The sequence below is a fragment of the Dendrobium catenatum genome, unplaced genomic scaffold (assembly GCF_001605985.2).
Source record: "Dendrobium catenatum unplaced genomic scaffold, ASM160598v2 fragScaff_scaffold_129, whole genome shotgun sequence".
In the NCBI taxonomy this organism is placed as follows: Eukaryota; Viridiplantae; Streptophyta; class Magnoliopsida; order Asparagales; family Orchidaceae; genus Dendrobium; species Dendrobium catenatum.
Window position 1 is genome coordinate 14,784 of NW_021318591.1, and position 144,179 is coordinate 158,962.

A 144,179-nucleotide genomic window follows, 5' to 3' on the forward strand; every position below is an offset into this window, starting at 1 on the left:
TCTTAGTAGTCTTCTTAAGTTTATTTAAATATATCTCAAAAGGATACATCCATCTATACTGAATAGGTCCACTGACTATAGCCTAATATGGTAAATGCACTGGTAAATACTCCATAAAGTCAAAAAAATACTTGATGAATATTTTTTTAAGTTGACACAGAATGAAAGAAATTTACTCCTCCATAAGAATCATGTTCTCTATGTTTAGTTTAGAAGAACATAAATCTTTGAATAAGACACTTAACTCGATCAAGGACTTTAAAATTAGATCGTATAGACAACTAAAAGCAGTTAGTAGTTGACATTGCATGAAGATATGACAATCATGACTTTTCAATACAAATAATCTCCCTGATCTTATGTCAATAAACCTACTTAGATTGGAAAAATATCTATTAGGTACCCGTATAATCTTTACCTATTCACAAATTACTCGTATTTGTTCTAAAGTTAATGTGAATAGAGCTTTTGGTTGGAGAAGTTTTTCACCTCCACCATCCTTTAATTCTAATGATTTCCTCCTACAAATCTTCTTTAAGTCTATCCTTACTTTTATATTATCTTTAGAATTATTTTTGATGTCCATGACTGTATTGAAAATGTTATCAAAAATATTTTTTTTATATACATGACATCCAAATTATGTCTAATCAGGTTTATTCCTTCAATATGGCAATGACCAAAAAATACTTTTTTGGTCCAATTATGGTTGACACCATATCCTAGCAATTTGTACTTAGCTAATATTGGAGAATCCATTATTGTGGGCATGAACCTTACTCTTTTAAATATTTCTTCAATACTTAATCTTGGAGGAGGTTGTAACACACCATTTATTTTTAGTAAAGACATCTTTATTTCACCTAAAAGGATGACTTGGATGTAAAAATATGCGATGACAATCGAACCAAGTGTTCTTCCTTCCATACTTTAAAGTGAATAATTTTGTATGTTCCATACAATATGAACAAGCAAACTTATCAGAAGTATTCCAACCTGAGAGCATGCCTTATACAGGAAAGTCATCAATTTTCCAAAGTAATACTGCTCTCATTATGAAGTTCTATTTGGTGGATATATCATATGTATTTATTCTCTCTTTCTATAATAAACTTAAATCATCAATTAATGGTTGTAAAAATACATTAATTTTTACTTTTGGATTATGTGACCCTGGAATGATAAGTGTCAAAAATATATAAGGAGTAGTCATACACAACTCTAGAGAAAGATTATGAGGGGTGAGTATCACGGGCCAACATGAATAAGGTGAAGCAGACTTACTGAATAGAGTAAAACCATATGTACATAAACCAAATCTTATATTTTATTTATTCTACCGTGAAGGTGGATGTGTACGATCAAAGTGTCTCCAAACCTCTGCTTTTGATGGATGTATAATAATACCTTCTTGCGGAATGTGATCATTATGTCATCTCATATGTGCAGCAAATCTCATAGATGCATATAACCATTATAGTATAAGAATTATTAGTAAGTAAAACCTTCTACTGATAGGTACTTCCTTCAACTTTCTTTTTATTTCATACTTTGGTTTAAATCTTAGTGCATTGCAATGACGGCATGCAATCTCTAATAAATTATTTTTAAAGTATAGCATACATTTATTGACACAACAATCTATCTTTGTATATGTTAAACTAAGTTTAGAAACTAATTTCTTTATCTGATATAGATATGTATGAATTATATTATATGTCGGTTTGGTTTCCTTAAGCAGCCAAATGAATTGATTAAAATATTCACGAGAAACATTATATTCTTCCTTGATGCTTAACATCTTCATAGTAATAGATAACTTTGGGTGAGTGGTGCACCCCTTCCATATTGATTGTTGGGCAGCATGCATGCAACAAATCATAAAAATTATGTGCCTTCTTATTTGATAACTCTTTTATATATTTGTTCAGATTGTATTTCAATTGCATCATAAACTAATTCCTCAAGATTTGGTTGGATATTTTCATCCTCATATATATTACTACGTGTAGATGGACAGCAATGAGAATCAAAATGTGGTGCATACTCACCATGAGAAGTTCAATACCAATATTATGGCAAGAACCCTCAGCAATACAGATCAACAATTACATCATCTGGTCTTAGGTGCACTTGATTTTTATGTTTAGAACATGAACATCGAAACATTCCATTTTATATGAAGCTGGGTAGTTGTTTCATTGTCTGAATGAAAATGTTCACCCCATTAATGAATTCATTTATTAATGTCTTTCGTCCTTGGGACAATCGATTATATCCAACTTTTTTTTTATTTCTAATATCCATAGCATAACTTACATATAATATGGAGCAATTAGATATTGTTTGAAAATCTTTTAAAGAGAAATAGATAATTTTCAATATGTCTTTTATCTATTTTCTAATTATATTTTAAATAATAACAACAATAACAACATCAAGCCTTTTCCCACTACGTGGGGTTGGCTATATGAATACTTTTTCTCCATTGTGACCTATTAAAAGTCAAATTCTCATTTAAATGTAAGTAAGGATATGACAATAGTTGGCAACTTAAGAACTTGACTATGATCCTTCCGACTTCCATTGCCCATCTACTCTCCTTCTAACCACAATCGCTTGATTATGTTCTTCCTATAATTATCATTATTTTATGTGCCCAAACCATTTAAGGTGACTCTCTCTAATCTTATCTTCTAATGGAGCTACTCCAACCTTATCATGTATATGCTCATTTCGAAACCTATCTCTAAGGGTAAAGCCACTCATCCACCTGAGCATCCTCTTCTCTGCAACACTATAAACAATAGATCAGATATATCTAAAACATGTACTCTTATTAACGACTTGCTCGCCCAAAGTCACAATCCCCTCATTAGGTCTAGTACTTCAACTCTCTCTCTAGTCGTATCAACATGAATAATATCATCAGCAAAAAACATACACCAAGGTACATCCTCTTGCAAATGCCTAATGAAAAAATACATTAAAAAAATAAAATCTTACAATGGAAAAAGTCGACGACTGAGGCGGCGAACATCGGTAAACTAGGTCGAAGTCCATTAGGTGAAGGGTCGGTCTCGGTAGCGACAACGTTCAGCTGAGGCGATGGAGGAGAGCTGAAAGAAGGGAAATGAAATCAGAAAAAAGAAACATACACTAAGGCTTTCCGCTAGTGTTTAGTGAGAAAATCATTCTATGCAAATGTCTAGTGAGAAACGACATTAAAAAAAAAAAAAAGAATATACTAAGCATACACTAAGGCACAATCTCCTCAAAATTCTATGCAAATTTCTACTAAAAAAATAAATGAAAAAATAAAAAACTTACGGTGGATTTTCCTCAAAACTGTGGCATTTTGCCGGCGATGAGCGTCGGCAAAGTTCGTGGAAGTCCGGATGGTCTCGGCAGCTGCGAGGTTCGGTGGGGCGACGGAAGCGAGTGGAGACCTAAACAAAATGGCGGACTTTCCTCAAAACTGTAGCGTTTCACCGGTGACGGAGGCGGTGAGCGTCGGCAAAGTCAATGGAAGTTCGGACGGTCTCGGCAGTGGCGAGGTTCAATGGGGCGACGCTGGGGCGATGGAGGCTAGCGGAGACCTAGACAAAATCGCATAATGAAATAATAAGGCAGACGGGCTCGGGAGAGAAATAGGGTTTCGACATACGGTTTCTCCAGCAGATAATATTCCTGAAGTATTTCCGTCGGGTTTTTTTTACGATAATATTTCGTTGTGTTTAAAATGGCTGGCGTCATATCCGTCAGTACATACGCCGAAAATTTCCGTCATAAAATGCGCCACATTATACAATATGCTTATAGATTACAACATAGATGCTGGTGAAAAATGCGTCAGAACAATACCAGCATCATTTTTGTCGGTAACTCCGCTGTAATATTACCATCGCATAGAACACCGGTAAAAATGTCGTAGTTGCTAACGTATATATATCCGCCGGAAGATCTGACGGTAATCACGCGTTTTCCTGTAGTGATTCTTTTACTATAATTTCAATATTTTGGTAGCACATTGATGCTTTACATTATCTAATATGGAAGCTGGTATAATATTATCCAAAAGCGTATGGCTTGAGTATCATTATTTTAGACGAGCTATTCAACAATCATTTAGTATAGCTCTAACTTTATAGGTACCCCTTAAACACTTAGTAAAACTCTTCGACAATCACTGTAGTGGGGGTAGGTCATATGATTGAACAATTTTAAGACTTATGTGTTCTCTATGGGACTTCTTTCACTCTCTTCATAGTGCTTCATTATGGAATAACCTCCATAAATGGTAGTCTTTCAATCATCACACTCTCAATGAAACTCTAATGCATGCTCTCTACCTCTTGCCATAAAGAAGGATAGAGTTGAGATAGGGACTACATGCTGAGATCTCTCTAAAGTTTCTTATGCGATTCTTTTAAGTGTGTAGTAAGCCCCTTTGAGATTGTAGTCTAGGTTTGATCTCAAGTCAATGCTATGAGGCATAATTGCTAATGTAACGAGCATCTACTTTTGTATTTTTAATATTAATTTGGGAGAGCAACACCCTGGAATATATAATTTATTTCTTGAAATATTCTAAGGGTGGAAAAAATTAGAGAACCATGCATGAAATAAGAAGGTAATTTCTATCCTAAGAAATAAATAGAAGAGAGATACGTAATTCGTAATTGATTGGTTTTATTTTGTTTTATTTTATTTTATTTTATTTTATAATGCTATAAAAATTAAAGTAAAAAAATGCCAGTGAAATATTTTAACTTAATTTTTGGCAGTTAAGCGTGAAGGTTTTAAAGGAAATATTGAAATTAAAATCTTTAGCTTTCAAAGTAGAAGCAATTGGGAACATTAGCCACTAAGAAAAAAAAAAAAAAAAACTTTGGTTCCATTTCTAAAACAGCTTTTGAGTTCAATAATTTTTGAACTAGAAATTCTTATACTTAAAAATTATTTTAGAAAATAATAAGAAAATTGTCTCAAACGAAGCCTTAAGCGGCAGTGCAAATTAAAGCTCATATTAATGCTGAGGAGAGAGGAGGATGTTTATTTTCATGGAATCTCAAAAATTGTGTTCTCTCAAAAATGTTCTTAAAAAAATGTAAAACCAATACAAGTATAACATATTTTTGACATTTTTAGCTTTCAAAAAGATGCATTTAAATATAATAATATAATATACAATTCTTTTGAACAGCTTCTTTGTGTGAGTAAATAAACAAAATACATGAATATATCAGATAAATAATATTTGCATATTTTATATGCTCAAAGAACTTGATTTGGTAGTCAATTTTGATTGAAGTTAATATAGAGAGGTGGCCTAACTAGAGCTAGTGACTTAGATCGTGTAGACACCTTTGTTTGGACTTCAACTCGAGCTGCATCCCTCTGATCTTGTGCATGATTGGCGTCCATTTGTATTTCTTCATAGCTAGAATGCTTCAACATTTCAAACACCTCTTCCTTATGAGCCTTTCGGAGCAAACCAAACATGTTGATCCTTATAGCAACAATCTGCTGATAAAACATTTCAGTCTTTTCTTCAAGAAGTGGCAATATCTTCTCTAACCCTTGTTTCTTCCTTCTAAGCTCGCCTGCTACAGCTTTTACGGCCATTCGTCGCAAACTACTACTTCCATCTTTCTGCCATGATGATATGAGCTTCAATAAGGTCTGAGCAGCTAAATCTGTGCCTACTAACTCTTCCATTGATGCAGTTTTTTCTGATTTTTTCTTAATTTTTTTCTCTGGCTCATTGAGCAACATTGTTTGTGGTTCAACCTTAAGATGATGGACACTTGTATTGGTAAGAGACCTAATAGTTGTAGCAGAACAAAGCACTTCAATTGCGAGAATAGACATAGCCCATGAGCTGCTCAAGGCCTTGTAGACCTTTGAGGTAACATTATCCCTGTTGTCTTGATATGCTAGTGTGCGAACGTTGAGCCTCTTGCCAAATGTTCTCATCCAAGACAAGCTTTTATCCATCTTGGTGCAAAACCGCTTGTCCTTGAAACGGCTAGACTCCAGTGTTGTCGCGGCCTGTTGTAATGTGGCCTTGCTTGGCTCATGCTCGCCTTCAAGACAATGGAGTCCAATGGGAATCGAGTCAAGGCAATTCCTAATGCTTTTCAATCTTACTTGAATGTTGTTGCATGCATCAAGCAATAACATAGTGCTGTCGAGGAAGTAATTGATAAACCTCCAATCTGACTCACTGCATGTAGTGGGATTGATGGCATCCATTGCAATATTCATGCCCATCTTCTGGGAAACCATGGAGGCGTCCAGGATCTTGAAGAGGTCATCAGCGGAAATGCGTGATCCTTGAAGCTTGTGAAGGTTCTCGAGATTAGATACAAAGGATTGATCGAATTCGTTCGAGAGTGGCGATGAGATGTCGGACTTGGGACTGGGGAACAATTGTAATTTGCTATAAGTTCTCTTCATGTTTATGGCTTGTTTGTTTACCGAAGTTGCGACTTTATCTGTGTTTTAGAGACTGAGGTTTGGCATGTATTTATGTTGGAAATTATTAAAAAGACAAAAGAAAGAATCTGAAATGTTTGAATTACAAAACTCTATATTTCCTTATTGGTGGCGGAGACGTTGGCGTTGGGTTTACTGAAATCTTATTTATAATATCATCAGTTAACGATGAGAAAATGCATAAATTTTGACAATCAACATTCCAGGCTGTTTAGCGTGTGTTCCTTTTTTAATGGAGATGGAGAGCGTCATCATTGCTTAAAATTTTGATTTTTGAACACAGGACAAAACAGCAACGGACAAAGATGGACGACCGAGACACAATGCAAACAAAAAAAAAAAACTTTAGAATGTTCAAAAGATAAAGCGATTTTTTTCGGCAAGTCAAATAATCTCAGTTGTTTTTACTCTATATAAAATGGTTGTCATTTTTCACTTGAATATGCTCATTTTTTATCATTTTACTTTTTATATTTAAATAATAACTTTGGATATAATGGGTCAGATTGTGTTCGTGTCAACCCAGAAATGATTTGCCTTTACCGAGTCATCTAAACCTGATCATTTTAATAAAGATGAGTTTGATCATGCACATTTTAATAAGCCCTTCTATCGTGTTGGATTAGTGTCCTGATGTATACACAAACTAAAGAATATAATGAGAAAATAAAAATATTTAAAATTAAATATAAATTTTTAATACTAAATATTTAAAAAGAAGAATATAATTCTTAAAAGTGCTAAGTATTGAATCCAAATTTATACGTAAGTGCAGCCTTGACCTTGCTAGCAAGTAAGAGGCAAATGGGGCAAAAGAAGAGGAGAACGAGTGGGTGAGTACGAAAAAAGCTTGGCAATCAACTACTCTTTGTAAATAGTAAAAAAAAGTATAATCTATATCTAAAAGGTACCTCTCAACCCTTTATTTATAGGATTAAGAGGGATACTTAAGATGTTATATCTAAACAAATACTAAATAATACATGGCTAGAAGTTTATAGGTTGTTGCAGACACCCAAATTTGATGCAGCACTAGCTACCTCCAGTGAGTACCTATGATGAGTGCTCTTGAAGAATCTCTTGAGTGAGTGTCCTATGCCCCCTTATGTAAGTGCCTTATGTGGGTATATTTGATGAGTTCCTTTGAGACAAGGACTCTAGCATGACTTATGAGGCTATTAATATGGGGTTGGTAGGTTACATCTCCTATAGTTTGGATGAGGGACCTAAAAATATATATGTAAAATCATAAATTAAGCTAAAAACATTGTAGGTTAGTAGAACCTATAACTTAAATTAATGCATGGTAGTAGATAAAAATATGCATGTAATCATTTAATTCATACCAATAAAATATATGAAACTGTATGAGGACGTAGTAGTCAATATGAATAATGAACATTATCATTTTATACAAGCAACATAATTCATGATCAATTATCAATGGCCATAAAGAGGAAGAGTAGTGTGATGACATATGATCAAAAGGAAGGATTAAAACCTAATGGGAGCGTTGATTTGCACTATTTACTATGCAAGTGCTTGTTTCAATCAAGTGATCAAGTTTAGAGTAGAGAATTGATCACAGGAGAAAAGTTATATCCCATGAATGTCCCTAATATTGTCTACTTTAAATAACAAAGTGTTTCCTATTGAATCACATATCCCTAAAACCCTAGGTCTCATACTTTTTCCTAAATATCCTAGGGTTTTCACAAATAAAATACACAGATTCTGATAACCCCTCACTAACTTCTCATCACTCCAATATTCATCCAAAGTTCAATCACATAAATGATCTTCCTTAATATCCTCAATATTAGCCATTTTAAATCAACTCAAAAGAAATAATCACTTTTATCATTAGGGAACTTCATAGTCTTAAGCACATCGATTATCACCTCTTGATCTTGGCTCTCACGGTAAGCTCACCATTATGGACATCAATCATAGCCTTACATGTTACTAGAAAAGGTCTCCCTAAGATAATGGATGTCTCTCTATCCTCCTCCATATATAGGATAATGAAATCAATAAGGAAAAAAAACATATCTACTTTAGCAAACACAACCTCTACCATCCCCTTAGGATAAGTAAAAGATTTATCAGCAAGCTGAAGAATGACAAAAGTAAGTTGGACCTCTCTTAAGTCTAATATATTAAAAATGGATAAAGCCATAAGATTAATGCTAGCATCTAAATCACACAATTCTCTTCCATAAAATTTATACCCTATAATAATTAGATGGTAAAGCTACCACCATCCTTTAGCTTTTTAGAAATTTTTCTTTGTAAGATAGCACTGCATTCCTCTGTCAATGTTATAATCTTAAATTTCCAAAGTTTTCTCTTTTTATTAAGGATGTATTTCATAAATTCTGCATAGGCGAGCATATAATCTAAGGCTTTTATATATATATATATATATATATATATATATATTAAATACTTTTAAAAAGCTTGAAAATTTATTATCTAAATTTTGCTTGATTAACCTTTGGGGAAAAGGTATTAGTGGCCTCTCTACAATATTCCTAATTGATTTTTCAACTTCCTTAGCTAGCTCAGGTTGTTCCTTAGGCTAGTCTGACACTAAAGATTCTTCTACCCTAATTTCCTCCTAGTTTTGATCTTTAACTTTATGGGGGTTTCTTAATTCCTTTCCACTCCTCAACTAGATGATTTTATACTACTCCTCAAGATTTACTTCAATGGCACTAGGAAAAACATCATAGGGTCCACTATTAATTTAACTAACTAGCTGGCCTAATTGAGTTTATAGAATTTGAATTGCAAGAGACTGACTTTGCAATTGATTCCCTATTTGAAGCACTAAACCTTCCAAATATGGCTTCATGTTTTTAAATTGATTATTCCTTTCCAAATTCTTGTTGAGAAGGTTCCAAGATCCTATAGGGATGGTTTGATTATTATTATTATTTCACTAATTTTCATCATTATTACTATTATTTCAACTAAAAATTGAGTGGTTCCTCCAACTTGGATAATAAGTTTTGGAATATGGTTTTTTTTTTCTACCAATGACATTTATAATTTCTACCTCTTGAGCATTAGGATCATTAGAGGGACTAAAGCATATTCTCATTTAAAGGCATATGTGGTCCTAATGTTGGACTAACTCCAAAATTATCCAAGGTTGGACAAACCCTCTATCCATTAGTTTATGTAGTTAAACTTTTAACTCTTATTGTTCATTTTGTGTCATCCTATAAGGGGGCTTAGTGATAAGAGCCATACTCGATAGAACCTCAATACAGAATTCTCCCTATCAAGTGGTAGACTCACCAACTCTTCTGGAAATACATCAAAAAAAATCTCTCATCATATGGGCATTCTCAATTGATTTGGAAATCATTTCTTCATCCATCACATGTGCTAGAAATATCAGAGTCCCCTTCCTTCTTGTAGAGAAAATATTAGATAGGAAAACATACCTCTAACCTTTTGAAAAGAATAACTCTCATTGCCCATAAACAATGTAACTCTCCTTTTTAGATAATGAATTTGAGCCTCATACCTAATCCATACCCATAATAACATCAAACTCATTTAAAGGTAATATTATTGGATCAAACTTCCATTTGTTATCTAAAATATCTATCTCATACAAATAGATACAACTAGACACTATAGCATCACTAGTGGGTAGAATAAAAAATAAAGTAAAATGCTATAATACAAAAGGTAAATGGAGCATAACAAAATAATTCTCAGAAATAAAGGAGTTGCTAGCATCGAAATCAAATAGCATTCAACATGGAAAAGCATAAATAAAAGTCATACATGTAACTAAATCAGGTGCATCCTTAGGGTTATTTTGAGTTAAACTATATATGTTGATTTAAACTAGACCTAGAGCAACATAACCACTACTCTCTCTTGCCTCCAAAAATCTACTTTCATATAGAAGGACCACCACCTCTACTAGACGATCCCTTAAAAAACACATGGGTTTGAATTGTTATAGTTCTCTATTTTGAGCTCTCAGCTCTTACCTAAGAATGTATATTAGGTCCATCCATTGGACAATTAACAATCCTATGTTTGGAATGACCATGTCAAAAATATAACCCATACATCCTATAACACTATCTTAGATGCCTCCTATCATAACTCAGATAAATAGTTACAACATTAACAAAATATTCTTCTTCCCAATATAACCACTACCAGAGGTATGTCCTCCAAACATCTTCCTACAAGCAAACCACCAATGTTGAGTAGCTATCTAATCATTCTTTAACAATTAGGACCACTCCACCAACTCAAAAAAAGTCAGTAATATATAATGGAATAAAAGGCTACCTCAAATTATCTTTGAGTTTTGCCAAAATGATAGTATTTTTTCGAAAAATATTAAAGGTTGTAGAGCATACCTAACCAATGCATTGAACTTAGCCTCATACTACATCACAGTTTTGCCTCCTTGTACCATACTCAAATTTTTCTCAAGTATTTGTTTTTTAATAGAAGGAGGTGCAAATCAGTCTTCAAAGATCTTAAATTGTTTAACCTTTCCTTAAACTTTTCTTTCTGTTGGCTCAACCACGAACATTCAGCCCACCCAGCTAATAGAAAAATAACAAAGGGGACTCCCCAGTTAGCTAAAAAATGCTTCCCATCAAATTATTTCTCCAACCTCATAAGATAATCCTCTGCTTCATAGGGTTCCACAAAACCCTCAAATCTCAGAGGTTTCAACCTCAAAAATATCTGTAGATATTTATCAGAATCATCATATCTAATACTAGACATCCAACTCTATGCCTCACCCATCAACTATGCTACCAATTTAGTAAACTTTAAAATGAAATCAAAAGTAATAGTCCTTGTTGTATTCTATATTGGTTAATTCTAACAAGAACTTTGCCCATCTATCATCTTTTGATCTAGTATATTCAACAAATACAAACATAGAATGCACACTATTAGATGATATATGCACATGAAAATAACATAAAATAAACATTATACTACTCAGAACACTCCCATTTAACTATAGATCAATCATATTGCTCTGTTATAATTAACTCCTATTAACCACTATTTTGATACCAAGAAAGTTCTATCATAACTTGAATCGATACAACCTACCGACAGACTTAGATCTCAGAACCTTCTTGGTAGGTTGTATCGAAGTAAATAAATGGAATTTATGTCAAATCGTATTAAATGAAAGTAGGAGAGAAATCTTAAGATCTAATTGGAGAGAATTCTAGAAATTCCATTTATTTACACATTATAAAGCCATTAAAACTTTAACTAAATTATATAAATTTTGATCATCAAAATATATTCATTCATCTCAGAAGTATTTACAATCAAAATAATTATCTATAAATAGTGTATGGTACAAGCTTTACAAAATAAAACAAAAAAGGCCATGACTGCATAATCTAAGAAGACAGCCCTAGACAGACTTAGATCTTAGAACTTGCAACCTCTCTTGACTCAACCTTCAACTTCCCCTTATCCTGACCTAAAACTCATACATAAAGTAGGCATAAGCAACCATAGCTTAGCAAGCCACGTTTAACCAACCCAAGCCTTTAATAAGAAAAGATTTAGATTAATGAAATTGAAATGGAAAAGTGGATCCATCTATATAGAAGTTTGATTCAGAATAAACATATGTCAACAAGATAGCAAGCAATAACTTTGATGAACCAATCATAAGTTGTAGAGTATTAAAGTTGTAGAATAGTAAACACATGACATTCATTTCTCATAACAAAGCATTTTCCTCGGGCCATTATACCTCCCAATAGATAACAAAATTTAGATTTTAAGCCCTTATAATTCCCCATGCTAACATATCAGATAATATGTCCTTATAACTCTCAATGTATAACACCACAAACATTAAAAATTCTCTAGCCCTTATAATTCTCAATAGATAAGACATCAAAATCTCCTCAAATAATCAAAATTTCTCCACATTCACATATTTTAAATAAATAAATACAGATCTAAAAGCATTTTTAGATATAAAACACAACATCAAAATAATCACAAAGTTTCACAATGTGTCCTACTAATACTCAAACTTATAAATTTTAGGGGAAAGTCGCATGCAAAATTTAACTTTTTAAAAAAAATTTACCAAATTACCACACATTGTTCAAAATTATATTTCTAAACTAGTATTATACTATAAAATTATTTATAGGTGTAAGATTGTTTTTATCGTATATCAAAACTACCCATTAAAATTTCACAAATTAAAAATTAGAATATGTAGAATATTGATAATTACAACATATAAAAAATTATGCAATAAAAATTTATTGAGTGATAGAGTATACCCATTTTTGCATCAAAATTTTAATTGAAAATTTTAAAAAAAAAATCAAAATAATTGAATTATTAAAAATTGAGTAGGCAAAACATAACCTGTCTTAGCCCATAAAATTTTCCAAATCATCTTAATGGATAAAAACGACCCAAAGCTACCAAAATAGACTTTAGTTCAGTAATTCCTCTTCTTTATCAAGCTGGCAAATCTTAAGGAGAAATGAAATGGATGCAAAAAATTTAAATGAATTTAGATATTTATGAAAACATTTGACTAAATGTATCAAGACTAAGAGACTCAGTGCCAAAACCCCTTAAAATATCTAACCAAATAGAGAGCACAGAGCTGCAGTGTTGAAACCTCACGCAGCGGAACCTTAGACTAGAATCAGCATTGCAATGCTACACCCCTCAACACCATAACATTCTAATAAAAAACCAAAAAGATAAAGAGCTCAGTACAACATAGCCAACCTCAACATCATGGCACTCCTAAGAAAAGTTTTTATAATTTAATTTTTTTTACACACAAACCTTTGGAACCGGCTCCAAAATAGAACTCATGCATTCAAATACATATAAAACATTAATATACACTTGAATAATAGAAATGCCAAAAAATTCAAACACACTGGACTAACCAAAATCATGTTTATACCAGCTCAAAACATTGTAGCACTAGGTATTACACCAGACATGATTATCTATGATTATGTTGAGAAAAGAACTAGTGGGGAGAGGAGGGGAGGAAGGAAATTATAGTATGTCCCACTTATCCCTCCAATGTTTCCCATGGCTCAAAGGATCCCAAAAAAAAGATTAAAGAAGTTTCCTTTGGATATATCATAAGTAAGCTTATATTTAATAGAATTTGCCACAACTTTTTAAACTTTCCAAAAAAAGGATATACATTATTAACGACAAGCTTCCAAGGGAAACAATGCTTGATTTACCAATAATTACATAAAGATTACAAGAAGTTAGAAATCTCAATGGCAGTGAGCATTTGTAAGCATTGTAAGAACAATAATAAAAGGAAGGCCCATACAACCCAACTCTCTTGGCTTGCAAGTGTTATCCCAAGGTACAAGATAAAGATTTCACACATAAATATTACCATCATAAAGCTTGCTTGAATAGAGAGGAGTTTACAGTATATTTTTGGAATATCAAGAGCTCTAATCCAAAATGCAAAAAAATTTCAAATTGTGAAGTTAATGAATTATTATTATTCAACAAATGAAAGCGGCAAGCCTTCCAACCTTCAAGTAATTGTATGGCTTTGTGGACAAGAGGTTTGAAATATGTGGGATATATGCGGGTTTTTTAGGAAAGGAATACCCAGGTAGGTAAGAGGGAGTATTAAGATTTAAAATTTTAGGTGAAAAAGAGATGGCGCTTTTAGAATAGTTTATAAGAAAAATCAAGGGCTTGCCAAAGGTTATTAGAATGTATTTAAGTGTGGAAATCCTATTTAAATTATATTTATCAAACACTAACAAGTTGAACTACTAGCTTTTTAGAGTAACCCTGACATGTCTTTTTTATAATGGATTGTTTAAATAAGTTGGAGAGAGTATCCATAGTAATGCATAACATATAAGAGGATAGAAAGAATCCCTAAGCACTAGAAATTTGAACTTAATCCACATCCCCCCCCCCCGCCCCCGCCCCCCCAACCCCCCCCCCCCCCCCCTCTCCACCTCCCCCCCCCCCCAAAAAAAAAAAAAAAGGGACATAGATGGATCGAGTGATGGAAATATACAATTCAAGCTTGAATTCAAAAGATAGAAGTGAAAAAATTCTAACAAATAAGGGGAAAAGTGCTTTTTTATCTCATCCTAGAGATGAAAAAATTCTTATTTATTATGTCAATATCTTTATTGATGTCAATTTTCAATATTTTGGTTCGTTAACCTAAGATCTCATTGGCAAGAATAATATAATTGATCAAAATCTCTTTTTAAAGAAAACCAATCTTTCTAGGATGAATAATGATATACATGATCAACTTCAACCTATTTGTTATCATTTTTGTAATTATTTAATAAAAAATGTTGCAACGAGATATAGGATTTTAGTTAGAAAAGCTAATAGCATGAGTATACTTTATATAAGAGCAATCCATATAGCCTTGAGAGGTTCAAGAAGAATTTTACAGCTAAAGAAATAAAAAGTGGTATAACATATATGTTTTTTCATTAACATCCAAAAAGTTAATATAAAACTCAAAGGTATAACCATTAGGTGTTGGGGTAGCACATTTTGCATCAAAGAAGATCAGTGATTTTATTCCATCATAAAAAATGGGAGTGATATGGTTAGTAATTAGATGAATTTATGTTATGTTACTTGGTCGAAGAGAGGGAATTACATTGTATGGGTTAATTGTGGAGGTGAACAAATATTTCTTATGAGTTATGAATACATAGGCAGCGCCGAGAGGAGTGGTCAGTGAGAGTTTCTAAGGGGGTGGAAATCTCTTTTATGCAGTTAAAGTTCTTTCCCTTATCAAGCATCCCATATATGAAGTGGAGATCATCTTTGTAATAGCGTGTATTTTAACTGATTCAATTAAATTTTTTTAAGAGTCATTTTAAGTCCAAATCACTACCCATCTTTGCCATAACATAGATATTACTGTGAATTAATTACACTAACTTTTTCATAATTTTTTAGGAATGGTACAAATCCTTAAAAATTTGACACATATCAGCACAAGCGGAGAATTTTGGACTATTAGGTGTCCATTTTACAAACCAAATTCATCAAAATTTTCTAAATAAAATGAGAAAATTTATGGATGTTTTTCTATTATTTTGAAGCCCCAAATAGATTTATATGAATTTTATACTAAAAATTAATTGAATTATATTATTATTTTATTATTTAAATATAACAACTATTTCATTAAACTAAAATCCATTAAAGACATTTGTTTCTTCAATTTGGCTTAACAGAGAAAGAAACCATAAATTAAGAGAGAAAGAGAAGAGAGAGAGAGAAAGGAGAAGCTTGGATTTGGATGTCATAAAGTTTTTTTTTAAGACTCTGCTGGAAAATTTGATCGTCTTACTATAAGGAACCATTATCCTATTTTTTATTTTGATAATTTATTTTTTTTTAGATTATTGCTATCAAAATTTTATTTTCTTTACTAAAAAATAAAGATAATTTTGTATTGGTAAAATTTTAATCGCTTAACTTTTTATATGTTGTAGAAATTAAGATTACGAATGTTTTTAATATTTATAAGAGATTTTTTTTTATTGGGTTATTTTGAAAAAATAGTAATTGTTATCAATTCAAAATTTTATTTTGACATCTAAAAATAGTATTTTATTTAATTAATGCTTTAAAATGTTATTATATATGACTCTAATAATTTAGTTAATTTCTAAAATATGTGAATTTTTGCTCTGTAGGGTTTTTTATTTTCTACTATTGGGACACTTTAGGGCTTTTTGAATTAAACCCAATTTTGTTTTATTTATAATAATTCATTAAAAATGAATGTGTCTATGGTTATCTTGCCACTATTAATATTATAGTATTATGGTAATAATGTGTGGGGGAGAAAATAAGTAAAGACTAACTATTCACTGACATTGGCTAGAGACTGATTGACCTATATAAGATAGTGGGCTGATGGGATTTCCTTTACTGATTCATGTGACTCACTCATTTAAGAGTTATAAGGAGATAATTAATATGTCAATGAGCAAAGAGTGATGACTTTATTTACTAATTTAGAGTAATAATATAATGACTTCTTTATTGATTTGATACTCATATTAGTTTATTATTTTTTCACTATATTATTTTGCTGGCTTCCATACCTTCTTATTTTACTTTTTATAAACTTTATTACTACCCATATGCATTTTTATATTTCTGTATTGATTCATGATCATATAAATATTATTGTTATGATTTGATTGCTGACATGAATATTTCTCATTTACCATGCTTTGAGTTCAGTTCTAAGTTTTGGTTACTTCTTGGGCTCTTGAGCTCATTATATGTGATTGAATAGTTTAATGCTAAGGTAAGCGAGCAGGTGTCTGAGATTGATTAGGATCCTTCAGGTTCATGTTCTTATTATTTTAGTTATTCTTTTATACTCATGGTAGGATAGATATATTATGATTGTATAGATCCTAAGTAATGTATATCATTTTTAAGAGCAATGATTATATACATATATTGAATTCTAGAATTTATTTTTGTTATTTTTTACTAATATATGAAATTAGGCAGTTATAGTTATTATTTTTAAAAGATAAAAAAATAATTCTTCAAAATTATATTATGGGTCGTCTTATACGTATCTAAGCATAGTTGTTCAAATTAAGAATTAATTTATTACTAAAGCTCTATAAATTAATTGAGATTTGAATAGATTGGATAGATTAAGGTGCATTATTTTACATATATAATTAATTGCATGTGTGAATTATTTAAATCAGACAGAATCGTATTAAAGAGAACAAGTATAGTGGATCTATAAGAGAAAGATTTAACAAATGAGCAAAATAGTGCAGCGCTAGTGCCATCAGACAGTGTTATGCACTTAGCCATTATTATAGAATAGGTGATGGGGAATACATAAAGTAAATCAATTGGAAGTAAAGAAGAAGAGAGAGATGCACTTATAAACATTCAATAAAACAAAAGATAAAATTTAAAAAAATGAAAAATTCAAAAAAAAATAATTATTCATGTATTTTTTGCAACTTTTATCATCACCGCCTCGCCATCATTGGCATCGCCATTCACGAAGGTATAATTTTTAAGATTAAACCCTTCACTCAATACTTATGGAAAGCTGGCAGACCTCCCTATATGCTCACGTAGCACGGTGGGAGAGAAACCGGTGTGACATTTGCGGCAAGGCGGGTAAGCTTCGAAGTGCTTATGCAGCGTGATGAAGTCAAAAATTAAGTACCCTTAAATGCTCATTTAGCATACCAGGGGAAAGAAAATTGGTACACCAAAGACCCTTAAGCACTCACATAGCATAGCAGGGATTGAAGAAATGAGACTGTGGTGTCATATGAAATCTGTCTGAAGCGCTCACGTAGCGTGGAGGGTAAGGCTATGTCGCTTGGCTTATCCCCTAAACGGAGAAATGTCAGGAGGCTGCCAAAATTTTCAATGACGCAGTGGACTTGGACTTAAACTTCAACTTGCTTTGAACCATAGAAAACTATAACTAAAAAAAATTACAGGGGACTTGGACTTGAATGTTAAATAGTGCATGCACACTGAACTTGAACTCGAACAAAATGCACGGTAAATCGGACATTAAATCAATGAATGCATGATTTTAATTGAAATTTAAATGCTTACTCATAATCCTGATCAACCAAATAAAGATATGTCAATCAATGAATAAATAAGAGATTTGCAAATTGACAAATTCGCATGCATGATCAATTTGCAAGCAATATCAAGTAAATGCGAATGAATTAATATGAAACTTGTGGTAAATAAGAATCCAATCATCATTTGGTTGCAAGCAATCGTTGGCAGGAATCAAAAAGGATATATGACCAGTTCAAACATCTCCATTAATAATACACTTAAAAGAATATGCATGAATGTGAACAAACAAATAGAAGACTCATGACATGTGAGGGACATATAACGAATGTGAAGATTATGATCAATGAGATCTGAAATGCAACTTGCTAGCAAAAGAAGAAATAGCAGCAAGGCCTCAATTTGCAAGCAATGACAAAAATCTCCCAATAGGTATCAAGATTTTCGTGATGATTAGAGAACAAACATAATCATGCAGCATCACCAAGTCCAATATACAAGCTTATTGTAAGGAATAGTGAAGGGGTTGTGGATTTTTTGCATGACTCGCTCACAATTAGTGAAGTTAAAGGGATGATGACACATACCAAATGCAAGCATACTAGTTACAGCAAGAGACTCGCTATCTACAAGTGCAATTCAAAAAGGAGCACAACAAATGTAGCTCACTTGCAAGTAGCAGTAATAGAAATACTGTAAGGATGACATATACTTTGTGTATGTGTAGAATGCCATTCATAAGCAAGTACTAGAGATCACTACAAATGCAGGATGATATACAACGACTGCAAGCATGTACGAGCTACTATAGAAAGTCCATCATATATCCAAAAATGCCCCCACACATACACCCCAACGTATATACATATAAACACAAGTGAATGCAAATGAAAAATACACCCGCATGGGTCCTGGTGAGCATGTTATGGGTACACACATGACATCTAAGGATGCTGTGAGGGCCAAATAAAAATTTTAAGTTTAAATCTGATCCTTCTATATGAATAGATATGAGTCAACATGGCTCGAACCATTAAATAAATATACGGTAGTGGCACTGACTGAAATTTTTTATTTTATAGTTCATGTTAAGTCTTCAACGTCTATTAAAGGAATAATTCATTAGCAAATGCATAAATCATGCAAAAGTCTCGATCCTCTATTATCGAATTAATAGAGTCAACAGGGTTCAATCAATAAAATATAGTTTCTCATGACTACTCCGATGATGGCCGCATTGAATGCAAATATCGACTAGAGGATTAACTCCAAAAATTCAAGCAAATACCTTCCAAATACTGACAAGACTCAAAATCTCCAAAAACAATCAAAATCCAAATATTTAAAATTGAAATAAATCACCAAAATACTTAAAGCAAAATCCATCTGCCCTCCTCAATATTTTGCCAAGGTGGATAGCTTAAAAATTACTTTAGTTCATTAAAAACTAATGTATAATCGAGAATATAACTAGGATTCATTCTCAAATAATCTCTTGCCAGTAAAGACATGGCGCATGCCCTCTAATTAATGATTTTGCTACCAAATGACACCGCAGGTAAACGATTATGATCAGGACCCTCTGAACCTTGTTGTTTGCAGACAAATGGCACCATTAAATTATGATCATGGCCAGAGCCTCTATTGTCCATAATGGAATCAAATACTTAAGATATGAATCAATAGGGTATAATCAATAGGGCACAACGCCCTCTATTAACTAAGGTGGATTCAAATTTGTCCCCTTAGACAGACATCCAACCCCGATTTATAAGGTTCCCTTGGACGGCGCAACCCATGGCTGGCGACAAGGATCCTTCTGTCATATTAGGTCGACTACCTCCTCTAACTAAGTAGACCAGGGACTACGATGGCCAGAGATGACGGAACCATGGGATCCTGATCGGGTCCATCATCCATTCGCCAACCACCGGCTTTAAGTGTAAGGTGGTAAACATCTAATTTTAATTATCAAAATTTCCAAATACCAAGTTCATGATGCAATTATATGCCATATAACAAGTATTTCTACGCATCTGATTGACTACTAGCCTTAATCGAAAGTTCTATCTCATTACCAGGAGGGGAAATTAACTATAGGAGCTTGCGCCTATAGGAAACCAAAACTCAAATCATAAAGTCCGTGTAAAATGAGGGCGAAATCTTTGGGTAGTGTCTAATCTACAAACCCAATCTACCTTCCTAAAATTTATCTCATAACTTAATTCGTTAAAACTCCCATGAAATCCAAGGAGGTCGGGGTGCAAATTTTTGGAGCCCACAACAAAGAACCCATATCTAAAATAGGTAGAGAAATTCTAGCCATTGTATAACATAAGAGATTTCTATTTACTAAAGGTATTAATAGTGATCTCATCACGTAAAGCAGTGTTGTTCCTAGCTTGGAGACTAGCCTAGTCAAAAGTGAGATGAGTTTGTCAGTTGTGAGGGTGTCAACAATTAGAGGGATGCCAATGGATCTAGTAAGTTTAGAAATTCCTTCAAGATTCCAACAGCTAAGGGGCAAGTCATGTATTTTGATCCATAATGGTAAAGAAGAAAACTCTTCCTTTTTGTGTCTTAAAACAAGTGACCGTTTATGAATAATATAAGGCTTGCCAAAGAAGAACTATGATCCACCCGAACAATCTATTTCATAATGCTCAGGACATGAAAAATTTAATAGCAAAATGTTATCATTGAGGGATAGAAGGATCATAGTACCTTTCAGAGCCAAATCTTTCTTCACAAAACTTAACAGAACTTTGTAATAAGGTCTCTTACTGATGGAGTCACTAGAGAGAACTGTTAGTTTTTAAGCCTTGGACTATCCACTCATCAAAGAAGTGGGCAATATATATATAATTATTGCAAGTATTCCATAAATAGAGTTCATAGATTTCAAAAAGATGTATTTTTCTTTGTTTAAATACAATATAAAAATTCTTTTGAACAATTTCGTAAACATAAACAAATCAAATATGTGAATATGTGAAATAAAATAATGTCTTTGACATTTCAAATGTTCAAAGAACTTAATTTGAGAATCTTTCCCTTAATAAGACCAATGCAATGTGGTCGAATTCGACCTAGTGAGCAAGCTCGTCCAATCTTCTTTCTTTTGACTACACCCCAAGCTCCACCACTCTGAAATTGTTTAGGATTAGTATCCATTTGATTTTCTTCAGAGCTAAAAGGCTCGACCATTAATGCAAACACATCTTCCCTCTGAGCCTTTGAGAGCAATCCCAACATATTGATTCTAAGAGCAACGATCTGCTTATAAAACTCTCCAATATTCTCTTCAAGAACTGGTAATGCATTCTCCAACTCATCTTTCCTCCTCCTAAGCTCCCCCGCTACTGCCTTGACTGCCATTCGGCGCAGACTGCTATCGCCTCCCTTCTTCCATGATGACACGAGTTTCAACAAAGCCTGAGCAGCTATCTCTGTTCTTGCCAACTCTTCCATTGATGCAATGTCATTAGCTTTTTTGGGAGAAACCTTTATTTTATTGCTCAACTCATTGAGCAGCACTGCCCACCGTTCATCCTTAGGAGGCTGTGCGGATTGATTCGTCAGAAGCCTAAAAGATGTTGCGTAACTAAGCACTCTGATTGCAAGAACCGCCATCGCCCAGGAGCTGGTCAAGGCCCTGTAGAGCTCCGGCGAGACGATATCGCCGGTGTCTTTGTATGCAAGTTTCTTCCCAAATGTTCTCATTCTAGATATGCTTTTCTCAATTTTAGCGTTGTGGTTCTTCTCCCTGAAACGGCTAAAGTCCAATGACGCAACCACCCGTTGCAGAACGACGCCACTGGGCTCATGGTCGCCCTCAAGGTAATGCAATCCGATGGGAATGGAGCCAAGGCAGCTCCTGATGCTATCGAGCCTCAGCTGAATGTTATTGCAAGCGTCAAGCAATAGTACACTGCTATCAAGGTAGCAATTAATAAACTTCCAATCTGAGTTACTTCCTGTAGTGGGGCTGATGGCTTCCATTGCCAGCTTCATTCCCAACTTCTGCGCAACAATGGCGGCATCCAAGATTTTGGAGAGGCACTCGGCGGATACGAGAGATCCCTGAAGCTGGTGGAGATTCTCCAGCTTCGACTGATCGAATTGATTTGAGAGCGGCGACAATGTGTCCGACTCAGGACTGGGGAAAGATTGAACTCTGCTGTAGGTTCTCCTCATGCTCATGGTTTCTGTGTTTACTGAAGGTGGGATTTTGTGTGTGTTGGGGACGGAGGGATGGGATATTTATGTTGGGAATTTGTAGAGAGGGAAGAGGCAGAGTTTTTGTTGTTCGAATCACTGAACTTTATATTCGTTATTGGTGGCCGTGACGTTGGCGTTGGGTTTAGTTTGTTGATGGCCAATTAATACTATTGAGTGCATAATGGACTTCGTTCTGCGCTGATGTTTTCCGAATGTTTAAATTAAGCCGTTGGATGTGATGCAGTATAGTGTTCCTGCGGCATTCCACAACCGGGACTAACTAACAGATACGCCATCCACTACCGCATATTCCATTTCTTATTTCTGCTCCAATAGTTTGCTTTTATGTTGCCTTTTACTTTTATAGTATTTTCTGCTACAACAATAGAAAATATACTTATAGGAGAGCTTAGCTGAGGGCTCATTACACAACTTTTACCAATTATCAAATATACGAAATACAGGAGCATACAGCTCCGTTTCCCTGTTCCATTGCTTGGCTTGCGATTCTTTCTTACAGGTTCATCGGAGATCCAGCGACGGCATCAGGATGGATCTGTGTTGATTTCTCCGTTAACATGGGCTTTGGATTCCGTCAGTACTTCTTAGGTTCATCTGATCTGATTTTTTTTTTTAGACAACTTCGGCTGTTTCTTGTTCGTTTCTTCACAGTCAAAATAGACCTTTTTTATTTAATAAAGAGTAATAAATAATTGTATATATGACTCAAAGTTAAATAAATAATTATTTTGTGCACTCAGTAAGTATCATGAGTTAAGCGACAGGCTTTTTTATTGCATCTTAAAATAATTTTTTAAATTAGTACAAAAAATTTGACTTTTTTACTAAAAAACTATTTTAAGCAGTAGTAAGAAAATCGTCTCAAACGAAGCATGTATCATTATTATTATTATTAATCGAGTTCAACAAATCATCAAATATATGAACCAACTCGTCTCAACGACGAAGTCATCATAAATAATGATTTGCTTGTCGATGAATTACACAAATGAAATTATCAAGTGATCTAAAGGCTTACTCGCTCGCTTAGAATGGACTCACCTATATAAACTTGCCAATGGATCTTGCTATGTAACTCCCGAGGTAGTTTGTCAAAGGAAGTTCTAGCTCAAATGATATCGACCTCAACATTGGGATTCATTAGGAGTTACCCAAGTAATTTGAAACTTTCATTAATATTTGATAACATTCTATGAATTTTGTTTGATTTAGATAACATCAGTTGTACTTTCTAACAGAGAATTAATGAAATTTTAGGGCTTCTCTCCAATTCTCTCTTTCTCCCATCTTTCTAATAGGCTTATTTTGAGCTTGTTAGTAAGATTATATTATTGTCATGGATAATTTTGAATCCAATATCTTTTTAGGTGTGGTCAGAATGATTGATGGCCAAAAAAAACCCAACAATGGCACATCCTAGTGAAAGATAAGATATCCATTAGATGAGCAAAACGATTTCATCCCTTTTGAATAGTTAAATTGGATGGAAAGTCAAATGAAAGAGGATTGTATTACTATAAAGTCTTTTTGCGTCTTAGAATATTCGAGATGGTAGAGATATAAAGATTTTAGCCTCCTAGCTTTGTACAAAAATTCAACACACACACAAATAAGAGAGAGGTGTGCAAGAGTCATAAGAGGCAACAATATTTTTATGTGAAAAATCTTAAAAAGGTGAAAAATCATAGGGCATAGCCCAGCTTAAATGATTCCACTAGTGTTTGCAGATGATTTGAAAATATTTATATCACTCTGATTGCAAGAACCGCCATCGCCCAAGAGCTGGTCAAGGCCCTGTAGAGCTCCGGCGAGACAATATCACTGGTGTCTTTGTATGCAAGTTTCTTCCCAATTGTTCTCATTCTCGATATGCTTTTCTCAATTTTAGCGCAATGGTTCTTCTCCCTGAACCAGCTAAAATCCAACGACGCAACCACCCATTGCAGAACAACCTCACTTGGCTCATGGTCGCCCTCAAGGTAATGTAATCCGATGGGAATGGAGCCAAGGCAGTGTTGATGCTATCAAGCCTCGGCTGAATGTTATTGCAGGTGTCAAGCAATAGTACACTGATATCATGGATCTCTCGTATCCGCCGACGCATTCAGATATGTAGAAAGTACATGCTTCTAGCATATAATAACAGCATGGGCTTAGATATTTGAAAATTTTGATATTTAAAATTTGAAATTTTCACCATCTTATACTTAAAGTGGATGGTGGGGGAGTGATGATGAGCCCGATCAACATCCCATGGTTATATCATCCTAGGTTATCATGGTCCCTTGTCTACTTAGTCAGAGGAGGTAGTCGACCAAACCTGATAGAAGGATCCTTGTCGGCAGCCATGGGTTGTTTCGTCCAAGGGGACCTTGTAGACCTGGGGTAAGTATTTGTCTAAGGGGATAAATTTGAATCCACCTTAGCTAAGAGAGGGCTTTGTGCCCTACCGATTATATCCTATTGATTCATATCTCAAGGATTTGATGCCACTGAGGAACGTATTGGCTCTAGCCATAACCGTAATTTAGTGGTGTCATTTAGCGGCAAAATCACTCAGTTCAGAGGGCCATGGGTCACAATTGTTTAATTATCCTACGATGTCATATAGCAGCAAAATTATCGGTTAGAGGACACATACCACGTCCTTACTGGTATGAAACTATTTGAGAATGAATCCTAGTGATATTCTCGACTAAGCATTAGCTCCATATGAGTTGAAGTAAATTTCAATTTATCCAACTCGGCAAACTATTACAAAGGGTGGACGGATTTTGCTTTAAGTGATGTGATGGATTATTTTAATTTTTAAATATTTAGATTTGGATGATTTTTGAAACTTTGGATTTTCACGGGTATTTTGGTGTAATTTTAAAAAGTTTGAAATTAACCCCTTCGATTGAGATTTTCATTCAACATAGCCATCATCAGGGTGACGTTAAAGTCACTTATATTTCATAACAATTTGAATTTTATGGAAGTTTGGAGGCATTTGAAATGATTAGAGTTAATCCCATTGGTTGAGATCTTTATTTATTACTACCATCATCAATGTGACATTAAAGTCACTTATATTTCATAGAAATTTGAATTTTGTGTAAGTTTAGAGGCATTTGAAATGGTTGCAGTTAACCTCTTGTTGAGATCTTTGTTCAAAACGAACATCATCGGTGTGTCATTAAAGTCACTTATATTTTTATAAGGATTTAAATTTTGTAGAAATTTGGAGGTATTTGAAATATTTTGAATTAACCTCTTCGGTTGAGATCTACGTTCAACATGACCATCATCGGGGTGACTTTGAGGTCACTTTAAAATATTTAAATTTTTTAAAAATTTGAGGGAATTCAAAATTATTTGAAATTGACCCATCTGGTTGAGATCTTTTGTTCAATATGGCCATCATCGAGATGTTAAATGCATTTTCATTGACTAAACCTTGTCGACCCTATCAACTTGCAGATAAGGGATCAGATTTGTCAGTTCTATGATTTTATTTAATGATTTTCTTTTTTTATAGACATTGAAGGTCTTACATGAACGTATAAAATATATATTATGGTTAACATATTAATCATATATATGTTTGATAATTTGAGTCATGTCGACTCCTATCTATTGATATAAAAGGATCGAGCTCAAACCTAAGTTCATTCATTGACCCGCGCAGCATCCCTAGACATCACGTGTATACCCAAAATATGCTCATTCGGGACCATGCTTGTTTCATGATTATATATGCCCCTTTTGTATACCTATGTGTTTATATATTACAGTGCATGTACAGGGGATTTTTTAAATATTTGTATTTAATGATTTTCTTTTTTTATAGACATTGAAGGTCTTACATGAACGTATAAAATATATATTATGGTTAACATATTAATCATATATATGTTTGATAATTTGAGTCATGTCGACTCCTATCTATTGATATAAAAGGATCGAGCTCAAACCTAAGTTCATTCATTGACCCGCGCAGCATCCCTAGACATCACGTGTATACCCAAAATATGCTCATTCGGGCCCATGCTTGTTTCATGATTATATATGCCCCTTTTGTATACCTATGTGTTTATATATTACAGTGCATGTATAGGGGCTTTTTAAAATATTTGCATGCAATGTAAAGGGGTGTCTGGCTACATTGGTGGCTAATACTGATAGATATTTAAAGTTTTATTTTGAGCTTTATTGATGTCTTATGGCTGCTTGTATGAGCATTGTAGATCCGGTAGCATTGCATCAACGGCCTGTGGTCTTTTCTACTGGTCCCCTACTTTTTCTTGCAGGTGAATCATAGAGTTGTTATTCGGCTTGTTATGAGGTGCCTCACTATCCTGATGTTGACTCCCTTTTCTCATTCATCAGGAGGTCGGATCCTTAAATCAACCGATCTTTGTTTAGGTTGGGTAAACACATCTAAACAATGCAAGGTTGTTTTGTGATAGATGATGTATCACAAGCTGGTGAGACTAATGGCTTGGTTCATGCATAGTTATGTCACTTTCCACTTCGACCCTTCATAAAGGTGAGACATTGAGTGTAGGGACTTGATCTCCAAGCCCCCTCTTGAATGACACGGCATAATTTTCAAAAGCTTTTGCATTTTAAATAAATAGTAGGATGAGATATCACTCTCCCTTTTCTTCAACACATTATTCATAAAACTATTTGACATCACGTCATAATTTCGTAGCTAAGGCCTTCTGTTGGCATCAAGTTGACAAGTTCTTGTAGAAGTTTCTAGATGCTTGTAATTGTTGTAAGTCAATGATATTTTCAAGGAGATGATAAGATGAAATATTTTTCTCAACTGGTCATTTTTTGTCTCTACAAAATCGTTCATGATATCATTCATCTTCGGGATGTTATTGGAATCCCACTTTGATGATGTATCAACAGACCTCCGTTGTGCGTCGAGTTATTTTTTATACCCAATATACTCGTAGCATCTTAATCACTGCGACTATTGGTGTCATACACACTTGTGTCCACAGGGGACTCTCTATACTTGCAACATCTCAATCGTCATTGTTGTAGGTATTGTATGTGTTCGTCATTGATTATTATATGTTTATTAAGGGTAGGTTTATGTATTCATCTGCATGCTGACACTGATTGTTGCATGTCGTTGATTGCAGGCACATATCTCTAATAATTATTTATAGGTATCATATGTACTTGTGTCCATAGGAGATTTACTGTATTCATGATATACCCCGTGTTGTTTTCAATAAGTATCGTATCAACTGTTACTATTTGCAGAGAGATCAATACACTTATTTGATTGCTTATCATCATTGACTGCAAAGGTGACCTAAAACCTATTACATGTTGCTCGTTATTGTTCGTAGATAGGCTATTCTAGCTTAATGGACTTTCTACAGTTGCTTGTAGGTGTTTATCTTTACGACATATTATTGATACCAGCTTATATATCAATCATCATTTCACAGATTTCTTAATAATTGTATTCAGTGCATTCTACAACAAGCTTGTTGATGCCATCTGCAAGGCATCATTATATTCAATGCTTATTGTCTTTATATGAGTCATTATATGTCTGAGTGGTCTTCTACTATCATTTGTAAAAGTCACCATTTCAACTTACAAGTTAATTTTCACTTGCACTAAAGCTTTCATTGATGCAAGTAGGAGACACCCGTGTATTTTACAGTCAGTTGTTATCACTTATAAGTACATTGTACTTAACAGTATGGAAACTATTGTAGGATTTTATTGCATTTACTTCATGTCCACCTTCACCGTTCACTTGTGGTTTTTATATACTTGTTGGCAGTGATGGGTCTTCCATTATCAATTGCCAGTGTTTCCATCTCAATTTACAAGCTCTGTTTCATTAATGCATGTGAGAGACATCCATACATTCAGTAGTTTGTTGTTTCTTTCATCAAGGCCTTAATTAATGCATAAGGGGGATACTCATGCATTTTGAAGTTGATTGCTATTGCTTGCAAGTATAGTGCATTTTCCCTCATAGGGATTGTTGTAGGAGTCTGTTGCATTCATCAGCATCATTCATTGTGCATCTTGTCTTATGTATTCATAGGTTCTGATGATTGCTATTCATTTGTGATTATTGTAAATTGATCATTATTCATTGTCTATATGCATCAAGGTCTGATTCGTTACAAGTCACCTGCTTGTTTGCTTATATTCATTTGAATGCATTTATTATTTTCATTTTAATCTTCATTATGCATTTTAAGATTAAAGGTTATGTTCCCTGTTGTTCAATTCAGGTCCCCTGTTATACAAGTCTCATGTGCATCTGTTCAAGTTCTGTGCATTCATGTTCAGGTACAAGTACTCTGTATTACTGCTTAAGTTAAGTCTTTCTTTATTATTCAGGTCTTGTGTACTTCAGCGTAAATTTTGGTAGCATCCCGGTATATCCCCTGTTTGTGGGAGATATGATGAACTGGGCCATCCCACCATGTTACTAGAGCGTGTATGGTAGGCATCGGGGGACACCGGGCCGTACATCTTTTCATCCAATCACACTACAAGAGCGTGTATGGGGGCTTCAAAGTATATATATGAAAACATGAGTGGCTTTCCACACCATGCTATAAGAGCATGTATAGGGCTTGCGCACCTCGCTGTATGCTTCGTACTGAGCTCCCTCCTACCATGTTACGAGAGTGTATATAGGTGGTTCTCCGATCCACCACAAACGTCAAAAATGGGATTCGGAATATTATACCTTGCATAGCAGTATCGGCGGTGCTGATGTCGAGGTCGAGAACTGTGTCGGCGATGTCAAAACATGGTACTTAAGGCTGTCCCCACTACGCTACAAGAGCGTGTATCGGGCATACCCATCTCATCGCACCCGTCGCACCAGATTCCTTCCCACCATGCTACAAGAGCGCGTATAAGGGGTCCATTATAAATAGCTATTAATTAAGATTAAATAAATAATTAAATACAATTAATTAAAATTAATCATAATTAATTATTATTATTAATTATTTAAAATTAACAAAAATTAATCATGAATAATCATAATTAATTAGATTTTTGAGTCAAATTAAATAGGATTAATGTAGGATTTAATAGGATTTAGGCAACAGTCAAAACTCTCCATGAGTTAAATCCTTCATTCTCCTCTTGTTACTTAGGGATTTAGCAGAAGAAGTGTGTAAATGGAAGATTGTTACCTTCACAACAAGTGAACTCCAGTTGTTACTTCTAGTCCAATAGAAGGTCGATAAAGGAGGTGAAGATCGGGGTCGGCAATGTTATCTAGGGTAGTCGCTTGACGTTGGCAAGGTCTAGAGGCTAAAGAGGGCTCTTCGACTAAGGGAGGAAGGAGATCTCTTGACTGGGGCTTACGCGTGAGGGAGGAAGAAGAAACGCAGGAGGAGATGGGAAAGAGCGAGCTACCGAATACTTCAATTCTTCGCCCTTTTAACGACGCATAGGAGATATCGTGGGAGCTTCGTCGACAATGTGCGGAGCTTGATGTAGGACGTCTGGGCGAGCGAGATTTGAGATTTTTTTTTTTTATGTTATAGGTCAACAATTTTAAATATGAAAATAGGTAAAAAGAAATTTTATAATAATTGTCATTTATTTTTGTTATTCATTATATGAGAAATAATTGGAAGAACCACATGAAAAAACTAAGCTCTTCCAAAGAATGCATAACAAGAAAATCATGAATGATTACATCAACACCCATTCACATGCAACAACAATAATAACAACAAGTCTTTATCCCACTACATAGGGTCGACTACATGAATCCTTTTCTCCATTCTTTCCTGTTAAGAGTCAAATTCTTAGTTAATTCTAATAAAGAAATGTCATTTCTAATATTTTTTAACCAAGTCTTTTTAGGTCTACCTCTATATTTCTTAACATAGGCTAAATCTAATACATCTACTCTCCTTACAGGGTCATCGGAAGGCAGACATTCTACATGATCAAACCATCTTGGGCGACTCTCTCTAATCTTATCTATCATTACAACTACTCGAACCTTTACTCAGATATGTTTGTTTCGTATCCTATCTCTAAGAGTAAGTCCACTCATCCACCTGAGCATCCTCATCTTAGAAATAATTAACTTAATATTATGCTTCTCTTTTTATTATCAACATTTTGTGCCATAAAGCATTGCAAGTCTCACCACCATCTTATAATTTTTTTCCTTAAGTTTGAGTTGTACTTTTCTATCAAACAACAAACCTGAAGCATTCCTCCACTTCTACCATCCAACTTGAATTCTACTAATATTATCCCCATCTATTTTACCATTACTTTGAACATTAGACCGAAGATATCTAAAATGAGTAAACTTATTAATGACTTGATCACTCAAAGTCACAAACCACCCACTAGATCAATTACTACTAAAATTACATTCCATGTATTCAATTTTAGATCTACTCAAATGAAAAGCTTTAGACTCTAAGTTTGACCTTCATAATTCGAGTTTACCTTCAACTCCCTCTCTAGCCTTATCAACAAGAAGAATATCATCAATAAAAAAGCATACACTGTCACGACCCAACCCGACCGGAATGAATCCCTTCGCGTCGGGCTTCGACGGAATTGAAAATATCGAGGATCTAGCTTTGGAATTTGCTTCAGACTTTCTTCCAAATATCAAAATTACATAAAACATAGAGCTACTATAAACATCAAATATACATAACAGTTCATCTATATTTTCTTTATTCATCAAAATAATCATGTACAATACAGTACATGGCTACAGACAGAAAGAACATAATAGAAAAGACATGACTGTATAAAAATTAAAAGTACAAAATACATAATCACTGATCAGATACTGAATGGCTAGTCCAAGACTTCATTCCCTTTCCCAGAATCTGGAAACCACGCAGATAACAAGGATGAGCTAACAGCTTAGCAAGACTACACTAGCCAATCAAAATCTCCAGAAACACACATCAAAAAATACATCAGAAAAGTAGCCGTAAATAATTCAAATAATTGTGCAGAAATCGTATAAGCAGACAAAATACAGATACTTGAGCAAACAGAAATCAAATCACAAACGGAATTCATTTCATATAACAGAATATTCAAGTCAGATTTCACAGAACAGACAGAATCGTACAGAACAAACAGAATCGTACAAATCAGATAAAATCACATTTCACATATCAGATTCCTGAACCTTGACAGAATCTCAACGGATTCTGGCCTCTTATGCCTCCCTTCCCTAACACAGACAGAATCTCAACAGATTCTGGCCCCTTATGCCTCCATTGTGCTTACAACACCATAATTTATCAGATATATAGAATTTTTAGAACAGAACTTATTTTCAGATTACCGAACCCAAACAACGGAATCACAAAGGATTCCGGTCCCTTATAACTCCATTTTGATATCAGAGCACATAAAACCATTCAAATTCAGAAATCAAATTTCGTTAGAAAAATCGTCAGCGGCATAACGGTAGTATACGAAAATTCCACAGAATTCACAATTTCAAAAATTTACCAAATTATCACAGATAGAAGAAAACATCATTTCAAGACTTTCATAGTACTCACGAAATATTTTTCAACATCTAGATAATTTGCTATTCAATAAAAACACTACAAAATTCAAAATACCTGGTGAAAATCTTCTAGAAAATACTCAAAACGTGCAAAAACATCGTCTCAAAAATATACCAAAAGTTACACGGTAAAATATTCACCAGTACAAAATAATACCAGATTTTGGCTAACAGAAATCGAATTCGAAACAGAAAAGTCGTCAAAATCTATATTTCTAAAAATTAAGAAAGGCGGAATATGCATTACCTCGAGTCGGTCAACTTTTCGAACTACGGTGACGAACGAAAATGGACCGAAATCACCCAAAATCTACTTTTTCTCCTTTTTCCTTCATTTTTCTCTCTCCTGGGCTTTTCTCTCTCTTCAAAAATATCTCAATCCAATATATACACTTGCATATCATACGGGACGAATCCTATTCGTCCCGAGATGATTTGCCCTCTGGACAAGCTTTGTTCAAACGAAGTGTATTCGTTTCTGGACGACTTGCTCTCTAGACAACCTTCGTACGGACGAACCAAATTTTGTCCTGGGACGAACCTCCCAGTTCACAGATCCTGTACTGATCGTCCCAGGACGATCCCACTTCGTCCTGGATGATCCTAGAGGGAAAAACAAGAAAACTGGCTTCCACAATCTCCCCACCTTCAGATTAATGTCGTCCTCGACATTTCTAAAATAAAACTGAGTCAGAACAGATGCGGATATAACTGTCTCATATCCGACTCCTTCTCCCAAGTAGCCTCTCTTGTTATTCTATGTTTCCACTGAATCTTAACCATATGAATTTGTTTACTTTTCAACTTGCGCACATCATAAGCTAAAATTTTTTTAGGCTCCTCTTTGTACTGCAGATTCTCCTGAATCTCCACATCATCAGCAGAAAGTTTCTTTTCAAAATCAAATATCCACTTTTTCAAAGAGGATACGTGAAACACGTTATGTATATCAGACATCTGATCAGATAATAATAATTTATAAGCAGAATTCCCAATCCTTTTGATGATTTCAAAAGGTCCGACATACCTTGGACTGAGCTTGCTCACTCTTCCAAATCTACTGATGCCTTTCATCGGACTGACTTTGACATACACAAAGTCGCCACATGAAATTCAACCAGTTTGTGCTTCTGATTGTAATACTTCTATAGTCTATCTTGGGCAGCTTTCATTTTTTTTTAATCAGATTGATTTTCATAACAGTTTCATTCATAAAAGTTGAACCCATCTCTTGTCTATCTCCCATCTCAGTCAGAGTCAAAGGAGTTCTACACTTTCTGCCATACATGACATCGTAAGGTGCCATACCAATATTGGACTGATAACTATTATTATAAGTAAATTCTATCAAAGGGATATGATCTTCCCAACTGTCTCCAAAATTCAGAACACATAGCCTCAGAAGATCTTCCAGTACCTGAATAGTCCTTTCAGACTATCCATCAGTCTGTGGATGAAAAGTTATACTGAAATGCAACTTCGTACCCAATCCTTGCTGAATACCCTTCCAAAGACTGGAAGTAAACCATCCATATAGCTAAGCTAACTTATCCACCGGATCCGTCTGTCTAATCGGGAGAAAATGTGCAGACTTCATCAATTGATCGATAATCACCCAAATAGCATTATGCCCTTGCCTTAATAGAGGAAAACCCATAGCAAAATCCATCGTTACCTCCTCCCACTTCCACTCAGGGATAGGCAACGACTCTAAAAGATCTCCTGGTCGCTGATGCTCTGCCTTCACTAACTGATAGGCTTCGTATTTCGAAACAAACTCTGCTATGTCCTTTTTCATTCCAGGCCACCAAAAAAAACTTTTCATATCTCCGTACATCTTACCACTTCTTGGATGAATAGTATAGCCTGAATGATGAGATTCGTGTAGAATCTCTTTCCTCAAATCTCCAAACATAAGAATCCATAATCTATTCTTGTAGAAAATAATACCATAATCAGAAAGTAGTAGTTCATGTTTCTTACCATATTCAATATGAGCAATCAACTTCAAATATTCGGAGTCTGACTTTTGAGCTTCATGAATCCTCTCTTCCAAAGAAGACTGAATGTTCATCTGAGTCAAAATGCCAGCATCCAAACCAGAAGAGGAAATCACCTCCAGTTGTAATCTTTTCATGTCTCGTATCAGATATTTATCAGAAGTGAGCTGAACATATGATAGTACAGATGATTTCCTACTCAAAGCATCTTCTATCACATTAGTCTTACCAGGCTGATACTGAATCGTCAGATCATAGTCCTTGATCAACTCAAGCCATCTTCTTTTCCTCAAATTCGGATCCTTCTGAGTGAATATATACTTCAAACTCTTATGATCCGTGAATATCTCACACCTGACGCCATACAAGTAATGATGCCAAATCTTCAAAGAAAATACAACCGCAGCCAATTCAAAATCATGCGTCAGGTAATTCTTTTCATGTGATTTTAACTTTCTTGAGGCATAAGCTATTACCTGACCATGCTGCATCAGAACATAACTCAAAACTTTTAGTGAAGCATCACCGAATGTCTGAAATCCTTCCGTACCAGATGGAAGTGCTAACACTGGAGCAGAAGTCAAATAATCCTTCAATCTCTGAAAACTAGTTTCACACTCTGTTGTCCAACCAAAAGCTACTGACTTCTGAGTCAGTCTTGTCAGAGGTGCAGAAATCTGAGACACAAACTTTCTATAATATCCGATCATACCCAAGAAACTACGTATGTAAAATATTGTAGTAGGCCTTGGCCAATTGGCAACAGCATGAATTTTTTGGGGATCAACAGAAATACCTTCATCGCTTACCACATGCCCCATAAAAGAAATGCTCTTCAGCCAGAATTCGCACTTAAAAAATTTAGCTACAATTGGTGCTGCCTCAACATCTCCAACACACTCCTCAAATGTCTGGCATGATCTTCCTCAGAAGCAAAATATACCAAAATATCATCTATAAAGATGATCACAAACTGATCCAGGTAATCCTTGAACACTCTATTCATCAGATCCATAAAAGTAGCCGGTGCGTTGGTTACCCCAAATGGCATAACCAAAAACTTATAGTTTCCATACCGAGTACTGAAAGCTATTTTCATCACATCAGCTTCCTTCACCTTCACCTAATAGTATCCAGATCTTAAATCAATCTTTGAGAATACAGAAGATCCAGCAAGCTGATCAAACAAATCATCAATCCGTGGCAATGGATACTTATTCTTGATTATGACTTTATTTAGATCTCTGTAATCAACACACATACGCATTGTCCCATCCTTCTTCTTCACAAACAGAAGAGAAGCTCCCCAAGGAGAAACACTAGGACGAATAAATCCTCTATCCACTAACTCCTAAAGTTGAACTTTCAACTCTGCAAGTTCCTTCGGTGCTATCCTGTACGAAGCTTTAGATATTGGAGCTGTACCCAGAAAAACATCAATACAGAACTCAATATATCTATCCGGAGATAATCCAACCAATTCCTCGGGAAATACATCTAAAAAGACTCGCACAACTGAGATATCAGAAATAGAACCTGTATCTATATTCATATCTCGTACTGAAGCCAAAAACACCGTACAACCCTTCTTCCACATTCTTCTGACTTCCAACACAGAAATCAAACATGACAAAACACATCTTAACCCTTGGAATACACACCTTTCACCATCCATAAATAAGCTAACTCATTTCTTCAAATAGTCAATCTGAGCCTCATACAAACTCAGCCAATTCATACCCAAAATCGCATCATACGAAGAAATTGGCAATAAAATCAAACACGATTTCTATTTCTTGCCAGAAATATCAATCTCACAAAAACAAAACTTCCGGACAATCAAATTATTCCTAGCCGACAAAAGAACGGAAAGTGAAACAGGTAGCATAACAGAATCCAAATGCAAAGCATCAAAACAACGCTCGGAAATAAACGAGTGACTGGCTCTAGAATCAAACAAAACATGATAGGGATGTTCGAAAATGAAAATCATACATGTCACTACATCCGGAACATCTCGAGCCTCTTGATGATTCAAGCTGTACACACGTAGCTGAACTGGAGCTGAAGCTACAGAACTACTAGGCTCCCTCTGATTTCCACTAGGTGGTCTCCTCGCTACAGAACCTGAACCACCAGTTCTACCATATGATCCTCCTTTAGAAATAGTACATGGAGGAACTGTCATCGGCCTTCCTGCTAGACCGGCAGGTCTAACAAAACTCTCAGATCTAGATTCAGATCGTCGATCAAATCTAGCATGTGAACACTTTGCTATCTGATGTCCTGGCTGACCACATCTGAAATAATGACCATTCATCCTGTAACACTGGACAAAATGTCTTCGTCCACAACTCTGGCACACAGGTGCCCCACTGACTGACCCAGAACTGGTCACACTACCACTACCAGAAATAGTAGTGGACCCTAACTTTCCACTCCTCCTGGAGTCTCCAAAAACAAATCTCTTCTTTCTAGAAAAATCACTGCCAGAAGCATCACCACTGAACCTCTTCTTACTAGCAGTCCACCGCTGCTGAGTAGCCATCAGATCGTTCTCTATCAAATGAGCTCTCTCCACAAGCTCAGAGAAATTAGAAATATGAAATGGTTTCAGGGGTTGCCTCAGACTATCTCGTAGTCCCCTCGAAAATCTATAGCATTTCTCAGCAGAAGTACTCACCAACTGCAGAGCATATCAGGCCAAAGCAGTAAACTCTGCCTCGTACTGTATAACTGTCCCGCTCCCCTGAACCAACCTCAGAAAAATCTCCTGCATTTGCTGTCTTGCAGAACGGGGTACAAATCAAGATCGAAATACTTTAGAAAATTCTTCTCAAGTAATCAAAGAGTTCAGTTTACCTTGAAATTTCTCCTCCTGCTGGCCCATCCACCAGCGCTCTACCTCGCCATCCAACAGAAAAACTGCTAATGGTACCTTCCTATCCGGAGGATATTGCATACCGTCAAATGTCTTTTCCAACCTCCTCAACCAATCCTCTACTGCTCTAGGCTCAACAGTGCCCTCAAACCTCGAAGGCTTCAATCTCAGAAACATTTGTAGATGTATATCTGCATCTTCAAATCGAACAGTAGATACTCTATTCTGAGTCTCGCTCATCATCTGAGCAACCAACATAGAAAACTACGAAACTGTATCAGAACCAACCACTGGGGCAGTACTGCTCATAGGAGCTGCCTGACTAGCACTCTGCCCATCAATCATATCTGGATCTAGCAGATCCATAATCACACAGAATGGAACTATGCACATGCATATAAAACAACAATAATTAAAATCCAAGCAAACCAGAACTACCAGGACAGACTTACAAATCAATTCTTATATATCTGTCTTTTAATCCAAATTTCAAAACTATTTCTCTAATAACACTAAGAATTATCACGACCCAACCCGACCGGAACGAATCCCTTCGCGTCGGGCCGCGACGGAATTGAAAATATCCATGATCTAGCTTTGGAATTTGCTTCAGACTTTCTTCCAAATATCAAACTTATAGAAAATACATAGCTACTATAAACATCAAATATATATAATAGTTCACCTATATTTTCTTTATTCATCAAAATAATCATGTACAATATAGTTCATGGCTATAGACAGAAAGAACAGAATAGAAAAGTAATGACTGTACAAAAATCAAAAGTATAAAATACCTAATCACTGATCCAACACTGAACGGCTAGTCCAAGACTTCCATCTCTTTCCCAGAACCTGAAAACCACGCATATAATAATGATGAGCTAACAGCTCAGCAAGACTACACTAGTCAATCAAAATCTCTAGAAACACGCATCAGAAAATACATCAGAAGAGTAGCCTTACAGAATTCAGATAATCGTGCAGAAATTGTATAAGCAGACATAATACAGATACTTGAGCAAACAAAAATCAAATCACAAACGAAATTCATTTCATATAACAGAATATTCAAGTCAGATTTCACAGAATAGACAGAATCGTATAGAACAAACAGAATCATACAAATCAGATAAAATCACATTTCACATATCATATAACACATATCAGATATCACATATCAGATTCCCGGACCTTGACAAAATCTCAATTGATTCTGGCCCCTTATGCCTCCCTTCCCTGACATAGACAGAATCTCAATGGATTCTGGCCCCTTAAGCCTCTCTTCCCTGACACAGATAGAATCTCAACGGATTCTGACCCCTTATGCCTCCCTTGTGCTTACAGCATCAGAACTTGACAGATATACAGAATTTTCAGAACATAACTTATTTTCAGATTCACGAACCCAGACAACGAAATCACAAAGGATTCCGACCCCTTATAACTCTCTTCTGATATCACAGCACATCAAACCATTCAAATTCAGAAATCAAATTTCATCAAAAAAATTGTCAGCGGCATAACGGCAGTATACAAAAATTCTACATAATTCACAATTTCAGAAATTTACCAAATTACCACAGAGCAGAAAACATCATTTCAAGACTTTCATAGTACTCACAAAAAATTTTTCAATATCTAGATAATTCGTTATTCGATAAAAACACAGTAGAATTCAAAATACCTGGTGAAAATCTTCTAGAAAATACTCAAAATGTGCAAAAACATCGTCTCAGAAATATACCAAAAGTTACACGGTAAAGTATTCACTGGTACGAAATAATATCATATTTTGGCTAACGAAAATTGAATTCGAAACAGAAAAGTCTTCAAAATCCATATTTCTGAAAATTTAGAAAGACAGAATGTGTCTTACCTCGAGTCAGTCAACTTTTCCAACTACGACGATGGCGAAGGCAGAATGTTCCTTTTTCCTTCATTTTTCTCTCTCTTCAAAAATATCTCAATCCAATATATACACATGCAGATCATACGGGACGAATCCTATTCATTTCGGGACAATTTTCCCTCTGGACAAGCTTCGTTTAAACGAAGTGTATTCGTTCCTAGACGACTTGCTCTCTGGATAACCTTCGTACGGACGAACCAAATTTCGTCATGGGATGAACCTCCCAGTTCACAGATCCTGTACTGATCATCCCAGGATGATCCCACTTCGTCCTAGATGATCCTGGAGGTAAAAACAAGAAAACTGGCTTCCACATACACCAAGGTACATCATCTTGTAAATGTATAGTGAGAACATCCATGACTAAGAAAAACAAGATAAGGGATTAAGGCTGATCCTTGATGTAATTCAACTGAAGTATGAAATACTTGGTCAAACCACCTAGTGTTTGAATAAAAGTAACAACTCCTGCATACATATCTCTAATGACTTGAATATAAGCATTATTAACCCCTTTATTTCCTAGAACTCTCCATAGCACTTCTCATGGAACTTTACCATATGCTTTCTCTAAATCAATAAATAACATATGTAGATCCTCCTTAATTTCTCTACACTTCTCCATCAACCCTCTCAATAAATGAATAGCTTCCATAATAGACCTACCTGGCATGAATCCGAAATGATTTTGAGAAACATTAATACCACATCGTTACCTCTCTCCCAAAGTTTTAAAGTATGACACACCAACTTAATTCCTCTATAATTCTCACAATCTTGTGCATCACATTTATTCTCCACTCATCAAGGTTCTTTTTAGTCTTCAAAACAATATTAAAAAGTTTAGTAAGACAAGATATTCCTTCTTTTCCTAAGCATGTCTACACCTCTATTGGAAAATCGTCAGGTCTACTAGTTTTTCTACGCTTCATTTTCTTTAAAGCCTCTCTAACTTCAGTTTTACTAATACTTCGATAAAAATAAAAATCTCTATTTTCATTTAAAGTGTTAGGGTCACTAAAGTCAAACGTATTCTCACAATCTTCATTGAAAAGTTTAGCAAAATATCTCATCCACCTTATTGAATATCCTCTTCTAAAAAAGCACTTTTCATATAAATATACATATACATAAATGTACTTATGCAAAAAAAATTAGGCGCAATGAATATAAAATTTGGTGTGGATGCTACTACTTAGCATGAGTTCGACTCTACTGCATGGATGGAAGCAACATGTGGACTGGCCAAAAGCCTCATATATGATTTTGGAGGTCATTCCAATGAGAGATGCTGGTAGTCAACCACCAAACGAAGCTAATATCATAGGCAACTGATTATGCAACAAGAGAGTGAGGAGATGATGATGAAGAAGACAAAGAAAGATGATGAAGATGATATTATGCTGATGCTGGTACTGATGACTACTAGCTTTTTTTATTATTAAATTGAATTTGTTTTTATATCATGTTTTGATGAAATTGATGCTACAATTTTTGCATATGTTTGGGTTGTATTATGGTATGTATTTGTTAATTTGATTAGAAATATATAATTATTTGTGGGTTATCATAATAGTTCACCATTTTTTTACTTATTCGTGTTATTGGGCTCTGCATTCATGTGAATTTGTACCAAAATTCAATGTAGATGATTGGACTTTCTTTTTAATTTTTGCAATTGTAGAGTTTTTGCAATTCTGATTAGAACTAGTCACAAAAAATGGGTAAACCCCGCTTTATTGGGTGTATAGTAATACCATATTTATAATAAAATCTTGTCACAACAAATATTTATGACCGACTTCTCTTGTCACAAAATATTTTGCAATCAACATTTTAGTGACCATTATTACAATAACATTTTGAGATCATTTTGTGATAATTTGGGGGTTGCAAATTGTTTTTTTGTCTATAGTACACCTAATGAATTGAATATGATGAACTAATTTATAGTAATTCAAAAAATAACAAAAAATGACTAAAAATTACTATCACAATATATATATATATATATATATAATACAGATTAAAAGGAAAAAAAAATGTAGACAACGCGTGAGATTGTAGCTGCTCTTGTAAAAACTAAAAACTTAATTATCGCCATCATAGTAGATTAACTAGACCTAGATTTTTATATATTGCTTGATTAGAAAGTATCAAAAATAAATTTTTTAATCAAATTCAAATGAGAATTTGACTCTTAGTGGGATGACTTTTTTATTCTTAAAGCAGATTTCTAGTACAAAACTTTAAAGCTTCTTTAAAAAGTAGTAAGAAAGCCGTCTTAAAGGAAGTCTTAATAAGACACAATGAGGAATAAAGGCTTTTGTATACTTTTATTTATTTCTTTCATCTCAAAGTTAATTTTTAAATTACTAAATTTCTTGTTAAATATTGCATAAGCGTTCAATTGTGGGAAGAAAAAATAAATTTAAATTATTTCGATAGACAATTCACAATTTTAGTAGGTGCTCCTTTGGATTCCTTCAAAAGTTTCGACTCAGTTTTAAATATTAAAAATTCGAAGAGATTTTTCACGTGAGCCAAACAATTTATCAGTTGACTCCTTTTCACCCTCCTGGTGAGGCAAAGAATCATGAATCACTTTCACCTTCCTTTGTGCGGTGGAGTAGCCAGGTCCTTTAACACCAAAGAAATATTCTTCTTCCCAAAATTTTTATCACGTAAACCATGAATCTGATGGTACTAAGATGCAAGCTTGTCGGAGCAACCATGTGAAACCCCCTCCACGCTCCCTTGAAACCCATAAGGATCTTCTCCCTCTCAAACTCTATCCTTTCTTGTCTCCCTTTTAAAGTTCTCTCTTCAAGTTTTCTCCAGAAAAAAAAATACTCAATGCATGTCAAATATAGTAACAAGCTCTTTAAGGAAATCTTAAATAGAGAGCTTCAAAAAAGCCTAAAAAATTATTTCATATGTCAAAGATCATACAGTACGATCTTAAGATTGTCTAGTACAATCTCAAGATTGTCCAGTACGATCTCAGGATTGTCCAGTACAATGTGCAGAATTTGACATGTTAGTACTACATTATCATCAATATGAACAGTTCCATTTAATTGCCTGTTAGTAATGTATAATCATCAGTATGAATTATCGATCATGTAGTACGATTAGTTTAACCAAAATGTAGTTTGTCCATGATGAATCATGGAATGACCAAAATCGTCTCTGTTGATTATACAATATGAACTAGTTCGTACAGCACAATAAAAATATCAAAATTAAACAGATTTGATTGAATAATCATAAGATTAAATTAGACAATATTTTAAACATTGTACAGTACTATTAGATTTATACAATACAAAAATAATAACTTTTCAAATTCATTTTTTTGTCTAATTTAATAAACTGCTGGATTTTTAATTATAGCAGATCATCCAATATGATATGGTGTTCATACTGTATGATTAATTATATTTCAAAAATATTTTTTTAGATAAATAAAATATTTTAATTAATTTCTATAATAACAGATTGTTTAGTACTATCTTGATCGTATAATATGATGTACAAAAAAATTAAAATATTTAAAATCATTTATACTCCCCTTTTGTGTGTGTGCACGGTCACCAGGCTAACATACACCCTTATAAGAGTTGACTTAAAAAATTAAAAATAAATAAATAAAAATTACATACTTTTTTATTATAACAGATTCTACCCAATCTTAAGCCCTGAATTTTTAAAGAATGGTGCATGGTGTACCTGAAACGTTAGTCAACACATAAATAAATATGCTCTACAAATACTGAGAAAAATAAAATTAAAATCAATAATATTTTTTATCATCAAAATTATAAACTCAGAATCCCGAGTTGCAACATTTATATCTAAACCAATTATTATAATAAATTTTCTTATTTTTTTTATCTTTTCTTGCACATTTTAATTCCACCACTAACTATTTTTATTATTACTAACTTTTTTCTTTTAAAACTTCATGCACATCCATTACAATATTCTTAATATTACTATCTATTTTATCCCACATAATATTTTCTTCCTCATACACAGACAAAATTTAAATATCTTAAATCTTGCTCTCAAAAAATTTTATTAGTATTTTTTAAAAGCCATAATCTAATCTTATAACAAAGTTTTACAAAAAATTTTATATTTTTCCTCTTCATCTTAAAATCCAAAACTAATAAGCGATGTTGGGTATGTAAACTTTCACTCGGAATAACTTTAGAATCTTTGCAATCTAAACGATTTATTTTTCTTATAAAAAAATAATAAATCTAAGTTTTATTATCTTCATTCTTATAAGTGATGAGATGCTCATCTCTTTTCTTACCACCTTCATTAGTCACTCCAAACTCATAACCAACATGAATATTTTTAAAATCCTCTACAACTCTACCAACATGTCCATTTAAATCTCCTAAATAAAAACTCTTTCTTCATGAGGAATCTTGTGTATTAATTATTTTCAGTCATTTCAAAATTTTAATTTTGAGCACATATCGAACCTACTTGATGAGCATAAACACTTATAATATTAATAATATTAGCATCAACAATAATCTTCAAAGTAATAATTATGTTTTCAATTTTATCAATTTTTATAAAATTGTCCTTTAAACTCTATAACCACACATACACCATTTCTATTATGACTTCTTCCATAATATCAAAGTTTAAATCATAAACTATCAATTTGCTTAGTATTCTCTCCAGCCTATTTAATTTCTTGAATGCATAAAATATTTATATTTATATGAATCATAATATCAATTAATTTCATTAATTTTCTATCAATTAATTTTATTACTTGTCCTGTAATAGAACCTATATTCTAAGATCCAATCTGAATTCTAGTTTCATGGACTAGCTTATTTGCCCACATTCATCCATAATGTGGGAACCCTTGCCTATTTAATACTACACATGGGCACCGATGCAGCAACCCTTGCACACTTTTCGTTGCATTCATGTTATACAGCATGTCGCTTCCAGAGAACACCCTAGCATTAACACAATGTACTAAAAAAATCATGTCATGATTATTCGATAAGTTTTATGCTGGCTATCGACTACCTAACGTAACCCTCCACTTTCCTCATTCATGATAGGACTTGGGACATAAAAATGGTAGAGTTAACAACCATTCACATGCATAGTTGAAAATTAAATTTTTAAAATAAAGTTAAAATACTATATTTTCATATACATATACATATACATATACAATATGTACTTATGCAAAAGAAAAATTAGGTGGTAATGACTATAAAATTTTGTGTGGATACTGCTACTTAGCATGAGTTCAACTCTACTGCATGGATGCAAGCAACATGTGGACTGGCCAAAGCCTCATATATGATTTTGGAGGTCATACCAATGAGAGAAGTGAGTACTCATCCACCAAACCGAAATCTAAAAGAAGCTAATATCATAGACGATTGATTATGCAACACGAGAATGAGGAGATGAAGATGAAGAAGACAAGGAAAACTGACAAAGATGTTATTATGATGATGGTGATGCTGATGACTACTAGCTTTTTTTCAGTAAATTGAATTTGTTTTTATATCATGTTTTATTGAAATTGCTGCTACAATTATTGCATATGTTGGGTTGCATCGTGGTATATGTTTTGATTAGAATTGTATAATTATTTATGGTTTATCATAATAGTTCACCAATTTTTTTACTTATCATGTTATTGGGTTCTGCATACAATGTAGATGATTGGATTTTCTTTTTTATTTTTTCAATTGTAGAGTTTTTGCAACTATAACTAGAACTAGTGACAAAAATTGCCCGGAAAGCCCGCTTTATTGAGTGTATAGTTACACCATATTTATGATAAAATCTTGTCACAACAAACATTTATGACTTAAATCTCTTGTCACAAAATATTTTACAATCAACATTTTAGTGGCCACTATTGCAATAACCTTTTGAGATCATTTTGCGATAATTTGGGGGGTTGCAAATTATTTTTTAGTCTATAGTGAACCTAACATGAATTGAATATGAAGACCTAATTTATAGACTCTAATTCAAAAAATAACAAAAAAATACTAAAAATTACTATCACATTAAAAAAATGTATATATACTCATGAAGATGATGAAGTTCATATTTTTTTTTCCATCATCAAACTCAACTAAAAAATGATCACTTTTCCTACTTTAACTTGAAGCTAACCTTAACTCAATCAAAGTTTACTTTAACTCAATCAAATTCCTACGTGATTCTTCTATTTTATTTTTTTGGCTTTTGTGTCCAATATAGAGGTGTAAATGAGCCACATTTGAGCAAGCTTCTTATATGTTTTTGCGATGTGTCATTCAAATTTTTATTTATTCGAACTCAACTCCTGTTCAAATTTATCCGTATTTTGATCCATTCAAATCCAAGCCAAACTTAAACCATCTTAAAAAAAAAATTTGAAAATAAGCAAATAAGCAAATAACAAGACAAATACAATATAATCACTCTATTTATCAACTTATCAATTAATAAATTATATATATATATATATATATATATTTTTTGTTGAATAAAATGTAAATTTTAATTAACTAGACCTAGATTTTTTTTATATTGCTTGATTATAAAGTATTAAAAATGATTTTTTTATCAAATTTAAATAGAGATTATTATGTACGGACGCCGAATGTAGTTCACCATCTAGAGATCAATCAGACTGCTCCATGTACATCAGCCGTATCGAGCTCAGTACCGAGCAAAGGGTGACGTCGCGCATTCTTGTTGGTCTTCAGAAGGCGTTGGGCATCCGCAGAGAATAATTTCAACTCAAAGGAAGTCTTAATAAGATACAATGAAGAATAAAGGCTTTTGTAAACTTTTATATATTTCTTTCATCTCAAAGTTAATTTTGAAATTACTAAATTTCTTGTTAAAATATTGCGTAAGCGTTCAGCTGTGGGAAGAAAAAACAAATATTGAATAAATTTAAATTATTTCGATAGACTTTCAATTCACAGTTTTAGTCGGTGCTACTAAGGATTCCTTCAAAAGTTTCGACTCGGTTTTAAACATTAAAAATTTAAAGAGATTTTTTACGTGAGCCAAACGATTTATCAGTTGATTTCACTCAAAGATAAAAAATAAAAAATAAATGATTTTTTCATTCTAAAATGAACATTTCTATCACTAAATTTTGTTTACCTAAATAAAATTTTGGCTTAGGGTATAACAGACCATTTTCTTCTATGAAATTGTATCAGAATATCATGATATAAAACAAATTAAGGTTACGTTTGGGACATTTTTTGCTGCTTTTTAAAATAGTTTTTTAGTACAAAAATTTCTTGAATAAGAAATTTCGTAGAAGAAAGCTGTTATAGAAAGCAATACAAAAGATGTCCCAAATGAAACCTAAGATTAGCTACAAAGCTTTTGACTTTGCACTGAGATTAGTGTTACATATGAAATCCATAATTGCTTTAATTACTATGGAAATCTAAAAATTGTAAAACTCATCCTCATATGTTTTCATCCTACTACAATTTTATTTGAGATAACTTTTGGTCATTATTTTTTTAAAAATTTTGTACTGAAAAAACTATTGTAAAAAGTATTAAGAAAATTATTCCAAATGAAGCCTTTACTAACATGGTTTTTTTTTTCAATATTCGTACTTGACCTAAAATTAAAGCGATTTATATAAAATCAATTTAAAATATGAGTTTATTTGTGACAGCTTTTTTATTGATTTTAAAACTAATTTTAGAATTTTTTTTTTATTAGAAATTTTTGTACTGTTTCTAATGGAGCCTATATCTTTTTATTAAATGGGTTAAAAATTTGAAGCCGAATTCAACAATATCAGTAGGTTAAAATTATCTGATTTATATCTTATAATATTAAAAATAATAATAAATTACAATAAGACATAAATTTTTAATAAAAAATACTTAAAAATAAGAGTTTGCTCATTAAAAGTTCTTTGCATGTACATTTCACACTATTTATCCAAATATTTATCCTATTTTTCAATAGCAATTTAGCTCGTGGCCATCACGTACCACTCTTCTTCATGTAATAAAAAAAATAGAGGGATCCAAGCTGTATTTTTGTTTTTATATCATTGAAAATAGAAACCTGTGAAGAAAATTTAAAATAATTTTACGAATTTCAGCTTAAAGCTTCAATTTTTGAAATTAATTGAATGATTATGAAATTATATTTTAAAATTTAAGGTTGAAATTGTAATGCATATTTTACAGATATATTTTTTAATCATATTTAAGATAACATATAAAATTTCATCTAAATATTCGCCGTTAATTTACTAATTAAGAAGGTGAGCTTCGCGTGTCAGTCACTTGTTCTTAATTCTTTTTGGAATTAATTTTATGTTGATTGAGGGGATAATTTTTAATTAATTAAATTTGTATATATTTCATTCGAATTTAACATTAAAAAAATAGAATTAGGACCTAAGAAGAGCTTAAATATTATTAAATTTATTTTAAAATGAATACAATATGATTTTTATTATATATATAGAACAATTATCTTAAAGCAAATCTAATAATTTCAAAGCCTATTATAATCAAAAATTATATCATAATACATTGAATAAATTTCTTTTCAATGAAATATTTCATTCAATAAGATTTTCATTTGGTATTTGGTTTTGGGCCACAAAATTCATAGATTTGATTAGTTCGATAAATTAGTGTACACCCCAATATGCGGATACAGCCACTCGTTGGGACCATTCGAACTCAACTCAAAGGAGCTCGGCCAACAGGAACAATTGTCCAATACATGCCCTCCTCAGATAGGGAAATTATTGGTTTCGGCGTCGTCCGGTGTCCAATAAAAATATGTCACATCACCCCCTACTAGGTACTGAGCTTGGGATGAGCTCGGTACTGTGAAGTACTGAGCAATTTTGAGCTTGGTATTGCTCAGTAACGAGCTCAGTACTGCTCGGTACTGTGAAGAACTGAACTCGGTACTGTTCAGTACCGAGCAATACTTTGCTCGGTACTTTGAAGTACCAAACGTAAGATGTGTCCAGTGTCCGAATCCAATAATCTCTCGCTCAGATAAGGGTATTCCCAATCAAAATTTGACAAGGTAAAGCTCAACTAAGAAAGCACACACCGCAAATAAATTTGACTAAAGCTTCATTTGGGAAGGCTTTCTTTCTGCTTCTTAAAGCAGCTTTCTAGTACAAAAGTTTTAATTTTTGTACTTAAAAGCTGCTTTAAGAAGCAGAAATAAAATCGTCCCAAACGAAACCTAAGTGAGAAAATCCCTTTAGCAAGCCTCAACCAAAAGAGTTACTCACCTCATGAAAACTCATCCGAAAGAAAAACTCGTCAAGAGCATCCACCATACATACTAATGGAGGCAGCCAAAGCCAAGTCAATTATGTTTGTCCACTTGCAGCCACGATTCACAAGCACTTGTCCACTTGCTTATTTGGTCCATGACTATGTAAGTCTAAATTTAGGGATCATATTAGATTTAATATTATGCTAAAATGAAGGCTGCGTCTTATCTCTCGCTCACTCTGGGGGATGCTAGGGCATCGCCCTAGCCGACCCTCCCGGCATTTCGAGTGTTGGATGCTTCTCCTCACCTGTTGCAGGGAAGTTTGTCCTTCTTCGATCTGAGTTTTTTATGCCACCTTCTCGTTTTCGTGATCCTGATTTTTTGGAGGCTTGGTCTTCTCTTTCGTTTAAAGATGCACTTTCTGGTTCTTCCCCTCTTTCTGGTGGTTTTCCCGAGCTCAAGGTTTCCTCTCATAGGGGATTGCCAGCGCTGTGGATTTCCGAAGCAGAAATCGCGTCGTTGGCTACCCCGTTTGAACTTGCTTTGGTTGGTAAATTTCTTGGTCGGAGACCTTCGCTTGAAGCTATTAGGAGTTTTTTCTTCAAGCTTAAGCTTAATGGTGAGGTTTCAGTGACAGTTTTAAATCAGTGTAATGTATTGATCAAACTTTTTAACGATCTGGATTACTGTCGGGTCTTTGCTCATAGATCTTATTTTGTAAGTAATTGTTTCATGAAATTGATTAAATGGTCTCCTGCGTTGGATGAGGAGGTTGAATCACCTATTATCCCAATCTGGATTTCATTCCCTAACTTACGGCCTCATTTATTCGCTCCGCGTATTCTTCATGGTTTAGGTCAGATCTTTGGTAAACCCTTGAAGATGGACAATGCGACCTCCTCTGGTTCGCGTCCTTCTTTTGCTCGTGTTTTAGTTGAACTGGATGTGTCCAAGCAGTATCCGAACAAGATTTGGATTGGACCGGATAGTGTTGGGTATGTTCAATATGTCATTTTCGAAGACTTTCCTGAGTATTGTGCGCATTGTTTAGCCTTGGGCTATTCTAAAACGAGTTGTAAAATTCCTAATCCTAACCTTGTTTCCTCTGCTTTGCCTCCTCCTCATTCGTTGGGGGTTGATTTAGCTGATGTGCACTCATCTGATCCTGGTTTTCTCTCTACTGCTAAGGAGGGAGGTTTAGGTGTTGACTCTGTTGTCTCGGGTAGAGTCTCTCCTAACCCTGTGTCGGCCCCGGATTTGAATGAAGTTGGGCCTGCTGATGTTGTTGTTGTTTAGCCTTTGGGTACAGTTTTAAATCATGTGGCAGTTCCTTTTAATAATGCTGTAGTTAATCCTGCTGTGGTTGACCCTACTGTTGATGATGCACATGTGGTGTCTGTGGGTGCCATGGCTGTTGTTGAGCAGGATGTTCGGGGATGTTCTAGTAATGGCGCTTTGCTGGGTGGTGAACTTAATTCTTTGCCAGTTTTAAGTGAATCGTGTGTTTTAACTAAAATTGTTGCTCCTTCAATGGCTGTTGAGCGAACTGACTTCTTTGGATCCATGAAGGTTTTGTCCCCTGTTTCTCAGATTGGTGCCTCTTCGGTTAATTTGGGAGTGGATGATATTCATAATGCTTGTGTCGATGTGCTGGTGAAATTAATTGAACCTCAAGCCTTGGTTTTTCATGTGGGGAACAATTCCGGTAGGGATGTGAGGAAGCACTTGGATTGGCTTCATGTTTCGTCTGATTCGGAGTTCGTTTCCTCTTTTGAGTCTAGTGGCACGGACGATCCTGGTAATCCTTTCGCTTTGTTGTGTGATAAACCTTTTGTTTATGGTGCTTCTCGTGGTAAAGCTCGTGGTAGGGGAAGACGTCGCCGGTAATGGCCGTGGCTTTTGTGGTGGTTGCCTTATGGTTGCATTTTTCTGGGGTGCAATTTTCTAGGATTGTGCATTGGATGGTCTGGTTGTTTCGGTGGTGAGGGTGGTTACTTTGACTTATTGTTGCTTGATGCCTTTGCATATATTCGAGCTCTCCATTTGTTTTTCGTTTGGCCGGGCAATGATGTGGTTGGGGCTCGCTTGTCCTATGGCTATCCCGTGGCAACCTTTGGTGTTGACTTGGGTGCTATCTCTTCATCAAATTGGATGGTCCGGGCTTAGCTTAAGGGTAGCTGGTAGTCTCGGCCTTAAACTTAGCCCTCTTGTTCTGTATTTTTATGCACTCTCTCGTCGTGCTATATCTTTGAATGTTGTATTTTGTACTGGTTTTTCTTTTGGTTTGGAAAAAAATTTTTGGTTTTCAAAAAAAAAACGATTCATAATCACATATTTGTAACATTCAAATAATGTATTACTTATTACCAAAAAAAATTATTATTAATATTACAATAATTCTAAAAACTATTAAATAAAATAGAAAAAATTCAAATAATTTGAAATATATTCAAAAATGCTTGATAATATGTTTTAATTCAAAAGGGTACATAGGTCGAGTAAAATTAATTTAAGTTAGCATTATTAATATAATTTAAATTATAATAATAAATTAGATTTATTATGTACTTAGTAGTTTTATTAGTAGTATTATTAAGTAATATAATTTAGTTCAATTAAATAATTGATTTAATCATTCATATGAGCATTAGTTTATATATATATGAGCATTAGTTAAATGATTTATAATTTCAAAAAATAAGTAACTAATCAATTAGGATTTAAGAATATAAGTAGATAATTAGTACTATAAGAAGTAATTTAAAACTAATACTTCAATAATTAATTTGATAATTAATAATAATTAAGCTATTTCTAATTGTATTTTTATCATTATATTATATAAAATTCAAAGCACATTAAATTTAATTTCCAAATAATCAATCACCTTAAATCCTAGATTACGTTGTTAAATAGTTTCTCATGATTTATCAAGATTTACATATGACAAACCAAACAATTTTCAAAATTTAACACCCACAGGATTTACTAAATTCGAATTTACAAGATTTACTAAATCCCACTAAAGCTAATCTTTCTTGTTGCAAACAGCCCCTAAGGGTTTTATTTGACTAACAGCTGCTTCATCAATTTATTAAAAAAAAAGAAAGAAAATTTCATCTATGTGAGCATCGAAGGCTCAAAGATTTAGGCTTTACTTGAGATAATTTTTTACAAATATTTTTTTATTAATTTTCAGATATTTTTATACTAAAAAAAATAGTTTTATAAAGCATTCTCAATAGACTTCATGTCTAATGGATAAAGCTAATTTGATGTTTATATTCAATTTGGTTCTTTAACCTACTTGGGTTCAAATAAGTCAAATTGGGTCAATTGAGTTTAATTGGTCCAATTGATGAGTCAGTTGGCTATGTCAGGATATATTTCATCAAGGGACGTCACTTTATGAACATAAGATCCATTCAAATTGATTAATTTGAAGTTTGAAGATAGTTAGGTCAATTTAAAGTCTCAAGGGTTAATTGGGTCAAGCTTGACTTTAAGGAATGAATTTGCCAACCTATCTGGTCAATTGGGAGGTAGGAATTTTGACTAATCTATAAGTATCATATTCAAGGTTCAATATCCATTCATTATGTCTAGCAACCTAAATTAGAAATATGTTGTGATAGAGAACTATTTCTTCAATCGATTCGGCAACATCAAAGAATCCTGCCTAACTAGAATGCCGCTAAAGTGACGTCTTTGATAAAATAGTACAAAAAACTCCTTGTCACGCTAATCCTTGAAAGAAGCTTTGCTTATAGTAGAATGAAGTTTAGGAAGGAGATCCATGCAAAAACTCTATGAAGCCCGAGGTACATATAAGGTCTTATAAAATAAGAAAGCATAGGTAAAAATAAGGTCTTATAAAATTAAGAGATGTCTCCACAACTTTAGCATCCACTATTTTGGCCATGTCCACTTTTTTTCCTCTTTTAAATCTTTTCCATAACATTTTCTTTTGCTTCTCCAATAGCATGCTCCTCATAATTATCCCCCATAAAGAAAGGCTCATTATTATGCCTATGTAGTTTATTAACCTCTTCTCCCTTGGCATCATCTTAGCCTATGACATCAACATTAATGGTTATTGCTATTGAAGTTTTTGAAAAAATCAAACAAACATAGTGATTTTCTGTGCAATAAACCTCAATGGTCCCCTCCACTATCTTCTTCCATATCACTACCCCCATTATCTTCCACCTTCATCGCAACATGTGCTTTCTTCACCTCATTTGTATCAACGTAGAGATCTACAATCTCGAGATCTAGAGATGAGCTAGGAGCAAGGTCATTAGTGACCTCTACAACTGCCAAAGCTGCCAAAGCTATCATGATTATGACATCTTACTTTTAAACCATCCACTAATTTAACAAGGCCTGCTTTGAGTGCTTCATAGTAACCTAAAAGTGATGGATTCTTCTACATATTTTGAAGTCGTATGAGCAACACTTGCAACACATCAAAATGAAAGGAATGTATAAATATCAAAGATTTCCAAGAGAATTGATGAAATCTTAGTCATCTATGTGTCTTATGACTAATGTGACCTAAATTTTCATTGATGATCCTCCTTCACCCTATGTACCTCCCAAGTCTTGAATCATCCTCAATATGCCTTTGTTATATATTCCACTAGTAGTTATGGAGGACAATGTATCACATCATTTTTAAAGCACATACATTAAATGGAGTGCACCATCCCCATTATTTCAAACAAAATAAAAAATGATTTAAAACATACACTGAGTTAAAGTTGCAAGTGAGTTAAATCAACTCGTGAGCCAGCTCAAATTCAACTTAATAAATGACTCATAAGTCAAACTCAATGAGACAATGAGCCAACTTGGAGCTTAAGAGCCAACATTGACTCAACTCATTAACTCATAAGCTGGCACATTTAAATATATTAGTATAAAATACAGTAAAATATATATTAACCCTTAGAATTTTAAGTAAAAAAAACATTCAAAAAGTTTAAAAAATATTATTTTTTTTCTAAATTTTTATTCTTTTCACAATTTTATAATAATAATTACTTAAATTATAATCATTTTCTCTCTTTCAAAATAAATAAGCCAATTCGAACTCGTAAAATAAAGCTCGAACTCGGACTCAATTAATTAATCAAGCTCAAATTTAAGCCAAGGATTACCTGAACTCGACTTGTTTACACTTCTACCATAAGTAAATTAGTTTTAACAAATCAAATTCCTGCTAACCCATGCCCACACTTGTTTCCAAATTTTCAAGCTAATGCTACTTTTAACCAAATAAATGTCTTTAAATGGCCTATGGAATAGAATGCTTTTATGATCTGTAACTTTTAAAACCAAGGTTTACCCCAAGCTCAATCAATTGCCAGGCCAAGTAAAACCTGATTCATTGGATTGCCAATCATAATACATTACCATCTCAGAAGAACGAAAAAAAAAAAAGTGAATAAACCTTTTCAAATTCATAGCAAACACATGCTTATCAAAAGGTCAAGCAAAATTACTATTAATCTAAAAAGACTCTGTTTTAAGATTAAATGACGTGCTACATAAAACCAATTAGAACGATTTCGACATTGACTTTTAATTCATTAGAGCAACGCAGATCATTTTGATCTGTTGATTGGGAGTTTTAAATATTAATCAAGAGATCACTAATGACCTTGCTTTTATAATCTTACAAACCAATTACTCCTGTAAAAAAAAAAAAAGCTGAGAAAACCCTATCACTATTTTTTTCCGCAAGAAAATGATGGCATGATTCTCCCATGCATTTTCAGGGTAGAAGCCCTCAAATTGTAAGATTGTTAACGGCAAAAAAATCAAGAAAACAAGCTTACTTTAAAACTTAAGGGAGCACCTTTTGAGCACTAATGAATATAAATCAATGTGAAAATATCTACCAAGTGTCAAAGGAACATGAAAGTTCATTCACTAACGAATCTGCTTGTTTAGCATTAGGACATCTCCAATGGAACGGCAAACAATTGTTTGCCATTCTTTCGTCGCTCCAACCGAGCGGCAATTTTGCTGCTATTTCATATCGGGTGAACAGTGCCACACCAATATTGGCGTCGCACTATTTACCCGCTAATTTTTTATGTGTCAACGGAATTTGCCCTCGAAATGAAGAAAGACAGTTAGAGACGACGAAACCCACAAAATGGAGTTAGATTGGAGCAGAATTATCGCATTTTGGAGTTTTGTTATATTTTGCAGTGGAAAATGGGGTTTTTTGTTGGAGATGCCCTTAGTTCAACACTACCTACCGCCAAAAACATTATTAAATGACATATCCAACACAAATTATTTCTAGGACAAAATGCTGCTGAGATTCGGTTCAAAGAAAGAAATGAATGATCTCTTGACTAACCTAGTTATCAAAAGCAAATGATTATCATAACCTAAGGATGAAAATACAAAAGCAAAACTCTCTATTCTAGAAAAAAATGAACCAGAGGACTGAAGTTAGCATGTGAAGATTCTACCATTGGCGATGGGGTGTTATATCACCCATTAGTGCTTACATAAAACTAGATGGCAGCTTCCCTACAAAAACTAACAGTAAAAAAAAAAAAAAAAATTAGACAGATTGTTGGAGAATGTTTACCCAAAGGCGTATAATACATTTCAGTCTATGCAGCTAACATTTGCATTGCTCTTGTGAATTCTCGAGGGCTTTTAGGAGCCTGAACAAACCAGCAGCTTCCCTAATTCGCGAAAATTCAATACAAAAAGCTTGGACTTCTATAAACAGATCTTGAACTGCAAAATAACATATATTAGTAGTAGCATTCAAATCCCAAAGAACATGCTCTGTATTAATATAAAAAAAGCATCAAGCAAGAAAATATAAAAAAGTAATCTAGGAACACACGCATTTGTACGCGCACCATTGATGATTTTATTCCGGATGAGGCTCTGTAGAAAGACACACACCAATCTTACTAATCTGTTCTGCATATACTTGTCCTGGAGAGGGAATTAACTTTAATTAATTAGTTAAATTGTATGAGAAAAGTGAACAATTATATACTGATGAACTGGTACACCATACAGCTAAATGGACAAAAATTCTACAAGAATAATTTATGAAAGTTCATGTAAGGAATTGAGGTCTATGTTTATAAGTTTTATCATTAAGGCTTCGTTTGAGATGGCTTTTTTTTTGTTGCTTTTTAAAGCAGATTTTTAGTAAAAAATTAAATTTTTTATATTAGAAATAGGCTTTAAGAAGCAACAAGAAAGCCGTCCCAAACGAAACCTAAGAGAGACCTACCAAAAGAACGAAGATCTCAATGAAAAATGGGTGGGGGCAAAAACTTCCTTAAAAAAATTTTATAAGGAATTCCTTGTATGATTTCTGTTCCAAATAGGTACCCAATCGAACGAATAAAAAAAGATAAAAATATAGGCTGCTGCTCCAATAGCAGATGCGCGACACAAAATACCTGTACTCTTCACAAATTGGTAGCATAATAATACTTGGATATAAATTCTTTTATAGCGCTGAGAGGCAGAATAAAAATGACGAAAAAGCATGGTCATCTTTAGGTTATGGAATGCTTCCAAAGCCAGTTTCTAGTCACTACATGGGTTAATGAATGCTGTCAATTAAGTAAAAATAAACTCATTCAAAAGAGCAAAACCTTGATGCTTTCGCAGGATGATATACAGTTTGTAATGTACATGTGCACAAACTCTGTTGGCAACTCAACCGCGGTTGTAAGCCTATTCACAACTTCCATAGAACGAAGACTCATTTCCATATTCACAAGGACGGTGAAATACCTGCATCACCAAGACAGCGTGAACATTTGGAATAGTAAAATATAAGAATCACTGGAAATCAAACAAAGATGAATTCTCACTCGGGGATTTCAGGAGAATTCATCAATTTTATAAGACACTCTACTGCAATGAGAGGGTTATGCTCCACGAGTTCCTAAGGATAAGACAGCAGCTCTTCAGTTGAAGCGATAATGTTTATTATTTCCTTTTATGTTAATAGGGGAGAGGTTTTATGGGATGGATGACTACAAAATGAATACCGGTAACTTCCGCGGCGTGAGCCCACAATGATAAACTAGTTTAGGTTCATTGTTAAGTTCAATAAGTACTTGCTGCACAGCAAGGTGGAAATGTTAGAAACTGTTAGCAACATCCTGAATAAAGCAACACATGAACTGGAATAAGCTTAAATTGCATCAGTTGAAACTGGAAATGAACCGTCACCTAGCATAAAGGCCTAGACAAGTTACTAAAATAGCATTGGAAACTAAATTTACTTTTCTATCATATACTCATACAACAACAATAACAACAAGCCTTTATCCCACATGAGGTCAACTATATGAATCTTTTTTCTCCATTGTGCCCTATTAAGAGTCAATTTCTCATTTAAATCTAATAAAAATGTTATTTATAATACTTTCTAACCATATATAAAATATGGCAGCAAATTTAAGGCATGACATATACTAAAAAATGCACTCATTAAAGATGATGCAAATCATCAGAGAAAGCAACCTCTTGTTGACTAGGCGCAAGTGGACCTTTCAAGGCTTTTGCTATTAAATCTCTAACAGCAGCTCCCCGGCTAGTGTCAGCACACATGCCATAATCCCATAACAACTCATGACTACTGTCAGGATTGAGCCACACAAGCTGTATAAACAATTGGAGAAGAGTCAATTGTAACTCAGAACAATCAGAAATAGTTCTACAGGAAATGGCTTGCCTCTCCATCCAGCACTGGGAGTCTTGGTGGTTCTGGCCTAATCCACTGGGGATCCAACCCTTCAAGAGATAAGTTCTGTAGCAAACCAGTAATGCCTGCATCTTTGTCTCCACAGCCTATTCTGGGTTTAGTTCCAGCAGCTGGAGTGTTAAACCTAAAATACAATGTTACTCGGAAAATGACTCTAAATAAACAAAAACAAAGCCATAATAATAAGCCTAGCATTTCATGAATCAGCCATACTCTGACAAACTTGAATCACAACCATTAGGTATATCTGGATCTGGGATAACGTTTTTTACAGCTGCAGCCTTAAAAATACTGTTGTAAAGCTCTGGTTGAACTCCAATGTTATGCTGCTGCTGCAGTTCTTCTCTCTGCAATAGAGTCTGAAGCACACCAAAGAAAAGGAATAGGTTAAGATAATAAAAGCTAGACTTAGAGAGGCCGAGAGATGAATACAAATTTCATGATGAAGGGAAGCCAACACAAGCAACTCACACAAGATGACGAATCAAATCCTTCGATGTAATCTAAAACTGATTGTTTCAAAACCTGCTTGAGGAGAAAAAAAGGAGTTTGCATTTGTTAAATAAAGCAAAAGAGTAGACTATCATATCTCTACGGAACGTGGACACTAGATATAATCGTTTCCAACTTCTCAAAAGAAAATTTTTATTAAAAAAATTTGTCACAACTACAATAGCATCTATAAAAAATGCTGAAAAACAAACCATAAAATAGTTATAAAAATTCTATCACAAAGTAGTTTCATTCACAACCAACGCCAGTATTAATCAGTCTCTTAACCACAGTGCAAATATCTGCACCCCAAAGAGTTTATCCAAGAAGAATGAAAACCGCTACTAAGGTAAAAACTAAAAAATCATTTGTGATTCAGCAAGGACATTTATGCAGTCAAGCTCGTTCATTTTTAAAGGGGCTTGTCCTTTGAAATGTTTAGAAGCCAACCACATCAATGACTATCAAACACAATTTCACACCATTCATTTTTCATCTACTACATGACATACGGATCAAGTTTTATCAATTTTTACAGTGATTTGAAAATCCAAAAAATGTGTACTAAAAATGAGGAAGAAATAAAAACCCACAAAAAATATAGCCCATTTATTTCAAATGTGGCCAACACGTTAATCTTTAAGACATTTGAATGAAAGAGGTCTACAAACCAAGGTTTAAAAAGACGAATCGGGAGGCAAGTCGTAAGCCTTGAAATAGAAAAAAAAAACCTATAAAATTACAAATAATTCATAAAATGAAAAAAATAAAATAAACCATCAACCTATTTACTTGAGTAATTATCATAAATATATGAACTGTAAATCTTATAACACAAAATTTTAAAATGACATCCACATTAACCACTCACTTAAAACTTAAACACCCCAAGAGGCTCAAGATCTATAACAGCCTCAGCCTCAATTTCATATTCTACAGAAGAGTCCTCAAATATAATATTTTTATCATCCTCGAAGTCTGTCTAGTTATCATCTTCAAAATCATCTTCAATTATAATATTTTTTTTCCTACTCCCTATTTCAGTTAATGTTAAACTAAATATAAACTAAAATAAACAACAAATTAATAACATCATAATTATACTTAAATTACCTTTTGATTTTTTGGAAGGTCCAACCCAATTTGCTTATTTCTTTTAAATGATTGTAAAGTACAAGCTGCTCCAAATTCAATAGCTCTTTCAATGGCGATATTGATATCATCATTCTCCTCATCATCAAACATCATTCATTCATCTTCAACTTCAAATCTTTCACTATTTTGGTGTTATCCATTCATCATCATGAGTATATCATCAATGACCAAATGATTCATTTCATTATCACCAACTCTTTACCTCAGTAATTTGAAGTGTTTATCTTTCAATTTTTTTTATTAACATGACATAAACCAACTTATTCATTGTCTTGCAACAAATTGATTCCTTCTCTTTGTATGAATTTGGATAAAGGTGCTCCATTGGGCCCCTCGAGTTCCTCTATTAGAAAAAGAAAATGACTTCCAGTACTTGAACTATCATATTGGGAACCAAAATAAGAGTCATTTCCTTCATAATTCTTTGAGATAATTTCTTTGGAGATGAGATATTTCTTTAAATATTCAACATAATCCTTTTCAATTCATCTGTTTTTTCACATGCTTCAACATTTACATGTATGCAAGCCAAGTGATCTTCAATTCTTTTGACACCTCCAATAATCCACCTCACAAAAATTACATTTCAAATAAATATACTCCTTGTTTGCATATTAAATTAGCACTTCAACTTGAGTGTCATATTTATAAGTTTGATCTTTTCTTCTTGTGCCACCACATATTCTAATAAATCAATGAAATCAACAATTATACCATTCAATAAAAAATAATTAGCATATTAGTCAATAACTTGAATAATTATCCTACCAAATTGAACTTTAAATATCCATAAAAATAAATTAAACTTGTGTAGAAGCTTTAAAAAGCCGAAATCTAAAACTTCATGAACAAATATCAAAGAAAGTTCTCAACGAAAAAAAGAAATTCATAACAAAATAACTATATAATCAATAGCTTCATTACAAGCTAAAATCATATCATTTGCTAATAACAAATTAACTATCTAATCAACAGCTTCATTATGAGTGAAAGAGCAGAATGAAGAGAAAAAATTAGTTAATCAATTTTGTCAATGAACTTATTATTCATAGGAAATCAAACAAACAAGTTTATCCCTTGCTAAAAAAGACAATGGGTATGACACATTTGAGTAAAATAAACAGGATTATTCAATGGAAATCAACCTAATTAGCAATATCATATTCATTAAAGTAAAACTTGTTGACTCGCATAAGCCAGAAAATGAGCAAAGCAACCTAATTTGTCGAGGAAAAAAAATTTAGTTCACTAACCTAGGCTAGGCACATGTCCAACCTTCTCGATCTCGATTCCAAATCCACTCAAAATCTGGTGCGCCGTGATGGCTAGCGTGCACACAACGATGAAGAAGATGACACTTGCTTGAAAAAGTCGAAGGAGGAAGATTAAGTTCATTCTCGATCTCCTTATCCCTCCCACTCTAGCCTGCTCTAGAATGAAAGTGAAGGCATGGGAACGAAGTTGGAATGAATGTGATGGCACAACGAAGACAATGAAGTTCGCTCTCAGCCTCCCCATCCCGATCCTGCTTGAGCCCTAGTGCAATCGTTGTTCACTGGAATGAATGCGCAGGTAGAGCGGTAATATAATAGGTTATATGTATTATGTATTAATAATAATATAATACACATAATTTTTTACAAACTCTATTTTGAATGAGGTGCTACCTCAAAATGCCTCCAAGCTCTAAGCCTAGAGGGATGTGCCTCGTTTAAAAAAAAGAATGTGCCTCTCTTAAAAAAAAGAACATGCCTCACTAGAATATTTGAGGCTTAAACCTCGAAGCGCTCCTTTTGCACCTCAATTTGAGGCACACCTCAAAGGCGGGTGCCTTGAACGTTGTTTTAATTAAAGCTACAAACCTCACAAATTTGTTAAAAAGTAATGAAACATCCATTAAGAAAATTTCTTATCAATAAGGTGGATAATCAAATTATATAAGAAATGTATAAAAAGAGCAGCTACTATTTTTTAATGATTTAGGAAGGATGCAAATTCTTGACCTTACTCCCACACTATAGTGAGGAAGTTTGCATGATTCTAACTAGTGACATCCAAATCAAAATGGAAGCAACCTACAAAAATTTTTGCATTCTCCAAAGGATACTATGGCGTGCAAGGATATTGTTTTCTGCCCAAATAGCACCTTAAAGGCCAGTAGAATTTGGTTAGACAAGTCATCTCAAGACTAATACCTTGTGTTGCACATAAACAACAAAATAAGAGGTTAACAGACCAACTCAAGGATTGTTCTCAAGAAGGCCCTCTAATACTCAAGTGAATGACTGAGATTTTCTTCCCCACCCCAAGATGAGATTTGTTATGACATAGGCAACGTTAGAACCCGTGACCTTATAAGTAATTTACAAGGACCCTTATCAAATGAAATACTAGGATCATAGGTATGAAAATCAAACTAAACTAGGTGATTTGATAGGTTCAACCGTGGACTAGTCATATGGCCAATTCAATTCATCTTAAAAATTAGCCCTGTCTGAACCAATCAAAACCACCTGTTAAACCGGTGAATCGTTGAATTGATTCCAGTTTCTTAGAATCGGCTGATTAAATTGCTATCCCATTTATACAATTAAATAAATTAATATAATAAATTTAATATAAAGTATTAAATTTAACAAATTAGTTTAACTTTAATATATTTAAATTTTAATATGATCATTAAATTTTTATAAATATTGTTTACCAAACAAGAATCGACTAAGCATTTTCACATAGCCCCATCACCACATGTATGTTCCTAACACGTGCAAGACAAAGTTCTCAAGTAATGTGGAAGTAAATAACTAAATATAAACTAATTTTTTTATCTATTGATTTATTACAAATTATCTAACCTGGATGATTTATAGATGCAAATTTCTAATGTGAATTTAGCATATAATCTATAAGTGTAATATATACCGAAACATATAACATAAATTTAAAAATAATTTATATTAATTTTATAAACTTGTATGTAGTAACAAATTTAGATAATAACACAATAATTATATAATTAGTATGCCATTTATATCTAATTTAAATCATTTTAATATTTATTACGTCATTTGATTCAACCCCAATCAGACCATTGAACATTAATCTCTCCTTACAGTTTGATGTTTGATCTAGTTTTCACAAACTTGACTAGCACTCAAAAGTCAATGACTAAACTCGAGGTGAATAAGAGTTCAAATTTATTCAGTAGAGCCTTACCTATGTAATGAAGAGCGATGGTTCATCTCCCACTAGGCGGAAAGAATGAGTTAGCACTTTACTCCCACCTCAAGAAGTGAGTTAAGGCCTTTTACGTCTCCTAGAAGAGGAGTGTCACACTGATTTGTTCTTGTTTTGTATAACTAATTCTAATGTTGTATTAATGAAAGTCTTCCAATTTTGCATAATTCCTATTAAGTGGGTAGGGTTTTAAGCTTGCCTCATTGGATTTGTATGCGCGAAGTCCCTTTTTGGGCTTTCTTTTGAATGAATTGAACAGATTTCTAATTTGTTATTCTTCAAAAAAAAAATTAGAGGATGCTCGTGGTGGGACCACACTTGTGCAAGCACCTGCATAAACATCCACCAAAGAAGAACTACTCGGCAGCTAGCTGCAACAGCCAATTGAATGTTGAGTCATTGCTACCAAGAGATTATAGGATCAACTTGTAACACAAAAGCGTACATGCTGAATGAACTTTTGATGCTCTTTGGATTAATATAACCCTTTTAGGGTCAATACACAGCCTTAATCAAGGGCAGCAATTCAACCAGTGACTACAAAGATAAATGGTAGAAATAGGTTTTAATGGATCACAATAAGGTCTTAAAAACTCATTGTCATTCACCCTTTCATTGCAAGTCTTATAAAATAGATAATTCATTCAAAATCCTCATTAACTATCATCACTCATTGAAAATAAACATGAAAATTCCCTCAGGGCTACAATTTAAAGGAGATCTTGAGCCAATGATATGGACTTATGGAATGAAGTTGTTGAACTAAAATACGAAGCATCTGCCTTAGCGGTCTTGATATTCCTTTCTAATAAAGTTTCCTTGAATGCCCTAGTTATTTATGGGTTAGAAGTTTTTTGAAAGTTAGGAAGCCGTGATGACTACGAAGATAGCATATGCCAAGGCAACAAGGCTAGTTAGTGGTGTGACCGATTAAGAAGTGATTGTTGAGATGTAGGAACTTGACTGACAAACCTATAAAAGAGTTGTGAGTAGTGCAACTAGTTTAGTAGCAAATGTGTATAAGGAGGCATAGGCATTGCTTTTAGATGAGGACTGGCACAACTAGTTTAGTTAACAATTTTGTAGAAGGAGCCATAAGCATCACTGCTAATTGAGTATACAGCCATGCATAAAGGTGTGTAAAACATGACTAGCTTAAGGGATAACATCGTATGATGAGTCAACTTGTTATTTACCATTGTGAATAATGTATCTTTTAGAATTTGATAGTTGTTCTTACCTTTTCCCTTAATGGTTAGAGTTATGCCTCAAGTAAGGGTGTCAATTTCGGGTCACGGGTCGGGTTCAGGTCGAACCCGAAACTGACCCGATACTGTTTTGGTCAACCCAAACCCGACCCGTTTTTACAAACGGGTTGGTTTTCCGGACCCGAACCCGACTCGCTTCGGGTTCGGGTCAATCCGACACGACCCGAAAGTGGGTGCCACAGTGCCAACATGCGCGGCCGTCGGACGCCTAGAGGTCCTGGACGTGGGCGCTGGCCTGGACGCAGCAGCCGGCAAGCCGCAAGCCCTCTCAGTGACTTAAATAATGACCATGGGGGGCTAGTCGTTATCAGTGACTTAAATAATGACCATGGGGGGCTAGTCGTTATCAGTGACTTAAATAATGACCGGGGGGGGCTAGTCGTTATCAGTGACTTAAATAATGACCATGGGGGGCTAGTCGTTATCAGTGACTTAAATAATGACCATGTCCAATACTAATTCTCTTTGGATTACTATTTAGAAATATTCTGGGGACTTTTGAAGATGTTAAGTCATTTATTTAGCTAACCTCCTAGGGGTCACTAATGGGATCTATTGAGTAGCGAGCATCAAACATTGATAAAGGTGCAATTGAAGATATTAAATAAAAGTGGGATATAAGCTTTGTAAATGAGTACAAGAGACGATGATGACTTGGGAGCAAACATTGAAGCTATGTAAAGAAAAGTGGGTAATGAACCCATATCTTTGACGTCCTTTGGAGCACATACCACCATCTAATGGAAACCAATGCAGTACAAAGAATAACAAGAGGAAGAAGTCCAACGAATGCACAAGATTTGGTAGCTTGGGTCCTGGGAGGCTCCAAACTTTATATAATTGGAAGACCTTTGCAATGTGGACCAACAATAAATCAGGTAATGATTGTGACAACAGTAGCACAAATTCAATCTCTGATTCATATAACTGAAGCAATTTGTAATCATCTAAACTAGCATGTCTCATAAAATAATTACAAGGGATCCGATCTCAACAGAATCTGCATGAAACACACTCTCTCATGCTAAATCACATTTTTAGCAGGCTTGGGCACTTCGATAGACATAAGCTCTGGCTTAATCTATAATAACATCTCAACCTCAAGCATAGTAGAAAACTCGAATTTACAACTTATTATTGTCCTCAAGATTTAGTTCATCATCATAAAGATGTGTGTCATCATAAACTTTCATAAACACAATCATCATAAAGTCCATCAATAACCGATCTATCATAATAAACAACTTCATAAAAACCATAATCATAAAGAGATAAATTATAAATTTTCAGCACATCCTGTTGAACTAGAAAAGGTTCTATGATTTGTGGTGTCAAATAAATTTATAGAGCTTGCGTAATGAATTACATGCAATTTAGTGCAAGTGCATAATTGAATTGGTTTGTCACATGACATAACCTATGACCTATCAAATGGCTTCATTAATATAAATCCATGCCTCTTCATAAGATGCATCATCATAGGTATGTGAATAATAAGAATCATGAGCATAATTATAAGAACATGATTTATCCAATCTAAAATGACATTGATGAACATAATCACAGTCATCTTCATAATAGTATGATTTATGAATCCTAAAATATGGGAATACAAGTCATCATCTTATGTGTATGAGTTAGGAGATTTGAAATGATAAGATTGACATTCTCAAGTATAACTTTGTGGAAATTACAAATAAGAACAAAAAAAATAACAATTACAATGCATTGATGTTCCTCTTTACGATGAAATGATTTAAAAATATGGTGATAAAGGGGCCTTTAGATTTTAATTTTTTTTTATGGCTACCACCATGTTTGAGAGAAAAGAGTATGGCTAATAGGAAGAGTTAAAGAAGAACTTTCGTTTTTTTTTGTGATTTTTTGTTGAATAAAGATAAGAAAATATTGGGTTGTCTCTGTCTTGCCGAACAAGTAGCTTGGTTCGTTCTGTTAATAGTAGTCATGGAGGAAGACACTGATTAGTGGTGACAGAACATCATTGTTAGGGGATGATGGTTTTGGCATAATTTTGGATATTGCCGACAACCAAACATGGTGGAGGTCAATTAAGAAGCAGGTGACATTAAGGCCAAAGAAGTCAATGGCTTTGTGGTGGAGAAAGATTCATGATTAGTGTTGAAAACAAGGATAGGTATTCAATAAGGAGCACGAATCAGAGGGAGTTGGTGGACTCCAACGTCCATAGCGCAAGGAAAATCACAAAATGCAGGCTGAGATGCATAAATCATATGATTAGGTATAGTTAATTATATAATGCTGAAAAATGTAATGATCTGAATGATAATATTTCGATTGGCATCTTATTAGCCTGCTTGAATTCAATAAAGGTCAAAAAATAATAGGTGGCCCAAAATCAACCCAAGACCATTTTTCTTCAACATCCACTGATAGCTGCCAACCTCCACTACTAAAAACAAATCGTAAAAGGTCTCCAAGATGGTTGGATGTAATAACTCAGGACACCATTTGACTATTTCTATACAAATGACAATTATAGCTTAACTAATGACCATAGAGCTGAACTTCAGCTAATGAAAGAATAAAATGAGATATGAAAAAATGAAATGGATGGTTCGTTATGGATTTATATGAAATGGTTATCACAAGTCTATTTTATACAGGTCCTATTTTCTGTATTTTATTCCGTTTAATGTTTTTCTTGTTTCCTCCTTTTTATGATGTCAAAAGGGGGAGTAGTGTATTGTTTGCTTTTGCTTTTGCTTTTAGTGGAATTTACTTTGTTCTATTGTTTTTTATGTCTCAATTTTTTTCTTTAATTAAAAAAAATATCTCTTGCTTGATCTGAAATTTTTAACGACAATGTTTGTCAACATCAAAAAGGGGGAGATTGTTGCAAATCTGTATCCAAATACTGTAATTTTGATTATAACAAACATTATTGTTTCTTTATCACTACTATTATTGCATATCTATTTTGTTTATCCTGCTTACTAACCTTTCAGGCCAAAAAGATCACTTGCAATGCAACTCAGCTTAAGATCGGGTAGATTAAGGTTGAGTCCACTTGTAATTTCATTTCAATGTATTTTTTATCTTTCTTCAGTCAAATATTAAATATGGTGGACCCCAAGCTAAGTAACATTGCACATACACACTCAGGGGGAGAAATTTGGTGAATTAGAGAATTTTTCTATTTTTGACCTAATAGTACAGGACGATTTTAAATCGTATTGGACGATCGTATAAAAACATAACTCTGATTAGACCATCCATGCTAATTATAAGTGATTAAACTAATTGTACTGGATGAACCATGTCGTCCAAGACGATCAACTTAGATGTTGAAAAACAGCCGCCAATCACAATTTATATAATGTTTTAATTTCATACATCGTCATGGACGATTTATGACAATCATGCCTAAATTGATCCGGTTATTAGATGAATAATTATGGTTAAATTGTTCAGTCATATCATACAGGACAATCCACTAAGATCATACTGGATGATCCAGTATATTTCGTAGGACGATCCCCTATAGTCCAAGACAAAAAATCATAATTTTCTTCTAATCTGCATTTGAAAAAAGCCAATCAATGATAACAATTTCCAAAAGGGAAAAGTGTAAATCCATTAATACAGCTATAGTAGATCACTTGCCGGCATCAATAGCAACAAACATAAAAATTATAAATCTCCGCAAATAAAATATTCCATAAAAATAAAACAAGGTGGCTTGCCAGTAAGCAAAAATAAAAAAAGTGAAACATAAGAGTGTGTCTACCTCTTTGTTATTGCTTGTTGTGACAAACCCCAGAATCTGCTGAATAAATGCCAATTCAACCTTCTCAGATGAATCATCACAAGCAGCCTGTAAAGAATGTTTAAGAAAAAAAAATTCTAAATTTTGAAATTGAGAGCATAAATACTTATCATAGCTATTACATAAAATAAAAAGGGTAAATTGAATTTAGCGGAAGACATTGAGCAGTGACCTTCAGCCACTCCCAGCCTTGGACGTGTCCAGACATGTGGCAGTAATAAGACTTGATGGTTTTCAATAAGATTTGCATCATCTCTGTTGGGCGCGGCGCACACAGCCTCTCGCCAAAACATTACTAAGTACTTGGGCAGACTACTGTACTGGATGCAGTGGAAGCACATGTGACCAAGTGCATTGGGATCCAATTGCAGGGCACATGCACTAATGAAAGGGCGTGTAGAAAGTGTAAGGGAATTAATGCAAGGGAATGTACGCTGTGTGCACAACCAAGCAAGGTGCAAAAAAATGTAAGGGGCCAAACATGCCCGTTGGCTTCAAGGGAAAAAGTAAGAAAGTGCCTGGTGCAGGATATTTTTGATCACGATCAAGTGAACATGTGGTAGCCAACAACGACAAGTATTCTTGCATGCAGCAAGAATTGATCCTGATAGACAACGCTGAAATCAGGGAACTGACAACAGTTGAGAACGTGAAAAATATGCACTTCCCAGAATGTGAGCTTGGCAGCTCCTGTGTGCTCAGTACGCAATCAACAAGCTTTCTATAATTGGATAGCCAGGTGGCAAATAAAGGAAGAGAGAGGGGAAGGATTTCCACAACATGGGGATTAATGCCCTTCCATATATATAAGAGGGTAACCTTGTTCCCTTCATAAAAAAGGCAAGCAAAAGAACGGCCTCGGTGCTTGCACTAGGCCTCAGTAAAGGTGAATAGGAAAAAGAGCCTTGTTGCCCCACCTAAGGAGCATGGCACTCATATCTTGATTTCCCATAAAGTTTGATAGCAAAGGAAGCAAGTCCCTCCGTGACACAAACAGTTAGTGCCTAGAGACTGGTTGCGATCAGTGTCCAAATTGGACAGCTGGAACAGATGCACTGGAAGGCAATACAATGTCAATAGTACTATAAAGAGAGTGGATGCGTGTCTTGGGAATCTGGTGACGTAATCCTTTTTGGCAATGGTGAAGACAATCATTATTATATGATAGGTTTAACTTACTGGAATAACTGGCCATAGTCACTAGAAAAAAATTATACAACTAGTCTGATCTCTCTTTGTTGGCTTGGTGAAAATTTTTCCCACCATAGGTCAGCCATGTTCTTGCTCTCCTCTTGATGCTTTGTTCTCAAAAGAGAAGCATGTATATTTTATCTAGTTTATTCATCAGGAACTTCCATTGGGAAAGTGTATAGGTTCAGAAATGCGAAACTCTGACTGTTATGTAGATGCAACTCAATGATGTTACAGTGAAAATTCATTCCCACCTATAAAGGTTAGGAAGGAGGTGGTGAACACAGAGACATCAAGACGATGTAAACAGGCTGGTTGTTGCATCCAACACCCCCTTAGGATTGACCAAAAGAGAAGGTAGAATAGAGAAGACTCATATCATAATCTAGCGATTCTACCTATCACCAATAACATTGCCTATGCTAGGTTGGTGAAATTAAAGAGAGAGACTCAATTTGGTAAAATATTTTTTAAGATATTAGTATAACTGGTGTTAAGAAAACAGTATAGATCAATAAGGAAATCTTTCTGTAACCAAGAGGAACAAAAGTGAGAGGCCTAAAAAAATTGTTTATCAGCCAAAAAAACAACCCTTGTAACCCAAATAATTGATTACAATTTACCAAAATTAAATTGTGCATGTATCAATGCCAGACAAGCTATTCAAGAATTACCTTTTATTTATTAAAAATTATACTTCCATACATTATTTGTAAGCTACAAGATGAATAATTTGAAATATATCCTAATCTATTGTTTAGGGGGCTAGTATAAGAAAGGTACATTAAATAGAATATTTTGTAAATTAGTTCACGAGAAAATGATCAAATGAACCCCTAACTATTTATGAGGAGCTATTTTAGCCCCAAACTATATAAAAAGCCCAATTTCGTACCCAGGCTCTTTAAACAATGGCAAAAATACTCCAACCACATAAAACAATGGAAATTGAAGTGAATGGCGTTCAAAATAAGGATATTCTGGTCATATAAATTTTCTTCTTGAATGTTCAAGTAAATGCAATTTCCTACTCAACTTATTTTCTCAAGTACGGCGGGTAACTCCGCAAATTAAATTTTCAAATCATTCCAAGGTGGTTGTATATTGCGTTAAAAATTATTCTTATATGATGAGACTTACACTAATTATTTTTAGTTAAAATAATAAAACTTAGCTGCTTAATTGATATATTTATTTACGTTTATTTAATTCAAAAAAGTTAAATAATAATAAATCAAATGTAAATAAAAAATGACAAATATTAACAAACATGGACCAAACATGAACAATAGAAAATATCAAATTTGATTTGCTTAAATTTAGATTGGTTAGCTCAAAATTAATTTAATTTAATTTGAAATCAGTCTGATTCATGTAAATTACACTTATATGTATCTTCACACATATACATGTGTTCAAATATATATAATAAACATACAATACATAAATATACTCATTATATATATACACACACACACACACACATACACACACATGGATGTATGATTTTTTTTTTTTTAATTTAAAAGCATTGCTAGAATCAACTAAAAAATAAAATTGAAATCAATCATTTTTAGCTCAAATCAAATTTATGTTGACTTAAAATCAAAATTCTTTTAATCTGCGTTGATGTCAATTCACATGAATGTGGTTCATTACCACCATGGTTATAATCTTCACAATTAAAAGTTGCATCTATTCATGAATATTAGAGAGTGAGTTTATTCATGAGTTTGGACATTCTCCAGTCATCACATGAATAAGAATGAAGTTGACAGCTTACGCTCCTCTTCGCCAAATGGTCAAGAGCTACACTTGTAAGCCACTCAGTCATCTGTTAATGTTCAGGTGTGTACGGGTAAACTACAAGCAAGCCGCGACTTCCCTCCAAACCGTCGTTCATGACTTCACATGTGGACCTCCTCACATCCTCAAATCTCTTACGGTTGTTCGCGTCTCATCTGGCATCTCGCCTCTCAAATCGACCTTGATTATATTAGATCATGTGTGAGGGCCTCGTTAGCTAGGGTAAGTTCTCCAAAAATGATAATAATAAAGAAAATTTTATCAACAAAACTAAAATGCTCTAAATACCATTAATTCATGCCTCCATCCTGACTTTTGGGCACACATAGCCATGACATTTAGCATGCAATTTAGATGCAAGACAATTTTGGTACGTGTTTAAAGAGTATGGGGACTAAATAAAACCTTTTACATGGCATGGGCCTAAAATGGCCCCTCACGAATAGTTGAGAGAGCATCTTGGCTTCTTTCTTAAAATATGATAATCCAAAAAGAATATAATATTTTGGGTGAGCTAAGCATGTTCACAATCAAATAAATACTTATGAAAGGCATAATTAGACGATCTTGAAACAATATATTATAGTCAACTTGGAGATCAATACTAAATGTAACCACCACTTTTATTTAATTGTTTGGGGCTTATCAGAAAAGGGTACTTTCATACTCATGCTTAAGGATGTACCTAATACATGAGTCTCCCACTAATTGAGGCCACCAGATTGTTGAAGTATGCAGCCACACAACTTCATACTCATGCCAGAAGGCTGTTTTCGTGATTCAAATTGGTGATCTTCAAATCAAAATGGACACAACCTAATCATTTCATTGTCATGTTAACAAACAAAAATTAATATGCAACACCATATGGGCCACAATTTCACTCATCAAAATACTGGATATGATGCAGCCAATGAAGATTGACAGAGGTACTGCTTCCTTAACAAAATAAGATGAGGAAGCTCATTTTTGCAGCCTCAAAAACAATTATTTCTACGAACCCCAAAAGCGACCACAGAATCCCAAGTTGATGCTCTTTCAAAGACTTCAATCAATTTTAAAATGAAGCTCCCAAGAATGTTTTGGAAGCTTATTGAACTCAAAGCTTCAATTCCTCACCAAAGAGCTTACGTTGCCAACATCTATTCATAAGCATTAAATATCCTCGACTTAATATTCATTAAAATCAAATCACAATCAATCTAAGTCTAAGGTTCGTCACATTTATTTTCCACCTATATAAACAAACTATCTTATAGTTCCTTTTTTTTTTTCCTCATTGTATTTGTCAAAAAACACGATTTTATTTTCTATGTGAATAAGTTCTAAACTTTATCAAATTGTATGAAAATTATGATTGGAAGGCTTCAATCAATTTCAAACCAAAGCTCCCATGAATGTTTTGGAAGCTTATTGAACTCAGAGCTCTAATTCCTCACGATAGAGTTTATGCTCCTACATCTCTTCACAAGCATAAAATAGCCTCAACTTTATAATCATTAGAATCAAATCATAAACAATCTAAGTCTAAGGATCTTCATATTTTTTTCCACCTACATAAACAAACTATCTTTTAGTTCCTTTTTTCCTCATTAAATTTGCCCAAAATCACGATTTTGTTTTCTGTATGAATAGGTTCTAAACTCTATCAAATTGTAAGAACATTATGCATAACTTCAAATCAAACATAGTGATGTAAAGACATGTCTTTGACGTAAAAGCATGATTTATTTATTCTTGAAAATAATATTGTTGCATTATGTTGTGCAATTGTCAATGTCATGATCCACTCAATGCAAAAAAAAGAAAACGTTGCAGCATCTCTTTTCTCAGCCAGTCTAAATCATAAAGTTAATTCTTGCATTGATATAAAACTGGAAATGACAACTCTCGTTTCAAAAGACAACTTGCCCCTAGGCTAATAGAAGCTTGGTGTTCAAAATGTGCTTTCATCTGCAGCTTACTACAATTTCAGAATTCAAGCAACTGAACCAAGACAATGCAAAGAATGCTCATTCAAATTTGAAACAGCAAAACTTTTAATGATTTCATGTCCTAAAAATATAACTTGAGGGTAAGAAAAGGTAAGATTTATCATGTTAATCAAATCTAAGATGAAAAGAGTTTATAAGTATTTATAGCACTCACATCTATAAGTAAAGAGATAAAAGGGTTAGAAGAAGGCGGTTGAGAAGAATATGTCTGATGTAGAATACCAAAGGAAACCAAACGCTGGCTAGTTTTGAGCATCCTCTTGTCCTGAAACATCGAAATAAGAGGGAAGTTGAAGAACCCATAAAAAGATGGATCTGCACCAACCGTGTAATATTTTATATGCAAAAATAAAAAAAATGCTAAAAGTCCACGAAAATATACAACTAGGAAAACACTTAACCAGAACCCCTAGTGCAACAAAGAATAAAGCATAAAAATTAGCAAGCTTGCTGAGAAAGTGATTCCATTAACAGATGACTAATACATTAGAATCAAGCTTGAGAAAATGAATCAAAGAAAAAATAATCCATACCTTTTCTATCTTAAAAGAACCTATGATGCATTAATGTATGATGTTCCTAATTTTAAAAATAGACTCAATGTTCAACTTAACATGAGTTTGTTTCTTGTTTACAGTATCAATGATCTGCAATGTTTCTATGGAGCGAAATTAAGTATGCTCTGGCTGAAAAGGTGGCCAGTTAAGTTAGGTAGGAAAAAGGTTAAAAACCTGCTGCAACTTATAAAGAGCCTATCAGGGTTCATGAATATTTCAAATACTGCACCAATTAAAAATATCGATGGGAATATATATGAACCAGTTGATAATAACAAAAGAAACACTGGGGATGGCTTTCATATATGATATTGGCATAATATTTATATATTTATGGATATAAGTTATTCAAAAATCATTTTGAATTCCTCATACTTCCTAATCCTCTAGCACTGATTTTATCTACTCATTCAATCGTGCATTTTCTACCCTTTTTTGTGCTTTCCAAACTAACTAAGATGAAGCCATTCTCTTTAACATCATCAAAACAAGGGAATGCACAATTTCAAAAAAAAATTTAGATCATTTGATTGTCTAACAGATGCAACAATTTTATCTATATGGATTGCCTTGATTGCATGATATAATTGTGCTGGATCAATGATGATATTTAGAGTGTAATATTTTTGATGGTTTTGATTGTTATAATAAATGGGTAAAGATAGACCCTAAAGCCCTGACTTTTATATGTTTTTTGACTTCCTTAGATCTTATACGAGCTTTATGAATGGTATTTTTTTTTAAGAAATTAAACTTGATCAATAAAAAATTGCATATATTAAAATCAACAGTGTAATTTTGAGCATGAAGATCATATAAAATGATAAAAACAAAAATAACATAAGGAAGAATGTTGTCATTCTCCTCCTTCATTCACTTTGGAATACTACTGTAAGAGTTTCCAACAAAATTGAAGGCAGAAAGAATATGGAAAGCAACGACAACAACAACCCTTTATCCAACTACGTGAGGTGGGCTACATGAATCCTTCTTCTCCATTTTGTCCTATTAAGTGTCAAATTATGATGACTCCAACCTTTTCACATATAAACTCTCATTCTTATCTCTTAGAGTGAAGCCACTCATCCGCCTAAGCATTCTCATCTCTGTGATACCTAACTTAATTTTATGCTTCTCTTTTAATGGCCAAAATTTTGCATCATAAAGCATTGCAGGTCTCACCACCATCTGATGGAATTTTTCCTTAAGTTTAAGAGGTACTTTTCTATCACACAACAGACCCAATGCAATCTTCCACTTCAACCATCAAATTTGAATTCTACTAATAATATCTCGATCTATTTCGCCATCATTTTGAACAATAAACCCAAGATATCTAAAATGTTTACTTTTATGAATGACTGCATCGCCCGATGGAAGCAATAAACATGAAATGCTTCATTTGTTTTGCCTGTGAAGCAAATCCAATCTTTAATTAAGCAATTGATGAAGAAGGATAAACACCGTTAAAATTATAAAATAAACATGTGAATGATTGGTGGCTAACTTATAACTTTCATATTATTTCAGCTTGAATTTAAACCATTTCAATATAAACCTTGGTCTACCCAGGGTAATCTGCTACTACTTAAAGAAGTCCAACCACTAGTATAAGTTTCTCGTCTGTAATTTTATCCTTTCCCACCAAACTGAACAAAGGAAACTAATTGACTTCTCTTTTTTGCTTAAACACAACCTGATTGCACTTTTGAAATATCCTAGTAGACTAATTATTCAATTTGGCATATTCTCAAATGCAAGATCGTCTTCAAATCTTGATTCTCTGCCATAATCAATGCCTATGCGGGATGAGGGATGTAAACTCTAAACTAAACATGCTAGCATTTATAAAAATTCTAAGAAAAAGAGAATTATCATCAGATGAAAACATCCAGCAGAATTAAAACAGGCTCGCTTTCAAATCATCGTGACATAGATATATAACGAAGACCAACAACTCAATAAAAATACATTCCCATCATAAGAAACATCAAAGGTCAAATAAAAATCTCAAGGAATCATAAACCCTAAAGACCGAGAATACTTGAAACAATCAACACCCTGGTGTTCCACAGACATTAACGAGTTGGGAAATTGAATATTTGTCGTTAACCTCGAGAAGCATGGCGATTGAGCAACAGACTCTGAAATGGACGTCGCGGGAAAACCGTGAGCTGAACTCCGAGAATATATCTTCGAGTGATCTCGTCTCCGCGCTGAGAAGGGCGAAGAGAGCCTTGGACTCCTCCACCCCGATCATGGTGTAGAACGTAAAGGACAAAGACACGACGGGAAAAACTCAAAAGGGTTTTTCTTCTCGGTTAGATTTGTCCTTCGACTGAGTGGAGAGACAAAGGGAATGGGGATTAGGACTGCCAATTCGGGTCCAGCCAAGCGAAATAGAAAGAAAATTTTGGCAAAATTAATAAGAAAATGCGATGCTCGGAATCTTATGAGCTGAAAGTGGGGATTATTTGATTGAAAAATTGGCTTTATATCTTTATACGTTATTGAAAAAATTCTTAAAATGTGTGTATCCCTACGAATTTCTTTGCTGTAAACTTCTATATCTGCATTTATTATAAAGCAAATATTCTTTCCTAAAAAAGATGATCCTATGTAAGCTTTCAGTATAAAAATGTATTAACTAAATTTTTTCGTGCTAAAAAATTGTTTTAGAAAATAGTTTCAAATGATGGCTTTCTTATTGCTTTAAGGAAAACAGTTATACAGCTATTTCAAATGACGGCTTTTTTACTGCTTCATAAAGCAGCTTTTTAGTACAAAAATTAGACAGCTATTTCAAATGATGACTTTCTTACTGCTTCATAAAGCAGCTTTCTAGTACATAAATTAAATTTTTGTACTAAAATTTTGATTTATGAAGCAGTAAGAAAGCTGTCCCAAACGAAACATTAATCTCTTTCTAACTATGCGGAAAACTTTGATATGAAAAATTATGAAATACTTCATAAATTGAGTTTGTAACATATTTTTTCTAAACTAAGGCTTCGTTTGGAAGGGCTTTTTATTGCTTATTAAAGCAGCTTTTAATATAAAAATATTAATTTTTATACTAAAAAAATGCTTTAAAAAGTAATAAGAAAACATCTCAAACGAAGTCTAAGTGGTTTGGTGAATATATAAATTGATTTATTTTCTTGGTCTCCAAATTTTATAATGAAATTGTCATTTAAAATATGATATATGATGGAAGTGTTATTGTGCTTTGTTTAATAGCGTTGAATTAGATTTTTATCTGATCACATTGAAGTGATATTATCAAACAAAATGGGTATACTTTCTAACTTTATTTCTTATAGTTGTTGAACCTGGAACACAATGTCCAACTTAAATATATTTCACCTCAGCAATTAATAGTGCAACTAAATTATATTTCTAATAGATTGAGAAATAAATGTCAGATGAATTAATAAGTTGTAAAAGTGCTTTTCATATTTAACTTGCAGTTACATTTTAAAAAAACAATATAATAAAATAAAATACTATGATTATGATACCATATACCAATTGTAGGTACACCTATAAGATATTTAAATATATATTGAACTATGAACCAATGTGACTCCTTATGATATTCTTGTAAATGAGCACACAAGAAAACATTTGAATATTATATTGGGTGTGCTCACAATAAGGTATAATAAAGTAAGGGTGTCAATTTCAGGTCACGGGTCGAACCCGGAACTGACCCAGCACTACTCGGGTCAACCCGAACCCGACCCGTTTTTGTATACGGGCCAGTTTTGCGGACCCGAACCCAACCTGCTTCAGGTTCGGGTAACCCCGACCCGACCCGCTTTGGAATGGACAACGGCACGCCGGGTCACGCTTCGACGTTTGGCAGTAGCAGCGGACTCGACCGCGGGACGCGCGGACTGGACCGCGGGATGCGCGGTAGACTCGACCGTGGGATGTTGGATCGTGCCATCGCGGGCAGTGGCTGGATCGCGACATCGCGGGCACTGGAGCTACCGAACTGGCAGCTGGTTAGCAGGCAGTGGCTGGATCGCACCATCGCGGGCAGCCGGGGCACTGCCGCACTGGGCAGATGCATCATGTACTCATGCGTGGCACTCGGCAACGAGTCAATGCATGCGGGGAGAATGACGTGGGCAGAGCGGGCAGACCGGCAGCCGGGTCATTTTCGGGTTCCCGAGTCAACCCGAACCCGACCCGCTTTAGGTTCGGGTCAACCCGAACCCGAAATTTTCGGGTCGAGTTCTGGTCGGGTTTTTGTGTCGGGTCGAATATTGACACCCCTATAATAAAGAGCATATCATGCTTCTATGCAAATTCATATCCAAAAATATATTGTTATAGTCATTATCAAGTTTGGATGCATCGACCCATGGGGGTGTTTACGACTTTGAATTATTCAATGTCAAATTCCATTATCTTTGTCATCCTCAGACATTCATTATCAACCGTTCGATAATTCACAACCACTAAATTTCAACACCATGTTTATAGTCGCTCGATATTCCCTCCTAGCTACCAATAGAACTACTATGCTAACTACTGACCATTCCTTTACTTTTAGTGTTCCCCATTAAATGTATTTAATGCTCCCCTCGCTTGTCATCAAATGGTTGTTAATGAGCAATGTTTAACATCCATTAGTCGCTAATATCCAGTGCTTATCATTCACTAATGTATAATGCATGTATTTCCAATCGGTGTTCTCTCCTCTTATCATAGATATTTTGAATTTCCTTGTCAATTGTTACTTGGCTTCAGCCAATAATAAAAATTTATCTCAATTACTCATACACCCCTCTTGTTAAAAGAATGGAAAACATAATCATCACCCAACCTTTGATGTTCTTGATCAATCATCTTCTAACACTTATTGGCATTGATATCCCTCATACACTAATATATAACACTTATGTTTTCACTCATCATATTGCTTCTCTTATCAAGAAAATGATAGAGTTGTTGTTCGCCCATTAACTGGTGTGTGTGACATATGCTTGCTAGAGATATTTCACACAAGTCTACTCTATTACTCAGTCTCCAATTCTATTAGAACAATAACTAAGCTAACTACTAATCATTGACCCTAGTTTTGAATTTCATGTTAACCATCACCTAACACATGCCAAAGATCAATATTAAACCCTCTTTAATTAGAAATGTTTGACACCCATTTTATAAATCATTTGATCTTCTCTCTTATCAAAAGAAATATTAAGTTTATATATGATTATAACCTAACTTCTAACATGTTAGATGTATAATAAGGATTGATATACAACTTTCATCAATTAAAATCTAAGGTTGGCTTTGTTGATCACTTGATTTCCTTTCCTATCAAAAGAACAATTAAGTAAATTAACAACCATCTCCTAATAATAACTCTTACATTTCAATACTCCACTTTTTGCTACCTTTTGAGATATTTTTAACAATTCACACCTATTATATTGTATTTACGACATCTCTAGTTATAAAGATTGGTGCCATTTTCAATCCTAAACTCACATCGTGATATTTAATTATTCATTTTTAGCCCAATATGTTAATTATTTTATGTCTCTTATCAAGAGAACAATTAAGTAAATTGACAACCATCTCCTAATAATAACTATGGCATTTCAATACTCCACTTGTTGCGACCTTTTGAGATATTTTTAACAATTCACATCTATTATATTGTATTTACGACATCTCTAGTTATAAAGATTGGTGTCATTTTAAGTCCTAAACTCACATCGTGATATGTATTCTTTTTTAGTCCAATATGTTAATTATTTTGTCTATTGTGTAACATCTACTGAATCGTGCACAGTTGCACCGCTTCTAACTGTTGTCTGGTAAAGGTAAACAACTAAATTTTTATGTTTAACACATCTTGCATGTATTTGTGAGTAAGGGTGTCAATATATGACACGAGTTGAAAACCTGACTCTCACCCTACCTGTTTAACAAATGGGTGGGGTTTGAGTTTAATTTTTTGACCTGATTGATATATCTGGTTAGGTTTGGGTTAACACGTGAACCCAAAAACAACCCATTTGACCCTCCCTCGCTCGGTAGGATCTCACCTCGCTTGTCACACCAGGCCTAGCAACCTTGCTTGCTTGCCCTTACCCTTGCTCTCGCTCACATGCTTGCACTCACAGGTTAGTGGTTTGGGTCATTTCAATCAAGTTCGTGTCGGGTCAGGTTCAAATCTAGATTTTTAACCCATTTGGAAAGCAAGATCGAGCTTAGGTCGAACGTATTAAGAGTATGGGTGTTAAAATTAGTATTCGGGTCAGGTTTGGGTCAAACCTGGAATTAACCCTAGTTCAATTTAGCTGACCTAAGCCCAACTCAATTTTAATAATGAGTCAGAAATTCAGACCGAGACTCGACCCAACAAGTTACCAGCTCGATCGAACCTGTCTCGACCTGACCCGACCCGCTAACTCCAAAATAAAGCCATGCTCGAGCAAGTTCGGGAGTGAGCACATGTGGGCGAAGGGGGCTTGAAATGTGTGATTATGTGGAGTTTTTATGTGTGGTGGAAGTTTCGGTGTTGAATGCACATGAAGTCATAAGGTCTTGAAATTAGAATATCAAATGTGTGTTAAGCATTGGGAGTCATAATGGCATAGTTTATGATATGCTAGCACAATGAGTCATAAGAGTTTGAATTATGATATTTGTTTCTAATGCGAGGTATAAGGGTATGAGGGAATTATGTTACTTTTTTCTATGATATATGAAGTACTTATTTATTTACTCTCAGTGTAAAGTCTGACTAAATATTGTTAACTACTAGTATTATTTTGCTTTAGTGCAATAATATGTTAGTGATTACTTTTATTTCAATAAATGAATCAATTATTAGGAAATAAGGTTGGTATGTGTGATCTACTGAGCTGTGCTGGCTCACACATATTCTGCATTTTGTTTTAGGCGAGAAGAAAGGGAAAGAGCATGTTGAGTAGCTAAGGTTATAGGTTTTGATTTGTTCGAGTATATATAGGTATTTTTTGAGATTTTTTTTACAGTCATGACTATTTATTAATTTTCTTTGTTCTAGTTTAATGTCATGTATTATAATGTGTAAGTTGTTGTAAATATTTTTTAAAAATGAATGAAGGGAAAGAAATTATGGATGAGTTTATTTTCTGCTTACTAAAAGTTAATTAGAATCTTTGTTTTCTATTTTAATTAAATTAATATGAAAAGTCCTCAAAACTTCGATCTTTGGCTTGGTTTGTCTCAATATAACATGATATGACATGTCCTGCCTTTGGATCATATTAGGCTAGGTTGCAACATCTTGTATGATGCTCTTAATTTATATATCTATAAAAGATTTTCATAAAATGTAAAAAGAAGTTAAATTCTCCATCGACCACCATGGATATTTCGACCTACAACAAGGGTAATGAGTAAATATAATTTAAACTATAAACCTAAAAACTTTTCATCTTATTTAATGAGCTCTTTTTTTAATTTATTATTAAGCTCATGTTTAAAAAAAATTGACTTTTTATGATTCATGATGCATGTAATTGATCAAATATCTCATATATTTATTTTATTAAATATACCTAAAAGTTACTTACATATGATATTGCCCTTTAAATGGTAATATGAGGGATACTCTTTTCTAATATTGCAAAAGCTCAAAAGAGATTGTTGCTAAAATTTATCTTTTTGAAGCTCCAACTCCTAAGTAACATCTTTCTCTTGTCTTTGAGTGATCTTCTGCTATAAAGCTTCATTGCGAGCTCCTTCAAATGAATAGATATTAGTGTTCATATTTTTTTAGTTATAGAAGTCTAAATTATAACACCAGTCTACTTAGAATTCAGGTAAATAACTTAATGTTCATTTAGTTATATTTTATAATTCATATGGTGTTAAAATAACTTTAGAAAATTTTAGAATTTCCTTTGGAAAAGAGAGAACTTAAGTTACCAAATGCTATAGGAAGTGCTGCAACACTAGGGACACCGACACTAATCACTGAGCACTCTATTTGTTACCTGAATTTAGGGTTGCACTGCGGCGCTAGGCAACAGCATCGCAATATTAGGTTCACTGTTCATTAGATTATGGGAGAATATGAATGATTTTTATGTAACATTGTGGTGCTGGGGATTTGAGTACCGCATCATTGGGTCGAAATATAGTGTTTATATATATATATATATATATATATATATATATATATATATATATATATGCTAAGCACCATTCCCTCCCCATCCATTCTTGTCGTAGAAGAGAAGGAAAAGAGGAAAGAGAAAGAGATAGATTTTGGAGGTGAGAACTCAGGAATCATTTGATCAACCACTTAAGGAAATTGTATTGGCTTGAGGTAGGCAGTTTATGCTCAATTTTTTAGTTTCATTGCATAACTTTTATTATATTATTATACACTCTATTCCAGACAATTTGACTATCAAAATATAAATTTCCACAGCTTGGTTTGCTCTTTATGAATTTCTAAAAACTCTTGATAAATGTGCTGTTTATGAACTTCAATGCAGTTGGCAAAATGTGGTTAATTGATATTTTATACAATCTATGTAAATTTTATAATATTCTATGAAGTTTGAGTAGGTATCTAAAAGTTGGGGGAAAGTTTGGTAAACCTAAATGATTCAGATGTACTATTTTAATTTCTTGTTGTATATTGCATATACATTATTATGCATTTCATAGAATTCTACCGTTATACTATGGAAAGGAAAGTGTACTTTAGAATCTATACTTGAGCCCAAATGCGATTATACATTTATTTTACACTCCTTTTGTTCTACTTTGACCTTTGAATTGGATATGTGCTTGAAGTATTATACTATGTCCTGGCTCTGCTATACACCTATCAAAGCAGGAGGAGGTGGTAAAACAAAATGGGAGCTATAAATGGGACTTGATACATGTGCATTTATGCATTCATGTCAGGATATACTCTCGTATGTTATAACTATAGAATAAAAATGCAAAAATTCCGTTAGCCTGCTTATTTCAATTATAAACTATGACATGAACTTTGATATGGAAAAATGTTAACCTACTGAGTCATATACTTATTATATTGCTAAAAATGTTTCAGGTAAAGGCCTCGTTGAGTAGGCTACTTTTGAGAGATAGCAGGGTTTTTGAGTTTATAAGGTACTTATTGTTTTGCTAGTTCATAATTTATTTAGATATTTTGTTGAAATCATTGCATTTTAAGTTATTTTTTTGGATCTTTGGATAAATGAAAGTATGAAAAGAATTTTGTTTATATTTTATTTTGAAATTTTCGAATGAATAGATGGCTATGTAGCAGATAATATATTTAGGGGCATTGCATAAATGTAGCCCTCAATCTATATATATTATTAGAATATCAATGGGGAAGCTAAAAACCCTATATTTAAAAATAAACAAGCATTGAACACCATATTATGTGTTCAATCCTTGTTCAAACAAAGATTGAACATTCATTTCAAACATAAGTTTTGACCATTTATGTGAAATAATGCTCAAAAGATTTTTCAAGCATGGTTCAAACATCATGATTGAGCTTTAAAATTGGTTAAAACATAGTTAAAAAATCATTCAAATTATGTTTAAATGAGGTTCATATTTTGTCAAATATGATTCAAATCAGTTCTTTAACGACATTCAAATTCCTATCTTCATAAATATACTCATTTATACGATGATGTTAAAGTAGCCTAATATAAAAGCAATAATGCAAATGCTTAATTAGGGGGGATTAATAGATAATATCATTTTTTACATTAATTAATGGATGCATATTTTCCATTAATCTTATTATCCCCACAAGTATCAACATTGTTGTCTTTATATCAACATCCTATAATATTAATCCGCCTATACGAGTATATTTATGCATACATAAATTTTAAACCATAGAGTAGTTCATTTGAACTATGTTCAAGCATGATTTGTTTGCTGCTTTTATACTATACATATGCCTTTTAGTATTACAAAGTGTTATGACTGCATGCATTCAAATGTATAATAAAATAAATTTTAGCACAAACTTTCTATTTATTTTATGGTGTGTGTGATCATTTGATTTAGACTTTAGCCAATATTTTGTCATAACTATAATTATTTGATGTATTGCCTTTAACATAGAAGGCAATCTTTCAATTTGTAATGATCTATCAAGCAACTAATGCTATTATATATTTAATTATTGTTAATTCAAATAGTATGTAGTATATTATAAATTAATTTATTTTGTGCAATAATAGTTTTCTTATGATAATCAATTATTTATATAAAAAGAGATTCATGCATTTGGTTCTTAACTAAATCATGTTTGAATAAAGTTCGATCAATATAATTTTTTTTTTAAATACACATGAATAAGATTTGAACCATATTCGAGCAATGTTTGAACATTATTAAAAAAATGGCTCAAATAAGCTTCAAATAAGTAATAATGCAAAACTATAACTTGCTAAAGTACATTCATAATAGTTATATAACTCATTAGATTATAACTTTATTATAATAAAGTGAAATCCCAACAATTATGACAAAAAGTATAATCATAATAGTTGATATATCATCAAAAAAGTATCTTGATCGGGCACGAATCTCGAAGCAAAATTGAGTTGAAAGCTTCCAAAATTAAATATGAGACAATCTAAATTCTGATTTCAGTAAATTTACAATCGAACTGAATGTCTCAAAAATATGAACCCAACAACACCAAATTCGACTCAATCCGAGCCCAAGTACGTCCAAATCAAAGCCCAAAGCGCATTTAGATGGTTCAAACCATAATTTGAATTACCAACGGTTTCCAAACGTGACATGCTTAAAGTCAAATTAAGCGGCTCGACGAGATGAATCCAACAAGCTTAAGATCATTGAATTCAAATATCATTAAGACATTCAAATGACCATTAAACGGTCCACAATCAAGGGGATCACTATCGTCCGTCCATTCAAAACACTCCCATCTTGACCTTGATCTTCCTCATATTTACAAGACATGCCACTCTAAGAAAAACCTATAAATAGGCCGTCATTCTTCACATTAAAGGGGAGAAGAGGAGGAGGAGAAAGGAGGAAGATAAGAGAAGAATTTTGGAGCTCGCTTGATGCCGACCACCGCCGGAGTTCTTCCCGACTACCGACGAACTTTCGCCAATTTGCCGAACACTATTGGATTTCTACCGGTTCATCGAACACCTTCAGAGTTATTCTCAGCCACCAATGAATTTCTACCAGTCCGCCGACCACCGTTGGATTTTCTCTCGTTCATTGACCATCGCCAGAATTCTTTCCGATCATCGTCAGACTACCCGCTCGTTCGTCGATTGCCAACATACTTCCGCCTGCTCATCGGCCATAACTAGAGTTCTTCCCAACCACCGTCGAACTTCTACCTTTTTGTTGAACACCGTTGGAGTTCTTTACGACCACCATCACCTGCTAACTAAGTCCTTCGACCTCCGTCGCCCGCCGACTACTATCTTTTGGACCATGGTCGCCAGCCAACTACGGTCATTCTGACCAACGTCGCCTGTAAACTACAGTTCTTATGACCCTCGTCTTCCGCCTACTACGGTCCACCTGGCCTCCGTTGCCCGCCGATTGGTCCTTTCGACCACCGTCACCCACCTAATACAATCCTTCTAACCAACATCACCAACTATGGTCCTTCCGACCACCGTTGCTCGACTACATTTCTCGCGACCATCTTCGCCCAATTACGACCATTCTTACCATCGTTGCCCACCGATTATGGTCCTCCCGGTCTCCGTCGTCCGCTGACTACGATCCTCCCGACCTCCATTACCCGTGGACAATGGTCCTCCCGACCACCGTCACCCACCTATTACGGTCCCTCCCGACCTCCGTCGCTCACCGACAATGATTTTTCCAACCATTAAGACATCCATCACCCGCCAACTACAGTCCTCCTGACCTCCGCTGCCTGCCCACTACGGTCTTCCTGACCTTCGTTGCCTGCCGACTACGGTTCCTCCAACCACTAAGACCTTCGTCTCCCACTGACTACGGTCCTCTCGACCTCCGTCGTTCGTTGACTATAGTCCTACCGACCACCGTCGCCCGCCAACTACTGTCCTCACAACCTCCGTCGCTTGACGATTACGATTCTTCCAACCACTTAGACCTTCTTCATGTATTGACTAGGATCCTCCTGGTCTCCTACGCGCGCTGACTACAGTCCTCTCGACCTTCGTCTCCTGTTGGCTACGATCCTCCCGACCTCCGTCGCCTGCTGACTACGGTCATTCCGACCACTATTTCCCGCCGACTATGATCCTTCTGACCACCATCACCCGAATACGATCTTTCCGACCTTCGTTGGCAACCGACTATAGTCCTGTCACCCAAACGAACATATCAACACTGATTCTTCCAACTTCTATCATATAATGCATTCTATATGATGTATATTTGCTACTTCGACCCAATATATCTTCCTCCTAAGGAAGAGCCTCATTTGTAATCAATTGTAAACATTAGTGGATTCATTCAAACTGGGCTGGGCTCCGTGATTTTTCTCCTTTCCAGAGTTTTCAACGTAAAAGTTCTGGTATATCTCATGAATGCTACACCCCCTCTTTCATATGTTTATGTGTTGAATCTTCGTACGACGCTAAGACGTTAAACTTTATATTTCTCTACCACCGCAAATATTCCAGAACACAACAAATAGTTATAATATAACAAATTATAAATTTGATGCAACATAATACAATCACAATGACAATAACAAAGCACAATTAAAATTTATACCATGTGTCTTGGTCAAGTGTACGAACCACTTAATGCGGACGAAGCTAATATCTTCCCATTCAGCATAGTGCTTAAGATACTTAGTAATATCCTTATAAAGTACCCAAATCTAGCCTCACATTTTGAAAGTTATAGAATCATAATTTGTATACTCAAATTCATCAAATTTGAAAGTTATGTGCATTTAACAATTTAATTCACTTATGGTGCTCAAAGTGAAGAAGCATACTTGATGAATACCTAAATATAATGATCATTTATGTTTGTTTGTTTACATAGTTAAATAAGCTTAAATAAAATTTCAAAACTTTATCATATAATTAAATACATTTGATTATTAAGTCTCCCTATCATTTATATTTATGAACATGCACATTTGTTATCTAACAATCAGCTACTTAAATTTTGCTAAACTACCCATTTAATGATAAATTAATTGCATATTTGATGTTTATTTTATTTCATTATTTGAAGCTTCTATATCTTATATATTTTGAAAAGTATGTATATTATTATAGATAATGTATGAGAGAAAATATTAAATTAATATTTAGATATATTAATTAAAATACATTCTTATTAATGTTAAATTTAACTACATAGCTCAAATAATGTCCAATCAATTAGATAAACTTTAATCAACATTTTCATATCTTATTATATTTGATAATTAAACTATATATTAAATTATTTACATTAAATATATAATTAATCAATCTAAAATTAAAGTTTGGTTACAACTTTGTTAAAATATTTAATAAAACTATAAGGGGTTATTTGGTTGGTTAGAAAAGGAATGCATTGTAAAAGAAATATTTTGAAGTTGTTTGGATTAATGTAAAGTAAATGCAAATAAATGATTTTTTTTTGTTTTATTTGAAGCAATTAATGTAAAGTTCAAAAATGATAGAGCCGGTGGGGGAGGTGGTGGGGCAAAGTGGGGCAATGACAATGGCGGATGGCGGCGGTGGTAGTTGGAGATGGTGTTAGTGTTAGGTGGGGGTGTTGGCTAGCGACAACGGCGACGACGATAGATGGCGGTCGACCATGGTGGTAATTAGCGGTGGGGGTGGGGGCTGACCGACGGTGGAGTTGTCTGGTGGCAACGATTACTGGTGGTGGGGGTGGTGATAATGATTGCCGGCAGTGGATGGTGGCGGCGGCAAGCAGCTGGTGGCATTTATAATGGGCGATGATCAAGCTAATTTGTTTGTGATATAAATAATTCTCATTTAAAATTGAGCTAATTTGACTTACTCTAAAAATGAACTAAACGTTGGATCACAATCAAATTCAGCTTACATAGTTAACTGACGCAGCCCTAACTGTGAATCTGTGGCTTATCGTGACCAGTTTGCCCAATACCGATTTCCCCTCAGTTTATCCAAGCCTAGGCCTTTTACAACCTTTGCAACGGGAGAAGGGGTCCAGCCTCCAGATCAGTCTCTCTCTTTCTCTCGCGCGCGCTCTCTGTCGCGTGGCATCGCAGCTGAAAGCTCGACTTCTATCTCAGTTGGCGCAAGAATCCGGTCCCAGGTGGGATCCTTCTGTGCGTCCTGCTGCGTTTTTCGATTTTGTATTTGTTCATTTTGATTTCTTGATGGCCTTAAGTTTATTACCTACTCTGTATAATTTATGAACATTTGATCATTTCTTTCTAGATAATTATATTCCTTGTATTGATTCAATTAAGTAATAGAACGGCTGGCCTGGTGGCGGTTGCCGATGCTTCTAACGTTCCCAGGATGCTAGCTTTTGCTGGCATTCCAAGATTTTCTAGTTTCTGGTTAACAACTTAGTCCACTATGTGCACGGATAACGTTTAACTGTACCTATTTTAATCTTCTTTTCAAGTTTTGATTTATATATGCTCAATGACTGCAGCTGCTCATTCTCCGCCACTCGCCATGTTCAAGAAGCCAATTGAGGCAAAAGCGCTGCAGCGTTTGTCCGGTGCTGATAGGAAGAAGCTAAGAAGAAATACCAAGGAACGATTTCCTCTGGCTTCCGATGCTGACATTGATGCTCTTCTTCCTCTTAAGGTTGGGACTAAAGAATTCTTTACTCTTGTAACATGTCATGCATAATCTAGTGCATTTTTATTACAAATTGTGGATATTGGAAGCTGTAAATGCATATTTAATTGTGTTATGTGAATTTTCTCATAGTTTTCTACACCTAATAAGCATGGAATGATATGGACATTGACATGTAATAGGCGAGCTTATGATGTTGTACCAAAAAAACCCTAGACATTATTGGATTTCATCCATAATAGCACAATGTGTACTCATACATATCAATGTAGGCATTTCACAGGTGCCTGACAGGTTCAAATAAGAACTTGTCTGAAGCAGTAACATTACCCACCTAAGGAACTTGCTAGCATGGAGGATGACTCATCTCATCTAAACAGATCGATAAATAGACCTAGACAATGTACCTGAGGACTCGTACAACTACAAGAAGTCATGTCACGGGGGTCTTTAGCCTCGACCCACTAGACTTGGTCTATGCTCAGTTCGCAAATATCATCACCCAAAGTAAATCGCCATTTTGTGCCCTGAGGTCACAAAAAGTTTCTCGAGATGCACCTTTGATTCTAGAGGACCCGCTCATACATAATTGACTCATGTGAATCATCTTGAAGACTCACATGGTGTACTCGCCTATGAAGACTCGCCCTTGAATTGATACATGGATCCCCATCACCCCATGAAACGTGTTCTATATGGTATGTAATGGGCCATATCAAACATATTATTTTTTATTTCATGTAGACTTTCTTGTACCGCTTTAGGCTCTATAAATAAGAGGTGAATATGCACATTTTGGATTTTTTTGAACATTTTTTGTTCTTTGGTACCTCCGGATACTTCGAGATATTTTAAGCTTTCTTATTTCTCCACTCATTCTCCATACTCAAGTGAGCTTTTAATTCTCAAGTTCTTGTCTAGAAGATTGTTTGCTAATAAATTGGGTATCATCCATATATAATTTTGGATCCAACATCCTCAAATATGTGATGATCATGGATTGATGCCTAATGCGAAGATGCCTTCCTTGAAGAATAACAACATCCAGAGCTAAGTACATCACTCGTTGTGATCTTATTGAGATAGAATAAAGACTCATGAAATTGTTTCAAGATGTACTTGGAAGGTTGCCAAGAAACGATCTTAGGGAAAGCACACCAGAAGGATCCTTCAACTTGGTTGTCCATCCAAGAAGACCATAAACTAGGGCGCCACCTCCATACCTATCCAAAACCAACTTGCACCCGCATCAGTGATGAATATAACTCTCGTTTGACGAGTAAGAAGAGAGGAGATGGAAACGACTAATGCATTTTCAAGGGAGATCGTAAAGGTGAGGTCGCTTCTCAAACTCAAACTACCTAGCTTGGAGCTCTATATAGGGAGGACTGATCCATTTGATCACAACACGCACATCAATGATGCCTTGAAGTGTTGGTTTTTTTTACCACCCTCAATGAATCCGCTCTTCGGTGGTTCACGATGCCTTGAAGTCGTCTATTCTGATTCATAGTTAATCGTAACTCAATGACGAGTATGAGTTACATGATGAGGTGTTGTTGAAATATCTCTTCAGGGTGAAGACAACGAGTCGAATTTGAAGATTGACCGCTTGGCGAGTTGGATAAATCCATAATTGGAATACCTTAAGACAAACAAGATAAGCTTTGAAATCATTGACCTAAGGTGATTCAAAATAAAAGTCGAGCAATATTAAATAAATGCAGGTGATTTTTTCAGGAGGTTGGCGACCTCCCTCAACTTGTGATGCGTGAGAGAAGACGGGAAGGAAATAATACCCAGAGAAGTGTACTCAGGCAAGTGTAGAAATGACTTAGGAGGAAGGACACTCACCCATAGAATTCTGTGAGAATGGTACTTCTGGCTAACTCTTTGAAAGAAACGTGTGAAAGTTCTGAAAGAGATGCTTGCATTGGTAGAAATCACATACAATTATAGCCATGTCATAATCTTTAGCTTATCAACAATCCTTGGTCGTTTGTGGTATGGGGGATGGATCTCATTAGCTCATTCCCACCATCGAGTGGACAGAGAAAATTTATCTTGGTGATGGTGGATAACTTCAGCAAGTGGATAGAAACAAAGGCACTCGCCAAGGCTACTGTTGAAGCTTCTAAAAAATTTCTATGATCAGACATCAATTGCAGCTATGTTTTTCCACTCACTATAATAACTGACAGCACACCACAATTCACTGGCAAGAAGATCAGGGACTTTTGCAAATCAAAAGGCATTCGCTTTAAGTTTGCCTTAGTTTACTACCAACAAACAAATGGATAAGAATAAGTAGCAAACAAGATAATACTAAATATTTTGAGTAAGGTGGAAGGAACCAAAGGCAAATGGGTCAAAGCACTCCAACTCCCTTCAATCTTATGGGCATTAAGAACGACTCTTCCCTTAGCCACAAGTCAGACACCATTCTCGTTCTCTCACAGTGTTGACGCCCTACTCCGAGTTGAACTCGAACTCACAACCAACGAGTGGTTGTTGTCACCAGCTTTTACAAAGATGAGCTCAATGAATGGGAAGAAAGGAACTAAGAAGATTTATAGACCGCATTTGACCTCGTAGAAGAACTAAGAGCATAAGTAACCCTTTTTAGACAAGAAGAGGTAAAAGGAGGATGCCGATGTGTTACTATGTCAACATTAAGGAAAAATCATTCCACTCCAACTTAGCTCTCATAAAAGCAGATGCCGCAACTCGTCAGTCAATACTTGATACATTTCTTCTTTTGTTCAATCACAGTTAGAGTAAACCTTATGCAGTTCATATGAGGAGGATGTGAAAAGGATCATGTTTACCGGAAGTTGATTTCTTGTGGAGGCTCATCTTACAGGATCTGCTGGAAGTGTGGGTAAAAGGAGCTTTTTAATACTTGTAAATTTGCTCAATAGAGAAGAATTTAAGCGGGATAGTCTAACCTAATCTTCATCTGTCAGTTGGGAGCTATTTAGTTATGCCATGCTTCTATTTATAGAAAATGAAGTAGAAACCATTATAAACAACCTTTATTATGACTTTGACGCACTCATCTATTTGATTTTTGTAATACTTCAATTATTGTGGCTCATAATGTCTCTTTGTATCCTTTTATATAGTATGGTTCACAATAATCAAATATAGTGCTTAAGTGTAGTACGTCTTTTTTTTTACTGTTGTTCGCTCAAGAAAAATGGTTCTTCGGCATGAATCCCGCTTTTCACTTAGGAATCCATTCTCCTTTAATTGACATTTGCATTGCATGTGAGAGAAAACCTTTAGTTATGATTTATTTTAACATCAAGATGTAGAATGGGTAGATTCACATCAACCTGCAGAATTTCACCTAAATGCAAATGTTGGGAACATTTCATTGTCAAGGTCCCATTTATGATGAGTACATGAATCTATTTCATAAAAACCCTGCAAAATAATTAGCATAGAATGGATTTGATTTGCAAGAATTGGGTTAAGGATAAGAGTTAGGCGTTTTGAGTTTCTTAGTTGTTATAACGTTTTGAACATAAGATTGTGTGGATGGAATGTACCCTTTGTCAGTAATGTCATATTGACAACCCTTTAGGTTGGCTGGCTCAAGTTACTGGTATAATTCATCGAAAAATAGTGCATAATAGCAGTTTCCATGTTAATTTGGAATGCTTGGATATGGTTTAAAAGATCACATTGTATTCATGTTGTAAGCAACAAAGAACAAACAAACAACCCCTTGCAGACATGATTGACAAAAAATAGTTTCATCCATTTTCTTGCTGACATTCAAAGGTAGAGTGGTTCTTATAGTTTCATGTGGATTGAGAAAGATGAAAACTTCAGGATTCATTCAAACATAATTGTCAGCAGAATTTTCAACTTCTTTTAACATCTCTCATTTGACACCTATATATTATTTGTGAGAAATACCTAGTTATCAAACGCTACATCTCATGAAAATTAGTTTCATGAACTCACTCTAACCTCTCACTCATCCACTCAGCTTAGAAAAACTTGGTCATGTTCTCATTCCCTCATCAAAGCCATCTAACCCACTAGCTTTCAGCCGCAAAGGCGATTAGAACACGAATTCGTAGTATTGTCAATTGCATGTGAATTTTTTTGAACCCTCATCAAAGCCATCTATCCCACTAGCTTTCAGCCGCAAAGGCGGTTAGAACACGTTCTTGAAGCTTGTGAAGATCTCTAGCACCACAGTATAAACAGCAATTTTCATGTACTTACATCGTTGAAGGTGAGATACAAATGCTACATGAAGAGGGACCTTCATAAACTGCACAAACGCCCCTCAAGTTGTTTGATAGGGCCATTGATGTTGGAGACTTTCTGAGGTTTTCAATTTATGGTATCATGAATAACAAGTTAATAATCATATGTGCCCCCAACAAAGAGAAATAAAAAAAAAAGTATTTTATATGAGCTGGGACATTACATTAAAATAGTCAAAAAAGCATGCTGCTAAATGTTTTCTCACAAATATAGCAAATCATACTTTATTGAAGCACTTTCTCATTAAATTTATAAAAGTCAGATAAAAGCAATATTAATTTAGGAATCCCTTCACAAAAATACGGATATGGATATATTAACCTTTTGTGTTTCTCCAGTAGCAACAACAACAACAACAACATCAACCTTTATCCCACAACGTATGGTCGGCTACATGAATCCTTTGTCTCCATTGTATCCTGTTAAGAATCAAATTCTCATTTAAATCTAATAAAGAAATGTCATTTCTAATATTTTTTAATCAAGTCTTTTTAGGTCTACCTCTACTTTTCTTAACATAAGCCAAATCTAATAAATCTACTCTCCTAACTGGGTCATCGGAAGGCTGCCATTTTATGTGACCAAACCATCTAAGCCGACTCTCTCTAATCTTATCTTCCATTTGAGCTACTCCAACCTTTTGTGTTTCTCTGAAGGAGTTATTTCATTTGACCGAATCTAGTGGACTTCTTTGAACATAAGAAGTTGCTCATATCTATTGATTATTGGATGAACAAGTGCGATTGGTTGCGAACAGTGAATCTGAGTGAGAATGGCACAATTGCATGGACCAAGAGCTTTCCTGAAGACCCTTCTAGAGTATGCCTTGATGACCTTCTTTAGTGCCTTATTGAAGGGACCTATTGAATATTGGAGGCTTGAATGCGTGCCACATGTCGGTCTACCATTGGCTTTAGGAAGACATGATTTATAAATGTTACACCACTAAACTTGGGTTGAGTTCTTTTAAAATGGGAGATAATTGATACATCCCATAGAAGCAGCCCACTTAATCCCATCTTTTTGCCATATTTGTGTTTGAACCTTTATTTCTTACCGTTATAATTCAACATGAAATATCTATTACAACATTAAATATCTATTACTTAAGTTGTTAATTAACGTATAGGCTTATGTGTCACTCAGTACCTGGTTATCGAATGTAAGTATAGTCTAGCTTTTATTTTCTTTGCGTTACCTTTTGTCAGCTATTATTCTACTTATAGTAAAAGAGAAGACGACTGTGTTATCATCTTTTTATCATGTGCTCAACTTTACTCCACTTTGTTGGGGAGAAGCCAACAAAAACCTAGAGGGAAGAATTGGTCAAGGGATGATGGGTGGTAAGCAGGCGATATGTGGAAGAAGTGCATATTCTGTATAGCAACTTATAGCTATTAGTGATAAATTCTCTAGTGAAATCAACGTAGAATCATCTAGCCGAGGTTTTCAATCACGGTGCTTCCTTTTTTTTTAAATTATTGTGGTGGAAAAAAATATTGAAAATGTTGTGACTGCAAATGGTGTAGAACACATATAGCAATAAAATGTAATTATAGGTTGGTGTTGCCATCCTTAGAAGAGGATGAAGGTTTACAGATTAGCGGTGTTGCGGAAGCTGTAAGTTTAAATAAGAAATAAATCAAATAGGTGTTCAAGGAAAGAGTTAGAATCATTTCCCTTATCTTCCATTTTTTTTTTATGGAGTTGAAATTTTTTTAGATACATTTTAACCTGCTTTTAGAAGTTACTGTTATTAGTAATGTTGTTATTATCATTAAACAATGATTCAAAGGAATGTATCAATGAAGTAATTTTGCTGGTGTGATTTATTGGTTTATGGAAAAATTAAGCTTCTTTAATATAATACATGCTATTAATATTATTGTTATTATTTAGTAGATACAGGCCTCTTAACAAAGTATTTGTACTGGCGCAACTTGTTGGTGAACGGAAAATTAATTCCCTTTATTCTAAAAGAGATTAAATGATGTCATAGGATATAACGTATATATTGTAATGAATTACAGCTTTTAAGTTTGCAGGCAGCTGGCAGTCTCATATGTTGTCTATGATTTGTTACTCGATATATTTAATGCTATGATCAATTATGTCCTGATAATCCTATGAAAATCTACAGTTATTTTCTTCCTATTTATCATATTGAATTGCTGGTGCAGTTGTTATAATTGATCTATTTTTCTTCTAACGGTTTTGCTTGGATGGACATTGTTGATGCTTACTGTGCCTAGGTTGTTTTCAACATGTGTTATGTCTTTATCTAGGCAGAGATAACAGTGGCGAAGCTTCCAAACCGTGTACATATATATGGAGTTGAGGGAGGACTTCCAGTGCTTTTTGATGTGGATGGCAGAGACAATGACATATTTCCAACAGGTCTTGAACATCTGGCCCGTACTTACATGTTCATATCTTTGCTTAATAGTTGCTTTTGTTCTACCTTTAAAGTATATGGTTATTCTATTTCGATGAATTTCTGTCTTCTAATTGAGTTTTTATGAGTTCATCTATCTTTCATGAAGAGGGAGTAAGGGACACATGAGATCTGAAACAAAAGTGGGAGCACGGAGCATGAACACATTGGATACGGGGCACAATTTTTAAGAACATAGGAGAGGATTGTGGTTTGGACACAAGTTTCAATGTAGATGCATTAATAGTATTAAATATGACAAATCCCCTCTTTCACAATGATAAGAGCATTATAATTTGAATCTTGGTAATAGGAATAAAATTATACTTGTCAGGATATTATAGGAGGCTAAATCAATTATGAGAAATCATCATTCTTATAATTAGGCTGACATTGTTTGTGTAATGTGTCATATTCATGCTTATGATGTGTGAAGAGCTGTTTAAAAAGTGTCCAATAGGTTTCTATGAACTAACTGAATTTTAGAAAAATTAAAAATTATGACATCAATTGAGGCTCCGACATGATATCCTAGAGTGGCCTTCCAACATTAAAAAGAAACCCTCTCGAAGTGCTTGTAGTTCATAGGAGTAAAGGGCATCCTATTTGATTCTGAAGAGGTTGCCTTTCCATTAGGTGTTTTAAATATGATTTTTTAAAGTGATTTGAAAAGTTTCGTTAGTGTGATAGAAAATATTTCTACCAATTTCCAAATATTTTTTCAATCATGACAACTGTGGAAACCTAAAAAAGTTAGTGTGATAGAAAATATTTCCACCAATTTCCAAATATTTTTTCAATCATGACAACTGTGGAAACCTAGAAAAGTTAGTGTGATAGAAAATATTTCCACCAATTTCCAAATAGTATTTTTTTTTCTGTTTTATCTTAATGCTGCTATTTTTCTAGTTTATCCTTGATAATCGGTTTTATCTTTTACATATGATTCAAGAATTGCCAAATCGAATATTATTGCTCAGTCGTTTCTTCTGAGATCTGTCAATATCATATATCAGTTTTGGATAACTTAGGTTAACATACTTATTTTGAATTTTCAATTCTAAATTTATTTCAATATTTTTGTGCTTTAATGTACTGTTTATTTGTCTGCCTTGCTATTAATTTTGTTGTTTACTTGTTTACCAATTTGTTCTCATCTTTTTGGGAAAGTTTGCAATCAGAAGAATACTCGTCATCATTAACATTTTCTATTTGCAATCAGCTTGTATGGATCCCTCTACATCTTTTTCTTGCTAAGATCAGCATTAAGTTTCTCTTAGCGAATAAATCCTTTCAAACAATTCCTTATTCCTAAACATTAAAATTTGTTCTTAGCCGTCTTGCATTGTATTTCACATTATTTTTACCATCTTAGTGCCGTCTCATACGCACAGTCCTATACTAATTAATACCATCCCAATCAATTTTCTCGATTCTTGTCCACAATATGATTTCAACAGACATTTCCTTCAAAAATCTACTGATTTTTCCCTAATATCCCAGTATATGCACTCTGGATTGTCCCCGAACTACTACCTGCTTTTGTGCTCAAAGGTGGTGAAGTTTCTCGTTTTGTTATTGGAGGCGCTGATTTGATGTTTCCTGGTATTAGCATACCTTCAGAGGGCTTTCCATCTTTCCTAGCAGGTCAACCTTGGGCGGTGAAAGTCCCTGGCAATGCAGCGCCTATTGCCGTAAGTGTTTCTAGCCATTCAACATTCAAGTTAGAATATGGCCTTGTTCAAAATTGATATTTTTCTTGCTCTATACATTACGCTCTAACAGTTCATTTTATTGCGGAGCTCGTGATTTGAGCAGGTCGGGACTACCATGATGAGCAGTGCGGACGCCCTAAAAGCTGGTTTGCGTGGCAAAGCTTTGCGTGTCTTGCATTATTATCGTGACTTTCTGTGGCAAGTGCTTTCAGCATAAGTAATAGATATTTAGTTAATTTCTTAGCAATTGTAGATGGTCTTAGCAGTCATATCTTCCATTTTTAGGGAATTGGCTGAAGGTCGCTATATTCCAAATGGGGGATTCCTGGAGGATATTGTCATAGAAGATCCTGCTTTATGTACAACTTCTCACACATCTGATGCTTCTGGAGATACTTTAAATGATGCACTTGATACTGTCATTGACAAAAATGAGCAGCTGCTTGATATTCCAGTTGTCCATGCTGAAGAAGACGCTGATTCTCTGCATGGTGATTCTAAGAATGATGACTTGGGGGAAATGGCTGCTGATATGGCGAGGTTAAATGTGTCAGTGAGTGTCTCAGCTGAAGAACAAAATGAAGTAAGGGGTCATGTGGGACAATCAAATGAAATAGATGCTCTATTGGATAAATGCCTCTTGCAAGCATTGCATACGACTGTCAAAGATAAAGACCTTCCATTGTCTGGAAGTATACTTTGGTATTTAACTTTTTCTTTCCTTTTTATTCCCATTATGTAGCCTACCAAACTGCTGTATCTGGAACATATGAACTAAATTCACAGAAAAACTTCCTAGCACCCAGCAAACTTCCATTTGTTCTTTTAAAAGCTGAAGCGGTGAAAGGGGGAATAGAGAAAATTGTGAGCGGGCTACCCCCCTGGCCTCCACTCCACTTAATCAAATTGGTAGTTCTTGGATAGCTTACCCATTAGATTATTTCATACTTGAATTTTTGCTCTTTAACTAATGATGTCTCGGTTTCCTTGTTATAAATAGCCTGGTACAGTAATTATTAATTAACCTGTGGTCATAAAATGGGTTAAAATGTCTGAATTTTTTTCATTGTTCAAAATTTTGTGGTTCTATTCCTAATGTGGATTTATACCTAAATTAGGTGAGATGATGCCCGCATGCATGCCAGGGATGTTGTACATGCATGCATGTTAATTTTTGTGCTCAAGCCATGCATTTAGAAATGTCTATTTGCTTGTATATGGTTTTAAATTTTAACGGTCTTTGAATTTGCACTCAAATTCTTACCCAGCCAACCTGCAATTCTGTTCTTCGAAATAAATGTTTCTTTTCATTGTCTGTTTCTATACGGGGGTGTATGCTATCTGGTACTTGTATATCTATTAAACTCTTTTTATTGATCATTTTATTTATGTTGCATACAGAGTGTGATGCCTTTTAAAAATTCAACCTAATATGACCTTTGCTTTTGTGATTTTTTAGCCATTAGATAGCTTGATATATAGATTTCACAAAAAACATGACTTGAGCATCATTTATGAAATTGTTATTTAAAAACGTTAGTAAACCATACAGCCGACATTTGTTAATAGCATAATATAGCAAATCTCAACGTACCAAACAGTATGCAACATCTAAGGCTTTTCCTAGTAAATTTTTATTTGATAGCAAAAAAATGTTGTTCTATTTTGCTGCTTCGTGGTTAAGATTTCTAATATAGTTGAACTGTATGCCTAGAAAATCCTGCTCTTTCTGTCATAGTTCTGCGCTAGACGTTTTTATTTATTTTGGTATTTAGCTAGATTCTCTCTTTCAACAAATGCTGTTTTGTTCATAAAATTTTATTTGGGGAAAATATTATTATTTTTGTTTCTTAAAAGTACTATAATTTTGTCAGCTTTCTCATCATTAATTGGATAAAAGCAAGCATCCCTTCTCTTGCTCCCTGTAACCAGCATCACTGTTTTGAGCATTAATTTAAGGTAGTTTTGATGTGAAATTGATTAGAATTGCACGTAGAAATTTATAGAGATTGAATTAGGTGTTGTAACTTCAACTAATGTTTCACTTTGAAAAGATTTTACGAATTTAAAATTGTTTAATTTGATATGACAAGTAAGTACACTATAGAATAACAAGATCTCAAAATAATATCAATTATATAATGAAAACGTTAGTGCAATAAACTAACAATCCACCACGTAACAAAGAGAAAAGTCACCTCGAGTTTCCCTCACTCACACTCCTTAAGGGTTTTAGCGGAAGAAGAGTCGCCACAATCCGGAAGATGCCACTACAAAGGAGAGGAAGCCGAGGGTAGAGATCCAATGAAAGCTAGTCGGAGGAGGGGTTGTGTGTAGACGACCGGTGATCTGCCAACGTCCGGAGGGAAGATGCTCTTCGATGGAAGGGGCTAATGAAAATGTAATGCAATCGACGTATCCTGTGATGGTTTCGTCAACCTTCAAGTTCAAATCGAAGAATGTCCGCTCTTCCTTGATTATCATATTCGAAGCCATGGTCAACGTCGGGATCGGCCATGCTCTAGCAAAAGACTTGGGGGAGGTTGTCTTCTTTCTCCTTGTAGAGATTAAACTCATGAGAAGAGAAATTCCAAGAGAGAGGGGAGAAGGGGTAAGTCGGCCAAGAAAGGGGAGGGGATTACTTGGCCAAGTTAGGAATTAGGGTTTGATTAGGAGGAAAGAGCAATAAATCTGAATTTGATTTCAGATTTGGAATTAATTGAGAGAAGGAAACTTGGGATTTTGAATTTGAATTTCAAATTCAAAGCTTGGTGGGGTTTCACGTGGGAAGAGAGAGAGAGGAGCTAGGGTGTGGCTGGCGGCATGCTTAGGGAAATAGGGGATTGGGAGGGAAAAGTTAATGCTCCTAATTTCAATATCTCACTTTGAAAAGAAATAAAGAAATTCAATCCCAATTAGAATTAATTTGGGCTTAGATTTAGGAATTTTTCTAATTTAGATATATCAAATATAGTAAATCTGAACTAATACATAAAATATATCAAATATATAAACTCCTCATCATAGCTGTCGATCTACGATGCTTCCGGCGGTAGACATTCCGGAATCTCCTACTGATGTCCTCATCAAGTTTTTCTCTTGCTTTTAGTTTTTCTACTTTTGCTTCCGGGAGAGGCAGAAATAACCGTTCCGCTTTTGGCTTCTTTATACTTATTTTTGTACAACTTTATTGCTGCTTGTGCCTGTTAGGACATGGAAGTTCCGTTAAGTCTTTGGAAGTATTTTAAGCGTTCACTAATTCGGCAATATGTGTTGATAAAGTAGCATTGTAAACACAACTAACTGGAATTTAATCAATTTATAACTCAATTTACGCGATTCCCTTAATTATAATCAGAAGAATAACAAACACAATCAGTTGGACATGTTACGGGCTTAGTTGAACTCTTCTTGTAGTTGAACTATTGTGTTTTATTTAATGTCATTAATCTATTAGTTGTTGAAGTGCTTCTCGATGCTTTTTGTTCTAGGTCAAACCACGTATTGGCTTGCAGACCAGCTGGCATCACATTGGACATTAAAAGATCTTCTCATAAGAAACTTTCAAAATGGTTGCAATCAAAGTGTTCGGCTGGGTTGGTAAATAATTAACACTCGATCATCTTCATGTCAGGTTCTTGAAGCTTTAATTATTGGAGTTCTCATCCTTATGGCCATAGAAAAAGTTAAAGGAGATAAAAATTTAGAATAAATTAATAGGAGACCTGATTTTGTAAGTAGTACGAAACTTGCGGGCTGATATAGCCGAACACATCACCTAGGCTAGTTAATTGTTTCAATACTAGTAAAGCATGCGAGCAAGTATTTTATATGGCCATGATTTGATGATATCGCAATCATTATTGTGTTGCAAGACAACTCAGGGAATAACTGCTACAAGTGATGCAGCTAACTAATATTTTTTAAACAATAATATATTTCCTATGTTTCTGTTTAAACTGAAGTATCTGTTGTGGAATCATGAAAGAAAAAAAAAAGAAAGTGCAGTTTTCTTTCCTGTCAAGAAATGTGTTCATGTGTTAATTTTTAGCCTGATCTTGATATGGTAGATGAGCATATCTGTTGCATACAGAATTTTTTACTGTTAGTGCAGGAAGTACATTAGATTTGCAAAAATTATGTCAATGTTGTTCAAGTTAGCTTTTTATTCTTTCTGACTCTTGCATTTCATTTGTTGCTTACTGTGGTAGTACTTTTTCCTCCATAGATAATTCTATTTTGAGGGTTTGCAAATTATTCGTCATTTCTTCTTATTTTGATTCTTTAGGGTTTATAAAGATTGTAAAGTCATTTCGAGTAAAAGGTACCCAACATCACTTATTAGTTTTGGATTTTAAGATGAAGGATATAAAATGAAAAATAAAGTAAAATATTATTCTAAAATTAGATAAGATTATTTAAAAAAAATGCTAAGAAAAATATTTTTGAGAATAAGATTCGAGAGTTTATTATTTGTATTTTTCATGAGAAAGCTACTATTATGTAGAAAAAAAGAGTTAGTGAGATTTAGAATGTTACAAAATACGTGTTTGTAGAATTAAACTAAAAAACTTATAATAAAAATAATTGGTGGAATCAATATGTGTAAGAGAAGATAAAACATACGAAACTTGTTATAAAAAATTGTTTAAATATAAAAGTTTGGAAAATTCGGATAGATATAGAGGGCTTGTAGGGAGTTTAAGAAAGTAATATGTGATGTAAATAATTTAACTTTTAATGATCTATATAATAGATTAAATACTAAGTAAGACGAAAGATATTTATAAGTTAGCCAAGTAAAGAGATATGAGGATATTCAATATAAGTGGATGAGATATTTCGATAAACTTTTCAATGAAGGTTATGTGAATACAATTGACTTTAGTGACCTTAGCACCTTAAATGAAAATCAAGATTTTTTTTAATTTTTATTATCTTATTAGTAAAATTGAAGTTGAAGAGGCTTTAAAAAAGTGAAGTGTGAAAAAGTAGTAGGACCTGATGTTCCAATCAAAATGTGGAAATGCTTGGGAGATCAAGGAATTTTTTGTCTTACTAAACTTTTTAATATTATTTTAAAGACTTTAAAAATGCCTCATATGTGGAGAAAGCGTGTTGATTCTTATTTTTAAGAATAAATGTGATGCATAATAGTGTGCAAATTATAGAGGAGTTAAGTTCGCGTGTCATTAAAATTATTTGAGATAATAATTGAACATAGGTTACAACGTCATAATAATATTTCTCAAAATCAGTTTGAGTTCATGCTATGTAGATTTAGCATGAAAGCTATACATTTGCTCAGAGATTTGATGGAAAAGTATAGAGAGAGTAAGGAGGATCTACACATGATATTTATTGATTTAGAAAATTTTAAGAGAAGTACTCTAGAGAGTTCTAGAAAAGAAATGAGTTAATAGTTCTTATATTGAAGTCATCAAGGATATGTATATTGGAGCTGTTAATAGTGTTAAAACACAACTTGGTTTGACCAAGAATTTTTCCATTTCATTGGATTACATCAAGGATCAAGTTTAAGCCCATATATTTTTTTGCTTTAGTCACGGATGTTCTTACTAGCATTTTGCAAGAGGATGTACCTTGGCATATGCTTTTTGTTGATGATATTCTTATTGTTGATAAGAATAGAGAGGGAGTTGATGAAAAACTTAAATTATGGAGGTCAACCGTAGAGTCTAAATATTTCCATTTGAGTAGGTCTAAAACCGAATATATGAATTATGATTTTAATATTAATAGATCTAATGGTGGGATTGTGACATTGGGTGATAAAGTTATTGCACATTTTAGATATCTAAGGTATATTGTTCAAAGTGATGGTGAAATAGATATTTATAGAATTCGATGATAGCAAAAATTACCGATTTCGAGGATCTATGAAGTTGGATGGTTGAAATGGAGGATTTGATCAGGCCTATTGTGTGATAGAAAAGTACCCTTCAAACTTAAGGAAAAATTTTATAAGTCGGCGGTGATACCTGTAATGATTTATGAACAAAATTTTGGCTATTAAAATAGAATAATAAAATTTTGGCGATGAGACCGAATCATCTCGCCCACTCTCTCATTTCCTTTATACCACTTGCAGGAATTGTCCTGGATCCATTTGACACTCTCGTGCTCGCCTCTCTCTCTCTCTCTCTCTCTCTCTCTCTCTCTCTCTCTCTCTCTCTCTCTCTCGTTTTAATTCAATAATGCACACAGGAACCCCGAGGCTCTTGAACTTCCTCCCTCTCGTTATCTATCTGCCGCATGCAGGATCCCAAATGAAGAAGCCCTGCTCGACTCCTCCATCCCACATGCAACCTTCGCCTCGTCCCGCCTGTGCCTCCATCTCGATCCGCCACAGGCAACCCACACCTCTGTCCCTCACGCTACTTGCACCTTTGACTCGACACCCGCTCCAACGCTCTCTTCTGCGTCTCTAACTCTAGGCCTGTCTGTTGTATTGTGATCTAGACCCGTCCCGACCTCCAACCATCTGACTCATCTTGCTCGATTCGTGCTCAATGCTACCCAAGTCAACACTCGTCGGCCTCACCCGCACCCGACCTTCGACCCGCCCGATTCGACTCCTTCCTGCACACGAGCGACCCAACCAGACCCGATAGCGATTTCGACCCAGCCTCCCACGACTCGATCCCAGCCACAGCTCGACTGATCGCATGACCAAAGCAGATCGACCTCGCCACCAACCCTACTATACTTCTTGTACCTATCCGACCCAACCGATCTTTCTCTCCTATCCGACTTGACAGCACTCAAGAAACCATCAGTCGCTCAACCTATTGCTGTCATCATCTCTCTTCATACACTCAAATGTATAAATTCCTTTCTTGCTTACTTAAACAACAGGTAAAGAAAAACCTATGTCCGTCGTATCTTTAAGACTTCAGGACAAAAATAAGAACTAAAGAAGACACGCGTTGTCATATTTTTTTGATATAGCTAGGAGAAATAACTTATACAAAGACCTTGCGCCGTTATATTTTTGATCCGGTCGGGAAGAGGAAAAGGCAAATGACCCCTACATAAGTGGGACGTCGGGAGCATGTCGAAATTTTGAACAGACAAAGGACCCCTACATAATTAATTTAAAACAATAAAAACGAAGAATGACAAAATCATATTTTTCTAATTTAGTATTTAACCAATTGAAATGTTTATTATTCAAAATGATTGCTCGCTATTGATGAATTAGAACATTTAAATTAAGTGAAAAAGAACAATAATCATTATAAGTTGGAGAAAATCAGTTGAAGGATTTATTACATCTAAAGATATTTGAGTGTTGTAGTCAACATAATCTACAAGAAACAACATCTGTTGTTTAACAACATTCTAAAGTTTAGACACTTCATTAGACAAAAGCATTGGCGTAATCTTTAATGATATCTTAAACTCAACTCAGATGAAATAATGAAGTTAACTAGTGGTGTCAAGGCTGGGTTCCTCATCGGTAATATGCTGAGCTAAAAAGGATTCAAAAATCGGTGAACTAAAATAAACATGTTGAACTTGTACAATTGGTTGCATGGAATTGAAGTCAAAAATATCTTTGAGATGCATATTTAAGAATATCATTGAAAAAGTCGATTTCATGTTTAGAATTCTTAGACCGAACAGCTCTTTAAGTTAACAAACATTTTACTAAGCTATAAGATTGAAAACTCTTCCTATATAATATAGTTTGCTTTTGGGAGTGAAACTTCCTTCTGAACTTAAAAGGGCCTTAAAAATTGATTAGTAGGTAACCATTTGGACAAGACGGGAGCAAACAGTAACTGCCTTTTCAAAAATTCACTGGTTTCCTTTTTTTTCCAGCTGTCCATTTTGATATACTAATCTCATCTTTTAGATTTGATATGGCTTCGAGGAAAAACAAGCATGTAATTTAAAAGTAATATCTTTTAAAACCTATAATTATAATATTCTTTGGTTAGTAAAATGAGGAATTCAGTTTGTCACTTAAGAACAGATGGAGAAAGGTGCAATATTCTCACCCTCAAGGACATAAACGACATAATGGTAATCGATGATCAAGCAAGGTCCTCCAAATTAAATAGAGTATGATTTGAAAAGCATTGAAAGATCTACAAATGCCTAAATTTGGATTAGACTTGATCTATAAAGCAAGGAGATTTCTGTATATGTCTTTTAAAAAGAAGATTAAGGCTTCGTAAATAAAGTTCTTTGAAGAACTATTACAAAACATCACAAATAAATCTTTTAATGCTTTCAAGAATGGTAGGGCCCAAGCACAAAAAGATTGAATCTTCAAGCTATTGGCGTTGAGTTGGATAAAATTAGAGCTATCAAGTGGATGGTTGACCGTACCATATAGAACCATCGTTGATTCTTTATAATTGCTAGAAATTTCTTACAAAAGCAAATGTCGAAACTACTGGATTATTTCATCACATGTTTGACAAAATACAAACATTTTAACACTCAAACGGGTTCCAATTCATTCAACTATTTATTCTACACAAACAACCTTCAATGTTTTGATCATCCCACGCTCTAGCTATACAAATTTCTTAATCACTTGGCCTAATCAAGTCAACTCTCAAGCATTGAAACTTTTGGGTTAAAGAGTTTTACCTTGTCCATCATTGATGGCTTCTCATATGTGTCTAATAGGACTTTCACCACTCTTTTTGTTTCACATGTGCTCCGTCTTTATATCAAGCTCTTGAATGTGAGATCGCAGAATGCTTTGCAGATTTGCTAAAGGTGCTCAAACACTATGATGATAGTCATGTTGACATGAAATCTTAATCGGAGAAAGCTATTTTACTTTCAAAATGCCCTCAAAATTCTAAAGTCATTCATTCAAAACCAAAATTCAAATCCTATTAAAAGTTTAAATCCCTAAAGCGAAATTCGCCACTAAAAATTTAAAACCAAAACCCACACATATTTCGCAATAGTTTGGTGAGGATGATGAATTAAAACTAACTTCAGCTCACAAAGAGTATAGATCTTATTGAATGTATTGGTACACTTTATTCTCAAGTGGCACGTGCTCCTTGACAGGATGTTTTTGCTGCAAAATAGCATCTTTATATTACGATTACAACCAAGGTCGGTATGTTTTCTAATAGTTAAAAGCTAATTGACTAATGAATTATAGAGTGTGCTCGATAAGATATAAATCCCTTTGTCAACTAAGATTGACTTAAATTCACCCCCTTAGAGAAAAATTCACCTCATATCTACAAGGTCCCCTTGGACGACGTAACTCATATTTGCTGAAAAGAATCTTTCAATCAGGTTAGGTTGACTACGTCCTTTGACTAATTAGATGAGGGACCATGACTAGGGGTATAAACGAGTCAAGTCGAGTCAAGTAGTTGGCTTATCAAGCTGAGCTCGTTTAATTTCCACTGAGCTTAAGCTCATTTTAATGAGCTAGAACTTGACTCATTGAAAAAGGATTCAAGCTCAAAAGTGACTCGATTGCTCGAGCTCGTTTAGAATGCTCAAGTTGGACTCAGTTATTGAGCTCGAGCTCGACTTATTTAATGAGCTCGATTTCTTAATTTTAAATTATAAATATAATTTTTTTTAAAAATTTTACTTACAATTTACAGATAAACTATATTTTCAACTGATACATTAAATTGTCACTTTACATGAAGTAATTAGATATGAAATTAAAACTTAAATAAATATAAAATCGCTATACTTTTCTTAATTTTAAATTAGAAATGTTATTTTTTTAAAAAAATTTATTTACAATTTATAGATAAAGTATATTTTCAACTAATACATTAAATTTTGACTTTAAATGAAGTAATTAAATATGAAATTAAAACTTAAATAAATATCAAATTGCTATATATCACTCTTGCTTATCAAATTACACTTAAAATAAAACTTATATAATGTAAATGAACATCAAATTAAAAAACCAAAGCAGAGCAAAGCAAAACAAAACATAAATTTCACTATTTAAGTATATCATCGCACCATTTCTGAAATTTAACTGAAAATATTACAATGTTTAAGAAAGTTTCATAATAAAGCAAAAAAAATTCAATAAATCTTAAAAGATTTCAAGCTATCATCTCTATGATATTTAATATTTCATATTCTTTATAATATCTCCTCTTTAGCATCATCAAACATCAAAGTGAACCTGAAAATCACAATCAACAAATTATATAAGAATATAATTGAAAAAAAAACAAGCACTTGGTTTAGGCCAATGGGCTTGCGCTGATTGAAAAAAAAAATTCAATAACAAATTTTAAGCTTGAAAATTACGATCAACATACTTCTGCAGCTGTTGAGCTCAGCAATAGGCGCAGGCCAAAGTCGGAGAGGTGAGGCTGAAGATTGGAGCTGAGCTGCTGAGTACCTTTTTTAACTTTAGATTGCCATGAATGATTGGTTTCTGCAATGTATTGTGGAGGTGGTCCAGTCCTCTGGCAATTCCTAAGCATATTTCATCGATGACTTTCCATCTTTTGGTTTCAGCACTTCCTGTTTTATTTAGAAGAGATGGAAATATAACAGGGAAATACAAAAACTAATCCTAAAATTAAAATAAGACTTGCATTTTGGATCTTGGAGAAGCATGGGAAGTGACAAGTCCAAGACTCCTATGTGGCAGAGTAATTTACAGTAAAATTCATAAAGGGAATCTATTGAAAGCTTCAGAAAAACCAAGATTGCTCATTTCAACTTTCCATTAGTGAACTAAAACACATGAGGACTGGCATTTCTATATCATTCACATTGCGAGGGAACTATATTGGAGAAATCAGAAAAGTAATTTCAGAAGAGTGATATCCACCGAATCCTAATTACTAAAAAAATGATATCAAAATACAAAAATGATAGTTTCGGTAGAGCTAGATACTATCTAACTCAACGTAACCATAATATCTAGTTGAATCGAAATCAAGGTTCTTACTTAATGAGAGAAGGGTAACACAAAAACAGGTCATTATAGGAACCAATCATCCCAAAAAAGGCATATTTTTAGCCATTTTCTACAGGAAATCACAGTTAACTTCATCAGCAAATTGCCATCAGTTTATGATTCAATCAATGAATATATTTATACTAAAGCATCAAAGATAATAATCATTGCTTAATCCTTCAGAAGTCAGCCAGTCCATGCAAAGTACAATATTTATCATCTGAGTACGTGATGTTCACTAGAAGAAAGTACAAAACTTTTTGTTCCAAATGCCTTTTGAATTGAGTGGTTGAACCTGTATTATCCAAAACTAGCTTCTTCTTATAATGAAAACGTTCTACCTTCCTCAGCCTATAAGAAAAAATCACTTTGAATTCATCCCAAACTTTTAATATTTTTTATTTCTCTTCGTTCTCTCAATTGCATTTTTCATTTTCCTTTTTTGTTTCTTTATTTTCGTTTTCATTAATTCTATCATTCCCATCTCCCTCAACATTCTCAACTTTGTTACTATCATTACAAATCTCATTATTAATTATAACCTTATGCACATGCTCACCAGCAATATAAGATTGAGATTGTCCTTGAGGGCATTTTGGATATTATGATGTATGTGAAATTATATTATTATTTTTATATTATTTTTTATTTGTCATATTAAATTAAATACAAATATCATAATAGAAGTTAACCAATTAAATAACAATAGTGAATAATTAATAAACGTGGTTAACTTTCATTATAATTTTTGTATTTATTTTAATATGATAAATAATAAAATATATAAAAATAATAATATAATCTCACATACACTCCATTACCCAAAATGCACTCTCATTTAACTATTCGGTTAACTTTAACTGTTACTTTGGTCTTGAGATCAAATTAAGATATTTTCTAATAGTTGGGGGAGTAAAGTGGGACATTATGAAAGTTTGAGACTAAATTGAACATTTATTAATAGTCGGGGGACTATTTTGGGCTTTTACTTGTTTATTGTTTCATGACTTTCAATTGCACTATGATTTGAGTTGCATGGTTTTTGGTCCAACGTGAAGAGTAAATTAGTGCCTTTAGTTTTGATATGTGATTGTGGTGTTTAGTGAGATATGCAACCGTTTGCTACTTTGATTAGCTTTAATTCATGAATTGATCACTGCAGCCCTTAATGGATTTCACTATTGTCTAACTATCGATTATGTAAATTGAGTTTATTATATGTGGGCTTCGAAAATTTAGCCATGGCATCTGCTCTCTTTTCTTTTATTCGGCGAGGGAGTTTTAACTGAATAAGTTCCGAGGTAAATTTTGGAAGGCAGATGAGTTTGTAGATAAGACACTATCCAGAGATTTCTTCCTCATTTTGCGAGGTCTTTATGATAGGAGTTCTGGTTTCCTATAGGCGCAAGCCCCTATAGTTAATTACCCCTCCCGATCACGAGAGAGAACTTTCGATTAAGGCTAGTCATCAATCAGATACGTAGAGAATACGTGTTATATGGCGTATAGTAGCAGCATGGGTATGAAATTTTTGAAATTTGAAATGTTTTGGAATTTGAAAGTTTTGTATTTAAAATAGAAAATTTTATCATCTTGAACTTAAAGCGGATGGTGGGGGAATGGATGATAGACCCGATCAAAATCCCATGGTTCCGTCGTCCCGGGCCATCGTGGTCCCTAGTCTACTTAGTCAGAGGAGGTAGTCGACCCAACCTGACAGAAGGATCCTTGTCGGCAGCCATGGGTTGCTTCGTCCAAGGGGACCTTGTAGACCTGGGATGGATATTTGCCTAAGGGGACAAATTTGAATCCACCTTAGCTAACAAAGGGCTTTGTGCCCTATCGATTATATCCTATTGATTCATATCTCAAGGATTTGATGCCAATAAGGAGCGTAATGACGCTGGCCATAACCGGTATTTCGTGGTGCCATTTGGCATCAAAACCACTCGGTTCTAAGGTCCCCGGGTCATAATCGTTTATCCTGCGGTGCCATTTGGTTGCAAAATCGCCGGTTAGAGGATACATAACACATCCTTACTAGCAGGAGATTGTTTGAGAATGGATCCTAGTGATATTTTCGACTAGTCATTTGACTATTTGTGAGCTGAAATAGTTTTAAATTTGTCCACCTCGACAAACTGTTGCGGAGGGTGGATGGATTTATTTCATTTTAAATATTTTTGGGATTTTTGTGGAGTTTTGGATTTCTATAGTATTTGGGTGGAACTTTGGATTAAATGAATTTTGGATATTTGGGAGATATTTGAAAGTGTTTGGGAACCCCTCCGATTGAGATCTGCATTCAACACGGCCATCATCGGGGTGCTCGGGGTCATTTCTCTTTTATTGATTGAATCTTATTGACTCTATCGAATTATCGATAGAGGATCGGATTTCGTATGTTTTATGCCCTTATTAGTGAATTCGAATTGCTATAGACATTTGAAGGCCTAATATGAATGTATTAAAACAAATATACCAATCACCATCACCATATACTTGTTTGATTGTTCGAATCCTGTCAACTTTTATTGACCCGTATAAAAGGATCGAGTTCGAACTTGAATTCACTTATTGACCCGCGCAGCATCCCTAGACGTCACGTGCGTACCAATAACACGCTCGCCGAGGCCCATACGGGTGTTTGGGGGCATTTTATAATTAAACACTGTCGACTCCTTTTTACGTGTTAAGGAGGATCGGGTTTAAATTTAATAACCCGCGCAACGTCCCTAGACGTCACGTGTGTATCAATAACACGCTCGCTAGGGCCCATGCGGGTTCTTGATTTCTTTTACCCCTTTTTAGTGTACCTATGTGTATACAAATTACAGTGCACGTACAGGGGTATTTTGAAATAGTTTAGTTGTGCATGTAATTGCTATTTAAATGCACACAATATTTCATTTGAAAGCTTATATACGCCTTCTATCCGCTAGTACGAGTGTTACGGATCCGGTGGCGTGGCGTAGCAGCTTCTGAGTTTAGTTGTTCGCTGTTTCGTACAGGTAGACTGTCATGCACTACTCGTCGCTTTCTGCAGGTGGATCATAGTACACTAACTAATCTCCTGCTTTGCCCGTAGGTACTTGCATTTGTTGTAGCTTTTTAGCATCTCACTTGTGAATACCGTATTGGGTACACAATAGGTCTTCTATGGTAGCTTGTAGAAATCTTGCAAGATTCCATATTTGTTATAATTCTGCAGTATCTGCTCATAGATTATATGTCAAGCCCACACCAAGTCTTCTACGATGGCTTATAGGTGCTTTTCTCTGATACACATCATATGGTATTCGCTTGTAGATAACAAGTCCAATGTATAATGGGTATTCGTTGAAGGTCGCTCGATGATATCACTTTGTGGACATGATAGGTTCCCTACAACAGCTTGTAGGTATTCATATTTATTACATATCACACATCTTCACTTGCAAGAGGATGATACATTTGGATGCCATTGGATGGTTGTTGATTGCTGGATTGAATACAATTGCCTTTGTTTTGATATTACCCGCAAAACATTATCACAATTATCATGCTCCTTTTTGTGCTCGTTATATGCCACTTGATATCATACATTGATGGATTGTAAATTGACAAATATTGGTCACAAGCAGGTTGTGGTGTACATAATGGTCTGTTCTCTTATTTGTGAATGCATCGTTTATATTCAATTGTCATCAAGTTGCGTATCACATCTTTCTTATTATAGTTGACTGAATGATTGATACAAATGTCATTCTCAAGTAGACCAGGCTGGATACTCCGAACACATTTTGTTTTCATCATTCGTTACTTGAATGTATTGAGATGTGTTTGCTTGTAGATTATTATTCGGGTATGAGTCATATCTAACATTACAAATCAATCATCACGACCTCAAAAGATCTCCATACCATGACTTGCTTTGTAGTCAAGTCAAATATCCCACAATCCTTTTACTCTTTACTTACAAGCTCTGGTGCACTTAATTGTATACCAAGATAGTGGTACGTTTATCGTACATCTTTTGTGTATGTGGTATGCATTCTTTGAGTTGTATTCTCCTGCATGAGGTTCATTTGAATGCAATCCTTTCAAGCAAATCGTGTTGAAGTCTAAGTCCTCCATGGTCGAGTTGCAAGCATTCTATGTCGTATGAAAATGACCTAGATTTGTGCATGATAGGTTTGCTTAATGACTTTTGCCTTTTAATTGAAATGAAGATCCCTTGATATTCTTATTGAAATCTTATGCTTTGATTGCAATCACATTGTTTCATTTTCCAACTAGTCTTTGCTTATGAATAAAATGCATATGTTGGATGTCTATTTAACCATCAATCATGCTTGGCTATTGCTCCAATCAAGCCCAAGTTCAACTCAAATCTCCTTGCATTTAGTTCTATTGAGTTTAAGCTTTGTTTTGAGCCTAATGAGCTAGTTCAATTCAAGTCCAAAACAGGTCCAAATCATTTGAGTTCCATTCCATCAAGTTCGAGTTATTAGTATTCAGTTTGTTTGGATCCAACTTGAATTCTCAATTCGATTCAAGTAGTTCAAATTCAATTTCTTTGTAGCCCAACTCAAGTATTTTCTTGAGTTCAAATTCAAATCTTTTGTGGTTCAGTTCGAGTTAAAAGAGAGTCCTCCATAAGTTCAAATAAAGTTCAGGCTCCATATGAGCCTCTTCAATTCGAGTCCCCTGCTGTTTTGTAGAGTTCAAGTCCGAGTTCAATATGAGTTCAATCAAGTTCTCTTATTCAAGTGCAGCTCGTCTTGAGTACAACTCAAGTCTTAAATAAGTCCTTTATAGTCATTCAAGTCCCTTGTATCATTTTCAAGTCCAAACTTCTTGTTATTCAATTTGAGTTGGTCCTTGTAGTTGTCCCAAACTACAATCTCAAGTCAATGTCTTTTGTATTCTCTTGAGTTCAAGATCATATTCTAACTCAAGTCTTCGTTGTAGTTCATTTGTAAGTTCAAGTTTAGTGACCATTCAAGATTGACTTAAGCATTTTGTTCATTAAGACTTAGTTCATTTATGGTCCAAACAATGTCCAAATAAAGCTCCATATTGTCCCAAGTACAATCTCATGTTTACCCGAAATTTCGGCAACCTTCCGGTGTCTCCCCCGTTTAGGAGAAAACTATGGAAACTGGGCCTCCCGTCACGCTAGAGAAAAGCGTGCATGGTAGGTGCCCTCGGACGAGGACACCGTGGCCGTAATAATAATTTATTCCCCAACACGCCAGAGAAAAGCGTGCATGGGTTTTTCAGGCACCAGGTTAAAATAAGCAATTTATATTTGACCCCTTCTCGCCGTAGGCGTCGCACCGGGTTCTCTTCTCACCACGCTAGAAAAAAACGTGCATGAGTTGATTTTTCGGTCCGACACTAACGCCGAAAATGGGGTTTTGATTACCCATCCCGTCGCAAGCATCGCAGCGAATTCCCTCCTACCATGCTAGAGAAAAGCGTGCATAAGTGGTCGTTCTCCGCGTTGCAAGCGCCGAGAATAGGCTTTCAAAGTTTTAGGATTTAGAGAGATTATACCTTTGCAAGGTTGGCACGTGGATCGAGGGAAGAGGAAGCACATGTAATAATCATAATTAAAATTAATTAATTACAATCAATTAAATAATTATTTTTAATTAATCATTTTAATTAATTAATTATAATTAATTAAAATTATTAAAATTATTGAGGAGCTTGAGCAGGGGGATCGGTCCGGCTACAACAAGGGGAATCGAAGACCTCGACTTGGTTCGGGTATTGAAGAGGAGATGGAGGAGGGAGTCCAGTCTCAAGGCAAGGAGAGGAGGTGACGGGTAAAGCTCACGAGATTGAGGTAAGAAGCTTTCCCCTCTCTTTCTCTCTCTCTCTCTCTCTCTCGGGACGGAAGGGATCGGGATAGGCAGAGGTTGGAAGGGCTTTTGGCTATAGCTGAGAGGAGATCGGAATGGGTGAAGGAAAGAGGGAGGGTGATCGCAAGCAGGGCTCGGATCGGACAGAGCAGCGACAAGAGGAGCTTGGTCGGGGCTGAGAGAGATCGGGAGGTCGGGACTGCTGAGGAATTTCACGTGGAGAGAGCTTCGACAGTGGAGAAGGTAGCGAATGGGGAACACGATGGCTTCGTTTGGTCGGCTTTTAAAGGCTTCGAAGAGCAGCGATCGAGGCCGGTTCTACGCTCAAATTGCGGGATGCGACTCAAACAACGCCGAATCGACGAGATTTCTGCGGGATTTGCGGGAGCTTTCGGCGGGATACGATGTATTCCCGGTATCTCTCTCTTTCTCTTTTGGTTTCTTATATAGAGGTCAACATTATAAATCTAGGATTATTGAGGCATGCCAATTAATTATTTCTTAATGATATTTCTACTTCTCAAAATTGTGTTTTTTGTTGGACTTGAGTTCTTTGAGTGCAATGCAATTATTGATTGCTGACTTTTGGGTGAAACTCTTTTTATTTCTTTCATTGTTACTTTTTCTTAATTTCCATGCTGTTAACTCTTTTGTGTTACTTTTTCTTCAATATGTTTTGTGAGCAGGAATAGTTTTGATCAAATTTATTACAATATAGATTTTTGTAAACGTGATATAATTCTTGATTGAATTGTGATTTAATAATCCCAATATTCTCTATAATTTTTAATTGGACAATCTCTAAATGTCCTTTACGGGTGAATTTTATATCTTTCTTAGCATTCACCAAAATAAATGAGTTTTTTGTCTAAATTAAAAGTTTGTGTACTACAAGATATTTTCAGTATGATTTTATGTATCTCATCTTAATATGTATTGTGAAACCTTAGATCCTAGGATTTATTGTATATGATTTAATATCAAAACTTAAAGTTGCACTATGATGTCAATTATATGTTGCCCATAATAATTGATCATTTAACAAAATCATAGCATGATGCAATTTAAATGTAATTAGGTAAGCTATAGTTCTAGATAACTACAATAAGATTTTCTTAAGGTTCATAGTTACACGCTTGCATTTTATAGTGGTATGATTTTACATAATTTTCAAATCAGATTGATAATTTAGAAGAGTTCTTTGAAATTTAGGCTATCTGATTTTCAAATAGTTGAATTTGTTATAACAAAACTAGTGGATATGCTAAATTATTTTGGTAAAATATTGATGTTAGATTTGCATGAACTATGTTGACCCTACAACTACCCCAAAAATCATAAATTTGATAAAGATGATTCAGTTCGAATGTGGATTGCATTAGATTTCATTCAACCTATTAGTTTTCAAGGAAATATTATGGGGGATGTCGAAGGAAGGTGCTTCGGCATTCTGAAAAAATCCTTTCTTTGATGAGTTTATAATATATAAAAAAAATCTTTCATGCTACGAGATGTATGATTTACTATATGGATCAATGTAGTAAGTTTTCAAACAAGAGTATTCAAGAGTTAAGGACGGTATGAAGTCGCCTTCTATAATTCCTATGACTCTTCGACATTTGCCTGTTCAAATTACAGAGCTTGATATCTTAAGAAGGATTGTGGAGTTTAAATGTTTGCATTCTCTTCTCTAGTCTGATAAATGTTCTAATTAGGATCTTTGCAGTGGACTCTTAAAAATATTCCAAGCATTGAGAAGCCTACGATTATCATGCATATATATTGATGGTCTAGAAATGATATTCGAGGGAGTTAAAAAGAAATTTGATACATCTTCGGCACTTAAAAATTAAAAGGATATGTTGAGTACACCAAGATTTCTAATGGCATTAATGATTCACGTCACCTAAGATTGACCGAGACTTGTATTTTATCGATTTGTGAGATTGGAAAGCTAAAATCTCTTCATGAATTTTTTTTAGAGAAGTGAGTGGCTGTAGAATTGGGGAGCTAGAGAATATGAATGATCTTTGAATCAATTGCCTTGAGAATATTAAGGATGCCGAGGAGGCTTGTAATGCCAAATTATATGCCAAGAGGAGGTTTATAGATTTAACATTATGTTGGAATTTCACTAATTTAAGGAATTTCAATTTCACTGAGAACATGCTCGACAACCTTCGGCCACCAGAATGCCCAGGGAACCTGAGCATAAAGGGATACATGGGTGCAAGGTCTTTAATATGGATGGATAATGTCAATCCGAGCCTCAATTTAGAGAAAATTAAATTGGCAAGTTGCTTGGAGTGTGAAAATTCTTCCACCTTTTTGGGCCGAAAATAAGATGGCTCGAAAGTAAATCCAGTGGGAATGACAAATGCCGCGCCTTTCTATTGCTAGAGGTGTTACATATTTCGAATTAGAAACATTAGAGAATTGGTTTGAAGCAGGAATAACTACTGAAGATGGATGTTTGTTTCCTTGCTCAATTAAATTGGACCTATTTTACTTCCCGGAGTCGAAAGAATTGCCCACTTTACCCTCTAAGCTTAAGAGGTTGAGCATAGATAAAATCAGGTGGACGAATTTGAATTTTTTGCAGCAATGCAGATTTTATTTCCCACAAGATGTTAATGGTCTTTGGCTATCCAAACATTTCACCTCTTCATCTAGCTGATGAAATAGCAATACTTGCAGCACTAAGATACTTGATAATTACGAATTGCCCCAATCTAATCCCTCTAAAAAAATAAACACATTGAGAAGTGGAGACCACTAATAATTGCCATTTCATGCTCAGTAATCTCATTATAAGTAATCATTCAGTGTTGCTAATGGATAAGTGATCCTTGGAAAGACTTATTAATGTGACGGGGCTTAATATTAAAAAAGAAATAATTATTCATAAGTCAGATGAAATGATAAATCACATTAATGCTAACCTCGTATCAATCAAACTCGTTTCGTCAGAAATCCTTTGAATCCCGGATATCTCGTTGAAGTAAAACCTCAGACAGATGCTCCGCCTCATTTGAATACAACCCCTCATCGTTAAAAGAGAGCGGAACAAACAAATTTTTTTACACCCCAACGCCTTTAAGCCTTTGTCCGAACTCCAGATCTCAAAAAAACCGCCCGTCCCTTCTCTCCCACGGAAACCCCGTTTCTTCCCGTCCGACTGCCATATCCCCTTCAACTGAGTTTCCAACGAGCTAACCTGGCTGGATTCTCGATCACAGGCCACGTCAACCTTAGATAACATAAAGCTTTGTGCCTTATTGAGTGCACCTTATGATTCATTACTTAAGGGGCTTTTAACCATTGGAGAACATATGGGCTTTGACCGTAACAGTGATATAGTGGTGCTATTTTATAGCAAAACCACCCGATCAGAGGACACATGCCACGTCCCCGCTGGCGAGAAATCATTTGAGAATGAATCACAATGATACATTCAATTAAACATTTTGCTCTTTGTGAGTTAAAGTTATTCTAAAATTTGTCATCCATGACAAATGTTTGCGATTGATGGATGAATTTTTGCTTTAAGTTTTAAATAATAAATTTTATTTGAATATTATCAAATTTGTCAAGATTTTGTCCCAAATATGATTTAATTTTGAAATTTTGGGGTATTTTAAATGTTTGAGATCCCCTCCGGTTGAGATTAGCTTTCAACACGGCCATCATCGGGGTAACTTTGGAGTCATTTGCTAATTTTTGTATTTTGTAGAAATTTGAGGGCATTTGAAATAGTTGATCCCTTCCAGTTGATATAAACATTCAATACGGCCATCATCGGGGATTTATTAGAGCTATTTGGAAATAGTTGCATTTCATGAGCATTTGGAGACATTTGAAGGTGTAGAGTCCCCTGCGGTTGATATAAACATTCAACACAGCCATCATCGGTGATTTAATAGCATGTATATTAAGCTTTTAAAATCTAATATGGTGACTTGTTTCTCAAGGCGATAGCACTCTTCTCGGGGTAGTTGCTTGCTTCCCAAGGCTGCTATACATATTTTAGAGGCGTCGACACTCTGTTCGGTGCATCATGTTGAAATTTAGGAAATTCAATTTTAATATAGGAGGGGAGCATTTGAAATACTCAAATATGATTATTTGTGCAAGTACTTGTCGTTGAGATGTGCACAAAATTTTATTTTAGGGGCTTACAAATGCCTTATGTCCACTTGTAAACATATTGCGGATCCGGTGACGTTTATTTCAAAGATTTTTCAATAATGTGCTTGTCGAAGCAGCAAAATGACTGCTCGCTTATCAAGGTGATTATGAGCTTATCAAGGTGATTACAGCTAGAAATAATATGTTTACTGCAATCAATAACATAAATCTTGAGGTCGCTGCATGTTTATCAAGGTGACATAAATAACATATTTATCAAAGTAATGCCTCATTTTCAATATGTTTAGAAGTTTTCAAATAGTAGCATGTTGTTTCAGAGTGATAGTGCACTATGTTAAGAAATGTGCATTTTGAATTTAAAGCCAAGCTTAGCAACATTTTACTAATTATGAGACTAAGCCATAAACTTCAAATTAATTTTATCATCGTCTTCTATTGATTTCATTATTATCATAGCTACCATGGCTATTTATGGAAGAAAGATGAAGCAAAGTAAAAGTTCATCTTCTTTTTTTATCACTTGAATCCCAGTCATTTGGAGAATCTCAAGTATTAAGTGTCTCCAACTTTAAGCAAAAATTTTATTCTGAATTCTATAATAATATTTTAATGAATTATTACTCAAACCATGGCATAAGACTTCTCATTTTAAGCCAAATATTTTTCGCAACCCTTGAAACTTTTAAACGAAGGTGATTAGATGCCCTAAACTTAGAAGAACATTAACTTCGCATGAGAGACATGCCACTCAAATCCAAAATCCTCCCTAATGTTGAGTACAGATAAAGCAAGGGACTTGAAAATCATTTGCTTCAAAGCATTATAAATGGTTTGTGTAATTGGGAATACACCAACAGTCAGATTTTTTTTAAAGTTGCTGGAAACACAAATCCACATATTATGATCAAATTCTTTTGTCCCTTCATCTCTATAAAAATGTTGCCAGAGATTTTCCACATACCACCATGACCAATTGGCATAGCAGAGGAATGTCTTAATCCAAAATAATTTGATATTCATTTGATTTATTTTATATTTATATTAATAATTCAATTCAAGCTCAAGTATTCTTTAAATTTTATTTAATTTGAGTTCAATAAATTTTCAAAAAATTATTTAATTTGAGTCAAAGAAATATCTCAAATTCAGTTTATTTTAGCTTGAGAAATATCAAATTATTTTATTCAGGCTTTTGATCGTTAAAGTTTTGGCAGTATCCCGACGTCTCCCTCGTGTAGGGGTCTTCTACATTGATTCTAGGCCTGCCCATCACGCGCAATAAAGGCGTGTATGGTAGGTGTCCGTTTACATAGACACCGCGGCCGTAATCTTTATTCTCACCACTCGCAATAAAGGCGTGTATGGGGTCTTTGAATGTACCTGTTTGAAAGCACAATATTTCCCCGCATATCGGTACTTATAAGTAACCCCGCATTGTCGTAGGCATCGCACCAGGCTTCCATCCCACCACGCGCAATAAAGGCGTGTATAGGCGGTTCTCCGGTGCATCACGAACGTCGAGAACGGGATTTGAGATTTTAGAGTTTGGCGAACAATATACCTCGGCGAGCGAGCGAGGCAACGAAGATAGAGATTTGCGGCGAGGTTGAAAAATATATTTTTTTATTATATTTATTTTTTGATTATTTTTTTATTTTTTTAATTTTGTTTATATATATATATATATATAAACAAAGAGAAAAAAAAAGTTAAGAGGAGGCTGATGGAGGTTTGGATTTTAGTGAGTTATTCTCTGTTAGAGAATTTTGAGTGGTTGGATTGAGTTTGTAGAGCTCAGGTTGTTTGCAAGAACAACAGACCGAAGTAACTGAGTTAGTGAGGTTAGAGAAATTTGGAGAAGCTGTAGGTGGTATTCACATGAGGGAGTTTGGATTGCTGCTCTTAGTGAGGTGGATAAATTTTTTTTTTTGGCTGCTATGTTTTCTTGACACAGGCAGATGGGATTCAATGTAGGCGTTGAGTTGAGGGAGGAGATTGTATTATTGAGGGAGTTGAGGAGCTAATGGCTACTATTTGGGAGGAAGGGAGTGGAGGTCGGGCTGCTGTTGTAGGAGACAAGAGTAGAAGGAAATTGGTTGAGGTGAAGGACGCAGTAAGAGTACTTGGGACGTGAGAGGTTTGGACTTGATAACAGAGGACGGGAGAGGCAGATATGATGGAATGAGTATAAGATTAGAATGAAGTTGAAGTATATGATTTGAAGTTTATAAAATCAAGGAAGATGTGTCTCTTTGCATGTCATTTGATCCAACAGGTGGATTGCAATGTGTGATGAGAATGTGAATTATGCAGGAAACATGTTGAGTGCTAGATATTTAGCAAGACATCTGTTAAAGGAAGAGATATGTGAGAGCATGAGTTGGTCAGGTAGTGGAATGAAATGAGAAAATATAATTAAATATGAATATGCATTGTTTTAGATAATAGATATCAGAAGTGACATTTTTTTTATTATATAAGAAATAATATGATACTATGATCGGGCGATTTATGTAAGAATAAAACTAAATTTTATTTTATAATATAAGAAATGCCTATAACATGATTTGAAAGATCTCAAGAATTTGGACAAACGCATAAAAAATGATATTAAATTGCTATATTTATATAAAATATTATATCAATGCTCGACAATTTTTTTTTTATTTATCGTGTTCTAGTTCATATCCCGTCATCACCTCGTAATGCGCCAATTTTGCATTTTCGTTCATATAAGAATCTAGATAATATGATAGTCATTTTCTAGTATTTTTAACGTTCCCAACATAATGAAGAAATTCATTTTGCAAACGAATGATGTTTGGTCAACATTAAGTATGTCCGTAGTCCGTCGATTTCGATCTCTTTCGTTCAATTTGATTGCGAGGGGTCCCTCTTTGATTAAATTCGATACTCTAAACTCATCGGCGAAGCTTTTTTTAACAAGTGGAGGCCATTTGGATAGTTTTTTTGCTAGCGTCGCATCCACAAACACATTATCGTTCGATCGAATCGCATATGAACAACTTCTATTTGATAAATTTGATGTCCTGAATGCATTGATGTGATCCATTTTATATTCGAACAAAGCTTTAATCTTTTCATTATGATCGAGGCACTCCGATCTTCATTCTAAACGCTGTCTTGCATGCCACATATGTAAAGGTCCACAAATGCCCCCCAATAAATGTGGTGCACGTTTAGAGTGGACTATGTTTGTTGTAAACTGGTTGGCCCTATGAATCTCCAAGTATATTCTGTGAAGATTAGATTGAGGTCTATTCTGATAGATTTTCAAATAATATTACACTTTCAGTTTGCTTCAATTTGACTATATGGATATTTTATTTAATTAGACTCATCCCTTCAACTCCACCTTAATACATTAGTTGATTGAGAAAACTTTTCTGAATCCGAATTGCTCCAACTTACTAAGTTAAATAGGCTTTAGATTTGACAGCTTTTTTCATCGAGCTAGCAAAACATGGGCTTTCTTACTGTGGCTATATTTATGGCTTGTTGAGTAAGGAAAGATGTCAGCGACTCGGCCATTTTAGGCTTGTTGAGTCCGACCTTATACACCTATTTGAGCTCTAGACTTGAGCCATAGAAACTTGGGCTTCTCCAACATAACACGTTGAAGTTATCATACCTGAAAATTTCTTCATTTAACTTTTTAAAATTTGGTGAGTTTAGGAGATTAAATCTCCATTTTTTGTACTAATTATCCATACTTCGTTGAAATCACCATTCTTTGTTTCATATTTGGGTAATGATATATATTTTTTATATTTTAAATATTTATTTGGAGATTTCGATGCAACGTATGATGTCAACCCAAATAAATATTTAAAAATGCCCCCTGTGTCATGAGAGACCTTTTGGTGCAATTCTTGAATAGATGTTTATGTGATGTATTTCTTTAAAAATCTACCATTGATTGGAGGTATAGGTCGTTGACCATGCAGATCAATCAGTTGATAGGCTCCTCCTTGATATACCTTTTCAATAACATAAGATCATTCCCAATTAGGCTCAAATTTACCACCAATTTTACGATGCGGGATAATTGGTCTTCTCAGCACTAAGATTAATTCCCCTTCTTGGAATGCCCGAGGACGCACTAATCGATCAAAGGATCTAGACATCATTGCTTGATAAATTTCAAGATTTTGTTGGGCTTGGATTCTAACCTCATCTAGTGCATCAAGCTCTTCCATCCGTAAGCATATCCATATCTAAAAGAACTATTACTCATTTGGGAAGTGATATAGATGAAGACAATAACTTTATTTCTAAATTCAAGAAATTATGTAAGCTTTTGGCTAATGATGAAATACAAGCAGATTACTCTGATTCTGAATATGTCTGTGAATCTACGTATACAGGAAGAATACAATTTATCTTTTTTGAGAAAAATGACTAATTTGTCAATATCAAAAGATACATTTAAAGTTACAACTCTTTCTTCACAAAATTTTAGAGAAATCACTCGTGAGATTCATAAGATTGATGAATGCAAAACATTTTATGTAGCTCCTCTATTTGGTGATAATGGACCAGGAAGCATATTATATAAATTTGGGGAGTATCATGATGAAAATGTTGATTGGCTCCTTCAATATTTTGATTATGAAGAAATAATGCCAATCAGAATCTCAAAATATTATCCTACAAGGATTCGACAAATGCTACGAAAACAAGGAATTTATGGAGGGATAACTAAACGAAGAAGTTGTTTATTTCAAAGAATATGGTATCAAAAGAATTTACAGCATCACGAAAAGTGATTGTCTTATAACCAAGGGCCTTGGATTTATTAAATCTAAATATCCACGGAGAAGGGCTTGTTATACAATCACAGGAAGATACACTAAAGCTGAAGAAAAAATGAAGAATGATTTTTATGAAGTAAATATCTCGGGTGATCAAGGGCGTGGAAGCTAAACTAGCACCCGAAGAACTTGAAGATGGTGGACACGAAGCCACTATGGATGAGCTAAAAGAAGTCAATTTGGGAACGGAGGAGGACCTTCGACCAACCTTCATTAGTTCTCTCCTACTCAAGGAACAAATAAAAGAAATAAAAGAACTTCTTTGTGAATTCAGGGACTGCTTTGCCTGGATATATGCTGAGATGCCCGACTTATCCCCTGATGTAGCAGTTCACAGATTAGCTATCAAGCCTGATGCGGTGCCTGTAAAACAAGCTTCAAGGAGAATGAGATTGGAGTCCAAGCCCAGCAAAATCTTAAAATTTATCGAGTAAGGATGTCTAGATTCTTTGATCGATTAGTACGTCCTCGGGCATTCCAAGAAGGGGAATTAATTTTAGTGTTGAGAAGACCAATTATCCCGCATCGTAAAATTGGTGGTAAATTTGAGCCTAATTCTGAAGACTCTTTTGTTATTGAAAAGGTATTTCAAGGAGGAGCCTATCAACTGATTGATCTGCATGGTCAACGACCAATACCTCCAATCAATGGTAGATTTTTGAAGAAATACTTCACATAAATATCTATTCAAGAATTGCATCAAAAAGTCTCTCATGATATAGGGGATATTTTTAAATATTTATTTGGGTCGACGTCATGTGTTGCATCGAAATCTCCAAATAAATATTTAAAATATAAAAAAAAATATCATTACACAAATATGAAACAAAGGACGGTGATTTCAACGAAGCATGGATAATGAGTACAAAAAATGAAGATTTAATCTCCTAAACTCACCAAATTTTGAAAAGTTAAATGAAGAAATTTTCAGGTATGATAACTTCAACGTGTTATGTTGGAGAAGCCCAAATTTCTATGGCTTAAGTTTAGAGCTCAAATAGGTGTATAAGGTTGGACTCAACAAGCCTAAAATGACTGAGTCGCTGACATCTTTCCTTACTCAACAAGCCATAAATATGGCCACAGTAAGAAAGCCCCTGTTTTGCTAGCTCGATGACAAAAGCTGTCGAATCTAAAGCCTATCTAACTTAGTAAGTTGGAGCAATTCGGATTCAGAAAAGTTTTCTTAATTAACTAATGTTAAGGTGGAGTTGAAGGGATGAGTCTCATTAAATAAAATATCCATATAGTCAAACTGAAACAAACTCAAAGTGCAATATGATTTGAAAATCTATTAGAATAGCCCCCAATCTAATCTTCACAGAATATACTTGGAGATTCTTAGGGTCAACCAGTTTGCAACAAACATGGTCCACTCTAAACGTGCACCACATTTGTTGTGGGGCATTTGTGGACATTTATATATATGCCACGCAAGACTTCGTTTAGAAAGAAGATCGGAGTGCCTCGATCATAATGAAATGATTAAAGCTTTGTTCGATTACAAAATGGATCACATTGATGCATTCAAGACATCAAATTTATCAAATAGAAGTTGTTCGTATGCAATTCAATCGAACGACAATGTGTTAGTGGATGCAACGCTAGCAAAAAAACTATCCAAATGGTCTCCACTTGTTAAAAAAAGCTTTGCCGATGAGTTTAGAACATCGAATTTAATCAAAGAGGAACCCCTCACAATCAAATTGAACGAAAGCGATCGAAATCGTCGGACTATGGACATACTCGATATTGTCCAAACATTGTCCGTTTGCAAAATGAATTTCTCCATTATGTTGGGAACATTAAAAATACTAGAAAATGACTATCATATTGTCCGGATCCTTATATGAACGAAAATGCAAAATTGGCGCGTTACGAGGTGATGACGGCATATGAACTAGAACAAGATAAATAAAAAAAATTTTGGCGAGCATTGATATAGTATTTTATATAAATTAATATATAAATATAGCAATTTAATATCATTTTCTATGCATCTGTCCAAATTTTTGAGATCTTTCAAATCATGTTATGGACATTTCTTACTTTATAAAATAAAATTTAGTTTTATTCTTATATAAATCGCCCGATCATAGTATCATATTATTTCTTATATAATAATAAACAAAATGCCACTTCTGATATCTATTATCTAAAGCAATGCATATCTATATTTAATCATATTTTCTTATTTCATTCCACTACCTGACCAACTCATGCTTTCACATATCTCCTCCTTTAACACATGTCTTGTTATATATCTATAACTCAACACGTTTCCTGCATAATTCATATTCTCATCACACAGCAATCCACCTGTTGGATCAAATGACATGCAAAGAGCCACATCTTCCTTGATTTTATAAACTTCAAATCATATACTTCAACTTCATTCTAATCCTATACTCATTCCATCATATCTGCCTCTCCCGTACTCTGTTCTCAAGTCCAAACCTCTCACGTCCCAAGTACTCTTACTGCGGCCTTCACCTCAACCCTTTTCCTTATGCTCTTGTCTCCTACAACAGCAGCCCGACCTCCACTCCCTTCCTCCCAAATAGCAGCCATTAGCTCCTCAACTCCCTCAATAATTCACTCTCATCCTTCAACTCAACGCCTACATTGAATCCCATCCGCCTGTGTCAAGAAAACATAGCAGCCCAAAAAAAAAATTTATCCACCTCAGTAAGAGCAGCAATCCAAACTCTCTCATGTGAATACCACCTACAGCCATTCCAAATTTCTCTAACCTCACTACCTCAGTTCGGTTTGTTGTTCTTGCATACAACCTAAGCTCTACAAACTCAATCCAACCACTCAAATTTCTCTAACAAAGAATAACTCAACTAAAATCCAAACCTCCATTAGCCTCTTAACTTTTTTTCTCTTTGTTTATATATATATATATATATATATATATATATATATATATAAATATATAAATATATATAAATACATATCAACAAAATTAGAAAAATAAAAAAAATCAAAAAATAAATATAATTAAAAAAAATCTTCTTCAACCTCGCCGCAAATCTCTATCATCATCACCTCGCTCGCTCGCCAAGGTATATTGTTCGCCAAACTCTAAAATCTCAAATCCTGATCTTGACGTTCGTGACGCATCGGAGAACCGCCCATACACGCCTTTATTGCGCGTGCTGGGATGGAAGCCCGGTGCGATGCCTACGACGAGGCGGGGTTACTTATAAGTACCCGTATGCGGGGAAATAATTTTGCTTTCAAACAGGAACATTCAAATACCCCATACACGCCTTTATTGCGAGTGGGGGGAATAAAGATTACGACTGCGATGTCTACGTAAATGGACACCTACCATACACGCCTTTATTGCGCGTGGTGGGCAGGCCTAGAATCCCTGTAGATGCCCCCCACGTGGGGGAGACGCCAGGATACTGTCAAAATTTTAACGATCAAAAGCCTGAATAAAATAATTTGATATTTCTCAAGCTCAAATAAACTAAATTTGAGATATTTCTTTGACTCAAATTAAATAATTTTTTGAAAATTTATTGAACTGAAATTAAATAAAATTTAAAGAATACTTGAGCTTGAATTGAATTATTAATATAAATATAAAATCAATCAAATGAATATCAAATTATTTTGGATTAGGATATTGTTAGGACGGTCCAGCCTGGACCGGCCCAACTTGGACCGGCTCAGCCGGTCCGGGTCTTCTCTAGGCGGAAACAGAACAGGGGGGAGGCGGAAGAGGGAAAGGGCCAAGGGGTGGGGTCCACTTGCAATTCAAACATGGTTTAAGTGTTTTTGGAGGGAGAAGGAAGGATAGAGAGGTCCTTTTGCTTTTGTTTTGAATTAGATTGTATTAAGAGGGAGTTAACCTAGGTTTGAGTTTTTCATGTTGATTTTGAATGTGATTTGGGGAGAGAGCTAGTTTTTCTTTTGGGCTCTAGGCTACGGCTAGAGATTTGGAGAGTTATTCCTTCCTCTCGAATCGAAGGAAACTTGTATCTTTCTTGTCTTTTGCATCGACTAGTGAAATTCAATCGTTTGCTATTGTTTTTTCCTATTTTCCCTATGAGTTCTCTCAGATTTTTCCACTGCTTTTGTGTTTGGTGGCTGTTTTCTCATAGAAAACAGCGGATTTGTTGCGATTTGGCTTAGATCCGATAGGAATCACTTGAAATACTCAAGTGGTACCTATCAAATACTTCTCTGCAATGCTAATTGGTCATGGTGGTATGTGGAAAATCTTTGGCAACATTTTTATAGAGATGAAGGGACAAAAGAATTTGATCATAATATGTGGATTTGTGTTTCCAGCAACTTAAAAAAAAAATCTGATTGTTGGTGTATTCCCAATCACACAAATCATTTCTAATGCTTTGAAGCACATGATTTTCAAGTCCCTTGCTTTATCTGTACTCAACATTAGGGAGGATTTTGGATTTGAGTGGCATGTCTCTCATGCGAAGTTAATATTCTTCTAAGTTGAGGGCATCTAATCACCTTCATTTAAAAGTTTCAAGGGTTGGGAAAAATATTTGGCTTAAAATGAGAAGTCCTATGCCTTGGTTTAAGCAATAATTCTTTAAAATATTATTATAGAATTCAGAATAAAATTTTTTTGCTTAAAGTTGGAGACATTTAATACTTGACATTCTCCAAATGACATTGATGGGATTCGAGTGATAAAAAAAGAAGATTGACTTTTACTTTGCTTCATCTTTCTTCCATAAATAGCCATGGTAGCTATGATAACAATGAAATCAATAGATGACGATGATAAAATTAATTTGAAGTTTATGGCTTAGTCTCATAATTAGTAAAATGTTGGTAAGCTTAGCTTTAAATTCAAAATGCACATTTCTTAACATAGTGCACTATCACTCTGAAATAACATGTTACTATTTGAAAACTTCTAAGCATATTGAAAATGAGGCATTACTTTGATAAATATGTTATTTATGTCACCTTGATAAGCATACAACGACCTCAAGATTTATGTTATTGATTGCAATAAATATATTATTTCTAGCTGCACATCGTTCATCGATAAGCTCATAATCACCTTGATAAGCGAGCAGTCATTTTGCTGCTTCGATAAGCACATTATTGAAAAATCTTTGAAATAAACGTCATCAGATCCGCAATATGTTTACAAGCGGACAGAAGGCGTTTGTAGGCCCCTAAAATGAAATTTTGTTTACATCTCAACGATAAGTACTTGCATAAATAATCATATTTTAGTATTTCAAATGCTCCCCTCCTACATTAAAATTGAATTTTCTAAATTTCAATATGATGCACCGAACAGAGTGTCGACGCTTCTAAAATGCGTATAACAGTCTTGGAAAGCAAGCGACTGCCCCGAGAAGAGTGCTATCGCCATGAGAAACAAGTCACCATATCGAGAAGCGTGCATATTAGATTTTAAAAGCTTAATATACATGATATTAAATCCCCGATGATGGCCGTGTTGAATGTTTATATCAACCAAAGGGGGCTCTACACCTTCAAATGCCTCCAAATGCTCATGAAAATAACTATTTCCAAATAGCTTAAATAAATCCCCGAAGATGGCCGTGTTGAATGTTTATATCAACCGGAGGGGATCAACTATTCCAAATGCCCTCAAATTTCTACAAAATAAAAAAAATTTGCAAATGACTCCAAAGTTACCCCGATGATGGCCGTGTTGAAAGCTAATCTCAACCGGAGGGGATCTCAAACATTTAAAATTTCCGAAAATTTCAAAATTAAATCATATTTGGAAAAAAATCTTGATAAATTTATAATATTCAAATAAAATTTATTATTTAAAACTTAAAGCAAAAATTTATCCATCAATTGCAAACGTTTGTCAGGGATGACAAATTTTAGAATAACTTTAACTCACAAAAGAGCAAAGTTTTTAATTGAATGTACCACTGTCTATGTTTAAAATTGTGCAACAAGAGGCGCGCCTCTGCGCAATTCTTCCCAAAGTCACCTCGAGGCGCACGTAATTTGGAGCCTGGATGAGGCGTACGCCTCCCCTTGTGTGAGGCGTGCCTCAATTGCGCAATTATGGGTGTTTACACCTCATCCAAATGGCCCCACCTACTTAAAATGAGCCATTCTTTTCCCCACACCCGTTCGACCAAGGTATTTCCCGAAAATTCCCTCCCGTAAGCTCTAGTTCGCGAAAAACAGAGGATCCCGCACGGCCGGCCTCCAATCCCGCCGCCTCTCCCGCTGGCGCTGCCTCTCTCCGGCGAACTTGAAGCGTCCGACCGCCTTCTAGGTGAAGTCCACAATCGATTTTAGGTATTTTTATTTAGTTTTTGGTTAGATTTTTCAAGTTAAAGGAAATCTAGGGTTTTTGATTTTTTGAATTATTTTGTTTGATTTTGGATTTTTGCATTAGGGAACATGGTTAGAGGCAAGGAGAAGGGGAATGCGTCATTGCGAAGGGGCCCTTCTTGGAAATATAGTGTACAAGTTGACATAGGCGGCGGAGAGAAGAGTTATATTTATTTGAAATTCAATTTTTGCAAAAATAGTGGTTAAGGGAGGAGTTATCCGCATGAAGGAGCACTTATCATGCTCTCATAAAACATAGCACCGTGTGCAAATGTGCCAGAGAAGGTGAAAGATGAAATTATTGCATATATGAAGAAAAGTACGACGGCAAAACACTTACAACAGGAGCAATTTGATGATAGGGTCGAGCACGGTGCTTACTTCGGGAGCGAGAGTGGAAAGGGCTCTTCCTCCACTATACATAACAGAGGTGCACGGGGTCCTATGGATCAGTATATGACTATTCCAGAAGAGGATAGAGGACAAGCACAAATGATGCCTGCGGCTGTACTAGAGAGGGTCGATGCCAGGTTTGCATGGATATTGGCAGTTTTTTTTTAAAAATGTCATACCATTTAATGTTGCTACGTCGCCTGCCTACTTCAATATGCTGTGGTCTGTAGGGTTGTATGGGAGAGGGTTGAAGACTCCTTCCATGTATGAGTTGCGAACATGGATTTTAAAGGAGGAGATGCAGAACACAGGGCGGAGCATTGATGAGATTAAAAGGACATTGATTGAGACTGGTGTTACAATTGGAGAAGAAGATTCCCTTGAAGACCCATTTAGTGATGGGATATGATTGCATTTTATATGTTTTTTGTACTTTGGGAGTTTTGTTAAACTAATATTTTGTGATTTTGTACTTTGGGACATGATTTTATTGCATCTACTTTCTTACTTTCTACTATTTTCATATATCATTTAGATGTTTTTATTGTAAGATACAATATTGCTATTATTTTCCTGCTAAAACCCTTAATTTTTCATTTACGCAATTCTGTATCCGTGAGGCTTACGCCTCAGACCGCCTCGAGGCTTACGCCTCGCCTCACGGACGAAAACCGCCTCGCGGCTTAATTACGCAATTTTAAACTTTGATCACTGTGATTCATTCTCAAATGGTTTCTCGCCAGCGGGGATGTGGCATGTGCCCTATGACCGGGTGGTTTTGCTACAAAATAGCACCACTATATCACGATTACGATCAAAGCCCTTATGTCTCCAATAGTTATAAGCCCCTTGAGTAATGAATCATAGGCTGCACTCAATGAATAATTAGCTAAGGTTGACTAAAATTTGTCTACTTAAACAAACATCCAACCCAAGTCTACAAGGTACTCTTGGACGAAGCAACCTATGGCTGCCGACAAGGATCCTTCTGTTAGGTTCAGTCGACTACCTCCTCTGACTAAGTAGACTAGGGACCACGATGGCCCGGGACGACGGAACCATGAGATCTTGATCGGGCTCATCATCATTCCCCCCACCATTCGCTTTAAGTATAAAAATAATAAATTTATATTTCCAATTTCATATGCTGCTACTATATGCTAGGTATTTTGTACCTACTTAATGACTAGCCTTGATCGAAAGTGCTCTCTCATGATCGAGAGGGGTAATTAATCATAGGTGCTTGCGCTTATGGGAAACCTAGAACCAGATTATAAAGTCCTCACAAAATGAGGGCGAAATCTCTGGGTAGTGCTTTATCCTAAAGTTAATCTGCCTTCTAAAAACTTGACCCGGAACATCGTTAAAACTCTCCTACGCAGGGGAGGCCGAGGCGCGAATTTTTGGAGCCCACAAACACCTCTAATACCCTTTTTAAATGCTCACAGTGCTCCTCTGTCCTACTGTAGACCAGGATGTCGTTAAAGAATACAAATACAAATCGTCTGAGATAAGGTTTGAAAACCTTATTCATAAGGTTCTGCAAAGTAGCGGGAGCATTGGTGATGCCAAAAGGCATCACCAGGACTCATAATGTACTTCATGAGTTCTAAAGGGCGTCTTGGGTACATTCTCCTTCTTCATCCGAATCTGATGGTAACCTGATTTCAAGTCTATCTTGCTGAAGATCACTGTTCTACTCATTCATCTAATAGCTCGTCGATGACTGGTATAGGAAACTTGTCAGGTACAGTTTCCTTGTTGAGTGCTCTGTAATCCATGCAAAAGCGCCAGTTGTCATCCTTCTTTTTTACCAGTATAATTAGATTAGAGAAAGGACTGACACTAGGTCTGATGATTTCCGCCTCCAACATCTCTCTAATAAACTTCTCGATTTCATCTTTCTAGAACTGAGGGTAGCGATACGGTTGTACACTGATGGGTGACACTCCCTCTTTCAACATGATGGCATCCTCCTACTCCCTCTGCGGTGGCAATCCCTGGGGTGGTTGAAACACCTCCTAGAACTGCTGGATCAACGATCGAATTGTGAGGGGTATGTCCACTCCCTCCCCCAATCTCGCTCCCTCCTAACTGTGCAACTCCACCAAATACCCTCTGCAAGCCAATTGTATATCCTTCACCATCGTTTTAAGAGAAACAATGGATTTGGATTACCCCGCATCTCCCTTAATCACCACTTTCCTCCCATCTACCATCAACTCCATCGTTAGTGCTCCCCAATTCACTTTGGTGTCTCCCAAAGTTTGTAGCCATTTCATCCCCATGATGACATCTGTACTCCCAAGCTCTAGTGGAAGAAAATTTTCCTTCACCTGAATTCCTTGGATCGTCAGTCACACTCATCTACAAATCCCCTGACCTTTCTCCATCTTCCCTGTACTCATCATCACCCCGTAGCAGCCAGCATCCACCAACCTCACTCCCAATTGGTCGACGACCTGGGTGGAAATGAAATTGTAAGTTGCTCCACTATCTATCAGCACCACCACCTCCCTGTTCTCTATCTCCCCATTTACCTTCATGGTATGATTCATAGTTAATCCTACCACTGAGTTCAGGGAAACCTCCGCCTCCATCTCCTCCTCACCTCCCTCAGTTTCCTCGTCATCGCAGACCGTGAGAACTTGAAGAGTTCGGTCATTGCACTGATGCCCTGGCGTGTACTTTTCATCGCATCGGAAGCACAACCCCTTAGCCCTCTTCTCATGCATGTCTTTCTTTGTCATCCGCTTGAAATGTCCCCCGCTTCCTCCTACTGTCTTCTCCTTGGTGGCCACTCAACTCCCTCCTGTTGCAGGACCTTTAGGTGCTAGATGAGTGGTCGTCATCCTGTACGTGTTCCCGGTGCTACTACTCCTGGCTCCCCTCTCCAAATTTCTTTAATTTTCCACCAGTTGGGCCAACTTCATGGCCTCCCCCAAGTCACGGGGCATCAAAATCTTCAGTGATGCTCGGATCTCCGCCTTCAACCCTTTCATAAAATTTTCCTCCAATATTGTATCTGAGAGTCGCTCCACCCTGCTAGCTGGGTGCGCAAACTGCTCCCGATAATCTGCTATTGATCCCTCCTATGTCAGAGCAAAGAACTGCTCATAGAAGTCTCCTCCCTGATCGGTTTGGAAACGCTCTATTATGCAATCTTTGAATTCCCTCCAGTTCCTGATTGGCCTCCTTTGGTCTCTCCACTGAAACCACGACAGGGTTTTCCCTTCCAAGCACAATCCTGCTGCTGTCAGCTTCTCCTCCTCTGTCAACCCATTGACGGCGAAGTACCGTTCTACCTTGTAAATCCACCAATACGCATCTTCTCATTTAAATATGGGCATCTTCAACTTCCTCACATTCTGGTCGCCACCATTTCCCTTGATTCTTCCATAATTTTTCCTTTCCCAAGTGCTAGGTCCACCCCATGTTTCCCGATCTTCCCTTGTTCTTCCATAGCCCAAACTCCCTTCGAAATTCTCCATTCTTTCTTCAAAATCAGCACCTCAGCGGCCATAGTATCCCTCATGGCGTTCCCCATATCCTCCTCTTTCTTTTCTCTGGACAGGCTCCAGATGGGGTCTTCTTCCTTCTCCTTCCATGATCTCCACCTCATCTTCCTCCCCACGGATTTCAGAATTCTTACTTTTTCCTCCATCCCTTTTGCCACTGAAGCCGCCGTTTGATTTTGAATTTCCAACATTTTTTTCATCATATCTCGGAGGTTGGCGACTTGTCCCTCCATGGAAGAAATTATTTCCTCCACCGTCATTTTGATTTGATTCATCTCTACTTCAAGTCTTTCCTCCAAGACATCTACGTTTTTGGCCGCCATCACAATCTGGAGTTTGTAGATTCACAAAAACAGGATTTTTGAGTAAAAAAACAACAACCTTTTCCTATTTGGAGCGAAAAACTGCTGCTGGAATCAGTTGAAAACAACCCTCCACCGGTTCCGAGACTTGCTCTGATACCAATTTGATAGGAAATACTTGAGTTCGCAAGTAACCCTGAGGAAATACTTGAGTCGCAAATAAACCTATCACTAATTGGAGAAAAACAGTGAGACTTAAGCAAAATCTAGAAATCAGCCCCAAATCGATAGATTGCAATAAGAAAAACAAAGGAAAACCAACACGAAAGCAAGATACAAGCGATCCTCAATTCGAGAGGAGGATCGTCTCTCCCAAATCTCTAGACTAGAGAGTCTATAGCCCAAACGCCAAGAAACCCTAACTTTCAATCAATCAAAACATGAAATATTTCCTAACCCCCCTCATCCTCTTGAATACAAAATATTTCCTAATCAATTTTCCCTTCCAAGCCTAAACAACCCTCTCTGTTTGATTTTCAAAACTCAAGGAGGAGTGGGGCCCGCCCGTTTGGGCGGACAAAGCCAAGGAGGCGGAAGGAGTCCGCCTACTATAAACAAATTGAGCCGGGTGGACCGGTTCACTGTGAACTGGTCTAACATATACATGTCAAAATCTTCGGCTGATGTCCTCATCATCATGTGTATTGTAGTTGATGAATCAATTTAACAAGCTAATAATACTGCTCCTGCCGAAGTATCTATTAAACCTATCGTAAAGTCTATGAATCAAATTGTGATTGAATTTATTTTGGTTCTTAGTTTCTTAATATACATATTTATCTTAAGGAGAAAATGAGATTGCATTGATATTTCAAAGAATGTATTAGCATTTAGCAACAATAACTTTAAAGGAGATTTAAAATTCACAATTCTATTTGTGTGGTTAAATAAATAATAATAATAATAAAATATCACAACTCATTTTAATTCATTTGAATTGTTTTACTTTGAAGTAGTTGCCTGTCCATGTATTCATATCATATATGTGCGGTTTATCCGTTTTTAAGTTTTTTTTTTACAATCTCTTTCTCTAAGAATTCATTATAATGTCTTTATTAGACTATTAGGATGCATATCAATATTTTATCATTTTTTTTATTTGTCTCATATCATATTCGTCATTTGCTTGATGTGCATGAAAATATTAATTTAAATTGATTGTTAATTGTGACAATTACAAGCCTACTATTGATATGATGAAGAGATATATGAAATTTAAAGTGATTAAAAAAATGGCATATCTAAATCTTGAAATATTTGTTATAGGTGCTTTTAAGAAATTAACACTAGGAAGGTAGGCGCTAGAGGTGTAAACTAGTTGAGTCTATTCAGAGGTATCATCGGCTTGAGTTTGACTTAATTAATCAAGTTCAACTTGTATGATTTCAATTCAGATACTTTTTTATAGCTAAGAAAGAAAATTTTAAAATAGTTTTAATAACTTTGTTCTCAACCCTTAATTTTTAATAGATTTTAGTTATTTTATATTAATTTTTTTAATATGAGCTAACCTACGAGCTGACGAGTCGAGTCATGGTCAATTAAAACTTGACTTATTAGCTCATCTTACTCGACTCATAAACCATTGAACCAAGCCCGAACCAACGAACAAGTCAACTTGACATACCACCAATGCATTGGGTCAAATGCTTATAAGTTGAAATTTTTAGCGCTAGTCCAGCTTTTAATGTATTTAATATAAGTTTGGTTGATGAACATACCACCACTATATTGGAATCTTTTCTCTTTCCGTCTCAAGAATTCACATCCACAAATTACCAAACAATTCTATACATCTTATCCTAGACGAAATTTTAGATGATAAGATTGTTCTACGTACTAATGATGGACATTAAAGGTATTGTGTGCATTGATATGATCGACTTATATGTGGTGATTCATGGATTTTCTTACATGAAGTTTAACTATTGTGCCTATATTTACATGATTACTATCAAATGCTCAATCCGTTTGAGCTGGATTTTTCAAGTTATTCAGCTTTGATGCAGGTCAACAATTTTAGTTTTGATTTTTTACATTAGTTTATTTGATTTTAGTAGTTTCTTTTAGATCTATGTAATTATTTTTTATGTAAACATGCTGATGATGAAGATCAATAAACTTATTGTTTGTGTTCTGTTAGGTTTCGTTTGGGATGGCTTTCTTCTTGCTTCTTAAAGCTGTTTTTAGTTCAAAAATTTAAATTTTTTTACTAAAAAGCAGCTTTAAGTAGTAAGAAAGCTGTCCCAAATGAAGCCTTAATGTCCGTCCATGCTGCTTCAGCTCTTGTGCCGCTTCGAGCTGATTCAACTGCCGTATACCTGGTTCTGCCTTTGTACTGCTGTTGTGGTATTCAAGTGGCCTGGTTGTTGGCTATCTGTTTTGCTACTACTGTTGATTCAGTGTTCTTCAGCAGCTGATTTTCTGTCCGGATTTTAATTGTGCTTTTAATCAACATCTATAGCTAATTTTGGGCTTTAAGTTTGGCTAGTGTAGTTTATAGTTTGATGGGTCTTCAGTTGGACCGTGATTTGAGATGATGTGGCTTTTTGTGTAGCCGTGAAGTGCGAATTAATGCCTCTAGCTTGAATTGCGTTTTTCCTATCAAGCGGTGATATGTGATTACAGTATTTGGTGAGATATGCAGTAGCTTGCAGTCTTGATTACCTGTAATTTGCGTTTGGGCACAGCAGCTTTTGCTAGATTTCAACAATGTACTGATTGCTGACTTTGGGAGTTGAATGATAATAAATATGAATTACTGGGGCATGCGAGTTAACTATTGTTTACATGAAATTTCTACTTTCATCTTAAGGCTTCATTTGGGACGGCTTTCTTATTGCTTCTTAAAGCAGTTTTTTAGTATAAAAATTAAAATTTTTGAACTAGGAAGCTGCTTTATAAAGCGGAAAGAAAGCTGTCCCATACGAAGCCTAAATTTTGCATTTGTTGGATACGACTTCAAGTGCGGTGCAAGTATTCATTGCTGACTTTCAGGACAAGTTATCTTTGCACCAGAGTGAGACTTGTGTATCTGATTGGTAAATTCTTTTCTTGCTATTTTTTCTTCTGTTTTGTGATTGGTTCTCGAGCGTAATTAATTTTTGGTCAAATCTGTAACAATCTGTTTTTTATGATTTGGGTGTCTTGATAGAATTGCGGTTTTTATTATCTCAAATTTCCTTTAGATTTTCTGATTTTACAATGCTTAAATTATGATTTGGTTGAGAATTCTATGTGTTTTCTAGTTTTCCAAAAAATATGAGTTTTCGTTCAAGTTATAAGTTTATAAACTACGAATTTGATCTAAGACGTTTTTCAACATGTTGCCCACTCGTTTTTTTTTATTTGAATTCTAACTGACAACTATCAATTTGGTAGGTATCGGCAAAGGAAGACAAGCACAAGAAGGAAATTATATTACTTTCTGTGAACCGTGCACATCCAGACTATATATCTTTCAAGCCAGAGAAACGTGTTACGGAATTTGTAGATCAGAAACCTGATACTTCTGCAGCTGATGCTCACCAGACTAGATCGCAGCTTGAGGTTGTTGAGATTTACAAATCAAACGCTCATGTCAATCTCATATTCACATCTGTTGGTTCTGATACTGGAAAATATTACACTGCTCCAGAAGCAACTGATGTTGTCTTCAGGTTTTCTTCGATGACTCCCTTCTCTCTTGCTGGCAATCTTCTATGAAATTTCTATTTTTGCTGCTTTTTTTATTTGCAAATGAATTTTGACTGTAGCAGTTTAGTTTGGTGTTCACATGGCCACCAAATTATTGCTATTATGTAATTTAAAAGAAAAGTCTCTTATATCATCATATCCTATGGAACTTAACTCAGTTCTTGTGGACTACAGATACATAGAGAAAGAAAATTTGACCAATCCAATGAACAAAGCGGTGGTGGTTTTAGATGCTACACTTTGTGACGCCCTTTTCAAAGGGACCATTAAAAAGGGCGTAATGTACCCTACCGAAATTCAGAAGAAGGATCTTGGAGCAACATTTCTAAATCGGATGCAAGCTTTCCACAGGGTGTCAAGGGATAGTGAAGTTGCTGTACGTAAAGGTTCTATTAGACCAATACAAATTATGACCGAACGTCGGCAAGGGAACAAGAAGGTGACAAGAGTCTCAGGAGTCGAGTATTTCTTAATGGACGCCGAATCATTAGCTTCTGAACTTCAAAAGAAATTTGCATGCAGTACATCAGTATCTGAGCTTCCAGGTATGTTCCTTTCCTTTTTCAGTATCTGATCGCAAAAGAAAAGTAATCTGATGATATCAATCACATATTGATTCTACATATCATTTTCAAAATAGAGTACAACAACAACATCAAACCTTTATCCCACTACATGAATCCCTTTTCTCCATTGTGTCCTATTAAAAGTCAAATTCTTATTTAAATCTAATAAAAAAAAAGATTATTTTTTAATATTTTATAACCAAATCTTTTTAGGTCTGCTTCTACCTTTCTTAACATACGCAAAATCTAAAATATCTACTTTTCTAATTGGGTCATCAGAAGACTGCCATTTTATGTGATCAAACCCTCTAAGGTGATGCTCTCGAATCACATATTGATTCTACGTATCATTTTCAAAGTGTTTTTGAAAAAAAAAAAAAAAAACCGTCATCAAAAGTGGATTGGGTAGCTGAGATATTTAAAGTTTTCCTCTCCCATTATTGTAGTAATTTGAGAGGATCTGTATTGTATTGAAAATAAGTATCATCAAGCGATGGATGAGCATCAAAGTCCCTTCAACTGTGTTTTGAGTGCTTGCAACTGTGATTATTTCTTACATGATATAAGATAAGAAAATTGATTTGTTGTTTTTGTTTTTGTTTTTAGGGTGCTGAACAAATTTATTCATAATATTTAGAAGTTAGCTGATAGCATGCTCAAACTCTCACTCCACATTGATAGTGAAGGCCCCAACCATGAAATCTTGTGCCTCACACTTGAAGGGAGATAAATTTTTATGTTATAAATTGTATCGACACAAGTTTTAAAATTTTGAATTTAGTAATATATATGAATATTTTATGTTGCATTAATCTCAAAATAAATTGATGAGGACATCAGGCCTTGGAAAGTTTACCAGAGGCGGGGCCGACGATCTACGGCCACGATCACGCCAATTTATTTTTGAATTATTTTATGTATTTTGATTTATTTAGTTACTTTTCCAATTTTACCCTCACTTGAGGGAAGAGATGTTTGTAACCCCAAGGGATACTTTTGTCTTTTGTTTTATCCTTGTATTTGGGAGACTATTTATATCCTCCTCCTATGCTTATGTTGGGAATAAAGATTATTATGAAAATTTCAGCTTATGTTTATTGTCTCTTTTGTGTTAAGAGAGAGAGAGAGAGCTTTGGAGAGATCCCTAGGTGAGGGAATCGGATCACCCACTAGTCGCAGGAAGCTTCCGGGCTTATGATTATCTTCTTCTTCTTCCTCCGTCCTCTTCCTCCTTTCCCCTTGGCCAAGCTCCTTAAACCGCCGACCCTTCACTCATTTCTCCCACTATAGGCCAAAACCTCCACCACACCTAAACCTAGGCCGACCATCTCGCCCTTCTCCACACAAGCCAACCTTTTCCCCCCACCTTCACACCACCAAAACCCCACAAACCCTAACCTAGCCGCCGGCCACACTTCCTTCCCCAAGCCTCCATAATTCAAAATCCCTACTTGAATACCTTCCATAAGTGGCAACTTTTAATTTAGGAAAGTCTAATTTCATATTTCAAATCAATTTGAATTTGAAAATTCTTTCCTAACTAAAAGGATCTATTTTAGGAAAGTTTATAAGTCCTATTTGAATTTTGAATTAGATGTGATTTAAATTAATCGTTCCTAATTTAAAATTCTAAATCAAGCGAGTCTTGATTTCCCCTTCACAAGTCCCACTCCCTCCTTGATGCCGCCTGCCCCCTCCTTCCTTTTCTTTATCCCACAATAAATTTCTTCCCCTTTTGGAGCCCTAATTAATTCCCTAATCTAAGGAGCTCTTTCCCTCTTCTCCCCTTATTTGAAAATTCAAATTTCCAAACGCTAAACCTTCCTTATTCAAATTTGAAATTTAGTTTTAGATTTTGGAAAAGGCCTCCCCCCCCCCCCCCCCCAAATCCTCTCTCCACCATTGCCCTTAGCTTGATACTCCACCCAAGGAAGGATAGAAGCAGCGTCACCACCCCGCGTCCCCCTCTTGGAAATAATTCTTCAAATCCCCCTCCCCGCCATTAATCCCAAGGGATTTCTAAATCATCGTTTGCTGTCCAGATTTTTTGGATATAGCAAATTGCTGCCTTGAGATTTCCTCCACGGGCACTTGCTGTCCCAACAATAGGAGAACCTTTATGTGCTGTCCATAAGTTCCAGATTGCTGTCCAACCACATCTAGAAGGCTCGTGGTTGCTTTCCACTTCCTCTCAAGCACCCAAACGACAACACCGGAGCTTCATATCTCCTGTTTTTTTGGGTAAACTCTTCCTCCAACTCTTTTATCTTTATAGTTGCTTCTCAATTGTGGTTTTATTCGATTCATGAAGATTGTGTTAATGTTCCTCCGCTAAAGCCTAGTAATTTAGAGAGTTGAGTGAGAGATCTTTCCATAGTGAATAGTCTCATTGTTAACTTATGGATTCTACGTTGAAAATCTTTCATGTATGTAACGTTAGAGTAATTGATTATTTTGTGGCTTTAACTTTTATGTGTGTGACTTAGCCTAAGCTTGTTTCACCGCTCTCTTATTTTATTTCATCGTTTAAATCTCTATAAGTCTTAATTAATACTGTTCTCTTAACTAAAGCGTGCAAATCTTTAATTTACATCATTTAAGCATTTAAGTCCTGCATCATAAATCCTTTAATTTTTAAGTTCATCTTTATACAAATTGTATAAGAATATCTTGACATAATTTGTGTTTTTTCAATGTAAAAACCCCTCTGAACAGACGCGTCATAAATTTTGTGTCGGCAAGTGGAAAATGCACTAGTAGATGATTATTAAAAATAACTTGTTATGCCAAAACCTTTTAGTCGTTCTTTTCCTTGTTTGTTATTAATGTGTTACATTAGATCAACATGCCAATTCTTTCTCATCACTGAAACATTTAACCCAGGATTTACATAGTTCAAATTCTATCTTATTTTGCAGCTTAAACAGATTGAAATCTCTGTGTGAAATTCATTTCAGGTAAAAAGGGACAATATGAAGTGGTAATCCAGGGTGGAGTGATCGATGATCTTGCTAAGCACCTTGTTGACTATTATGGCGTCCCCAAAAGATACATTGAAGTGCTTGATAAAACCAGAAAATAAGAGGTAAAGTCTTTTATGTCAAACTCCATACATAACTAAATATACAACCCATAGACATCATCTTTCATAGTCAAAACCTGCTTATATAAGGCTATTCTATATAGCTGGAGGGTGGTTCAACATGTATGAGATTATGAACTTTGCTATTCCAATAAAACTCATATGTCTACTCTGCTCTCCTTAGGGCTGTGAATTTAGCTCATAAATGCGACTATATATATATATATACACACACACTATTTTAGATGATGCAAAATTAATTAGAATTGAGTTGACTTTTTCCCTGAATTTAGCTTGAACCAAATTTAGTGAGTCGGTGTACGGCTCAAATTGAGATCAAATAAAGCGAATCTCTTATCAAAATTCGAGCAAACGATCGACTTTATCTTGAGTGATTGACTTAGGTTTCGTTTGGAACAATTTTTCTTATTAATTTTTAAAGTAGTTTTTTAATACAAAATTTTTTTGGAAGTAACAAAAAAGTAGTAGTCAAAAGCTATCCTAAACGAAGCCTTAGAGATTAGAGTATTGGGCTTGACTCTAAGGCTTTGTTTGTTCTTACTGATTTATTTTTCAGACATTAATTATAATTTTTATTTGGACACATTATTATTATTATTTTCGAGGTATTTTTTTGCTTAGAAGTTATTTTCTATGGCAGTTTTAAAAAAGTTATTTTCTCAACAATAATTTTATAATCACCTTTATAAAAAGTTGTAATTGTTTCAAATGAACTCTTGATGAAGTTTAAAACCGTTTGTTTTAAACCCAACTTATCTAGCTCATCAGTGAATTGAAAAGCGAGTAGCTTGCACAGATTATTTGGCCTAGTGGTTGGATGCTGTCTTTAATTTTAAGATTTTGAATTTGATTCTGCTTAGTCTATCCAGATGTGCGCCTGAATTTATTATTGAATTTGTTCATAGGTCTTATATAAAAAAAAGAAGCAAAGTAGTTTTGGGGTACCTTTGCATCCCTAGGTCTCTAATGTAGGAGTAGAGGTAAATAAGAACCTGAAATTGAGATGCTGAAGGACGGGGTAAATTATTACGTCCGGTTGCCGGACTTAAAAATAAGTCTAGTCATCCAATTAAAACTTGTCATGTCGTATGCATTTGACTGAGCTTTATGTGCGTTTTAATTGCGCTTTTTGATTGAGTTTTACCTTTACTTTATTTAGGTTTTACTTGTACTTAATTTAAAATAATATTTTATTATTATCCGGGCATAATAATTTGTCGAAGGATGGATATTGCAACTTCACCTTTTTTTATTCAAAGCCACTCTTTAGCACTTATTATTATTTCATTTAAGAAAGTGAATTGTTGATTAATTGAGAAAGTCATGATGCCATCCCTGTAATTGAGAAAACTCTTATTTATAATCTAAAAAGATAATTGTTTCCATGAGCCATATTTTTTAACTTTAATATTTATGTATTATTAATGAGGAAATTGAACTTTAAAAAACTAGATATTAGTAGAGGTGTAATTGACTCAGTGGGTTAGTTTGGGTTTGGTTTGATAAAAGATTTGCGAGCTAAAGTTTTTTTTGGGACAATTTTTTTACCGGTTTCTACAAAAGGTTTTTAGTTCAAAAATATCTAAGAAGTAGTGGTTAAAAATTATCCCAAATGAATCTTATTAAGTTTAATTGGCTTATTGGATTTGATTTATCAGTTTGTCAGTTGATTCATTTGAAAAATATTAAAATATATTTTTTAAAATATATATAATTTTAAGATTTTAAGTGCAAATTGAAAATTTTAACCCCCATATCTTAGCTAATATTTTATTAGGTCCGTTAAATTATTATTTTTTAACCCTTTTAGTATAGAAGTTGTTTAAGTTAGGATGGTTTTGTTATGTTCTTTTATAGTAAATGAGCTTTTTAGTGAGCTCGTTCTAATTCATATGATCAAGAACTTCATTAATTAGTCAAGTTTATGTTGAGAATAGCTCAAGGCTCAAGCTCAGTTCAACTCATTTACATCCTTTGACATTTATTAATTATAGCTCGTAAACGATCTTAACAAACATTAGATTTGATTGTATTTGAGTTTGGGTCGCTTGATTTGTGTTAAGGTTGAGCTCAACCCATGTTCCAATGTGTATGAAATCTTTATATTTGTTTAGTATTTGCTTTATGCATATTAGTTTCTCGTATGATTCGAATCATACGAAATTTTAATAATTATTATAAAAATTAGTTATAAATGAGCAAATAAATATAAAATAATTATAACTTATTTATCCTAAAATATATAATAGTTAGCAAATGTTAACACTAAAATTTACAATTGCACATGCAAAAACTTTAAGACTATTTTGTTATAATAAACCCCAAAATTGCTTAACTGATAAGTAAGAATAAAACTTCAGAATACAAATCTCATCTAAACACAAAATAATTAAGCTAAACCATCTCATGTTTCTAACCTTAGGCACAAGATAAACCAAATGGCATCCATTCTCTTAAAGAAATAGTTAGATATATATTCACTTATATAAGGGCCGTCCAAATATTATCCTCTTCATGGAATATCCGAGGCATCAAACCCATTATTGTCTCATAGTAGGGTATCATAATACCTATAAAAAAGAAGTAATGATAAAGCAATCTCGTGAAATAATTAGCCAAGAACAAACTTACACATTTGAGTTAGTGAGCACTTGCCTGACTTTGTTGAAGTCCATCTAGGTCATCCCTATAGGTCGTGGTATTTCCCACTGGAACCTCTTTGATCATTTCTTCTAACCACCTGTATTATAATTAGCAATTTCGAAAGAAAGTGCTTCGGTTATATGAACTAATTCGAAGAATATATGAAATACCTAGATCAGAGTGGTTTTCCAATGATTTCCCATTTGAAAGGTACACAAAGCGTCGGTCGACAAACAATTAGTTGCTCTCATGACTAAACCCATAGAAGCAGAAAATAAACCTCTATTTAGAACTTTATAGGCTTCATCGTTAAATTTAATTCTTTGTATATATGTACTTGCAAGAAGCCTCATTGGGAGTACTGAGTGAATACCTATAAGTGCTTAAATAATGATAAATATTGTATATGAAAATGCTCAGTAGATGTATTTTGGAAGCAAAAATATAACCGAGCATATACAAAATATAAGCCCTAATAGACCTTAAAAATATCAGTTACGACAAATCATCATACAACTCTCTATATCTGTCTCAGGCATCAAATGGGAAAAATTGAATGAGCCAAAGAATTGTCCATTCTAAAGCTTTGCCTAAACTCCCTACTCATTAGGATGGTGATATATGACATTTGGGTCGAGGTGGCTACCTAGTAGTTCATTACAACATTCTAACCATGTTAACAATCATAAGCTGACTCCAATCACTGTAGGTCCAACCAGGGCTTCACCATCAATCATAATGTCCAAGATAAGATGCATATTCTATAATGTGGTAGTCATCTTGCCGATAAACAAGTGAAATGTGTTTGTTAAAGGGCACCACCTCTTGACCAATGTGGTGATAGGCTAATAAATTAACTTAATAAACTTAAAGGGCCTAGGGGCCGTCCAAATATTATCCTCTTCATGGCATATCCGAGGCATCAAACCCATTATTGTCTCATAGTAGGGTATCATAATACCTATAAAAAAGAAGTAATGAAAAAGCAATCTCGTGAAATAATTAGCCAAGAACAAACTTACACATTTGAGTTAGTGAGCACTTGCCTGACTTTGCTGAAGTCCATCTAGGTCATCCCTATAGGTTGTGGTATTTCCCACTGGAACCTCTTTGATCATTTCTTCTAACCACCTGTATTATAATTAGCAATTTGGAAAGAAAGTGCTTCTGTTATATGAACTAATTCGAAGAATATATGAAATACCTAGATCAGAGTGGTTTTCCAATGATTTCCCATTTGAAAGGTACACAAAGCGTCGGTCGACAAACAATTAGTTGCTCTCATGACTAAACCTATAGAAGCAGAAAATAACCCGCTATTTAGAACTTTATAGGCTTCATCGTTAAATTTAACTCTTTGTATATATGTACTTGCAAGAAGCCTCATTGAGAGTACTGAGTGAATACCTATAAGTGCTTAAATAATGGTAAATATTGTATATGAAAATGCTCAGTAGATGTATTTTGGAAGCAAAAATATAACCTAGCATATACAAAATATAAGCCCTAATAGACCTTAAAAATATAAGTTGCGACAAATCATCATACGACTCTCTATATATGTCTCAGACATCAAAGGGGGAAAATTGAATGAGCGAGAGAATTGTCCATTCTAAAGCTTTGCCTAAACTCTCTACTCATTAGGATGGTGATATATGACATTTGAGTCGAGGTGGCTACCTAGTAGTTCATTACAACATTCTAACCATGTTAACAATCATAAGCCGACTCCAATCACTGTAGGTCCAATCAGGGCTTCACCATCAATCATAATGCCCAAGATAAGATGCATATTCTATAATGTGGTAGTCATCTTGCCGACAAACAAGTGAAATGTGTTTGTTAAAGGGCACCACCTCTTGACCAATGTGGTGATAGGCTAATAAATTAATTTAATAAACTTAAAGGGCCTAGTAGAGTTGATTCCCACAAGTTGTAGGGAATATATGAAGCAAGGATAGTGAACATGCTACTCACAGACCATCTATAGGTGGGTTGGTCACTAAGAGTATAACCTACAAAAGGACAAAAAAATATTTAGCTTTATAGATAAAAATTAAGAAAATTTCATTAAATTAAAGAAATTAAGAAGACATACATCATTAATATTTGAAGCCCTATGCACCACACTCAAAGGACGAAAAACTGAATAGGGAGGCGAAAGCCCACATCGTATGACTGCACATGCGCAACTCTCTTTCTAGCAT

At 34.8% G+C, this 144,179-nt stretch overlaps 3 protein-coding genes across 8 annotated transcripts; 1 reads left to right on the top strand and 2 right to left on the bottom strand.

Moving 5' to 3' along the window:
- Positions 1 to 32,641: 32,641 nt before the first annotated feature.
- LOC110107285 lies at positions 32,642 to 48,099 on the bottom strand. Its single transcript, XM_028698621.1, has 14 exons — positions 48,052 to 48,099; positions 47,727 to 47,848; positions 41,697 to 41,828; positions 37,780 to 37,848; positions 37,638 to 37,687; positions 37,121 to 37,215; positions 36,814 to 37,075; positions 36,681 to 36,733; positions 35,752 to 36,637; positions 35,315 to 35,556; positions 34,926 to 35,074; positions 34,428 to 34,872; positions 33,693 to 34,190; positions 32,642 to 32,908 (listed from the first exon to the last, which is right to left on the bottom strand). The coding sequence occupies exons 1-14, from the start codon at positions 48,097 to 48,099 to the stop codon at positions 32,642 to 32,644; spliced, it is 3,318 nt and encodes a 1,105-aa protein (XP_028554454.1).
- Positions 48,100 to 54,418: 6,319 nt separating this feature from the next.
- On the bottom strand, positions 54,419 to 74,753 carry LOC110107290 (CCR4-NOT transcription complex subunit 11). 3 transcript variants are annotated; one of them, XM_028698644.1, is made up of 12 exons: positions 74,433 to 74,753; positions 71,917 to 72,027; positions 66,733 to 66,819; positions 57,283 to 57,336; positions 57,025 to 57,170; positions 56,782 to 56,935; positions 56,571 to 56,708; positions 56,093 to 56,164; positions 55,913 to 55,986; positions 55,691 to 55,832; positions 54,919 to 55,013; positions 54,419 to 54,806 (listed from the first exon to the last, which is right to left on the bottom strand). In XM_028698644.1, exons 1-12 carry the CDS (start codon positions 74,577 to 74,579, stop codon positions 54,767 to 54,769), a joined length of 1,260 nt encoding a protein of 419 aa, XP_028554477.1. In that variant the 5' UTR covers positions 74,580 to 74,753; the 3' UTR covers positions 54,419 to 54,766. The 3 variants fall into 3 exon arrangements, with proteins under 3 accessions (XP_028554477.1, XP_020693159.1, XP_020693160.1); XM_020837500.2 differs by having other exon boundaries at positions 54,453 to 54,806; positions 54,935 to 55,013; positions 74,433 to 74,750; XM_020837501.2 differs by lacking the exon at positions 57,283 to 57,336 and having other exon boundaries at positions 54,453 to 54,806; positions 54,935 to 55,013; positions 74,433 to 74,751.
- An 11,671-nt stretch (positions 74,754 to 86,424) lies between these two features.
- LOC110107287 (eukaryotic translation initiation factor 2D) lies at positions 86,425 to 139,552 on the top strand. Of its 4 annotated transcripts, none has more exons than XM_020837494.2 (10): positions 86,425 to 86,642; positions 86,978 to 87,135; positions 93,702 to 93,813; positions 95,354 to 95,544; positions 95,669 to 95,763; positions 95,851 to 96,267; positions 99,057 to 99,165; positions 135,346 to 135,623; positions 135,835 to 136,205; positions 139,184 to 139,552. In XM_020837494.2, exons 2-10 carry the CDS (start codon positions 87,001 to 87,003, stop codon positions 139,306 to 139,308), a joined length of 1,833 nt encoding a protein of 610 aa, XP_020693153.1. In that variant the 5' UTR covers positions 86,425 to 86,642; positions 86,978 to 87,000; the 3' UTR covers positions 139,309 to 139,552. The 4 variants fall into 4 exon arrangements, with proteins under 4 accessions (XP_020693153.1, XP_028554494.1, XP_020693152.1 ...); XM_028698661.1 differs by having other exon boundaries at positions 86,425 to 86,629; positions 95,498 to 95,544; XM_020837493.2 differs by having other exon boundaries at positions 86,426 to 86,629.
- Positions 139,553 to 144,179: the final 4,627 nt, after the last annotated feature.

Bases quoted from the DNA above. Each gene is read 5' to 3' on its own strand.
- LOC110107285 (XM_028698621.1), bottom strand. From the start codon at position 48,099: ATGGTGGATGCTCTTGACGAGTTTTTCTTTCGGATGAGTTTTCATGAG. The intron at 36,734-36,813 runs GTAAACTGAACT...TCTGCAAGACAG, and splicing joins GCAGGAGGAGAAATTTCAAG to CAAATGCAGGAGATTTTTCT. The intron at 32,909-33,692 runs GCAGAGCATCAG...TTATCTGATCAG, and splicing joins AAGCCTATCAGTTAGTGAAG to ATGTCTGATATACATAACGT.
- LOC110107290 (XM_020837500.2), bottom strand. From the start codon at position 74,579: ATGATCGGGGTGGAGGAGTCCAAGGCTCTCTTCGCCCTTCTCAGCGCG. The intron at 57,337-66,732 runs GTAGACACACTC...CTCCTCAAGCAG, and splicing joins CAACAAGCAATAACAAAGAG to GTTTTGAAACAATCAGTTTT. The intron at 57,171-57,282 runs GTGAGTTGCTTG...GGTGTGCTTCAG, and splicing joins GATTTGATTCGTCATCTTGT to ACTCTATTGCAGAGAGAAGA.
- LOC110107287 (XM_020837494.2), top strand. From the start codon at position 87,001: ATGTTCAAGAAGCCAATTGAGGCAAAAGCGCTGCAGCGTTTGTCCGGT. The intron at 95,545-95,668 runs GTAAGTGTTTCT...TGATTTGAGCAG, and splicing joins GCAATGCAGCGCCTATTGCC to GTCGGGACTACCATGATGAG. The intron at 135,624-135,834 runs GTTTTCTTCGAT...TGTGGACTACAG, and splicing joins GCAACTGATGTTGTCTTCAG to ATACATAGAGAAAGAAAATT.